The 111,985-nt window shown below is 41.7% G+C and overlaps 2 protein-coding genes and 1 long non-coding RNA gene across 4 annotated transcripts in view; 2 read left to right on the forward strand and 1 right to left on the reverse strand.

Moving 5' to 3' along the window:
• Window positions 1-28,766: 28,766 nt before the first annotated feature.
• smpd3 (sphingomyelin phosphodiesterase 3) lies at window positions 28,767-102,015 on the forward strand. The gene is made up of 10 exons (XM_037108528.1): window positions 28,767-28,937; window positions 66,072-66,810; window positions 70,071-70,322; window positions 70,449-71,403; window positions 87,781-87,856; window positions 91,983-92,144; window positions 93,599-93,688; window positions 96,068-96,131; window positions 97,102-97,270; window positions 100,363-102,015. Exons 2-10 carry the CDS (start codon window positions 66,509-66,511, stop codon window positions 100,462-100,464), a joined length of 2,172 nt encoding a protein of 723 aa, XP_036964423.1. The 5' UTR covers window positions 28,767-28,937; window positions 66,072-66,508; the 3' UTR covers window positions 100,465-102,015.
• On the reverse strand, window positions 96,997-101,246 carry LOC119025149. Of its 2 annotated transcripts, none has more exons than XR_005076704.1 (4): window positions 101,140-101,246; window positions 100,357-100,494; window positions 100,141-100,238; window positions 96,997-97,267 (listed from the first exon to the last, which is right to left on the reverse strand). It is a non-coding gene; the product is annotated as an uncharacterized LOC119025149 (long non-coding RNA). The 2 variants fall into 2 exon arrangements; XR_005076705.1 differs by having other exon boundaries at window positions 100,357-100,491; window positions 101,140-101,244.
• Window positions 102,016-111,761: 9,746 nt separating the features above from the next.
• ccl35.1 (chemokine (C-C motif) ligand 35, duplicate 1) overlaps window positions 111,762-111,985 on the forward strand; it is a 3,252-nt gene continuing 3,028 nt past the window's right edge. The window contains exon 1 of the mRNA XM_037106731.1: window positions 111,762-111,868. The gene's annotated coding sequence lies outside the window, so the exon portion shown is untranslated. The remainder of the gene's footprint in view (window positions 111,869-111,985) is intronic.

The raw sequence follows: 111,985 nt of genomic DNA on the forward strand, positions 1-111,985 counted from the left end.
ATTCCCCTGTATTTTGGAGCCATACTGTAAGCAGATATGGACCTTCATTCCCTATAGTGACTTGTCACCAGTTTATTGTTAGCTAGCATTGGCATGTGCTAGCCAGATGCAACCGGCTGTCCAGCCAAGCTAGATCGCTCAAACGCAGGATGACACAACTGGATGATGCAACAGTAGCTTCCTCTATTTAGGACCATCCGAGTGGTGTGTAGGGAACAGCATGGATTGGAGCATGGACAAACCCTCTGGAAGAATAAACACCAGGGGCCACATGTATAAAGGTCTGTGTATATTCAGGTGTAGAAATCTGTGCGCACAGAGAACGGGAAACATGCATATATATGCAGTCAGTCAACAAATGTGTAAAACCCCACAAACGCCTGTTCCCACGCCTCTTTTCCTCATACATCTCAATCATACTGAAATTGTACGCACAAGCTGTCCCTATAATCTCCACAATTCATTCTGAACACACCCCAAATGACCTGGTTTTCATAAAAAGGGTGTTGAGCAGAAATGTTGGAAGCAAAAAGTTGGGAAGTGTAAATTTCCGTCTGTGAACTTGAAGTAATTAATCAAATTTACAGGTGAAAAAGAGGACTACGGGGACTTCAGTTCTGGCCTCAGCAACAAAATGATGCAGGTTAAATGGCAGAAAGTGACAGAAGTGGCGAACGTTGCGGGTTCAGAGCCACAGACTATGGAGGACTCAGAAGTGGACCGATTTCAAGAGAGAGGCCAAGAGATTCATCTCTGCACACAGCGAGAGAGCTGCTGGAGAGGGGATCCCTGCGATCTCTCCAGTTAAGAGGTCATCATCATGGGCCAGAACATCAGTACGGCCCTTGAAAACTCACTCTAGCCTAAATTGCGCTTCCACAATTCCCACTCGCAACACAAAAGCAGCTATTGTATCTTGTGGCGCAGCTATTACGCACGGCTACAGCCCTCATCGCGCTGGTTACTACTGAAGACTTCTTACTCACCATTTACACAGGAAAATTATCTTTATGTACATATATAAAGGTCATGTATTTATTTGTGTATTTCCATAAGGATCATTGCCATTAGAATTGTCATAATGCACTCTGACAAACATACAGAAGACAAATACAAGGGGAAGAACTCCTGCATCACTGTGCAGTCAGTGAAGGGTTTTAAAACTATAGCTGTAAATGAATGATTAAACTTTGTTGTAAACGTTTATATCTTAGAGCTACTTGAAGGGAATCCAATGTGGGAAAGTGTATGTTAGGAGGTTTAGTTGGTTTCAGTGGGAACCAAATAACGGTCGTGGCCGTTCATCTAACACACTGCATTCGTCACTGTGATTGATGACTGCCAGATGTTTGCTACTGTACGCTGTGGCCGCAAGGACATTATAAGCAATTGAATTTATAAAACAGAACAAGGTGTGTTTGGATACACTTGTTGAATCTAACTGACATAAAGAAGCCATGTAGTAGCACTGTTTAGACAAAACCACAAAGGTGTCGGCCTCAGTGTGGAGAGACAGGGGTGTGCGAGTGGAGCTGTGATGGGTGGAACCAGCACTCTTGCTATATGAGGCCTTCTAATGACAAGGCACTGCGGAGTTTGAAGATATAAATATTTTTTAAAAGCCGTTCCAAGCAAAACCTGGACGGAGTTCACCATCGCTGCTTTAAATGACAGGGTGGATTGAAAGCGTGCTTAGATGGGGGTGTGGGTTTGAGTGTGTGTGTGGGTTGGTGCGTGCATGTGTGTGTGTGTATGTGTGTGTGTGTGTGTGTGTGTGTGTGTGTGTGTGTGTGTGTGTGTGTGTGTGTGTATCCATCCCCCTGGGCGTACAGTTTCACTTTTTAACTTTCTTCCACAGTGTCCTACAGATGCTTCACAGATGTTTCTCATGTTAAACACACATTAAACACCACACAACCCTCTGCTGTGTAATTGTTAAGGAAATATGTTGTCTTACGCGTCCTGCAATGAGTTACTGTACTGTAAAACACTGAGTTTAGCTTATAACTCAAAATCCTGTTCCTGCTGACCAAATCCTGACAGATGTTTGCCCTCTGTTGACACAAGGCTGGGCAGGCTGGAGTAAATGGATAAAATAACAAGAAGCACATTTAGACAGAGAAACCTTTTTAGGGTGTGTGACTGTGTGTGTGTGTGTGTGTGTGAGAGAGAGAGAGAGAGAGAGAGAGAGAGACCAAACCCACGTCACCAAACAAAATGTTTTCCTATTTGTCAAACTTACTGGAGTCATGGATTTACAGTCTTTTTTTCAGGGACTCAAAACATTCACTCATACTATTACTGCTGCTGTAACAGAATTATTCCAGTATGCTCTGTGGAAAGACAGCTTCTTCGGAATGCCTCTGTGTGTGTTTTACTTTTCTTTGTTTTTGCACTCTGCTATGCCATGTGGAAAAAGTGACATGGACGGAGATGTTGCTTTTAATTCAAGACTTACATGAATTTTAAGTTGCAGCAGCGAAGCTGTTTGGCACTCTGTCTGAGAGACACTTGACGGGTTCAGTGATAACAGTCTTCCCAGCTGCAGCTTTGACATTTTGACTCACAGTGACAGCATTTCTTCCCACAGCAGTACCACTCCTGTCTGTGTTGGTGGCATTCTCACACTTAAAAGTGTGAAGAGTAATTTTGAGGCTGCTGGAGTTTGGGAACCATGGACAGCAGGTTCATAGACAAAAGCAGGTGACTTTCCAGGCTTGGGTCGACATAAAACTGTCAAGTTGAGATGTAGATAGAGATAAAGAAAAACTTCGACAGAGAAGTCGATAACGAGGCACAAGCGGATGAAAGTTCCCATGTTGTAGAAATCTTAGATTGGTTATATCAAACCTGAGCCACCTACTCAAAGTGTTGACATTTGATCATCTGTGATTCAAAAATCCAGAATAGCTTTCAAAGTTGCCTACATAGTGTTACTTTACCGGCTTGCCTCACTGTTCTGTTTCTATGTCCCAGCGTGCATCTGATCTGTTGACATTTCTGATCAGCAGTATGTTTTATAATGTCACCCATAAAACACACCTAATGTCTTGGATGCCTTTTTCATGACATCAGGTGGAGAAAGCGTGTCGTTAATTACGCAGCCATTATCATTATCTCGCTATCAAAACCGAATGACAGGTGCTCATACAAGCTTTTACTATACAACAACAATAGAAGAACAGCATTAATTGGTGGGGTTGCATCAGAATCAGTGTATCAGTGCATTTTCAAGAGGGACGTAATAACAACAAACATCTCTCTCTGTTTCTCTGCAGACGTGTCATTGTCAGTTGATGGAGCAAGAGCTGATTGCCCCCATGTTAATCCTTCACGGACGATGATGTTTTTCAGATGGACAAAAAATATTGAATGTAATAAACAAATTAAAAAAAAACTTAATTTGGTCAGCGAATACACACGGGCAGTTGGCAACATACCTGGGTAGCAAGCCCCAAGTGAGGTGTTTTGAATTCGTGCTGCTCTGATTTGAGCCTTTAAAAAAAAAACAAAAAAAAACACAATTTCTCGAGATGGATCCAGACATCTCTCTAGATCCATCTCTTTTTTCGGGAAATCCATTCAGCAGTTTTTGTATGAGCATGCTGACAAACCAACCAACCAAAGACACGTGTGAAAACATACCGTCCTTGGCGGAGGTGATCAAAACTGTGGTGATGGAGCAGAACATACCGTAGTAGCTGTGATGGGGTTCTGCCTGTTCTGTCCAGTGGTGACGACTTTTCTACACATCGTCATGCCACAAGGTGCACTGACGTGTCAACCTCTATGACTTATGTGTCTGTCTGCAATGATAATGTCTTAAGAACAGCCATTCCCATGGTGACAGCATTCTCCACATGTGTTGGCGACGCCTCTTCCTGTGATGTGACATTTCTGCCCACAACAATGGCCTTTCTCCACAGTAAAGGGCATTGATGCAACATTAAATGAATCCACACTTACATCAGTCAAGAAGAAGAGATGAAAAAAAATCTGCCCTTTTCAGTGTTGATGCTTAATGGTTTACATTAAGCTGTTTCATCTGATGACATGTAGAAATTTTAAATGTCAGCCCATCGTGGAGCTATTTTAGCTCAGCCCTCTCTTTTTCAAATTAAGAGAAGAATTAAGCCAAATGTTGTCGAGAAAAAAAGCCTAGCACAAAGGTGAAGCTGCTATAATCAGGCACCAAAACAAATAACGGATTATTGACTGTAGAAAATAGTGGACAGAGCTCCCATGATTTCCCCTTACAGGTATATAGAGCGTGTGAGCGAAGTGAAGGGACAAATTAAACAATTTGCATCGGGTGGTCAAACAAATTCTCATCATGGTTTTGCGTGGAGCTCAGAATTGATGAACTCTGAGCAGCAAAGTCACAGCCGCAACTCAGCCGAACTCAAAGTGGGTTTCTCTGTCCGTCACCAGCTTGGAGTCCTGCTTATGATGCAAAGCCAGCCAAGTGAAGCCTAGCTAGCTCAGGCAAACGAACAATCTCTGTTCCAACAGATATAGGTCAGCATGTTACCTTGCATTATTTGAGTTGGATCACAGGATCATTTGTGTTTACTCAAGTTACTTGTGCGAATTTGACCATTAGTTTATGCTCCTCAAATACTCAGAATACCTCACTATACGATCACTGCAAGATCGCAGTGGGGGATGGAAGTGGGCACCGAGGGTGTGTGTCTGTTTGTGTGCAGTTCAGCCTCTGACTAAAGTCAGCACTTATCAAAGATTTTCAGAGGTTCTTTCTGTTCCCTCCAGTGTGTTTTCTGTTTCCACACTCTTCTCTGTAGGTACTATACCCGCTTTTCCTTCCATTGAGGAGTCAAATAAGACAGAGGTACAGCATCTCAGAGAAGCAAGAATGTAGATAAAAATCCACCTTAAATGTAAAAAAGTTTAAAAGACAAACTATGTGCTCTCTTTGACTTCAGTTGTTAAGTTTTCCAGAAGCGCCAGGATTGTCTGCAAGCTTCAGCAGCTGTATGCTGGTTAATGCTAACAGGGTAGCATGTTAATTGAAACACTGTCAATCAAACTAGCCGTGTGCTTAATTTTGCATATCTTTGAGCCTTAATAATCTAAATATTTAGCAAGTTAGAGTGGGTTTTATTACTAGTGGAGACCAGAGTTATAAGCGGAGGGAATATTTTATTGAAATTCTTTATGTTGGCACACACATATAATGTAATGTGTTTAACACTTGCTTCATTGCATGGGGGTTTCAAATAAGTTTAGACTGAGTTTTAGCCATCTGTTTTTATCTTCACGCCGTTATTTTAAATCTCAAGATGACCCAGAGCATCTGTATGTAGAGTGTATGTAGAGATTGCCAACCCACCAGTTAAATTAAAAGGATGATTTTGGATGTATCAGAACATGTACTTTTCACTCTGGAAAGAGGCCAGTCCGCTTGGTCATATTTTCAGCTGTGGATGAATTTGCATCGGACAAAAATGACCTGACATCAGACAGAGCCTAGAATATTAAATACATGTGTATTAGGACACTGACGTCATCCTAAGTGTGTGTGTGTGTGTGTGTGTGTTTTACCATTCATGAAGCTAAGCTGTTAAAGTGTGTGACGGTGCAGCTGGATCAGCATCAGTATTTTATACAGAGCAGGATGGCAGAGAACACACAGGATTTTCCCCTCCACAAAATATAATCCCTGTGCTGCCTTTTGACGACAGAACAGAGCGCTTTGTCCCTCTACTACTACACACAGTTGTTTCATCACGTTATTTATGTGAAATGCATACAACAAGATTTACAGACAAAATTAGATATTATTTGTCCATGTAAGCACTTTTGAGTTTAAGCATACCAAAAGCATATGGATAGGCTTCTAGCAGATGCTTATCTATCCAAAAATCGACCCAAATAAAATACGACTTCTATCTCTACAAGCCAAATATCCAAAAAATGAGATTCAAACATTCTCGGCAATTTGTACATTTACTCCTGAACTATGATTACTGAGGCATTAATGTGTTCATATTTTTAAAAAGGTGCTATTTGTGAGAAAAGTTAATTTTTTTAGTCAACTCAACCAACCAATTCCCAACTCAACAAATAATGTTGATTGTAGGACAGGTTGGGCACCGTCCCAGAGCATCATTATTTGACACGTTAGTGATGAAAATAAAAAGTCACCTTTTTTTATATATATATATATATATATATATATATATTATAAATATATTTTACATATAACATTTTTATGTTGAGGCAGCAGGGGTGTTATCAGCAGCTGCTGAATGTAACTAATAAAGTAACTTGTAATCTAAATTAGTCACTTTTAAAACCAAGTAATCAGTAAAGTAACTTTTTAAAGGACTAATCCGTAATCAGATGACTTTTTCAAGGTAATTGTGGCAACACCAATAACAAGATGCTAGCTCTACCCTGAGCCACAACCACCAGTACAGTGACAACTGTTTAATGTAAGCAAGCCACAAACAACAACTTTATAGTCAAACATTTATTTATTAATTTATTTGCAGACCAACAACAAACTAAACTATGGTGATGACATACACTTTTAAACTGCTAATCCCAGTTACACATCACACACAGGCGTGCACACACAAACACACATGCAGTGTAGAGGAGATGAGTGAGGGGGCTGCTAGACATGCTATGGCGCTAAACGGGCAGTGTTAGGGGTTGGTGCCTTGCTCAAGGGCAGCTTGGCAATGCCCAGGATGTGAACTAGCATTCTCCAACTGCCAGTCCACATCACATCATACTTTTTTTGGTCCGAGTGGGACTTTAACCGGCGACCTTCAAGTCTCCAAGCAAAGTCCCTGCGGACCGAGCTATTGCGGCCCTAAAGACGTTTGGGGGTTTAGTGCAGATACAAATGAACCAAGTTTCCTATCATAGCCTAAACATATTAAATCTGTAACCATCAACCTTATTCAACCCATATAATATACGGATACGTTTTATAAAAAAACATCATGTGGGATCAGGGAGGAAGTTGGTACACACTGAAATGATGATGTGACTCCCATCTTATCCCTGATTGGGATGTGCTGTTACAGCCATACATGCTTTGAATTGTCCCCTGGGGACATATAAATTATTTTGAGTATTCCTGAGCATAGTGGGTGGCCATAAGTCAGATGATGTTACAGTTTAGGTAAAAAATAAAGTTGAGCACCCAAATGCAAAAACACTGTACAAAAAACAAGCTTTGACTACAAGTCAAAGACATAAAAATATCAAAAGGCACAAAAGAAAAGCTAAACAAAGCACAACCAACAGCAAAGTAGATATTAGTTAAAACACAAGAACCGAGGAACAAGCGATGAGGTAACAGGAAGACACAGGAAAAGGCTTAGATGGACCACAGAGGAGCACAAGACAGACTGACAAAGACAAGACAGAGCACACAGAATATATGCAAACACAACAGTGGGGGTGAGGTGCAGGTGAAACTAGAAACAGGGGTTGATGACACTGGAAGGAGAGAAAAGCGAAAGCGGGAGATGCAGAGCAGGTGTGGGGGAAAAGCAGACTGGTGAGGACAGCAAGAAAACAGCAGGGGGAAATCACACAATAGGAGGAAATGAAAAGCAACACATGACACAAAACTTCAAAATGAAACAGGAAAACACAGATGCAAAGCCGGAGTCATGACAGACGATGCAGTTCACTGAGCAGTTTCATTGCATTGCGTATTGTATCACATATCCTATTGTATAGTATTATATTTTACTCACAGTTGCCTGTATTATTAAATAAAACCAATGCTGTATTATATCATACAGTCCTGTACAGAACAGTTTGAGATGAATACATGAACCGTACATGCACATACTAAATACACAGCACAGTCAGTCCACATTGCTGTTGACCACCTTTGCCAAAGGCTGTTCAAACCAGCGAGGGTCAGTTATGTGTGATGAGCTGAAGCGGGCATAAGAGTGAAAGCACTCGGGGAGTGGATTGACTCAGAGCCTCTTTAATCTCATAATCTTTATAGAGTAGCTCTTGTTAGCCAGTTTTGGCCCTGAAGGCCAACTCCACGCTGCCGGTGCTCCTCTGTTCCTGCTAATTACCATCACATGAACATGCATGGACACAGGGTAATGACAGCAAACACACACAATTATAATTACAAATAATGTACACATGCCATTGATAGAGGGTGATACAATTATACAAATACTGGCTAAAAACTCCAGTTACATAGAAGATTTATGGTGAAAAATGTGTAACTTTGCTGAATCACACAGATGACATGTCTTCAGTCATTTTTCTCTTGTCTCATTACTGCGACTCACCGGCTCTGCTGTCTAACATGAAAGTACACAATCCGGTCTTTCCATCCATCCCCATATGCCTGTCCTATCATCCAATCACAGTCATCCTTCAGGCCTGTTAATGTCTGCAGCACCCCTGAGGTCAGCGCCATATCATTCATCTCTCTGACGAGCATTTCCATCAGCCAATAGCTGGAGGCTGCTGCACACATTACCACGGACACATTATTCACTCACAGACGACTCAGTGTCTCAGCGAGGTGGAAAAAGAAATGAGTCCAGGCGAGCTCTGTCAGGAGAGGCACAGAGGTGTATCTGCTGCTCTCCTCTTCGTTCTCCTTGTCGAATTTGGTATCATTCCATGACATGTTTTTTCTTATAAATCTTCCCTTCTGTCAACTGTCATGCTTTTGTAACAGTAAAGTTGTGTTGAACACAGTGAGGCAGGAGAGGAGAGCCAACACAATGGGAGTGATGTATTTTGTTGTTTTGTACACGAATGCAACAAGAGCCCAGTCTTATGACAATTTACTGTCGGCGTGTTTCAATTTTGGTAGCTAGCCCTGACACACACTTGTTTTGGTGGATCCCCTTCTGTTTTAAATCCTTCAGTTTTCACCAGAAAGCTGGCTGGGCAATATGGCCTTAAAAAAAACACAACATTTTTAAGCGATATCATGACACACAATAAATATTTCAATGACTGTTTTTTTTTTTCTATTCATTGTGTGGCTGTAGCTCAGGAGGTAGAGTGAGTCTAGCAGCTATCGGTTCAAATCCCCAGCTCCCCCGGCTGCATGACAAACGTCCTTGAGCAAGACACTGACCCCCAACTTTCTCCTGATGAGAAGGTCGGCACCTTGCATGGCAGTCTCTGCCAACACTGTATGAATGTGTGTGTGAATGGGTGAATGTGTCAATTGCTGTCAAGTGCTTTGAGCAGTCAGTAGACTGGAAAAGCACTATAGAAGTCCACTTACCGAGTACCTCCATTAAATGAGATGACATTGGTCAGAACATGTCAGTAAGTGTCGATCACTGTTTCCGACAGTCCAAGATGACATCCTCAAAACCTCTCAAATCCTCTTGGTTTGTAAATACATAAGGAAGTAAAGAAACCTGAAAATGTCTGACTTGTTTGAAAATGTTTAATCTCTTCAGAAGCACTTCATAGATGCTAGGACTGGTCAACAAAATCAAATATCACAATATTTTTGACCGAATACCTCCAAATGCTGATATTGCAGCAATATTGTAAGGAGGATACTGACACAATGAGATTTTTTAAGTAATCATCAGTGATGGTGATATATTGGCTAAGTGAGTAAAGACAAGTATTAGAACAAGTAGTAAGTTTAGAAAATGACATCACTGTACTGTAATGCAGCCTTTAATACCAGGAAATCCAAAATCTCCATACATATTCTCATCTCACCATAACAATATATTGTCCAGCTCCATTGTTCACCCATTACAAATAACTGAATCCACAGCTGACCACATGCTACTGCTTATCAGAAAAATTGTCAAAAAACATTAAACTTGGAGTGTGTACTTTAGGGTCTGACCTGGTCCGTTTCAGGTGGTGTACTTACCCCCTATTTTGTTAAAAAAAAATTTGAAAGATGTGATTTTCTAGAAGTTCTGTTGGGGCTCCTAGCACCAGCATCAACAGAATGTATTATAAGAACTGGATACTGGACTCCAAGATGGCACAGGTGAACTCAAAGGAAAAATTGCCAGATGTTTTCGTTACATTACGCCATAAACAAATCACGTACCTATCAGCTGTGCACTAGTCTCACTTACGGGATGTAAACTGTTGGTGTGAGTTCAGACAGCCACTACCTGCAGGCAGCTGCTCATCAGGCAGAAACACCTGTCACTACATGAAACAACAAAAACCTCTTAGCCAGAAAGTTACATGCTTAAAATGTCAGGTGAAGCCTAACCTGGTTGCAAACAGGACAAACCTAAGTAAGATAGTAGCTATTACCTTTTCTTTTGCAGCCTGCTAACTATTTCAACCATCATTGCATCCTGAATTTGGCGATATGACGACAATTGTGACTGGTTTTAAGAATACATTTAAGAAGTTCTATGGGGATAGAAATTGCTATGCAAGACTAGCAGTGAGCTGAGGATCAGATTGATGACTCAGTCACTTAATCACTCATGTAAAAGATGGGTGACTTTGCTGATATAGCCTATGTTTCTTCAGTGTAGCCTTTTAAAATAGAAAAAAAAAAAACACAATTTTTATACTTTGACATTAAGATTCTTCTCAACCGGAAACAGTATCGCCAAGAGCAAGTAGAGAGGGTGTGTTTCCTCACCAGAATCTTTCTTCCTCCAGCAGCTTTGCTTAGCCTTTCACCCTCATGAATCAAGTGTTCATCATCCATGTTGTGCTTTCAACATGAGCGACAGGGTTCTGTGTGTCTTTTCAAATCTTGTGTATATGGTGCTGTCCCTAATATGATGCAGACTAATCAATCAGACACATCCTCACCTTGACAGAAATAATTATGTTCATTACTTCGTTCTCATCATGTTTTCATTCATTCACTTATTTTGTACATTAACCCAGTCAGTGATTTATTCCCTGATCACTCCAGTCTGTAAATGACTACGACAAACCAGTTCTATGTTCCTGAGATCTAAGTTAATTGGCTCAGCCTCTTGGTCATTCTCTTCATTCACACCCTCAGGTTGCTGAGTAGTGTGCGTGTAGTGGAGGCTGTGTGTAAGAGGATCTGCAGCCTCATTAAGGAAAGCAGTCAGGCATCGACAGCAGCTTTGTGGACCAAATGACTGCTGAAGAGATAAGAGCACATCAGGTAGATAGGCTTCACCTGGACCGACTCAGTAACAGCAGCTCAGGCTCTTCTGCAGACAAAAACCACAGTTCTTCTTCTGAACATGGAGCTGATTTGAACTGAACTGCTAAAATGTTACTGGAGGGGTTACTGCCTTTGACTCCGCTCAGCTGAGTGAGTAGGAGGAGATCGGCCAGGTGAAGTGAGGGATGTACTGATGGTGCATGCCTGACGCAATACTTTTAAGTTTTAATTGTCAAATATATAAGCAAATATTAAAAGATCTGTAACTGTATTGTATACTTTGTTGGTAAAAAGTCCTGTAAACTGGGATCACACAACTGATGAGGCTGCTTTCCAGGAAAACTGTAAAATAAGTTGGGAGGTTTGAAATGTCTTTCACCCAGTTTTTGGAAAGCATGCAAAAAGAACTACAGGTTAATTTAGTTAAAATGCAAAAGAAACAAATGGTCTAAAGGATTTAGGTTTTATATTGTTTTGATATAAACAGGGTATTTCTCTATCAATGGAAACGTTTCTGTAAATGTGGCTTGGATCCAATTTATTTATTTTTTTTAAACATCCAGTTTTTTTAAAAATCAGTCTGGATACTATCTGAACATGCAAGATAGATAAATAAAAAGAATCTGCCTTGGAGACTGAACAAGCCTTTGACATTCAGAGGCTGTGCGGGCTGCATGTGACCACATTCTTGTATCAGTGTGTACGAAGGACCACCTACTCAGTTGACGTCCACCACAAAGTGAGATGAAAGTCACAACGACAGGCAGAGTGGATTACATGCTGTCTGATTTCCGTGTGGTTTACTTTAATGTAAATGACACGTAGCAGCAGATGTTTGTTAGTACACTGGTGTCACTGAAACCAAGAACCACAATATCACAGACTTCCTTTAAAAACTGTGCAACTTTGAGTGCTGTTGAGTGAGGAATATATATATATATTTATAAACCTTGTGACACAGCTTCAGTAAATTAGAGGTCATTTGTACCTTCTTGTAAATTCTGCATTAAATGTAAAACATCAATGCAAACATATTTTCCTTGTGAAAAGTGATTGAACACACTGTTTCCACCGATTTCATCAATTTATGTAAATTCACAAATACAGCTAGCGATAACCAATATAGGCCACTTCTTTGTCCCCTATGGAAAAAGTCCCAAGACTCGCAAATTTTAGTGAGTTGTTTAGTTAGCAGAAAAGTTCCTTACTATTTGGGCCTTCTAGTAAATTCTGTGATTGTAATACATTAAGTTCTTTCTTTGTTTTAGAAACAATGTATCCGTTTGTCCCAGTGATGTACATGTTTATTTGCATATAGAGCGGGGAAGCGAGATTCCATCACACGAGATCTGTCCACTTGTGATCGGCTCAGTCAGGATGGATATTTACACCTGGTCTTTTGACGAAAGGTTTTAGTCACACTTTGATTTGGTTTTGGAGTCAACAGACAGGCTAGTTTTTGTCTGTGAATTTTTTATTTATTTTTTTTTTTTTGGCCACTCATTTTCAATTTTAATGTCCTTTCCCACAACTGTTGGCATCTTAAAGAAGCGATGTCAGAAGGTAATCTTCGTTTTAGACTTAAGAATATTCCCCCTTTTCCCCCTTTTACCTTCTCTAACTCTCGTGATTATATATGAATTAAGTCCATGTCCATTCATTTGTCCATCTTTCAGATGATCATTATATAAATCAAAAAGTGAATACTGCCCAGCATCAACAGCCTTACAGCTGGCACCACAAATATACTGTGCAATGCTGCCTTTGAAATATACAATAAGCTAAGGGGAAGGAGAACGATAGACAATAGGGAAGATGAGACAAAAGGATGCAGAGGAGTCAGTGTTACCAGTAATGAGAAGTGAAGTGAGATAGACATTCCAGTAAGAGTGCTGTGGGCTCCAGGCTTATTGCTACATCAAACAGGACAACCCAACCCTCAGCTATAGATACCAGATGAGACGAGACAGTGAGAGAGACTGTGTGTGTGTGTGTGTGTGTGTGTGTGTGTGTGTGTGTGTGTGTGTGTGTGTGTGTTATTGTGTATTATGAGCGTGTTTCTGTGTTTGCGTCCTGCAGGAATGTCATGGAGGTGGAGATGAACACAGAGTGAAAATGAGATCTTATCAGACAATTTGTGTATTAAAACTGAAGTCTGAGAGTAATTTGTTATTGGCTGTGACAGTACACAGGATGTGTCATTATCTATGTTTGAAAGCACAGACTGATACAAATCTGCCACCCCACTGAAAAATAAATAGTGAAAGATTTGGAATATGGTGGCACAGCACATTGGTTCCGCATGTGTTTGTCATACTGTATAAGCCATGATGAACAACTGGCAGAAGTCTATTCAATAGGGGTGTAACAATTCACCAATATGAATCAGAAATCAGTTTTAAAGTTAAAGATACGACAACACCAATTCGCGGACCAAGCTGCAAGGCTCTCGCAAGATGTGTCACAGTGACGTTTTGGTAGCGTTGCCTGCCCCCTGCCTGACAGGCAAAAACAAAAGCAGCATGTCCGACAACGCCAGTAACATTTAGACGCACTGCCAAATCTAAAATCTAATGTTTGGAAGAGATTCGGATTTTATGCGAAGGACGGAGAGTTGGACAAAATGCAGGCACATTTTTTTAAACTCTGTAGAGCAGAGTTTAAGTACAGCAGTGCACGACAAATCCTGGCGTTCACCTGGTGAGACGGCACGGTGAAACCTGTGCAGACGATGAGGATGCTAGTAAAGTTAGCACTACCAAGAACACACAAAGACACAGAGATCAAACACTTCCAGCCACAATTAGCCGCAACTCTGCAAGGTCTAAGGTAATCGTGGCATCTATTTTATTGCTGAGGACTTAGGACCTGTCTGCTTCTGAACACATGGCATGCATTATCTGCATTCTAGGACTCATTTCTGCGGCAATCTATTCTGGTGCTGCAGCACTGGAAGTAAACCAAGAAGCTAGGAATTTTCTTAGCATATGTGCCATGAGAGTAATACTTCAGAGAGGGGATGTAATCATTAGGCCAGTGGCTGGATCTGGTCCTGATCCGGGTCCTTATTCATCACAGCAAAGGCGGCCGGGACTGCAGCAAAGCAGCTGCTTCCAAAAAGGAGGTGGCATGGTTTGATTCTCTGCTGGAGCCTTTTTTTTTTTTTTTCGTCTTATTCTCCTTCTTTTGGGGATGTAAAAGAGAAAATACGTCAGTATAAAAATACAAAAATCGTTGACATTTCAACATCAAGATTATTATTTGGGGATGGCTTTGGGAGAAGTCAAAATCAGTGGACTTTTCATTGGTCCAGAAAAACTTAATCACTTCACAACTCTTAAATAAAAGGTCAAAGATGCAGATAGTTGGACATACAAGGATTCTAATGCTTTCGGATAAGTGAGAGAATGAAGGAAAGAAAACAGAAGAGAAGTTAAAAGCGGATGACACTGATAGGATGAGGGGGGATGAGAGGATCTTGGGCTGATCATCTCTGACACTTCAGAGTCAGTATGGGAACGCCAGGAGTAGGAGAGCAGTGATCTGTCTTCCACATCAATGTTTGTCTGAATGACCACATTGTGTTGTAAAAGGTCATCACACTGAATCAGCCCGTCAGAATCCACAGCAGTTTGGTCAAGAATCCCTGAGACAGAGATCTTGTTGATCTCATTTGAGGGCATTTAGCAGATGCTTTCGTCCAAAGCAACTTACAGAAATTCATACGCTGATGGCAGTGGCTGCCATGCAAGGTGCCGCCCAGCACATCAGGAGCAGTTTAGGGTTCAGTATCTTGCCCAAGGACACTTCACCATGCGAACCAGGGGAACTGAACCAGCGACAACAAGACGCTGGCTTTCCCCCTGAGCCACTGCCGCCCCTCAATGGTGTCAGTGGTCCCAGTGTTGAGAGAGAAAGCCGGAGAGGTGGAGCTGCACGGTGCACACTGTTCAGGTAATCCAACTTTTGAGTTTGTTAACAGCAGAAACAAAGCTGTCTGTTTACCTGCCTCTTAATAAGCTCCTTCCAGTTCAGAGGGGTCCAATGCAGACGGATCCAGCGCAGAGAGACCCTGATCATGGATAGTTGCTCCTCAGACCCAAGATGAGACAACAAGTGTGTTTTTTTTTATACACTGCCGAATAAGAGCAGGTTCAAACCATCCTACAGCAAATGGCATTAGATAAAAGTTCATAAGGTTTGCTTTGAAGCTCCCGAACCCAGACCGCAGAGCAGTGAGTGTATGTCATGGCCCACCATGAAAGTCCTGTGCTTGATTAACCCCCACGATCCATTCCTCACCTCCTCACTACTCTGACTGTTTTCACTCTTCATACTGCCTCTCCTCATTTCCTTCCTCGAAGCTGCAATAAGTACAACAGCTCCTTGAGTGCCCACCTCACAACAAATGTCTACGTGCATCTTAACAGGCTCCTTGTATTTTCCACCTATGTGGTTGTTTTTCTGATGAGGACTCAGATCATGGCAGTAACAAAAGTAATCGCATGCATAGCCATTCTTGACTTCTGAAATAGTTTACAGTGGGGGCACGCTAAGTCCCTGCCAAAGTTATCGCGACAGAACTACTTCTTGGAACAAGATCCTACAAATTGTACGATGATTTAACGTCGTGTGAGCAGTGGTCGACACAGTGGGAATAGCTGAGAAAGCAGTGCAGCCTAAAGATGATCATCTGGCCATGTGGTCTCACTGTCCCACAATTTGGCCCAGAATGAGAAAGGGTAAGGTCAGCTGGCCTAGTTTGCATGAAATTCACAGAAGTTTTATTTGGACACAAGAAACAAGTGAAGCCAGGCTGTGGTCTCAGCTCCGTCCATACACTCACATCGCACACTGTCACTGCAGCTTACAGGATATTGAACACAACTGTGTCTTCGTGGTGGTTTACTAAAGATACAGGTGTGCAAATGGATTTTTACATCTTAAACACCACAGTCCCAAAAGATTATTATTTTAATGTTCCATCCAAAAGTGTTATAAACACTCACATAAGATGATTCACCGGATGGACTTTTATTTTGAGCGGTGCAAACGTTTTAGTCTGGTTGTTAAGTGTACATTCAAGCTAAGTGTATATTATGTCATGACAAATTGGCTCACAAGGTGGTGAGTCATGTATTGTGTCTCCAAGCTCCGGTCCTCATTTCACCAGCATCAACTGGAGAGATTACACAACATGACATATGACACGCTGTACATAATGAATCAGTGACCGTCGTCTCAACTGTTCTGTTCTTTACTCGCTCCTGTTGTTGGAGCAAACTTCATATCCCCCCTCGGCCACTGCAGTCAGTGAATTTAAAAATACACTCCTGCTGCAGCTCGGTAGGGAAATGTCTGCAGGGCACTGGCTTTGTGGTCATAAATGTTTCCAACAGTTCTCTCCAATACTTAAATCAGCCCTCTGATTTATAGTGATGCAGCCAGTACTGTATGTTTAGTTTGATCTCAGCCTCTGCAGCATTGAGTTGAAAGTCAAAGAATGGGATGGGGGAATTGCGCCTGCCCACTGAAAACACGCACACCCCCTCACATGAATTTGACTCCCTCCTCTTGATTCTCAAGCTGTAAGTTCAGTGATCAGTCAGAGAGTAACAGGGCTGTTTTCTGTGGTTTGAATATAAGCTACTCAGCAAATATGTGTTTGCCAACTTTGCCACTGCTCTTTCTCTTCCACACACACATAGATAAGCACACACACCACGGACCACCACATCGTCTTGGCAGGAGCTCGGAATTACTGTCATGGTTAATGGGCTCAGACGACAAGAGGCTGCTTTGGAACTACTTTATATAATTCATCTGAATGCATGTAAGAGGAGTTCATCATCTTTCAGGTTGTGTGTGTGTGTGTGCACGTGCGGGTGTGTGTTTAAACATCCTCAAAGGATGTTTGCACTTGGCAAACCATCAGAAAAGCAACTAAAAGCTTTCAGTGCGCCGCATAAACAAAGCCACAAAATGCTGCTCTCAGCTCACTGTCACGCTGTGTGGTGGATTAAAAAATTAACAAGAAGCTTCAGTTTGACTACCAGTCAGAAAGTAAAGAGCCTCTGTTGTTGCAATAACCTCAACCTGACGAGCCCGAGCTGCGCAGGAGCAGACAGGTGGTTGATGTTGAACGCCCACATCCCATCACACACAAGAGCCGTTCCCAGTCGTCACAGTGGACACAGTCTGACAAGTATAAAGACCGGTAACATCTCTGTAGGTAGTTTGTGGTGAATTAATCAGTCAGTCAAACAAACGTACACTCAGGAGACCGGGGCTTTCCTCCTGTGTGAAACCAACAGTCAGTTTGCAGTTTGGCTAGCTTCAGGCAACAAAACAATGTTGGTTAGGATCAGCAAAAGATAGAGGTTTGGGTCAAAATCTACTCAAGTACTGCACTGAAGTTCACTATACGTTTAAGGTACCATTACTTTGCTCGGGTGTTTTTATTTTCTGCTACTTTATACTTTACAGTAAAACACATTTTGGTGTCAAATATAGTATGTTTTACTCCTGTACATTTACTTTACACTGTAACTGTATGTAGAGGTTACTTTGCAGATTGTATGCTGCATCAGAGCCAAAGCACATTGCTGGTTGATCAATAGTATAGATTATATACAGTACATAGATGTAAATATATGTCAAATGTACTTACTGGATATTTAAGTACATTTGTTGCTAGAAAATGATTCTCAGTGCTAGTAAATTTAATAACACATACCTTTAAGAGCATCACTTACATAGACTACTATTAGTATGGGTGACTTTCACTTTTACCAAAGCAACATTCTAACGATATCTTTACTTTGGCTCAATATGACTGAAGGGTGCTATTTATACCACTGACCCTTTCACATGTGCACTACAAACCAGGTTCATGCTAAACCCAGGATGTGTCACCTGCCGCGACACTCAGGTTTTAATCATTCATGAATAACAGGCTCCCAACTCCGTGTGTTCACAGTAGCTAGAGCTGCTACACTCACAAATCCTGCTTTGGGAGGACATTAAAACTGCAAGGAGCATGGCTGGGGTTCATGCTAAGGTCAACAACAGGAGGTGAAAGAGTTAAAGACTTTACTGAGTTAATTTAGTTCATTTTCTTTTCCAGATAACACCACCTTTACACATAAATATTACACACACTTCATCCCAGGATGGATTTGAAAAACTATTCTGCTGTTGAAGCGCTATTAAAGCCTCATCTAATGAAGCTGTACCGAAAGTTCAGACAGGAAGACCAGTAATTTTATTTCTTATACCGTCCTCTCATTTACTCCTCCCACTCATGCTCATAATTGCATGTCATTAGTTGGGGCTGTCAGATTCCAGCTGCTCACATCGGCCGGGTACAGCTATCCAACAGCAGCACACCTTCACTGTTAGCCTATATTCTTGCTGCTCCCTTTTAAATACAAGTGTGTCAGGGCGCCGCTTAGCTCGGTCGGTAGCGTGCGTGACCCCTGTGCCGAGGCTCTGCAGCGGACCTGGGTTCAACTCCCAGCCTGGATCCCTTTGCTGCGTGTCACTCCCCCTCTCTTACCCCGCTTCCTGTCACACTCTTCAGCTATCCTATCAATAAAGGCCAAAAAAATATTTGAAAAAAAAAAAAAAAATACAAGTGTCTCCCTGCCTTAGTTCATTCATGCTGCCGAACGCATCGTCCACCTCCCCATCACTGCTCAGGCCTTCATTCACCAGCTGCATCACTTCATCAGCTTCATCTGTCTCAGAAGAGTCATGAGCCACCACCACCCATGTCTGGACTCCATGGGAGGATTGCTCTTGCTGCTGCTCAGTGCAGCCAGCCTTTGATCATGAAATCTCCCCTGTAGAATCAAAGCAGCAAAGATTTTCCATCTTTGGCCCTTTCCATCCTCTCCTCTAAGACTAATTACAACATGTCATCTGCAGTAAGAAACATTTTCTTTACTTCATTCGTAAGGGTGTCACGATTTTGATTTTAAATCACAACCTCAACCTTTAAATTAAAAAATTTAATCATCAAAGCTGCCACACCCCCATGTCACGTTCGGTCGGCTTGCAGAGCGGGAAAAAACACACACACATGCTTAACTGCTCCGAGTCAACTTCCTCTAACTTAGCTATTAGCTAAGCCAGTAGCTATTAGCTAAAGCCAGCCAAACCATAGCATGGTGTTACACCATTCCTGTTGGGCTCCTGGACCGTGGTCGGGAAGCACAGGGGAGATGATTTGCTCCAGGGCCCAAGTTTGTGTTTACCTTCAGGGTGAACCACTTTCACGTGTTAAGCTGGTCGGGAAATAATACCAGGGAGCTTTGCTGTATCTGGAGGAGCTGTCACCTTTATTCACAGCCAAACTGCAGCCTATATTGTACACTTTATTGCTGTCACCACTCCTGCTACTCCTTTCACTTCTCCTTCCCTCACTCTCGCTCGCCCACTCACACATCTCAAACTAGATGGCAGGTTATTTTGTTTAAGTTTCCAATTTACTCAAGAAATAAGTTATTGTTACATTATGTTGTTAATAAATGTTTTAAATTTGGCAATGTAGTGTGGTGCATTGCGAACAAAGGCCAGATATTACATTGCATAAAAGTCTAAAAATGGCATAGCAACCTGTGCTTTCAAAAAGATAAATGGAAAAATTGATAATCGAATCGAATTGTGATCTTAGAATCGAAGATGTAATTGAATCGAGGATTTGGAGAATCGTGACACCCCTATTCATTCACGTGTCTCTCCTGATTGAAATGAATCCATCTTTCAGTGTTATTAAAGGGCAAAGTCTGCTGCCTTTTTTATAATCTAGGACAGTAAATTGGGACCACCATTTAATTCCTGTCGTTGTGCAATAAAGTAAGACTCTTTGTATGAAGATTTTGGTGGTCAGATTATTATTTACTGGCACGAGTTTTCTTGACTGCTTTTGCCAGGGGTGACCCAACACGAGGGGAAAATATTTTTGTACCGGTATGTATATTTTTTTGCTGATTTGATCTTAGGAGAATTATGTCTAACATTTTATCAAGACTAAGACTCATAGCCAGCCGTGTGAGCAGCTCTGAGAGGCTGTAGGTAGCCACAGCTGTGCTTTGAGCTGAGTGCTACCATGTAAAAAGGCTCACAGTGAAAATGAAATAGTTACCCCAATCACATCATTGTAGTTTTGCGTGTTAACATGCTAACATTTGCCAATTAACATAAAAACAAAAATTACAATTGCGTATATGTACTTCACTGCTACTTGCTATTTGCTTAAGTGTTTTGTAAGGTCTTATGGTCTTATTATTTTGTTATTTCTGTAAGCTATAATATTGCAATATGCACTGCAAAAAATACAAATAATGATAACAATATATTCCTCACAAGTTCAGTATTGAATTGGAGTACATGTTTCATTAAGTTCTGTTGCTTCATTTAATCAGTGCTTCCTTAAACAGGCAAGGTGTCCTCTCTGTCACCAGGAGTTATCAAAAACAAACAAAATGCAAACAAGAGATCAGCTGCTCAGAGCCAGGCGGTTCTGGAGGAGAGGGTCACATGCAGAGACAGGCTTGCTGGAGGAATAAACACCAGTAGTCACATTGGATTCTACTCTGGAGACTTCTACCGACAGGAGGAGAGCTCAGAGATGATTTTATAATCTTTGGGGTTTACAAACTGGATTTATCTTCATGCCTATTTTATGACCTCCATTGTTGGGTGTTTAAGTTCTGCTGACTGGAGCTGGGGGGTAATGTGCACGACTTCATGGATGTAATGTCGCAGAGAGGAGAGGGGGAAAAAGAGAGAACTGGAGTGTCACAAACACGTGTGCCATTGCTCTCTAATAAACAGTAAAGTAATACGGTTGCTGGAGGCAAATAAATGCTTGCACAAATAATGCAAATAGACACAAATGATGAGCAGGTGAACATACCACTGAACAACAGAGTCTGGTTGTGACAATCGAGACGAGCTCACAGACGAGGTCATGTTTTATGCCTGTTAAGTTTAGTCTCGTTCAGTGATTGCCCATCCTGTAAGTACAGACTGGCAACCAATTGAAACAAACAGTTACCTTGTGAATTTTCCTTGGTTTGAACATAGTTGGAAACATTTAGGCAAAGGGAAATGCACATCATAGTATATGTTTTATCAATTTAGATTTTTAATCAGTAAAATTGTTGTAATTTGTAATCATCCATTTTATTTCTTATACAATTTACCACGTTACACTACATTTTAATAGATTGCTGTTTGATTTTAAAAAGACAAAACAAAAGCATCTTGTACTAAATCCTGTGAAGAGGCAGTTGAGTATCACACTGACAGTTTGATTCACCACTTCCTCTGAATACTCCACCATCTACAGTGATCCAATTAGAGGCGATGGCCATAGCTCCACTTTAAGATGATCAGTAGACTGGAATATTCCATAAAGCCTGTCTAGTGCAGCACTGACTACCAAATGTTCTCCTGTACAATTGGATATAATCAATTTAAATTTTGATGGACAGTCCCACTTGGCCACTGTTCACTTTGCACATCACAAAGTGACTGAACACATGTTGGTCCCACCTTTCACCAATGGAGAATTTTCATAATTTGGTGTGAATTAATACAGCCACTGACTGCAGCCAGGTGCTGCCCTCATCCTGCACGGCAAATCACCTCTGACACTATCTGACTCACAGATCACCCAAACACCATGATGCAAGCCCCACAATCTATCATGTCCCAAATTCATCGGTACAGCTGTCTTCCTCTGCCCCGCCACCTTCTCTAATCTCCTCGATTTCTGTCTGCAGGGCTGCCGAGGACTCCACAGGCCACCCTCCAGGCTTGTAGCTCAAATATAACACCGCAAGAATCTCTCGAGGCCGCTGTCTCCTCCTCTCTGTCTAACCAGTAAATTCTCCCCGCTCAGAAGTTGAACTTCCTGCTTGAACTAACGATCCAAGGACACTCCAGTCTGAGTAAGGATCTTTTTGGTTTGAAGGATGTATGTGTAAATACGATGTTTCCGGCAGAATCAGTCAACCAGAGCATTTTAATTATTTTCTGCTTTTCATCCCCAGAGCATGGAGAAGGTGATCATGCCAAATTCATGTTAAGTTAAATTTATTTCAAAATGTCAAGCATTTTTACATCAACTTGTCTAGGATAATTAAACACACAGCACTATGACTGAGAAAGTAGAGTGAAGTGTCAGAAGGTTTAAGCAAAGAGGGACTTGGAAGGTTATAGTGTGGACTTGTCGGAGTTTGTGGATATGGTGGTGACATTGTTAAACTGTGCAACTATTAAAAAATAATGACAAAGTGCCCCCTGGTCATGTAACAGGGGAAACACTAAGACTCAACTTCCTGGACCATTGCCATGACTCAGTCAAAATACTGACCAGTGGTCTCAGACTTTTGGACCCTACTGTCAGGACATTAAGACCGCTGACAGGTGATGTCAGTGACATTAAAGGGATATTCTGGTGTAAATTTAATCCATGGTCTAACACACCTTGACACCGAGTACGACCCCCCCTCGAGAGATAAAGTTTGCGGACCGCTAGCTTACGTAGCTTTAGCATTCTCAGAAACGACCGCACAACAACAATACACTGCAGTAAGTGGGTCCAAGTATAAATCGCCATCAAAAAGCCACAAATAATGCTCAGAACAGCACCAAACTTCAGCAACATTAGAAACAGGATCCCAGCACATATTTTGAGGCATCAAACATTTGATATCGTTGCCGGCTTTGTCTGAAAAGATAAACAAAACTCAGCACCCGAGAAGCCTCCTTGTTGTGGGGAAGCCCTGCGAGTCGATTACCGAGTGCAGGAGAGTTCCACAGCTCAGTGAATATCATTACTGCGGGACTCTACTGCATTCGGAAATATATGTGCAACATGTTTCTTCATCTGTTTCTAATGTTGCTGAAGTTTGATGCTGTTCTGAGTATTATTTGTGGCTTTTTGATGGCGATTTCTACTTTGCTCCATTTGCTGCAGTGTATTGTTGTTGTGTGGTCGTTTCTGAGGATGCTAAAACTACGTAAGCTAGCAGTCCACAAACTTTATCTCTCGAGGGGGTGTCGTACTCAGTGTCAAGGTGTGTTAGAACATGGATTAAATTTACACCGGAATATCCCTTTAATCATTTTGTTACAATGCAATATTCCTCTTGGGTTAATAGTATTCGTGTGGATGCCACACAACACCCACACAAACATTGTTGCAGACCAAGTACACCCCCTCATGGCAGCTGCACTCCCCGCTGGCAGTGGCGCCCCCTGCAGGACACCTGTCAGCGGTTTTAATGTGTTGGCTGATCAGTGTGGGTTCCTTGGAGGGTAGGATGTGATTGCAGCATTTGATGTGTGAATCAGAGGCTACAACCTGCAGCTCTTTCAGTTCAAGGCTGCCTCTCTGACCTGCCCGCCAATTAGCAAACCTTCCCTTATTTTTAATTCAAAGCAAAAACCTTGGATTTTATTTTCACTGTGCTCCAGCCAATGATGTTTCTCACGGTATGATAACACTGTAAAATATGTCATGACTTATGCGCCTGAACTTACAGAAAGGCGCTCACAAAGGAGCGCGTATATGTAGCGAGGGTATTTGTGGGAGCATCATTGAAGCCAGGATGGGCAGTGAAGTCACTCCAGCTGCAACACACTTTAGGATGAAACCTGACAGTGTGTAGGAGGCTCACACATCTATCCTTACTGCCACTGGAGGGGAAAACAACACAGTACAAAAACACTCCTTTTGGCTTTTCTCCCGTTCTCTGATCCGCGTTTGTATTCTCAATCTCACAGCTCATTTCAAAGGTGCTCCATTGGCATGAAATACACAAGATGTCCTCATAACATATACTCCATAGTGATGGCAATTATTGAGGAGAATGAAAGGATAAATATATCCACATCCTCCAGGACAAATGGATGCCTTTAAGAGGAGCTTTTTAGCATTTTTCTGTTTGATTACTCAGTACTCAGTTATGTTTCATGTGGACTGCAACTTGGATGACAAATTAAAGTTTCTCGGCTGAGATAAAGATTCTTCATAAGAGTATAAACTCTCTATAAAAATAATCTTGGTATAGTTGGGTTTAATGTCAGCATGGTAACAATGGTATAGCATGGTAGCTCTCAATGGCAATACCATATATAACACGCAGCTTTGAAATGGGTTATAATGTTTATCAAGTTAATTTCCTAGCTGAAGGTGAAATTATACAATTACAGTCAGGGGTTTATTAGCATCTTATAGTCCTTATCTATATCTATGTCAGAATTTTAGATTTGAAAAGTCAAAAGTTAATGAAAAATGTGAAGATGTATTAGTCAATACATTGAGTTGCTGAGATGTCTACTGAAATTAGCATGCTAACAGCTTAGCACAGGCCAGTCCTCTCTCAGGACACCACTCACACTACTAGAGGCTGCTCATCCTGGTTCCCTGGTATACAAACTGAAACTCCCCATGATCCAAGCTTCCAGTCTGAGTAAACTTGAGTGACTAACTCCTTGGTTGGTTTAGGGCAGCTGGTAGCTACAATCAAAGACAATAGTGAGGCCTTTAAGTGGCCAATCATTACATTTTGCACCATTACTGTCTTTGGCCTGTAGTTGACCATCCAAAATCTAAAAACATCGGCTCACGGGGCGGTTGCAGAAAAACGGAAAACCACCACAGCCACACAAGACTGTTAAAATGAAATTATCTTTACTGATGTCATCTCTGCTCATCAACAGCTCATCATCCATTGTCGCACTGCTTATGACTAAGCATCAGTATCGGCTAATACTTGCAAAAACAACATCATTTCACATTAGTAATTAAATGCCAAGCCATATGCACAGCTAGCGAGCTATTTAGCCAACATTGGAAAAGAAACGCTGCGCTATCAACCATTTGAAGGGTCATCATTCACTTGTAGACACTTGACGCAATCTAATACAGAATGTTAAAAGTTGTCAACAGGCAGAAGTGACTGTTTTTAAGTATTTCATATTGTTGTCTAAATGTTAAGGATGATAAGACTGGCACAGAAAGAAAGAAAAGAAAGGAAAGAGGGCAGAGGTGGTGTACCAGGCGGTGGCAAGAACAAGACTGACGAGCCACCACCTCGTCTCTGCTGGGACGCTGGGATTTGAATATATTTAGGACTTGTCTAAACTGAATGCATTAAAAAAAAAGTTTACTTTTTTGTTTCAACTTTTGTACCTTGAAGTTTGGAAGTTTGACTCTTTTGTTCTCCTCAGTATTGCTCTCCACCCTATGAACAAAATAACCCACCTTTCCCTCTTACATTAAAGCCCCCCCTATTAAAGGAAGCCAAGTAAAGTGCATGAAGCCAGCTAGATAGCTAGAGTACACACACTGAACCACACACCAGCATAGACGTGGGGATGCGTCAGCTGATGTCAATGTTAAGAAATGATAGGTTTGGTCCAGTTTAAGGGTGAGTCCAATGGTATTACAAGATAATTCTGGGCATGACTAACTGGTAAGAGGATTTGACACCCAATCACAGACACCATCTTCCTCTCAGGAGAGCAATGAAGGTCTAATTGAATTTACATTTTTTTAAGCCTACATATAATTTTCATGATTTTGAGCCTATTACAAATATGTGTGCACTTCATGCTTGTAGTACAGCTCAGCACTGCCAATCTTACCCACTCAACAAATGGTAAAAAAAAAACAGCCTTGTTCAGCTTTGCCGTCATTTGGTATGCAGACATGTAATTTTATAGGGCTGAGCTCACAGGGATTTTAAGCTACCAATTGTTCTCCTTCCCTGATTTAACTGCCAAAGTTACAGTATATCTCTGTTACTCTGAATTTCCTTCAGCTGACACGACATTTTCTGGCGCATCACATTTTTCTTCCCTCAGTCTACAGCCGACAGCTGAAGGGCTTACGCTTTATTTCTACGAGCAAGTGAAATATGTTTTGCTCATATTTTCTACTCTCAGTTCACTAAATCTTAAAACTATGACACATCATTCAATGTATCATTTTTCACCGGACTAAATCAACTCACATTAATAGACTACATTTGAGGAGCACAGTGGAGCTGCAGCGTATGACTGACAGGATGTTCATCAGTACCTGTTAGCTCAAAAACAGCTAGTTTGCATACAGAACATTATGTATTCACTCTGAGACACAGTGATGCATCTGTTGCAGTGGGTGTCTTAAGATATAATGCATCAGTTGGATGACTCAACATCACTTTGTATTGCTGTAGTTTGTGTCAGATTTTAATTTATCTCAGTACTGAGTTTTGAAAAAAACTCAACATCTTACAACTAAACTTCAAAACCCGATGACAACAACTGACAAAGAGGAGCCATGAGTGACAACAGACTTGTGGTATTTACTAATTAGATCATTAATCCATCAGCTTTCAGGCAACAGAACTTCCAAACCCTTTATCATCATTCCACTTCAGGGAGTTCGTGGGCGTGTGTCTATGTGTGTTTGTGTGTGCTGGACACACACCGTTTCTGAGATAATATTTCATCTTTTCTATGAAGATATACAGTTTAAAAAGATGAGCCACTCTTGAGGCCTCGAAAAGTGAAAATCACAAATGCCTCCTGTCTAAATTTGTATTTGTATTCGTTGCTTTGTGCTTGTTTGGCCAGTTTGGCTTCCGGCACCACCAACCAAAGAAGTGAACCCCGAAGAGCCCCGTCTGTCAGCTGACTTACTCATCAAACAACACCCAATACTGCTCAGCCAGAGGCCGGCACTGCTTTGCAAGCACTTATCAGAGCAAATCAAATTTGGAACATTGGTCAAATCAAACCAAAGCTTCAAAACTAACTGAACTGCTATATGTAACTAAATCAGGAAGACAAATTCAAAGGTGGCTCTATTGGCATGAAAGTTTCAACAACAATTTTGCCAAAGCATCTGTCCAAACACTCGGACTGAACGCAACAAATAACATGAACATGAACACCAACACAACACCAACACTGATTTGCATTGATTATATATATACAGTATATCCTGTGCGTGTTGATACATACTGGGCAGCAAGATATGCCCTGTCTCCTTCTCCCAGTATTTTTAATTTTGAGAGGTCATTCAGAAATCTGAGATTACAGAGTCGAATTTGGTTTGGTTTGGCCATGATTCCTGTTTGGACTGTCAGTTTGTGGTCACTGAGCCTGTACCTGGTCAGGATCTGTCTCTGCTTTCTATCTCTGACCGTAAAGAGATATACTGCTAAGTCATAATCTCTTTTTAGGGCTAGATAACATTCTAATCTAATTTGGCTTTTAGTTTCTTCTTTCCAGTGTTCCAGATAGGTTTCTTTACATTGTGTTATAATCTGCTTTACTCTGGTTGGTGTTTGGAGAGCAGTGTTGTTGTGAGGCTGGTCAGACTGTGTCTGAGCGGCCTCACAACAACACTGCTCTTATGAATGGGTGAAATGAGCCCTTTGCACCAGACGTCAGGAAAACATCCTGACTGTAATACAATATTGAACAACTTCAACACTGCACCCTGCATCTCTGGGGTGCTGCATTTGAGCATTTCATTTTTAATGCTGTCTGGACCACAAGCATTCCTCAGCTGGAGAGATTTTGTCCGTGTGGTCAATTCTTCCCAAGTAACTGAGAAACAAAGGGGGGTTTTGTCTTTAAATGTTTCTTTTAATGTTTGGAGGTTTTCTTGTATAATACATTGATCTGAATTAATTTGATTTATTGGTATGTCTTTGTACAGATTTTCAAAATGTGCTCTCCAGATGTCACCATTTTGGATGGGTAGTGTCTGTTGCTTAGTGTTGAACTTCTTGTTCCACATATCCCAGAATTGATGAACTTGACTAATGGCATTCTCAATATCTTCAAGTTTCATGTGGGTATAATTTTAGTTTTTTGTCCCTAATTGTACATTTATGCCTTGTGAAGTATTATATTGATATCACCAGTCGCCTTGTTTACACCATCTCTGGTAGAGACATTGGTTTTGGTTATATATTTATATGTCATCAGCTCAGGTGAGTTCAAGGCCATGATGAATTTGTCTCCACCGTCTGGGGCCCATCTGTAGGTAGGATTTAATTTGAACAGTTTACTGGGTCCTCTTTCTGTGTCACTCATTTGATCTGGGAGTTTAAAGAACACATTTGCGGTCTGAAATGGGGGGATTGGTGGTGTCTGGCACTGAATACACTGAAGTGGAGGGGTCCATGTCAGTGACTGCACAGTCTACTCCAGTGACCCGAGAGCTGAGGAGTATGTGAATCTCCCGTTCGTCCATTCAGATCTCCAGTTAGATGCAGGTTTCCCTGAGCCTGGAAGCAGGCAATTTCTGAATGGAGAGTGTCAAAAATGTCTTCTTCAAAATAAGGAGAATCTACTGCTGGTGTATAAATCGCACAGAGATATAGATCCCTATCAGTTATGCCTCTGGGTTTGATTGAATCTCAACCAAATGTGTGACATACCCTGTTTTACTCTCTCTGGCTCTCTCCCTGCCTCAGTCCCGACCGCCTCCCTCAGTCTCGGGAGGCGGTCGCTAGGGGAAGTGGGCGTGGCCGGCCGTAGCTAGGCAGTGACGTCAGCGGGAGCTGTTCGGCGTGGCGTGGTGCTGAAGAGACAACTCCGCTCGGCTCAGTCAGTCAGCCAGTCGCTCGCTCGGTCCCTCGCTCGGTCCGCAGCCGTCGGACCGTGAACGCTGGATTTCACCGCCGCGAGAAGCCGTTGATTAGCGCTCATTACGGCAGGATTCAGGGGACAAGACACAATCAGAGCCGTCCACACCACATGAAGCCCATGAGGGAGACGTTCCCAACAAGTAAGTCGCCTCTCTTCTGCCTATTTATCTGCTTAATGTGACCCAGAGCAGCGTGGATGGACACTTTAGACCTTTAGTGGGTTAGAAATGTTAATAAATAATACGCTGAATGTTCCCAGTGAGAGCATTCACTCCTAGCTGTGTGACAGTACAGATATATCCCTGCTGTCTCTAATTATCAGACCGTGTGTTGTCCACTGAGGCAAGTCTTTCAGCCGCGCCTAAATCTTAGCCTGTGCCTGCCTGGGGTAAAACATTTGACTCATATTTGCATGATCCAATGGTCGGATGTGCTCTCTCTCTCTCTCTCTCTCTCTCTCTCTCTCTCTCTCTCTCTCTCTCTCTCTCTCTCTCTGCGTGTGTGTGTGTGTGTCGTACATGAATGCCTGAAATCAGAACACCAACCCAATGAAAGTGGATGGAAATTAAAGCATACACACCTCTCCCTCTCCTCCCTCTCTCTCCTTATCTCTGTGTGTGTGTGTGTGTGTGTGTGTGTGTGTGTGTGTGTGCGTGCGTGTGCGTGTGCGTGTGTGTGGTTACACAGGACTGGTCCAAGCAACACCACTATTTCAGACTATACTTGCAGCCTCAAATTAGGTACCTTCTGTAGTGTCTTGTCATTCAGTGTGTTTATTTTTCCCAGTTCACTGACCCAGCACCCACATGAAGTGGCTTTATGGTTCTTTATGGCTTCGCTGGTGCACAACAGGAGACACACTGGGACTGGCCAGTTGCTGGTCAAACTGCTGCTGCTGTGTGTCTTTAAAGCTGATACATCATCACCGTCTGTGGGAACAGGACAGAGGCAGAGAGGTGTTGCTTTTTTGACTCCAGAGTAGATATAGGTGTGGCCCAACTCGCCTCTCCTCTGCTCCCCTTGATCTTTTCTTTCCTCCTCTTCCTTAATCCTTTCTTCTCATTTCCTCTCCTCCCTCCTTTACTTTTTTGTGTCCTCTTCTTGTCTGGCTGGCTTTATTTTACTATCATGTTTCCTCCTCTCCTCCCCTCCCCTCTCCTCCTCTTGTTTCTTTTCCCTCTCTTCTCTTCTGCTTTTTTTCACTTTTCATTTCCTCCTCTGTTTGTGCCTCCTCTCTCTTTTTTGTGTGCCCTCCTCTTCTCCTTTCCCCCCCTTCTCTGTTCTCTTTTCCTTCTTATTCCTCCTCTTGTTTCCTCCGATTCTCTCCAGCCCCTTTCTTCCACTCATCTCCTCTTCCTCTCTTCTCTTCTCCTCTCCGTTTCTTGTCTCGGTTTTAATGCCTTGGCAATTGTCTGTTTTTCATCTGCACAGATACGCTGGATAAGAGGAAAGCAACGGGCAACTGAAACCATCTTTTTCTATTTGGTCATGTTTTAAAAGAGAATGTTTTTTTAGTTGGCTCTTTTTTTATTATGTAAATTCATTAAGAGTTTGAAATTGTACAGATGTTCTCATCTTCTTTATTTCACACATTACAGAGGTACTCTGATCTCTTTGCTCAAGTCACAAAATAATACATTGTGGCTGACAAGAATGTACGCTGACTTCAAAATACAGATGACTGTCTATTTCAGTAATACAGCCTACAATTTTCCCATATGGATAGGTGCTGCACTGTGATTCAGCACACAGTTAGGTTAGCTCGCTCGCATGTTTACAGAACCATGGGTAGACTATCATTAATGTTGTGTAACTTAAATGAGCTGATATTTACTCATGATATGTTGGAGTTATCTTACTGTGTGTTTTCAGAAGAAATTATTCATTTTTTTTTAAACAGAAACTTAAAGGATATTGTTAAACAATGATTTGGCGAAGTAACTGTAAGGACCCCCTGTTGAAGAGCCAAGCATCTTCTCTGCATTTTAATCCCATCACCTCCAGTTAGAAAAGAAAACCAGTGTAAACCTGATGACATCAGTATGACATCAGTATGGTAGGGTTGGGTGATATAGCCTTCAAATAATATTCTGAAATCTGCTCCAAATCACTTCATGAAAGTCATAGCAAATTAATATTTGGGATGTTAGGGATGACTACTGGTACTTTCACATATGTTAACACCATGAGATTTTGATATATAACAATCAGTAATGTGAATATAACGTTATGTTTAGATAATCACATCACGTTACTGTATATGCAGCCTTAAAGACCAGGAGGAGTAAACACTCATGTCACAATATCACTATATCCTAAATCTAAGGAGAGTTTCATATCAGGATAATGATAGTATATTGATATATTACCCAGCCCTATGAGGTTTACTTCATCTTGGGAAAACTACCTTAATTGCCACAAAAGACAGTGCACACATGTTTCACCAGCTGAGTGAACTGAGCTTCACATGTAAAATACTTTAGATGCACTTTTCAGCCAGTTTTTAATGTACATGTCTTCTTATTTTCTTGTACATAAATAAAAAAAAAACACCCTCATTCTGCCGTCTGATGTTTGATAACCTCTAACAGATCAACTTTTGTTATTACACAACACCCTTAAAGAGACTGAATTTGGTCATGATATGGTAGTTACAACATTTTTGTATTGCTTGTAAGATACTGTGTTCGTGCTCCTGAAGCCAGAAGAATGCAGCGTCTATGAAGCTCAACGTTAGTCTTTTTAAAATTCTGAAGTGAACACATCTTGACGTTTTAGCACACAGGCAGATATGTGAGAGTTGACATTGCTGACATCATGACAGGGCTGCAAAAGGGCAATATATACGTTTAGAGTGTTCACAGAGGATCTAAATATAGAAGGCGGGGGGCGGTGCCACACAGTTTTTCTTTATATCTACAGTGAGTTTAGTTGTTCTCCCTGTGGATTTAGATCTGGGCCTGTAGCCAAACTCTTCTCACATATACCCAATTATCTCAGTATTAGAGTAATCCTGTTTCTTTGGTTAATTCAAAATGTTTGCCTTTGATTCTGCGAGTTTTTTTTTTTTTTATGTAGACCACCCTGCCAAAAGAGGCAGAAGGCCTCACAATATGCCCACATCTTTAAACATAATCTCGAGACAAACCCTTTCAGTCTGGCGCTAGTGACATCTCCTCATTTGCCAGTTTGATTAAATCATCACCTTCTGCGTGATACATTTGAATTTAAAATGTAATCTTAACGTCTCTGACGAGTGCCCGATACTATGTGAATGTGGTTTTTAAATTGTGAGATTTTTAAGATCTGTAATTTTCCCAAATAAAAGGCCTGATGTCTTTATTAAACTTAGTACATGCTGAGCGCTTTGGCGCATTGGCGCTCAATATCTCAGAGCAACCCTGAGGGCAGATGGATGTTTTTACTGAAGCAACATGTTAATTATTTCAACCTTGCATGCTAGGCGCTGGGTGTTGATTGATGTATTAACGATTTAGCTTCTGTGTGTGCTGTAGTTTCAAATTCACAAGAGGACATTTTTAGTTGATACATTTTTCTTTTTTTTCCCCTGCTTTTTCGTGGACCCCCCACATTAAGTGGCCTCTCTGTTGTTGGAAGACACTCAGAAAGGGGGAAAAGGTCAACCCCCAACCCTTCTCTCTGTACACAAGCCCCACAGGCCCTCGGGTGTGTGGACTTTGTTTCTGTCCATTGCCAAGCAGGTGGTTGAGTGAAGCTGGCAGGTCGATAGGGCAGACCGGTGGGGGGTTGGGTGGGGCTCTTTGACAGTTCTTGGAGTCCAGCAACACCTGATAGCGCAGGATCTAGTTTCTCCACCTGCACACAGGTGGAGACACATCAGTCGTACTCATTAATTCTTTAACTGTGTACAGTATTAGATAAAATGAAATAACCATGGGTAATGTCATGCTTAAGTTTATTGCCATGTTTACTTGTGTTTTATTAATCCTTTTACCATTTGGAAAATGGATCATTACCTCTACCAAGAAGGTTATGATATGGTATGGTTGGTTGGTTGGTTGGTTAGTTGGTTGGTTGATTGGTTGGTTGGTCTGTTGTTTGGTCCTAGTATAGCACTCCAATCCTCTGTGTGTTACTCTCTAACACTTATTCACACACACAAACACACACTGGCTGACAGCGAGCTACTAAGGTGCTGACCTGATCATCTGGAGCAATTTGGAGTTCAGCGCAAAGAACACTTCAAACCAGGAGGGAGTGGAGATTGAAACCCCAACCCTGTGATCAGTGGACGCCCAAAGCCTAAACCACAGTTGCTCCATTTGTGGTGGGGTGACAGCTTTGGTTCTCTTATTGTACCCACTCCCAAAGGGGAATTATCCTGTTCACAAGGAGGTCTGATGCCATTGCAAAAAAGTGCTTGTGTTGTTTGAAGGATACTTGCGCAAGATGGATGTTGTTTGTCTTCAGCAGGGCTTGTAGTGGGGCTGTTTGTTTGATAGGTGATCAATGCCACTCAACACCGGTTTATGTGATATCTTCTTGATCTTGCAAGCTTGTGCATCACAGCTGTGCACCAGGTTTGCGTCAATCTCAGCACAACCTGAAGGATTCAATATATCTACATTCAAAGCACCTCTGCCTTATTTTGGTGATCTTGTAACATCTTCTGGGTTGTGATGTTATTAGGCTAACAGATGCCTTCGCCGGTATCCACTCTGGAATACAACAGTCCTTTTGATATCAGCTTTGGTTCCATGCTAGCATATGTAAGGGTGGACTTGACATTGCTGCTACACACATTGATCCAATTGTATTTTTATTCTTTATCAATTTCTTGGGTAGTGAATTACATTTCAGTCAAATTTGCTGGGCACATCTCTAAACCCCCTTAAGGACTTATTTAGATCCTCAAGGACTCTTTTGTGTCCTTTTTCTCCACATTGTCAAAACCCCTGCTCCAGATTAGCAGCTAGCATATGCCATGTGATATGAAAACCCCCTACCACTCCTCTGCCTCTTCATAATGCACATTTTTAACAGGGATATACAAAGACAAGATTTTTCTTTTTAAGTGTGCTGAGACTTCACACTCTGCTGCATGTCTATTATTTCCTCTCCCCTCCTCCACAAGGTGCTCTCATATGGCCTTGAATAGAGTATACTGTCACCACCATTGGCAGCATGGTAGGGCTGGGCTTGCTACTTAGATCCATGGTCAACCAAGAGGCCTGAACCAATGTAACCACACAAAGGTAGTTCAGGCCGCAGCTAATTCCCATTTTGGTTCAAATCTCATTTTAAAGCTGAAATCTATATCTGTCCAAAATTGTTGCCCAGTGAAGCCGAGTAGTCCGCAGCACAGATGAGAGGGCTGCTGTGCACAGCTGAGTGAAGGCCTGCTGTCTTTTGAATCAGCCACTGCAAACCTTGAAAGATGTGTGAGACACCTGTGGGTTTGAGCTATTCATTTCAAACTGTGAAGATACACACAGGGTGTGAAATGTGGCTGCCATGGCTGGCAGACTTAATTAACACCAGGGCAGGTACTTTCTCAATAACACAGTCTATTATTCTCTCAAATAATAGTGTTTAATTTGTAATTTGATGAAAAGGTGCAAAACAAGGTTTCAAAGCTGAACTTGTACACAGTGGCGGCTCTGTGTAAGCCTTTTAAGCTGGCTAATTCCCATTTTGCAGTATTTCACTTCCTGCCGTCGGACTGTTAGCAGTGCTTATCAGCAGGCAATGGGACATTTTTCTCATTGTTCGAAGAAACATGTTGATCATAGAGCTGTTTCTGTAAGCTGTCATATAACAACTTGTGCAGCTGGTATTTCTGGTCATTTTTATTTATCTGGGTAGCTAGCTTTCTGTGTATAAAAAGTCTCCACTCTTAATTATGCTGAAGAAATCAGATTGTTAATTGTTTTTTTATGCCAGGGAATGGGCACTACATTTGATATATCTGAATGATAGCTTGCTTCATTTGTTTGAAAGGTAAGAATGTTCGAAGTCAGCCTTTAAGGTGACAGTAAATATATGCCTGTTTATCTCCATAGTTGAAGTAATTGAGATTACATTGCCATCCATCTTTCCAAACACACAAGCCTTGAACCAATCAGCAACCTTTTAGGAACTACTGAGAGCCAGACATGGTTTAGATGTGATGACCAGTGAGAGAGGCGACTGTTCGTTTTTGAAAACAACAGCGGCAGCTCCTCAAGAAGTTACCGTACATGCTGCTATAGCATCAGTAATGTCAGAACTGGAGAGGATATTTCATTGAAAGAAGATCAAAGAATGGGACTAAAGCTTTCCTTAAGTTTTAGTCCCTGATGCTACACTAGAAAATATGTTTTTAATGGCAGAGAATTGAGGATGAGTTCAGCAGTCTCACAGCCTGAGGAAAGAAGCTGCAGATACTTCTGTATCTTTTGTCAGGTGGTAGGGAAAAACAGACAGTGAATAGGGTTGGTGTTGCCTTTCAGTTTCCTTATAGCTCTGTGAAGACATCTTACTTCACAGATGTCACTGGTGCTCTGCAGATGTGCCAGTGATGTTCTGGGTGGTTTTAATCAAATGTTGCAAAGTTTTCCTGCCCTGGCCCAAACACAAGACATGCCAGTTTATGATATTTTAAGTCAGGATGCAAGTCAGCTGCGTCTCCGGAAAAGGTGACTAGAATCTTTGCACTAGAATTTAAACTCCATCCCTTTCATCTTTTTCATTTTTTGTGTGTAAAAATCACAGGTTCTCTGTGATGATGAGATTAGATTCTTCAATGGAAAACATTTTTCGCTCTTCTCCTAACTGACTTCGGTGAGAGTTCATTTTACCAACTGGCTCCGCTCTTGGTAGCACTCTCCTACTGTTGCTCTGATTGCGTGGAATTAACCTGTGATGTATAGTGATGCGCAGATTGTTGGTCCAATCCCCTTCCAATTGTAAGTGCCTGTGTGTTTCATATGTTTTCTAGCGGCTTCTTCCCAGATGGATTTATCAAACAAACCATTCTGTGAAACAAACCATCTGGCAGCTCAGACTGACAATATGAGTAAATGGAAATCTTGCACAGAACAGCTTTGTCCACTTATGATTTACACTTAATGATGTTGGATTTGTATGTTTGTTTTTGTTGCTTAGATAACTTATTGCATAAAACAGCATGAGTGATGGAGGAAGTTGTATCTACCATTTGTTTTCCTTTGGTCTACTTCAGACGAGGGGACATCAGTTGTGGTTCACATAAAACTATGATTTAAATGTATTGTTTATTCTTCAGTCCAGAGTAAAGAAAATGTCTGCCTGGCATAAGAACTGGTAGATGGGAAACTGCATTTGAGCTGGATGTTTAAACGTGACATTTGACTTTATTGGATTCTTTCTGTCCTATCACCATGTTTGTTTGTACAGTCAGGTCAAGCTTGGCATCAGCACAACATCATCTAGTGTGACCTCGCCTTGGCTCTTTGTTGAATGAAAGCTTTTAGCAGAACAACAGGCATCCGCATGCACAACAAGACACCAACCAATACACATATGTGCACAAGCAAGCAAGAAATGTCCGTAGAAACCACTGCAGTTGCTTGAATGTCCATTACTGACAGATTGTGAGTACTGATCTGTTACTATAGAACAGCACAGAATACTGTTTTATTGTCCGGTTGATGATTTAGCCTCAAATCTAAGAAGAAAATATATTTTCCTCTGTCTATCATTCTTATTATTGAGAGACAGAAAATGCCTCTGAAGTCAAGTGTAACTGCTTAGAATAATACCCAGAAGACACCTTATGGTGAGAAAGGAAAATTCTGACAAATGTTCAAGTAGAAGGCTCTCAGAGGACAGGTTGTCGCTGCCTGCCAAACACGTCGCTCTTGAATCGTTGATAGGGCGTCTGTTGGCTCCAGTGCGGAGCAGATCAAACAGGCAGCCCCTCATTGAAAGCATTTGGGATTAGCTATTTCATAGGATCGTCACCCTGATCCTCTATGTTTTTGTTGGGATGGCCTACTTAAGGCCACATCTGGTCAGCATGTCACTGTGTGCGCACTGCAACAGAAGTCATTTACTCTGTGCAAAATGATGGATTCTTAAGATCTGTCAGGATCAGATTAATGCATAAAGACGTTCTTTTATAGTTATTATGTTACTGGAGACACTTTCTTTTGCAACACCGTTTACTGTACACTGATTTCATGCTAAACACTTCTCCAGAAGTCGACTGATGCGTTCTAAAGTTGAATTTCTTTTTGCTGAATAAATCAATAAAGTAACTTTGAAAGATGTTTAATGAATCTGACTCATCAGGATTTCTTAAGGACCAGTTTAAAAAGGAGGAATGATTACTTACTCTAACTTTCAGTAAGAAATATATCAATATCTATATGGACACCCATTTTTGTTGTTTTCTGTGTGCGAGTTGTAAAGATCTGTATCAGTCTAACCGCAGTCTGTACCACAGTGGAGTCAGCACATGGAGTCAGACATGTTTAGCCCATTTATCTACTGTGGGAAATCTAGATACAGCATCGAAGGACAGAGCCCCATCCATTCGTTGAAAGCTGTCTTTTCAACTTCCTGGGCAAAAAATGTACTGGATCCTCCACATAGCTTCATAGAGTGTGCATAACAGAGACTTCTGCTGGCTGAGTGGCTAGCTAACGTTTCAGCGCTCCGCTTACATGAATGTGAACAAAATAATTGAATGGTGCATTTCTTCTAGACTTTCCAAATGTTATCAGACCAAACTGATCAAATTCTGCGTAGTGACACTGAATGTGTCCACCATTTTAGATGTGCTTAATTAAACAATTAGGCCTTGGTGTTAAATTGGCTTCAAAGCCCAGGAATACTCAGAGGGGCTTTGTTTAGTTCAGACAGACTGGAGGCAGTCTCTGTGCCAACAACCTGCCAGCCAGCACGGACATGCTGGCTGGCAGGTCCTCGGGCCGCATCCGGCCCACCGGCTGCCCGAAAGTTTTAACTTTCACTTTCGTTTTTGGAGCGGGTCGCATATTGACATTTTGCCAGCTGTGGGAGCCTGTTCCAAGTTCACTGCTAAAAGAAAAGCGGACAGTAAAAATCGGCAATTCGAAGAATAATGGACTGGAAAATTTGCATTCATTCCCCCTCCAACCAGCACAAGACCCATGTGCTTAATATGCCAGAAGACTATAGCTGTGATGAAGATTCCAAATTTGAAAAGGCATTATGAGACGAAGCACAGGAATTTTGAGGAGACATTTCCTCAAAATTCAGAGGTTAGAACGAAAGTTAATGCACTGAAATCGTCATATCAAGCTGCAAGCAGGATTCTTGTCTCATCTGTTACACAACAACAAAAAGCAACAGAGTGCTCACTTAGAGACTTGGAGGCTTTGTTTTATTCAACTACTTTAATTTGTCAAAATGGAAATATATATATAAAATATTATGCAGTATTATTGCATGTGGCCTTACCAACCTCAATACATGGACCTTTGAGTCACTAAAGATTTATGTCATGAACAAACATTTTCTGTAGTCAAGTGGAAACTCCTTTTTCCTAGCTATCTGTTACTGTAATTCCACTTTGAAGGCAGCGTTAATGAATTAACCTGATAGCGAGCCCTTGAGGCAAACCCTCCCATTCCTCTGGCTGTCTGTGCAGTGTGTACTGCTTAGAAGGTTTGGAATATCACCTGATTTGCTGTTTGGTAACAAGATTAATTTACAGCAATCCAGGAATACAAATTTGTTGCACAGAGTGACTGGAGCCTTTGGCGATGCTGGATAATTGCTCATCCAGCCTCGCACTAGTGTCTTAAAAATAAAAGTTCAAATGTTTTGCATTGATGTAGAAAGAACCCTGTCCATCACCTAAAAGTTTCACCTGAGTAAAAATATAATTTTTCAACAAAGTGCAAGCCTGACTAAGACGGACTGGACCTCAGGGAGTGCATCCACCCTAAACCAGCATAATGAAGGCAGTGTTTACATGTGGATGAGCTATGTGATTACTGTATGTGCCTACTTTAGCTCTAATTACACGATGTAAAGCTGATTAGAGACCAGACCATGTATCAACATTCACTCATATCTCTCCTCCACCCTCTCCACTCGCCTTTCCTCTATCATTTCTGCTCAGAATGTATGGGCTCGGCCTTTTCAACCTGCCTTCATGTGGGCGTGTGTCCTTTACAGTCCATCTTTCATCTCTCTCTCTCTCGTCCCCCACCACTCTCTTTCTCTCGTACGTCTGCCATCCACCCAGCTTCTCTGTATCCTCCATCTGTCTATCTTGTTCCCTGCATCCATACATGCTGCCACGCTGGCACATGAACCTGCCGGCATGGCAGCATGGGTGGCTGTCTGCTGAATTCTATTGCTTCTGGTTGTGAATTGTCCAAAGAAGAGCAGTGCTATAATGCCGAGGGATGGACACAGCATGAGCGCCTGTTCTCATGAAATTGGAACTGACCCCTGGTTCAGTCCTGATACATTTCCCTCGGCTGTAGCCTGTTTGTGTGCCATTGCTGACGTAACATTACTGTATCCATTTTGAAGGTAGCTGGTTAAGAAAGTAGAACCGCAGACTTACTGTGCCTGCTATTGAGAAACACTAATTGATTTTGGCAGACGGCATCTGTTCAGCTGGCAATGCCCATGGCATCTCATTACATGACTCCAATAAATAATATATTCAGTTTCATGTTACCTTATTGGTCATTTTCCCTGCTGAATAACAATAATAGGGTGAGCTACACAAATACCATGTTTGACATCTTTAAATATGTTGAGGTGTCAAATTTTAGAATACATTTAGACAGTATGAGTGCAAGTAGTTTGCACATTTTTGCTGAAGGGTAACTCCACCAATTCTACTCATTTAGTGTTAATAGGTCTTGGGGACTGTTACAGCATATGTGGAAAAAGTAGTATAAAGTCTTCTGTGGCTGCATGTAATCTGATGAATTACCTCTAGTGAAGTCAGTCATGTTATGATGAGCTGGAAGTTGTTTTAAGACCTAAAATTGGACACCGGAGCTGGGAACAGTTTGAAAGGGATATATTTAATACAAAAGGTGAAGCGAGCAGATGAGTTCGAACAAGTTCCAGCTCGGGTTAGTCTCGATGAGAAAAAGCTCACTGTGGATGGACGGCTCAGGTGGAAGGCTCAGTGAAAAAGCGTCTCTTGTGTGGGTGGGTGGACAGAGGTGCTGGAGGCTGGTGGCAGATGAGGTGGAGCAGATCGGGAGATATCCGATCTCACTATGGAGGGAGCGAAAAAAAAAAAACAAAGATAGATGATCATGAAAGTATTCTCACTGGAAATATAGGTGCTAGGAGTGTATCTGGTGATATCAGGCAGGCATTGTGAAGGCCGGGGCTTTTCAGCATGCTCTGATTGCCAACGCGCTGCAGGTGTGTGTGTGTGTGTGTGTGTGTGTCAGCAGCTCCGATGAGGGGGGTCACCCCTCCCAGCCTCTCCACAGCAGCTCTGAAACACACCAGGTACAAAGACCACCACGCATACATGTCCAAATATGACAAATCTGTGGTTAAAATGTATTGTGGTTAATGTAGTCGGCAGGGTTTGAAAAGCAGTCCACTGGTCTAGCATTGCACTCCTATAACACTATTGAACTCATTATTAAGAGTTTAAAAACACGTGAAATTTCCCTTTTTATTCTATGCAGTCTTTCTGCTTTTCAAAACCTGGTGCCTACGTTACCAACAAAGCAACTTGGACATCACTGGAGGCAGTTTATCAGGTTAGACTAAAGGGGGGTACACACATAAGGATTTTATAAATCTTAAGAGATTTTTTATCTGTAGCGCCCCCACATTTATCGTACTGTGTGTGGTGTGCTCCGATATTCTCAGCACAGGACACCACACACATAAAGATTATCTGTCTCACGGCCAATCTAGAATCTAGTCCTCCGAGCCAGAAATATCGCGAGATCAAACGTGATCTACAGTAACCAATGGCAACAACCCCAGCGTCACCGGGCTCTTCATAAACGGAAAAGGGCATAGACTGTATATAAAAAGAGTAAATAAACGTTTTAAAACATGAAAGATATGGCAGACACAGAAGAGGGAATGTGAGCATTAACCACCAGTATGACGGTTAACGGTAGCGCATAATGGTTAACGTTAGCGCCGACACTAAACCCATTAAAAACATTAAAATGGCTAATTCAAACACCACCATAGGAAAAGTTAGATCTCACCTCTGTTTTTATTTACGTCCGCTTCTATGTTCCTTAGTCAGCTGGTTGGCTACGTTGCGTTTCACATCACATTTCACGGAGTAGTGACTCAGGAGTCATCGGCTCCCCACACACAAAGATTTTTCGTCATGAATATTGAACGAGTTTAACATTTACGATTGTTGGCCGCGATCCGTTTCCGAGCAAATTATCGGGACAAATTGACTCTTAACACACCACAGACCACAGGATAATCGTATCGTAGATCCTAGATTGTATAGGATAATCTTATAAGACAGAAGATAATCTTCCGTGGTCAGGAAGGGGTCACATCGGAGCGAAATCAGCCCGGTCATCGTTATGTTTGTACCCCCCTTAAGACCTTTAAACACACACAGATACACTTAAAGCAACAGTAGTCTTCAATCAATCAAACTTTTTTTATGGCTAATACTGAATGTGCTACTGTTGTCATGATGCTCATATGTCTTACTCCGATACTGTGCCTTGAAACCATGTTGGATACCACGGGGGAAAACTGACACAAATCTGAGAACATAAGATGTTCGATTTGTATAAAAAGCTAGCGAGGCTTGTGTGCTGTGTGATAAGCACATCGGCATTTAAGGTAACTGGGTGTGAGGAGGCGCGCCTGTATGGACTCTGCAGTGGTGTGTGTGTTGGCTTCCTGTCAGAGAGAAGAGAGGGCGAGAAAGCACAGCTGGTACCAGTATCGATACTGCGTAACATGACCATCGAAAGACTGTCAAATATTTTTAAATATTTCAATATTTTGACACTATTAATGCAGATCAGCTAACTGCTTATTGTCAGCTTAATGATCCAGCAGTCCCTGAGGACATTACATTACATTAATGTGGAGTTGTGCGCCCGGCCACTTGATTAATTCAAGTCGGATATTTTCATTTCTTGTAGCTCTGCTGGCTCTTTAGCTGCTATAATGTTCCACTCTGTACACCAGCTCATCGCTAACTGTCTGCCTGCTGTTTGGTGCTGAGCAGGTAGTGCAAAGGCGGTTTATCAGGGGTTTTCTTCTAACTAAAATGACAGCTGAAAGAAAAAAAAAAAAACATAGAGTTGCAAGGCCAAAATAGGACACTAAGAGATGGTACACTGAGGCAGGAAAAAGGAGCTGCTCTGTAGTCTGGTGGTACGCCAGTGGGTACTTCTGTATCTTGTGCCAGAAGGCAACAGGGTGAATAGATGTAAACCACACAGATCCTGGATGGAAGGAATGTTAAAATTAGGCTGTTTGGACTAGAGCACTCCCAGTCTGCAGTCCGTATGCATAGTTTGGATTTACAGTAACAGGATCTAAAGAGTAGAAGGCAGACAACCCACCCAAGGTCAACTGTCCACCGCAGGGACTGTGACTGAGCACATAACACAGGCACACATACACTAACATGGTAGATACACATTAACCTCACTTGTGCTCTGTGACACAGAGGAGATTATATAAATCATCTCTTGCGTCATAGATAGGAGCGTGGGCACACACACACACACACACACACACACACACACACACACACACACATAGTCCCCAGTCTCGCCTGCATTGTAAATCGTTTTGTTGCTGTAATTCTAAATCCAATTGGAGAGCAGATGAGGGCCACTGGTTGAACTGCTGTCCTCCAAGTCGTGCCCACGGCAAATGCTGTGAGAATATGTCCTTAGGCATGAAGGCGTTTCCTACCCTGCCATGCTGTCCCAATATATTATGGGGACTTACGACCTACATGTGTTTTAAATATGTAATTCTTGTGATTTTCTGACTGGCAGAAAAGTGAGAACAAATGAGTCTTAAATAAAAAAAAAAACATGTCAACCTTCATCTCACATTCATCTATTTTGAGATATAATAGAGAAGGGTGCTGCAGGTTGTTTCCAAGAAAATGGGAAATATTAATATTGTGGGAGAGGGTCTCTCTTTTTAAAACATTCAGCCTCATCTTCTTCAGACCAGTCATTTTCACACAGTCCCTAAATGTGTTCTGGTGTTACAGTTTTTTTTCCAGTTGCAAACACACTAAAATGGCATGCATAGCACAAATATTTCAACTGACACACAGAGAGCAAAACGTCTTCTCAAATCTCCAAAACTTTAAATGCACTGAACACATTTCTCTACATAAGACACAACAATCTGGCATAAAGTCACATGTTTGCCATTTCAAAACACTGCTATTTAAAATTACACTACATGAGCTAACTGGCCACTACATGTGCCACCTGGTCAAACAGTTGTTACCGTAATTGTTACCACTTCAATCAGGAAATCAGCACTAAAAGACCACAGGTGAGCTTTTTTTTTTTTTTTTTCCAACAACAATGGAAGAAGTTGCAGAGAGAGGAAGAGGGAGGGTGAGAATGAGAGGGGGAGGAAGAGTGAGAGGTAGAGCTGGTAGAGGAGGTCATGGCCGAAGAAGACAACAACTTTCAAATGAAATCAGAGCAACCTTAGTTGATCATGTCATCAACCATGGGCTGACACTGCAAAGGCTGGACTTTAATGTAAATATAACTGCTGTGCGTATGTTGCACTGACTTGTTTAAGAAAATATTTTAAATGTGAATGTTGAAATTAGATCTCGATATCAAACCATGAAAGGCGCCCAACTGACCCAACTTCTTTGCAGACTTTGTTACAGCTGTTAATCTTTAACCACTGGCTTTGGTAAGTGACTACTTTACGTCGGCTAATGTAAACTAAACCGCCCATGATTACAGCATCAGCATGTTCAAATTGGGTCTTTTTTTTTTTCTTTTTTTTTTTTTTTTGCAGGAGGATTAAGAAAGGGAACGATTTGTTTTTGTAATCCATCTGAATGAGATTGGCTGAACGATATTTACCCTGGATTATCTTCATTTTGTTGAAATATGTGCATCTCGCTAAAGCTACATTTAGGGTGGACAGATGTGCAGTGGATCGTGTGTGTGTGTGTGTGTGTGTGTGTGTGTCTGTGTGGGTCAAACAAGGGGTTGGTTGCCAGCCGGCTGCTGTTGGCAGGTCATTGAGAACTGACTGTGTGAATGTGGGGAGATTATGTTTTCACCGCTGGTCCTGTCTTTACCTCTGCTGAGAGGATGCAGAGAGGAGGATTTGGGTTTGGTTTAGTTAATCTTCCAGCCAGAGGTTTATATTTGGAAACCGTGTGAGTGAGTCTGTGTGTGAGTGTTTGTGTGTGCATGTGTGGTGTGTGTGTGTGTGTGTGTGCGTGTTTGTGTGTGATTGAGTGCTGTCAGTACATCTACCCTGTTAACTGATCACCCGCATCATTCAGCCTATTGACTATGTGAGCTGATATTTGGCACTATATTTTCAATACTTATGTATTCTGTAAGTTGGTGCTGTTGACTTTCTGTCTGCGGTAGAGGTGCCCTCCTGTTCTGTCTCCCGAAGGCCCTAATCTACTTCTCGTGTGAGGTCGTAAAGAGGTGCTTTGGGTGGAGTCGTGTGTGTCAGATGTGGTCGTCGTGATTGAGCCACATGGTTTCAGAAGCGCATGGAGAGCCGGCCACACACTGATAATGAGATGAAACTTTGAGATGAAATTACATGTGAAGACTGCAGCGTATACGTCTGGAGCGCCACACATGGTCTCTCATTACCTGCATGGACTAAAGGCCATGTTCTGACCTCAATGTGTGTGTGTGTGTGTGTGTGTGTGAGAGAGAGAGAGAGAGGTTGACAGGGGAGGAATGGGGAGAGAGGATGAGAGGAAGCCCTGTACGGTAATTAGTGAGGTGCTGAGGTTAAAGCGCTGCTGCTCGGTGCTCCATGTTAACCTGATTTCAGACTTCCTCCTCATTTTCTTCCTTCCTATTTTCAGCCTCCCATGTGGTGAATTCAAAGTCTGTGTATGGCTGAGTTCATTCAAAATGCAGCGTTCAAGATGCAACTAGTGCAGCTGGCAGCATTGATTAGGGCGGGTACACTCAGATTTTGTTGCAGCCGGCGGAAGGAGCAGAGGCGGTCTGGAGCAGAGCCCGGTGCTGTTCTGCAACAGTCCGGCTGCTTCCAGGTCAAACAAGGTTGCTCAGGCCATGCAGATGCTAGACTACAGTCTTTAAAACAGTCTTAATCATTATCTCTGCACATTGCACTGTACAGTAACGTTCATATTTGTTTCCGTGTAAAGGTCACTGAGAGCGATGTAGAACCGGAGTTAAATTCCAATCCAAGTGTACATAAATTTGGCTAATGAAGTCGATTCTGATTCAGAACAATAGATAAACTGTATCATTTAAAAGGCGCCATTTGTAGTGATAAACCGACACATCACCACCCAGCTCTGTTCCCTTCAGCTTCATTTGACATTTCAGACACTCTCACCTTTTGGTTTTGGTTCTGTCTCGCCGCCTCTATAAGCATTTTTAACAGCAGCAGACAGCTGAGTATCAAAAAAATTCTGATAACCCGATTGAAAACATCCCAGCACTGACTCTGCAGACACGTAAGGTAACAATAGCTGGCTGAATAACGTAGGTAGCTAAACAGCCTGATATTTTTCTCTTGAGTTGGTGGTGGCCAAATGGACCTAAATGGAGAGTGAGCTTGGACTTAAAGCAGAAACAGACCACTTTTCAAATTCACCCCCACCGTCACAAACACAGCATTACTAACATGGCTGCTGCTAGCAGCTGGGCTACTGTTCAAAGCAAAAGACAACCTTAACAATCCCAATTTGAGCTAGAAACATTGATCTCAGCGCTATGAAAAAGAAAAGCAAAACACCTGGTTGTTTTGATCAGGTGGTAATGCGGAACACATACAAGCGGGGTGGAACAGATATCGACACAACACCAGCGCTCTCCAGTGAATGGCCTTCTGCTCACTCTAGTTTGACCTGAGTTTCTCTTCACCTTCTTCGCCTTTTCTATCGGTGGTGTTGTTTTTCTTTTGCAGGAGCAGAGTTTTCACAGTTACTCCAGCTGTTCCACTGTAACCCAGGGATAGTGACCAGGGAAAACAGAGTCTCTTCCTGTTTTGGCTGCGCGATGGCAGATGCACTGCCATTGTGCTGGATCGTGCAAAAATCTTTTCAAAATCATTTTGTTTACAACCATTACACTGCTCTGTCATTTTTTACCTCAGAATGACAAAAGCTGTCTGTTGCCATTTTAAGATCAGCTGGATGTGTACTGTTCTGTAAAGGCAAGTGATGCAAAAAAAAACACAAAAAAAAACAGAAGAACTAAGCGAAAAACATCTTCTGTTGAAGCCTTCAATGTTGCAATCTGTCAGTCATGAGCAGCACCAGCGCCCTGCTTCAACTCCCTGTCAGCTCAAACAAGCAGCTAATATCACACATATGTAAACAATCCTGTGGGAGCAGGATAAATACAGGGCACCTGCAGTAAATCACAGGCACAGCTAACAGGATTATATGTTACATAAACTGAGACGATCTCCGTCTTCCACATTTACCGATTCGTCTGCTCTACGGCACACTAAGAAACTTTATTTGACTTGAAATAAAATGATTCTCAAGTGTGTCCGACGTGTTAAGTGTGTGTTGCAAGGTTTCCGTCGCCTTCAGTATTGCATTTCTTCTGCAAGGTACTCAGATATAGAGGCTGACAGAGGCCGTGGGTCCGATGTTATCAGCCGACATTGGGCTGTCACGTATATGTTGTCCATTATGCATAAATGAAAACCCTTTTTTATTATAATGCAGATGCTTGGAATGATTTATATCTTTTAAATTCCCAGGGTTCTACTTGTATATGTTAGCTTCTCTTTCTCTTGTACACATACACAGACACACACAGAAATAATCTATTTGACTGACACTGCTTTGTGGTAGAATTTTTAGAAATTAGACGTGTATTTCAAAATCGATAATTCATCGTAAAAGCTCTTGGAAGAGCATACCAAACGGGTGCCTCAGAAAAATGCATATACTGTCGTCTTGAATAAATTAACTTCTGTTCACATTTTGTTGCATTGATAAAACAGCTAAGTAAATCTAACTTGACGCGCACATCAACCCAATGACAAAAGGAGTGAACTACCTAAAGTCTTTGTAACAGCAGCATTTTTAGACTATTGCCTACCTGAATGATGTAGGGTCAGCTGGTGGGTAAATTCTCTGTCCTAGCAGATGGCGGTTCTAACAGTCCTATCACACATATTCTAATCAGTTATTCATTTCTATTCATTTCCTTGGCGGCTGTCGCTCAGGAGGTAGAACAGGTTTTCCACTTACCCGAAGATCGGCGGTTCTCTCCTCAGTATATGCCAAATTTCAAAGTGTCCTCGGGTAAGAAACTGAACAAAGTACAACCAGGTCCAACAGTCCCCACAACAGATCACAACAACCATGATGCAAACAGACAGCTTAATAACTATAACCATACTTGTAAATGCTAGACAGTGTTGCTGTGAATGTTGCCCATTAGTCAACAGCTATAGTATATGATGTGGAAGCAGCCTACAGTATGTGCTCTCAAACAGATGAGCATTAGTAATATTGTATTCTTTAAAATGTCCCTTAATTGCATTAGGAACAGGATCCTTAGTGAAGCGTAGGTGCAAATAAGACCTGGACTCAGCACACTGACCACTTTCCAGACTTGTGTCTGATTTCCAAAGCAGTGAGTGAGTGAGTGAGTGAGTGAGTGAGTAGTAGTTAGTGTACAGTATTACTGATTTTGAAAAATAAGACAATTAAGGCAAATTAACACATTAATTCTATAGTCTGGCTATCTGCTGGTTATTTTGCATCCTTTGTTCTTAACATCAGAGTAATATGTGATGAAAGCAAAGATCAGACAGCATCCCAAAGTTCTTAATTCAACACCACTGTATTGGTTCCTCAGGGAAATTTGTACCGGACATAAAGCAGACAAATATAAAAATGCATCAGTGCTTTAACAGTCTCAGGGTACAGAGTACAATATGCACCACAAAATCATTAAATCTAAACTTTACATCTTTACTGTGTGTTTTATAGCATTTCTTACATCTCTAATGGGAGCATGCCTTCCCTATCTAGCTGCAGTCAGACCAGATTATGATAATTTTCCTCGTCCTGTATGAAATAATTTTCATTAAAAAAAAAAAATGCATGCTCTTAAAAATCCTCGGGCTTTTCGTCACAGTGAGTAGTGTGAACTGAAGAATTAGAAGAAGCTGCTCAAGAGATAATACCAACCATTAATCTGCAGCTCAGCCAGCCATAACACGGAATATTCAGTGCGGGCTAGTCATCTTGTCGAAGGCATCTGAGTCCATCTGGTCAGTTATACAGTGTATTTTACAGTTTATTTGAAATACAATATGTATTATAAAGACTACAGTAAAGAGTCTTAAAATCTCTGCTGGTGCCTGTGTACTTCAATTAAAATCACCCACCTACAATGCAGTATTGATTTCCCTCCCCAGACAGCTTAACAACCATTCACACCTGGGCTCACCTGGTCCTAGCAACCGACGTGGAGGCCAGTTTGGTCAACGTCCCACAAGTGGCCCCAGCGACTGAAACTCAGAGCTCACACGTGTCCTTAACGACTCTGTAAGGACACTCCCATGCAGAGCTTAAAAGCCTGCAGCTCTCCTCCAGTTAGTTAGAACTGAAGAAGCCTCTTGGATGAAAGGTGAAATGTTTCAAGGAACTGAAACAAGTCCAGTTGCTGACGATGCAGCGTTTAGAATTACCACGACGTGGATGACTGAGAACCTTCATAAACACTCATGCAATAGCTAGTGGTAAAAAGGAAGTCCTTGTATACACATCTTATCCGTTTCCATACTTTTACATATGCTACTTTATTGCATGCATTTGTATTCAGTTTTCACATGAGAAAGCCTTCCTTTTAATCTTCCTAAATAAAAAATGTAGTCTCAGCAAGATTCGTTTCAAATATGGAAATGTAAAAGGACATGTCGCTTCTGGTCTGTCTGTCTCACCCAAACACTTACCTGTGTTTGCCATGGCCTGAACTTTGGGCCATTTCCATAGCAACATCCACCACACCAATGACGACAGCCAGCAGACATTTGCTCCTGTGCTGTTTCTACTCCATCTCCCGTTCCATTTCATCTCTCCGTCACCATTCCCCAGAGCATATATAAAGTCTGACGGGTTGAGAAAGTCTCCATACCTCAGTATCGCTGATTTTAAACGTGTTAAGGTTAGGACTTTTTAATGATGGTGATGAGGTGTTTAGGTACCTTAAATTAAACAACACATCAGATGCTCAGGACAGAATTCGCTTTGGGCTAATATCTCAGGGTGCTGCGCATGAAGCATCCAAATACATTAAAGGTTGAACCTGAATGTGCAACAGAACAGAATATTCCAGACCTGTATGGCTATGGTATAACGCATACATTATGCACAAGGAAGGAAGTGCTGTCACAAGTATAATAAATAATAGCTAGAACGGGAAGAAGCTTCGGTTGTCAAGGGAGCGATGAGAACAAGCATTAACAGCAGCGTGCAGGGAGGAGGGAGCAGTGTTGTGCTGCTGGTCGTCCATGTCTGAGCCTATGGCCTTGCTTGTGGCAATAACAAGGATATTTCTGAAACACAACATGCATATATCCTTTGGGGTGCAAGGAAACCTACAGAAAGAGAAACCTTGCAAAACCCAACAAAGTAAGGCCCCCATGCAGAATGAGTGAGTTTAAACCCAGGACCTTGTGAGGAGACACTGCAAACCACAGGATCAGCGATCGGAGCAATTTCCTCTGTGAATCATCAAGAACGCACAAAGTGGGCTCACAGTCTTTTTCAAGTGGCACTTTAATTTGCGATTGTATGTCTGGGTTCAAGAGGAGAATGACACCTTGGTTTTAGTGGTTTATTAATAATAATAATAATGATAAACAGTTTTCCATTAAAGCAGAATAAATGTGTTTTAAATTTACATTTATAGATTTTTTTATTTTTTTTTTGTGACTTGAAAGCAACACTACAGCCTGTAAACACAACGATGGCAGAATTTCAACACATAAGGTTGTGATGTTGTGTGGTTATTGCCCGTTTGCACACAGAGCAACATCAGCGTGCATTTTGAGTCATTATTTCTGATGAGTGTAAGTTCAGCACTCAGCTTTATTGATCGGTCCTCACCAACTTTGGTTATCTGACTGTTTAGTCACTAAGTGCACTATTCACCATGTTCACAAGCTAATCACTAATCACAGCTGCCTGACGAGAGCAGCAAGATTGGAAGATTCTAAAAATTCATATTCCTTTTCTTTCTGATTACACAGCCATTGTTAATATTAAATATTGGTTTGCAAAGCTTTGAAATGTTAAGTTCTGTTGAAACCTGGACTGCAAATTGGACCAGGTCCATTATATCTTTTAACATTTAATATTACCTTATATTTCCCTATGTAGGTTCATAGATTTTGGATGCATTTAAGTTGTACATATGTTGGCAGTTATCCTTTGAATGTGGCCCCATGGTGACATGGTGTGGGCTTACAGTTTACTTCCTCAGAGTTGTGTGTATGTGACGTTAGCCTTTGTATCGGTTCTGCTTTTTAAAAATAGATTGCGTTCCATTCATGTATGTGCTCATGTGTGCGTATGTGTGTAGGAAGAAGAGGCAATACTCCCACTCAGTGACCCATACACTGGTTAAAGAAGCTTTGGGAATAGAAATACTGCACATTTGCTCAAGTTCCTCACTTCCATGTTAGGGAAAATCAGCAGGTCTGTTTTGCCCTTCTGATGTCAGGGGGATGCTGAACTTTGCTTTTTAATGACTGACATTCAAGCGAGAAGAAAATTCGGGAAAAGGAGGCAGCAAACACACTGTGTCACATCATTTTAGACCCTGGGACTCTTATACTGAGTAAATTCAGTGTAGTTTTAAAAATGTGTTAGATTTCTACATTAAAATGTCTAAAACGACTTAACCTACGTTGTATATTTAGTTCGATTGTGTTCTTACATTATCACAAATTTCAACAGGGTTCAAACCCAGAGGAATTCACAAGTTTTCATTTCATTTAGTCGCCTCTCACCATAACTTTCAGGTGAGGGTCAGAGTGAGGAATGAGGTAGGCAACTGAGACTAGGTAAATAAAGTTTAAAACATTAACTTGTCTGTGAGCATTTGTGCCTGAGTCACATCAGACAGATTTTCATGAGCAATGGAAATGTTTCCTGGTGTTAGTTGCTCAAGTGTTGACTCAGCCCAAAAAGCCAGATTACTTTACATTAGCCAAAATATAATGAGCAATGGCGTACGCCAAAGGTGTGTGTATGTGTGTTTGACTCATGCAAACCACTCAGAGAGCTCAGCACTCCTCTGAGACTCTGGTTCTCTCTCTCCGCTTTCCCTCTCCTCTCTGTAGCTTTACTTTCATGAAGTAAAGTGCATTCCCCTCCAGCTCCAGTCCGCAGTCAACATTACAGAACATAAACACCTGACAATGGAGATCACCTCAGTGGATCACTGCTGCAGTCAGGTTGATAAACGGGTTTGAAGATAAAGCCTCTTTTATAATCCCAAAAGTTAAAAAGTCATATCTGAGCTCTCCTCCTGTTGATAAATGGCTCTGGATCAGATCCAGCATGACTCTGGGTGTTTATTCCTCCAGTTCTGCACCTGACTCTCTCCTCCAGACTCCGGACAGCTCTGAGCAGCTGAGCAGCTGAGCAGCTGATGCCATTTTGACCAGATTCAGATGCAATGGTTTCAGATTATTAATATAAAATAAGATAAAATTGAGGTTTTTATGGAGAGAGATTAAGGACGGTTGTGCTGCGTCACTCAACATACATTGTTTTTGAGGGTACAGAGGAACAAATTAGGATGACCTATAGTCACAATGGCAAAACCTATGAGAACTGAACTGTTCACAAACTGCTTTGGTGAAACAATAGACAAACTCGCCACCGAATTTCAAACTAGTACAGATCTTTTCCATTTACCGTTGGTAGGCTACTTCCATTCTCGTTCTTTTTTTGTCTGTCAGCCTTTATAATTTGAGCTGGTTGCTTGCTGCTTTGGCTTTAACAAATACACATTTCTCCTTATACTGCTGTTGAAGCCACATGGCAACATACTTTCAGCTTTCTCAATGCTTTCACTTGTTCAGCGTGCATAACCTGCTCTGGAGTTTGATTGTCTCCCACAATGTTTTTTAACTATGGCAAAATAGTTGTAGGGTTTTAATCCAACATAAATAAAACATATGACCTTGGAAATGAACACAGGCACTATGTTTTCTAATTCAGGCCACATGATGGGCAGGAAGTCGAATATATCTTTAGTCCTAAATCATCAGAGACATCAAATGTGTTGGTGATAATAAAAAGGGGAGATTGTGATCATTAGCATTATCACTGGCAAGTGGATATAAAATACTTTTCCTTGGTGTGACTGAGAGTGTGATTGTGTTTGGACAGTGGATCAGAATGTAGCTGTTAGCTATGACAAATGTAGAGCAAATCAATGACGAACAATCTATATTACACTGTCTGCAGCCAGGCCAGAGAACAGTGTACAGTGTTAATGTGACTGGTGTGTGTGTGTGTGTGTGTGTGTGTGTGTGTGTGTGTGTGTGTGTGTGTGTGTGTGTGTGTGTGTGTGTGTGTGTGTGTGTGTGCGTGTGTGCGTGCGTGCGTGTGTGTGTGTGTTTTGGAGCCTGGCAGTGTGTGTTTGTACTTGTGTGCACAGATAATGTGCATCTTAACGCCCCGGTCAAGTATTGATGACTTAATGTACCGAGAGTGAAAACTCATGTCTGTCTGCCTACATGTCTCCATGTCTGTTATTGGCTCTATGTGTGGGTGCATGAATGTGTGTGTGTGTGTGTGTGTGTGTGTGTGTGTGTGTGTGTGTGTGTGTGTGTGTGTGTGTGTGTGTGTGTGTGTGTGTGTGTATGTTTGTCTCCCTATAACGACTGTTAGACTAATACGGGGGGAGGGGACAAAGGTCAGAGTTCAGTGGGACAGAGAAGCCTGAGATTGGAAACGGATGGCGAAAAAGAGAAGTGAAAAAGGATGAAGAGGGTGTATGGTGAGAGGAAAAGGGAAAAAAAATAATGGGAAGCATGTAATGTGTGTAGAGGCTTGTGTTTGTTTCACCACATATTTATCCATCTGCTGTTCCACTGGCAGCACTGGTTATTTGACTACATGGTTCCTGTCTATAGGTATGTATATGTCATCTGCTTGTTCATATAGCTGGCATAGAGGATTTGCTATTGTGATACAAATCTCTGGAGCCATCCGACAGGCAATCATGCTTACAAATACCATTGATACATGGCAACCGAGACCCTCAAAAACAGTTTCATCGTGGTTAAGTAATCCTGGCTTTTAAATTTCCAGTTCAAAGGATATTTCGATGGAATTCCTTTGAATTTCAGCCACATATATCTGCATGTTTGCTCAGTTACCCTCGTGATGATTAGTTGTTCAAGTTGCAGTATAATGTTGGAGCCGATGTGGAATAATCTTCAAGGTGTGAAATGCAGGAAGAAATTCATTTTCAAGACAGAAGGGGCTTCATGTGGCCAGAGTAGCCGCTAACTGCTGCTAACTGTAGCTGTTGTTAGCTAGTTTGCTTGATTAGCCTTGCATCTGATTTTCCAGACTGAGAGCTTGGAGCACCATGATTGTGTTTACACCCACAGCACAGGAGTGTTCGCACTGCAACAGGCAGATTTTAGCTGGACAGCATGCTAACGTCCGTAGCTATTTATTCAACACAACACAGCACAATTATTTTTGAGTGTTTACAGCTACAATTCTTACATATTGTACCTTTAAGCTGCTTTGTGGGCCGCGAGCGCAGTTATACGCATGTGTTAAAAACACAACAACAAGACAACAACACGGACTATTATAAAATTGATTGGATGTTATGTTGTTGTTTCGTAGCGTGACTTCCTGTCTGCTCCACGCTGAATTACACTGAACTGCTGCAAAGTGCTTTGGCATCCAGCAGAAATGGAAGCCTTGCGTGTCTGCTATAGAAGGGTCTGGACTGCCGGAGCTGCAACAGAGTAGATATGCAAGGCAGAAACCAGTGGAAGTGCACACATGGACTGTCAGCTTTGCTGCCATGGCGGAGAGGAGACGGACCGAACACGGATCTGGTGGAATTCAGGGGTTACCTGGGCTCCAGTCTCGTGATGTGAAAAAGCAGAATTAATTTAGGGGTTTGGGTCGGGCTCACTCCTCTCTCAGACAGAAGAAAACAGAACTGTATACAATTTAGAAATCTTGATACTGTGGCCTGTGCCACTATCCGGCTTTTTCAAGTGGCACGTGCTTTTTCGGTTAAATGACCACTGTGATGATAGAATGATACTGATCTTCAAGCTGAAACAAAAGAGAAAGAGTGACAGTGTAAAGCAGAGAACAACACATTTCTTTGTCATTCTCGTCCTCTTTTGCTGTTGATCATCTGATGAAGGGAAACAAGAGTGGTGTGTTCAAGTGAATACATTGATCCTTCACAAGATATTCCACTGTCTACACAACAGAATGCGAAATCTGACCAATCCCAAGATGCATGAAGTGACTAAACATTGACATGCGCTTTGACATGAGTTGGAGGCGGGCCCTTGTCCAGTTTTAGGGGCGCTTGCTTGATTTGCATCGCGAACATATAGGGCCGCCTGACTCTGTTTGTGAGGAATCGATCTACTACGAACTGGCTGCTCCAGATTACACAGAACAAACACAGCAGCAGCTCTGCACACATACATGCAAATGTACACACAGGCAGAGGCCGTGTGCACATGTGCACGTGAACACATGCGTCGCCTGAGCTCCTGTGCTGCCTTGCTACTGACCGGCCAAAGGGCTGTTGGGTAATTATGAGTCATGATTATAATCCACTGAATGTGAAGCCAGCAGTAAGACAGGGTTTTTGCAGTGGGCAGGTCTGAATGTATTGGATTGTCTTGTCATGTCTGTCAAGCAGTCATGCAGCTGTGAGGAGAGATCATGATTTCTAAAAAGCAGGGAGGGAGGACATTAGTGACTCCTGTCCGTGTAATTGACTGGCTTCTCTGTGTACTTTGAAGGTTATTTTTGAAACGCCTCCTTGTTTGGTTGTGACGCTAATTAGTGGTGAACAGTGGGTAGGAAGAGAACAGAAGGGGAGGCACACATATAAGGCGAGATAATTATTGATTTGGCTTTACTTTCTCTCCTCACAAGATCTCGCCTTGATAAAAAAAAAAAAATGTAAGCCAGTTGTGATTTTTGTTTTGTTTTGTTTTGTTGATACAGACGGTTAAGAAGGAGTAAAGGAAAAACAAAGGCAGGTGGGGGGATGAGGGAATCCTCTGGCTCTGTGGTGTCTCCCCTGTGGTCCTCTGTTACAACAACAGAAAAGGCGAAAAGGGGCAAGTTAATGATGTTGCAGTGTCTCTGCTGAGTTTACAGGAAGTTTGCAGCCTGGCCTCATTATTATTATTATTATTATTATCATTATTATTAAGAATTAAAACAGAAGGGGTTTGTTTGTTGGACAAATGCTTTCTTATAATTTAACGAAATATTAAGTTGTGACAGACATTTTTTTTATACTGTAAACTTGAAATATTTTTTAATTGCATACGGTAGAATTTAATACCGTACAAAAGCAAATGTGCATAATATGACGATCAACAATTTCCATACCACGGTACTTTGAGAATGGCTTACTGCTGCAACCCTAGACATCATTTGTTTTAGCAGACAACTGCAACATTGAATTTTTCACACAACAGTGGACCACCTGACCTCTTACGTACTCCAGCTAAAATAGTTGAAAGCGTCTTCTCTCCACTGTCCTGCTAAAATCAGGACACTGCTACACCTCAGTCCACCACCTCAACCCTCACCCTGACCTTCTGCCTTGCTAAATAAATTGCACACCACCTCTCACATTTTCACTAGCAGTGTATATAAAACGACTAGTCCAGTATGGTGTTAGGGTACTGGGCTGAGGGCACAGCCACAGATTTTACTGCACAAACTGAATGTGGTCATTGTGCTGATATGTCATTGTGGCAGTCGTACGCAGCAAATGACAGTCAGGGCCCTAAATCAAAAGCAGGTTAATGGTAGAAAGGCTCTAATAGCAGCCTTGTGTTACGTAACAGTCCAGAGGTGATGCTGTGCTGCTCTGCAGAGCGATTTATTAAATCATGTACAGGAAATAGAGAGGCGGTAAGTGTAGGAGAGAGAGACAGACAGCCAGACTGAGACATGAAGGAGAAGGCGACATGAAACAAAAGGTCATGGGTTAGAATCAAAGCTGTAATGTCACTCAGATTCAGGGCCCATGTGGCTATGCTCTAACCCATTTACACAAAATTATCTTTCATACCACTGAGATCAGACTTTTGGAGGAATTTTTACTTTCCATATGATAATACATGAGAGATGATAGATTAATTTTTTATCAGAGCTACTTGTGATTTGATGCAGTTGAAAGTGACTTTAGTCCGAAAAGCCTTTTCTGGGTGCACTCATGTGCTTTTGGTTGAAAACAGTAAAGCTACATTTTATACTCATGACTCATTTTCATGGAATTTTTTGCAAAGCAAGAAGCTGAAGATTTAAACTAGCAGGTGGACTTTCAAATAATTGCACCCTTTCACTCACCCTTTCTCTTCACGTGTAATCTAGGAAAAGAAAAACTTACCAGTCAGGCAGAAACCTCTGTGTTTGCTCCTCTGTGAGTCAGCCTTGTCCAGTTTGTTTGTCGTCGTGAGAGCAGCAATGTTGCTCAAGAGCAGGTGGCAGCAGGTCCTGATCGAATTATGGCACTGATTACATTGTGTCTCATAGTGATGGTATAATATGCTTCCGCTAACCATGTTATACAAACCACAATTATACTGACGAAAGACAAACACGGACAGAGACAGAGGAGCAGGGTGTGATCTCTTGATAGCTCGAGATACTGATGGATGTTCGAGGCGTAGGGGACAATGTAAATTCATTTGAATCACCCAGTAAAACTGAGTGTGAACATTAAACCTTTTGCTTTCAGCCATTTAGCATGTGTATAGATTTGTGTTACTTTGATTTGACATGAAAGTCAAAGTTTTGCACAGACGGTCACAGTGCATGTATTCTACTGACTTTGGCTACTACTCTCCCCTGGCTTTTCCTTTAGTGCCACCAAGAGGTGACGTTTTTGTTGAAATAGCTCAACAACTACATGTTGGACTGTCGTGGAATGTGTTGGAGCATGAAATCCCTGGCATGAATTGTAATAACACAGGTGATCTCTTGACTTTTCATTTAGCACAGCCCCGTGGTCAAAACGTTATTGAATCCTAATTACACTTCCATCGGCCTGTTGGCTTGTGTTTTGCTCTTATTAGAAAATGTCAGCATGCTAACACAAAAAATGAAGGTAATAAATATGGTGAACATTATTCTTGCGGAACACATTAACATTGTCGTTGTGAGCCTGTTAGCACGCTGGTGTAGCATTTTGCTCAATGCATCTCTAGTACAGCCTGACAGAGCAGCAAACGTGACTCCGTTCTGTTGATCTCATGCTTTGCTTGAGAGTCCAGAAAGAATGTGTTTGGTTGGTCACAATATTAGCGATCTAATCTGAGTTTATAACAGAATCTCCATCACTACATAAATTGCAGTTTAATCTACAGTATATTTACATATTGACAAATGAAAAGAGGGTTAATGGAGCAGTTTTGGCAGTGGTCTGCGGCAACTGGACCTGAGGTACAATGAAACGGTAAAACACATGCAGAATTATGTGGCAAAACAAGTCCCGAAATTTGCCCCGCACAACCTGATGTGTAAAAACACAATTTCAGCTGTGCCTCTTGACAGTCCTCAATGCTAACAGGATCCTTTGTAGCCAGGAATCTGAAAGGATGCATCATCGGTGCAAGGCTGTCTTGTGCCTGATAAAAAAGAACACTGAAGCTGATCAAGACAAGAGCTGGACACATCCAGGAAAGCACACGCTGAACACACAGCACACATACACACGGAGTCATGTTCTTCTAACCGCAATCCATTGTGTTTGTTTGTGCCTTTTTAGACACACAGACACACACATGAACAGACAACCTCCTGATCTCAAAGCCATAATACAGCTGTGAAATATTGAGGGTAATTAGCTGCAGGCTTTCCTCTGGCTGATGATAAATAATTTGACAGTTTATGTAGTCCAGTTGAGAAGCCAGTGCACTCATGGGAGTTGTTGTGCCGTCCTGCTGTTCCCACAGGCCTGATCTCAGCCCAGATTGCTTTGTTGTTGATGGAAATATGGAGCCATTCAATGAGACACAGTTCTTAATTGATTGGAAAATAACCATCCAGGGGGAGACATGTGACATGTGTACCACTTGTGTCAAGTATAGCTGTGGTTGGACCGTAAAAAAAAAATAAACACCTGACGTGCTTCATTGCTGCAGCATACATGCACTGCTGTGAGTGTCTCACCACATTATATGCATACATACTTCAGCATGTATGTAAGAACTGAAGCTGTGTTGTCTCTGCGCCTGTGTGCATGCTCTCTACACTGACAGGCAGCCATACTAGTACAGTTACTAAGTGCATGTGACTAGGTCACCATGACAACAGAACTCACTGGAGCATGCTGAGTGCAGAATGATGTCACTGGCCTTTGCATGAGTGTGTGTGTGTGTGTGTGTGTGTGTGTGTGTGTGTGTGTGTGTGTGTGTGTGTGTGTGTGTGTGCGTGTGTTGGGGGGTTTGTGTGTGTGTGTGTGTGTGTGTGTGTGTGTGTGTGTGTGTGTGTGTGTGTCTGTTCATGTCAGTGCAGTACATATGGCACTTGCTAAATTAACTGCTGGCCCCGCAGAAGCTGCTGGAGTATGCTGTGTGTGAAAAACAGACCGAGGAAATGAAAGACAACTCTTCCTCTATCTCCTCTTTTAATAAATGTGGTATATGTTGGGTTATATCCATATGGTTGACTGTACTTATCATGAAGTTGACTTGGATAAAGGTGCCGGCTAAATAACTTCAGTGTACTGTAGAAAAAAAAAGAAAGAAGAAGAAGAAGGAGAAGAAAGAGAGGAAGATAAAATAAGTAATGCAGACGCACAGATGAGAGGAGACAAAGACTGACAGTGAGGAAAATTAAAGGATGCATTACATGAGATGGCGCAGTTACTCTGATGTGCACTCCAGCACGATTTTAGTTTCTGCCAGTTGGTCTTGTTTGTCTTATCACTATTCCTCTGTGTGTGTGTGTGTGTGTGTGGTGGTGGTGGTGGTGGTGGTGGTGGTGGTGGTGGTGGGTGGGTGGGGGGGGGGGGGGGGGGGGGGGGGGGGGGGGGGTTGAACAGCTTTTTCTGTGGAAACCATGTTGAGTCTTAGACCATAAGAATGAGGACATTTTCACTTGGGTTTGGTTATTATTAGGTCTGCTGCGATGGTTGAGGTCATGATAAGGGCTAGGGAAAGCATTATAGATACACAAATGTTTGCACAAGTTTCCGTGTGTGTGTGTGTGTCGGGGGGTTGGTATTTATATTTGTGGGGTCCCACTTACAGTGTGGATACCAACACCTTCATCTGGACCGAAACTCCATAACTTAACTCCATAATGTTCATTACTAAATTCTATGGTGGACACTTGGTTAAGGTCTATGTACAGTCATAGCAAACAAACTACATAACAAAAGGAGGGCACTGACCACTGCTCCATTCTGCTGCAGCTCTATAATCTATCGACAAACACGCCCACATACAGTACATGAGCACATGCACCAACGTCATGCACACTCAAATACAACTACAAGGTAAACACACATGGTATTAATGCATTCACGCCAGCATAGCGACTACGCCCCCTTTGACTTTCCCTACTCACATGCATACATCCCTGCATGCGCACACACACGGCAGTAGGCACTCACACACAGTTTTTCTCCTGTGTATCCAGACAGACAGTATTGATTGGAGCTGTGGGGGAAATTCTCTGAGGCAGATCTGTGGGAAAACTTTAACAAACTACAGCTCCCAAGCTGACACAGTCATTCATCACTCGCTTCCTGGTGGTCGATTGGTGCGTCCTAATGAGCCTCCCAGTGCACTGAGGTGCATCATGACAGGTGATGTGTCATGGTGTATGATTAGACATGTGGAACTGTATTGTTAGTCCATGCTGTACTTCAGAGCTATGTTGCTCTATGTTGCATCTACCTGTGGACCTTTACAGCAAATCGTATTGAAATAGATAAATAGAAGGACAAAGGAAAAAAAAATAAATGAGGCCTCTGTTTTGTTTCTAGCAGCCTCTATCCCTTTAGTTTCGTTCCACTCACATTGTTCATTATGTATGTAAATGAGGGAAAGGTTATTTTGAAGTGTCATTGCTTTTGTCTAATTAGGAGACAAACTCCCACACTGCTCTTTGATTAAAGCACCACTCATCATATGTTATTCATATTGGACACTAGCTGTGAGTTGTTCATCACTCGGTCATGTAAAACAGGGCACTCGCCAGGGATTCATTAATAACGGCCGCACACGGCTCACAAAGTATGAACTATTTCAAAAAGCCACTTGTCCTTTGGCACCTCTGAGAACTTAATAGAGTGTCAGTTAATGTGTAATTGTAAAAATGCGCTGCACATGAACGGGCCCGGTGCCTCACGGCGATGACATTTTCTCATCCTGAGCTGGACACTAAAGCTGATCAGCGTTTGTAAGTTAGACGCAGATGCACAAATTAAACCTTTTACGTGTCTCAACCCTTTAAGCTGTGTCTTTGTACAAACAACAGATGAAATGACTTTGCCTGACATGAAAATCCTTGTTCATATAAGGAGCTACAGAGAATAACCGACCAGCTTTGCAGTTCCCTTCCCTATTACACAAGCCCCCAGGAATAGGTCCAGGCTTTGAAGCCAATTTGAAATAGCGGCCAAACTGTCAAATTATGTCGCATGATCCACACTGGCCCACAATGTAAGCTTTTTCCCCAAAGCTTACACTGTGAATGAAGCCGCTGTAAAACTGTGGATACTTTTTTCTTTAAAGTCACGACCCCCGACGAACCGACAGAATTGGATCCATTATGTCAAACAAAATTTGGAAAGCCTAGAAATGTTGCACCATTATGTTATTTTTGTCTCAATTCAGCACAGTGTGGGGCCAAACTGTAGGTTAGCCGCTCGGCTGGTGGAAGTCTTTAACGTGGATGGTTTAATGGCTGTACAATGTCAAAGCCATGTGGAAGATCCAGGTAATTTAACACCCGGTCAAATGTGTTCTGCTTCATGCTCTACGGAGTAGCTTTGTAAGAATGAACAGCGCTCCGCGACCGACGGTGTGCCCAGAGTTTCCTTAATGGATCCATGCTACTACAGAGCATTTTAGCCTTTTTCGGCCCATTGTTTCTGTTTACAGACCTGCAAACTTGGATCTCATCAGGCTCATTTCGAGCATCAGCAGGCTGCCGTTTACGGTGAAAAAGCTCTGATAAAAACCATGGCTCACTACCAGCCCAGTACAGACAGAACTTGCAGAAGAAGTAGCTTGCTGAAGAATGCAAACACAAGCATTTAGCAGCTAAAGAGACAGATATTTTTTTCTGGTTGGTGGAGACCAGTACAGGAGTAATACTGTCGGGTGGCCAGACATGCAAATGTTGGTCCGAATCTGCTAGATGTGTAAATATTGAACTGCTTGCAACACATTCACTTGTACAGCTTAAGCTCTAGAAAGCAAAACTGATTCTTAAATATGACGTTGATAAAATCATGTTGATAAAATCCTTGTTATGTAATGTCTGAAGGGTGCATGTGTGTGTGCACATGTTCAACTGTGATTTTTGACATTTTTTTAAAATGAACCATGAGGATGCACACAACAATCATCCTGAGTCTGCCTGACTTATCAACACCCCAATGGTCCAAGTGGATAGAAAATCACATAAGGGAGAACTCTGTTCCATCTAGATTTACTGGGCTTTAGTGATCCATGTAAATCTGAGGATAGGGTTTTTTTCTGGCCCATAGCACAAAAGCAAGTAATTCCTGTGAGGGATAATCAATAAAAATGCTGTTTGGCCAGATGACCTTATAACTTCTTCTCTGGCTGGCACCTCTCTGTAGACTAAGTAGTTAGTTTTCAAGATATTCTTCAAGTTAAAGTAAAGCGTGTCTGAACTCAGGGGAGACATTTTGAATTCTAAGGCTTCTTGAACGGGAGGTAGAAATATAGACGCAATGTTTGTCTCGATTAGTCAACATTGTTCCACTGGTGAAACCTCAGTGGCAGCAGGATTTCTGAAGCAGTAGCTCTAATTAGCAAACTTCAGCTCCTCAGTGTAATGAGGCACGCCAAAGGATTTCTCTGTGGCACACAACCAGCTCACTGTGAACATGTATATGCTACGTCTGTCCGTGAGTCTGCATGAATCTGTGTCTAAAAGAATGTGTGTCTTTTGCCAGTGAAATGTCCGCTGACATTCTTTTGGATCTTGTTGTTTTGTTTTTCATCCATTTTCTTTTACCCCGTTGTTTTGGGGCATAAATTATGCACTCCTGCGTTTGCCCTGCTAAGTGTGATAGTTGTGCTCACTGATCTACCAGCTGAGTTTGATGGGGTTTTTTTTCCAGGTTTGGTTGTTTATGGAGCCTGCAATTAAAAAGAATAAAAATAAATCCCCACAGCATCAGAGGAAAAGTGGAAGCCTTAAAACGGTGTAGGTTATGGGACTTAAAACAACAGAATAAAATGGATGAAGTGTGTACTGTAATTGAGGGTTCTTTCCCCTCTCAGTTGGTTAGCTCCACCTTCCACCACTTGTTAATCGTCTTGGCAAGCTGTCTACCCTGATGTCCGAGGAACATCCAAGGAAAAAATGAAACCTGGCCAATTTGCAATAATCAAATCAGTGATCTTTTTTCTACTTGTCCTACCTGCCAATAGGCATATAGCTTTGCTATAAAACCTGAAAATGGTCACCTAGCTCGGTTCAAAGTGACAGCACCTCTAAAGCAACATTTTATTTTTTTATTTTTATTTTTATTTTTTTTGCAAGGAGGTACATGCTTGAATTCTCTTTGTTAACTACAGTGAAATCATCCCTTGGACAGTGCCTGGGTAACCATTTCCAGTCTTTGTGTTTAGCCCTGATTGTTAAATTGGCCACTGAGCCCGTCGGTGAAAGGAATCACTCTGATTGGCTGTTCAGCTAAGCAGATCCGCACATCCATGATTTCGCCCATTTAGCTTCATTTGCAACTCTTTATCAGACTTAATCGCCAAGAGTGGTGTGAAAATGGTAGGCAAACGCTGCAGTCTTCCAGCCTATGGAGACTTATTTCCTCTCACACAGGTGTATGAACTAGTTGGCCGTTGACAGTAGTCTTTGCGGTGTGTTCAAGTGCAGCTTTTTAGCTGAGACACAGGGGATGTGAGACAATGCAACTGTTTGCCTTCGATGTTGGTTTGGTGTATCTGGACCTACCCTAATGTTTAACCTAAGCACCTGTTAATTCAAGTTTCATACTGGACATACAGTTATAAGAATAGTTTTAGCTAGAGATCTAAGTGGATTCCCTAAAATGTAGAACTCAAGGGCCACTTACTAGCTTTTTCTTGGTCTTCATCAGAGCAAAGTCCTTAAGTGGATGAAGACCATGTAACGTGATACATTAAATCATCAGGGAGCACTTTCTGAGCTGTACTCGCCATCATATGACATCTACTTTAAACTGTGCAAGCAGTTTCCTTAAGCAAAGGGAAAATAAATTATTGAACACCAAGAAAATTTGTATAAACTGATATAATTCTTTTGAATTTTTGTCAAAGCTAAAACAGTGAGCCACAAATAGCTTGTTTTAATGAGGAGAGGCCGCAATTTGCAGCTTAAATCCCAGGCAGCAGTGCAATAAGTGAATTTGTGTGGATTAGAGTTTATCTGAGAGGTAAGCCTACTGTTTGCTTCCTTTCATTAATGACTGCCTTTCTCTCTGCCTGCTCAGGCCCTAGTTCATGCTAAACGGACACAACAGTTTCTGCAAATGAGTATGCTAACAGTGCATCGACCAATTACCATCACAGTCACGTTCACTGTCTTTAATAACCAGTAATCACTTCAGTCCAATTTATGTCACAATCCACTAGGAGGCTGAATTTAGTTAGCAAAAAAGTTCTCTGTGTTGACCTGCTAATCTGCAAGACTGTTACACATCGAGTCAGTGAGTTGTTTAGACAGTAAAACAGCCCACCAGTCAGTCAGTTTGTAGCACAACAGGCCTAATGATTAGATAGCAGGTCATCTTTTCATCTCTCACCCAGTCAACCAGCCAACTATAACACCAAGAAGACCATCAGTAGCATCCAGCAAGTCAGTCATCTTACTAGACTGACAGCTGTCCCGTAATAACATGAATCATTACTGTACACAGGCTGGAGGAGACAGTGATTAATATTCTGATGGAGATGGGTTCTATTCAGTGCAAGAGCCTGTCGAACAAAAGAGTCTTATTTCAGGAGAAAATACTAGACTTTTATGACAAATTGCGCACATAGTGTTGTTTTGTTGAAAAGTGTTCAATCTTGAAAGTATAAAAGAGCAGACTTCAGATGGAGAATAAATGTCCCGTTTTTTTTTGTTGTAGTTACACAGGCAAAATTGAGGGTGAAAGAATAGATTTCCAGCTAATTATTCAGAGCAACTGGAATAGCATTATACAACACATCTTCATGCCTAAACGACATATGTCTCTGTTCCTAATACAACGTGGCTGCTGCAGCATTGTCATCATATGCTAGCAGCTTGATCGGTAAAAAAATGACTTGGTTTGGTTTAGGCACTAGGATAGATTTTACTTAAAATAACTACATTACTGATGTAACTTCAGTTAGGAATGTACCTTTGAAACATATGTAACTGCAGTTTCCTAACGCAGTTAGGAATGTCAGTTTATTTGTCACATCAGTGCAGTTGTTCAACAGGTATGTAAGATATAATTAGAGACATCACCTTTGCCTGTTGCATGGATTCAATGTGATGTGCATGTAACATACGTTGACATAATGTGTGTACAGCATATGGTGAGTCTCAGCTGTGGGGTTTGATGGATTAAGGAGCCATTTGGTCACGCTGTAGATGTGACACCGTGTTAACTAAAAAGGTTGTACTATTGCTTTGGTGGTCCCAGGGGGTATATGAGGTTACACTCAGGTCAACACTCTCTCTGAGTCTTCATAAACCCCCAGCTGTTGACGTGAATGAATCTATTCATTATTTATTCATGCTGGTGGGATTGATTCCACTCTGGCCTGCATTGGCATTATAGCTGATTGAGAAGCATTCATTGTCTTTAAATTCTGGTTAAGTCGTTTGTGGGCAGGAAGAGGTAAGATCTTTTAAACTGCGGTGGTTAGCGTCACATTGACGCTCATCCTTTTTGTGACCATTTATTACCAGTGCTTTCAGAGATTACTTTCACGGCGGATTTCCTGTTTAAAAAGGAACCTTAATTATTCAAATGTGGTAGGAGCATGATTTCTGTTGTTAGCCTGCTTGTGCTTAACAAGTTAACTCCAGTATTAGCCCAAGCTTACATCACTTCATCTATCTATGGGATCTATCTATTTATCTATAAATTAGACCCAGAAGGTAATAATAATGCTACAAGGGGAGCTTTGTTTGTATGCCTTGTATTAAACAAACCTTCCCCCGAGGAAGGCGACAGTTTTGCGTTTTTTTGAGTTTTCTAGCTCAACACATAGCTTCCATTTTCCATTTAGCACAAAAACCCATAGTCAACATCTTGCACTAGCTGTTCGTGTTGAGGGTCTTCATGGAATGATTGTTATGATGGTTCATCCTGCTTTCGGGGATCCTCAATCTAATCTTTTGCCCAAGGGTAAGAGCTGGAACTCTGAGTGGAGTATGTGAGATGGACTTTCTACGCTTGCATAAGAACACCTGTGGGAAGAATTTATCATGCATTCAAAAATGTTAGGAAATGTACATGTTTTATTTTGCTTGGGGCATGCTTACAGAGCAAGTCAATCACTGATTTCCTTTCTTTTCTCTCCCCTCCATCTCTCCCGCTCCCTAATTCCCTCCTCTATTCTTCTATGGATTTGCTCACTTTATCCAGGTTCCTAGGAAACAGTGACGTTTAATGGGTGCCCTCTCCCAAGGTTGTTGGAGTTCCCGCAATTATAGATCCATTGTCAACAGAAAAGCTCTCATCATGGAAACCCGCTACCTGCACACAGCGCTCCATGATCCCTCCTGTAGAGGGTGTATTTGCTGAGAAAGGGGAAGTGAGACTGAGACAAGCTTGTCTGTGAAAACTAAAATCCCCCCAAGCCATGTAGTTACCTCTTTCCAATGAGGGGGGAGGGTCTACATTTGAGTTAGATTTGTTTTCTGTTTTGTTTTGTTTTTTTTCCGTTCATGTAATCTTCAAGACAGATTTGTGTCCACTTATTTAAAGAGTGCATGTGGGTGAGGACAGAACTTGTAAGGTGAGGAGAACACAACAGAAAGGGAAAAAAAAAAAAAAAGAAAGAGAAAGAAAGAAAGAGAGAGATGGTTCTCCACACCACCCCTTACACCAGTGCCTGTCTGCACTTCCTGGATGGCTTGTCGTGGAGCCTAGTGTTCCCCTGCTACTGGCTGCTGGACCGGCTCCTGGCCTCCTGCGTGGCCACCTCACTGGAAAAGCGCCAACGCTCCCAGGACCCCTGCTCCTTCCTCACCCTGTGCGTCGCTATCTCCGCGCCCCTCTACCTGCTCCTCTTCCTCGCCTCCCTGCCCTTCGCTCTGCTGGGCTTCATTATCTGGGCTCCCCTGCAGGCCATCCGCCAGCCATACCTGTACACCTACCGCAGGTTAGTACGGACCGAGGTGAAGAGGTGAAGGATTGGTTTTAATACTACATGTTTTCAAGTAAAGAATGAACATTTTGTGACCTCTATGTCAAACCTGTGGTGGTGCTGCTGCTACTTTTCTTAAATCCTCCGAGCTCTCTGTTCATCCTCCATACTGTCCTTTGCTAAAAGACTACTGCTTTCACCATCTAATCCTCATCAAATATACTTACATACTGACCATAGCAATTATGCAGATGTTGCAAGAATTGGGCTTTAGACAGTGGAGCCCAGAGAGGCATGCTGAGTCCCACATAGGGGTAGATTAAGGGGAACAAAAGCTTTTTGGATAGGATGAGGAAACTATTGCAGTTTCAGTAAAAAGGGGGGAAAAAATGGTTGAAATGAACATGCCTTGTTCTCCAAGTTGATGTTTTTTCACTGTTAAACCAAGACGACAACCTATTCCTTACCTCATGAGGGGCAATATGAAGGGCATGACCAGAATAGTAGTTCATAACAGAATGTGAAGAAACAACTGTGTTGACGCTATGTCAAAGGCATCTATGTACTGTGTTGCGGAGATGTCTACTGACGTTAGCAAGATAACCAGCCAGTCCTGACTCTACCTGTCTCTCTCCTGATACCACTTTGAACCAGAAAGAAGCAATAGTCCAGTAGTCCCCATAGCTTCATCTGGGAGGTATAAGCCAGGCGGGAGAGTAATGAATGAACAATATAAACTCACAGTATGTAAAGAAATATGATGCTCTTCATTCTGTTTTCCTTCTTAAACAGAGACATACAACCATACACCTTCCAAATTCAAGTTGTTTTACTGAAGGCAAGCATGAGATATGAATATAAAAATAGTGTTAGATTATGTGTAAGCCTATTGTGTTTATACGTTGGTTAGATTCGAGAATATTAATAAAAGAAAACTTCCAAATTGGATTTTTAAAGTAAGTAAGAATTCTGCAGCATTTATAGTAGGAGAAGACAATATTTTAGATACGTGAGAAGTCATCAACACCTGTTTGAGTAAACCCACCGCGCACTTGGCCATCAGTCTTTGCATCTGATTTTTATACTCACTGTTCCGCAAACAACTTTTCATTCAACAATTTTCCCTCGAACCATACATCAAATTTGGTTTTTCAATCAATTTGGGGGTGGGGAATAGGCAGTGCATTTGCAGAGTCATGCTTCACTTTATATCTACAGTGCCTGTTGTTGTCGACAAAGTTTGGAGACATCTTAGAGGCAGGAAATGGAGTCATTATGGCTTCCAGCTGCCAGGCTCTACGAGTTCTCAGCGAGGGTTTGTTATCCAAACAGCCAACCAAGTGGCTACCCACCATCACCACACACACTGTAACACTGTATTTGGCTCTGCTTGCTGTGGAAGAGCAGCACTTTCCTCCACTAACTGATCAGATGCCCTGATTGCAGACAACATAAAATGCAACAGACATTCCCTCTGTTATCTGTGTTTGTTTCCGGTGATCCTACTGCCACCCCAACATTAATGCACTGATGGTTTGCTGAAATGTATTAGTACCGTAATATAGGATCAAAGAGAAGTGATTCTTATGGAGTGAGTCATCAGCAAATCAGCAAAAAACAGGAGGAGGATAAATTAAGGGCAGAACACAACAGAACAGAAAAGGACAGGGAAATGAGAAAGAAATGTGAAAAAAGACTTCTACAGTACCTCTATTGTTGTGATTATCCCACGATACTATTTAGATATGCATATATTAAAAGGTCATTATTACATTTCATTGTCAGACACAAAACTTAAATATCTCTGTGTGCTGTTATTCAAGACTGTCAAAACTTACTTTCTAGTTTGTAGTTTAATTTTAATTAGGCAGGTACTGTCATGTAATAATGTAGTAATAATGTATAAATGTCATGTTGAGATTGCATTGAGTGTAGTACAGAAGGATCCCTCTGAAAACTTGTATAGGAAGAGAAAAGTGTTGTTATTGTTATTACTACTGTTTACCAATTCCATACTGGTCAGCAAGAAACATGATTTACTTGATTTCTTGATTTCTCTAATAAGACTTAATATCATTTCTGTATCTTGAAATAACAAATCAAGCTTTTGTTGCTGTATTGTTTAAAATAAACCATTCAGCCAACATTATAAGAACAAACATGTAACACAACACAAGCTTGATAGCTTGGGGTCCTGACATTCATGTGGATGACACTTGACATGCACCATCCACCTGAAAAACATTGCTGACTAACTGCACTTGCTCACAGCAACGGCACTCACTGGTGTTAAAGGCAGGACAGCACTCCCTGCCACACCGCAACAACTGCTAAGGAACTAGGGAGTTTAACTGGACCATATCAGTGTTTTGGTGGGTGGTTTGTATCAAGTGGTATCCACATGAATGCCAGGACCCAATGTTTACCAGCAGAACATTACATTGAAATGATATTAGGGTATTCACTTTACCAGTTTGCCCATTTAATGTTGTGGCTGATAGATATGTGTAATTTGACTGTTTTCATAAAACTTGTGGCCCTTGAATTTAACATTTTGAGGTAAATAATGCTGTTTCATGTCTGTCCCACTAAATGTGGAAAGTGAAATTGACATTAACTCAATAAAACTACACTGGATATTTACACCACTGCTTCTCCCCACAGAGCAGCTGAGTGTTACAGCAGCTTGCAGTTTAAACGTATGTGTTAATGAGGAGAAACCTTGAAACTACCTTGACACCATGATTCTTTAAGATATTCAGCTTTTGCAGTATTACAGTCATACTATCTATGAGTTCAGACAAATATGCAGACATAGATCAACTTTTTGTAGATTATGCGAAATATGAAGCTGATTGTATTTGCATTATATAAATAAATGGTACTGGGTATACCAGCTAGCTTTGCACTGGAACTATTTCTTGTGGACATTTCTTGAGGAAATATGTAACATGGCGTAAGACTTTACCTAATTAGGAATCAGTTTGCAATGATTGTTTCTTGGAAGATTGGTATTTCCGTTTCCTCTGACAGTAAGAATAGCATAAAAGAGAAATAAATGGTTTGCATGAAAATAACCTTGTTCAAGCAGAAAACAAACTCTAAAACAAAGTCTCGAATGTCCTGCGAGTGACCCACCCATCCAACTGACGCCCATCGTTGTAGGTTAACTGGCATTTACTATACAGAGGTCAGGGTGGTATAACTATTATTAATTTTGTGTTCCAGAGCTTCTGTTTTACTTGACATAGTATTCTGTTGCTTACCCTGTGCAGACCAGATAAACACCAGGCCGAGCAGGGCCAGGCTGGACCAGGAGGTGTTGGGATTGGGGAGTGGAGGCCACAAGGCAGAAGCTTCTGTTTCTGCAGTGCCAACGTATGCTTGCTGCCTGACTCCTTAGCAAGGTTCAACAACCTGTCAGACACCCATAGGAGAGCCCGGGAGGTGGGAAGGAGGATCCGCAACGGTGCCAGTCGGCCTCAGATCAAAATCTACATTGACTCACCTACCAACACTTCCATCAGGTGAGGAGAGCTTGCTCCTGGGCTCCTTCTGCTTATGTTTTAGCAAGAGCAAAGTCACTAATTGCTCTGCATTATTTTATCAGTCAAACAAATCCATTCTTTCCTTCTTTCTGCTTCATTCTTCAGTGCGGCATCCTTTAGCAGCCTTGCCACAGGTTTCCGTCGTACCTCCTCCCTGGACCAGCGTCCAGACCAAACACACACTAACGGCCCAGCTGACCCCGAAACAGAACCACTCACTGAGTGCCCAGTGCACTCCTCAGGTGCCATCGATTGCCCCGTTCATCCCCCGGAAGGAGACCAGGGCTCCGCTGAATGCCCCCTTCACTCGGAGAAAGCAGACACGACAGCAGAGTGCCCCCTCCATGCTGCAGGGACCAACGGCAGCTCAGACTGTCCCGTTCACACTTCAGGGGAGGCTTCAGACTGCCCCATGCATTCCACAGGGGCTCAGAATGGCCAAGGCCATAATGACTGTCCCATGCATGGGGAGGGGACCAAGCCAAAACCATCCCAAGACTGCCCACTTCACACCTCAGGGGTTCAAATCAGTATCAGCGCCCCGGAACCAGACCCCCAGGATGAGGAGGCCGAAACAGGGAACCATCGGCCTGGCGAGCACACAGGTGGAGACACGGGAAGCATGACTGCCTCCAGAGAATCCCTTGCTCGTTATCACGGAAATGACGGTGGCATAGGGATATCTTCCAACAACACTCTCTCTCATGTCCCTCGCACATCAATCTTTAAACGCCCCGGACGAAAACGCCGCCATGGCGATGAGACATTCGACCATGAGATCTCTGCCTTTTTCCCTGCCAATTTGGATTTCCTGGCTCTACAGGAAGTGTTCGATCACGGGGCGACGGCGAGACTGCGGCGGCAGCTGCACCGTTACTTCCCCTATGTGCTGAGTGATGTTGGGAGGTATGGCTGGAAGGGTTGTTGCTCGAGGTTCAAATTCCTGAACAGCGGGCTGATGCTGGCCAGCCGCTACCCGATATTAGACGCACGGTACGAGTGCTACCCCAACGGGAGAGGGGAGGATGCACTGGCGGCCAAGGGAGCGCTGTTTGCCAAGGTGAGAAACTTTACTTTCCTATGTCCTTTTAATCTTGCTTTTACTGTCTGATGCACAGCAATGCCCAAAAAAACGCCTTATTTCCCATTCATTGACATCATGGCAATGTTAGAGCAGTGTGTTTTGTTGCTGCCGAGCTCATGCATAATATTGTAACTAAATTGAAGGTACATAATGTGTACTAATGTATCAATCTTTTCATTTCTTTACACAGCAAGACAGCATATTAGCACTTCTCCCAAAATGTCAAACTAAATAATGGGTGCCACACAATCTGGAAAGCAATAAAGGAAATTATCTTTTTGCTAGGGCACACAGTCGCCCCAATAATAACATTTTTAATAATAATATTTATATTATTTAGTTACCTACTTTCTTTACCTAAAAGTGATAATTGCTCCAACAACTTTATCACAGTGTATACAAATAACCTTTTTGTCATTTTGTTATTTATTAGTATTTATATTTATTCAGTTATTTTTCAGATTCAGATTTGTTTTTTGAGAGATTAGTGCAAATACCAGTTTAATAAACCTCTTTACAAGCATCTAGTATCAAGCTGAAAGGGGCTACATTTGGAGGCCTTGACTGCATGGGTTTTTAAATCAAAAGAATGTGATAACTTTAACTCCTGACTATTTTCCTGGAATCCTGGAAGGATAGTGGATGCAATGGGGATGCAAGATCATTCTTTTCATCAACTCTTTTTATTTCAGTCTGAGCTGAATTAAAACCGAATGTCACTCTGGGTCCAACTTTATGCAAACAGGGATGTGTCTGCTCTGATCGCTGCTTGGTGCTGTTTCAGCCAAAAGCTCATCTCTGACTCCGCTGTCTGTAACTTTGGCAAGGCAGTCATCGAATCTGCCCATAAAGTCTATTTATACTCAATTATCCTATCATACATTTGTGAAAAAGAGTGTGAAAGAGAGCGTTAAAGAGGAATGGGGTGTCAGACTTTAGCTAGCTGTCTGCATTAATGACCACAGATCTCTGCACTGTAAAGGCATCCCACTGCAAAAGATTCCTCACTTCTGATTTTCTTGCTACTGTGACCACTGTGATACACCAGTATTCCAGTGTGCTCCGTTTCATAACCCACTGAATGCCCTCATTTACATAATGCCATCCAGTACATGTTTGCTACACCGTTGCCACAGTGTTGCAGTGATGGAGCATCTGCAGATTGCAGACAGTACATAGTAAATACACTTTCTGGTATTTGCACCCACATACATTCACACATTACACATCTGGCATTGTGGTGAGTGCATGCACCACAGTAATTACTAAACACTCACAAACGTTTCACATCTCCCGCTTCTGTGTTGAAGAAAAAAAAATAATACATGTCGTTGTCTGTTTTCAAGGTCTTCATCGTCACGTTTGTTAAGATTATTGTTAAGATAATTCCAAATACTGTATGTGCTTTACATTTACATGGCTCATACAGGGCGACGGACTAAGTTTCTATGCTGGTTTCATTGGTGCATCTTACTCTTTCGTTCAGCACATAATTTAGGTGCAGTGAGTTCCCTCAATCCAGAGAATCGGGATCATATGTGACTTGGAACATGTTATTATATTGCTTACTTACTATTTTTAAACCAATTTCACTTATTATTTGCATTATTGACATGGTTTGGTTTTAGACAGGTGTTCGAAAGGATAAATTCTCCACTGTGCATATTTTTCTCATCTTTTTCATGCCGATTCACTAAGCTCTGATATTACAAAAATGTGATGTGAAGTGGTCAGTTTCTCATGGAGAATCACTCATTATAATGTTCTAGGAACAAACACATTAGGTGATATCAGACAGTGAATCTGTTACTACAATGGTCTGTACCCAGGTCAGCACTGTGATGTAAGGTCTGTAATAGTGGGTATTGTGCCTTTGTCAAAATGAAACGGTGCTGACTATCGTTATACTGTGAAACAATGGAAAGTCCTGCACTCAAAGTTATTATCTATGGAGACTTAAAGTGAAACTCTCGCCAAAATGCAACTTAGGCTTTTTTGTGAATGTATATGAGTCAAACCTTCGTGTAAAAGCTAAGGTGAGGCGTTCAAAAACGTTCTTTTTAGTAAACTCTGTGTACACAAACAATGTTCTCAACGCTCGTGTTCATGTGTAGAGACCCTGGTGATACTACGAGCAAAGTTTCATGTTGTGTCGAGCCTTCTTAGTGTTTTAAAAATAGCAATGCTAGTGCTAAAGTGCCCATAGCACTCCCACTGAAAATGAGTTTGACCCGAAAACAAAAATACAGTAAAACTTAAAAGTGCCTCTTTCTCTTTTCGTAATTATGCTTTTACACGAAGGTTTGTCTCATATACATTTGTAAAAAAGGTCTAGGTTGCATTTTGGCGAGACTTTCACTTTAAAGGAGCAGTAGACCATCCTTTACTGTAAATGGTGAGTCTCATTCCCCTATCATTAAATAAAAATGCTTTGGGTGTGTGTTTTGACCCAAGAACTGGTTATCGGTCCTCGATGTGAATGCCAACAACCAATCATTGAGTCTCATTTCCAGATCGTCAAAAAAAGCAATGTAACCCAAAAAGAATCGATATCTGATGGCCTACATATCCAACTCAACAACAAATTATCTTTCTCCAGCAACCCAGGAGCATTTTCTGACATTTGCTACTGTAGAAGTTACGGAGTCCATTAGGCACTTTCAGAAGGAAGTCAGATCCCATATAGATATGACAAGACGTTAATGTACAGTGGAAGTACTTTCAGCCTGATTACACCGGCTGGAGGCAGGATGGGTTAATGACATGGCTGACAGTGAACTAACGTGGACTACATGCAGAGTGATGGGATTTCTACAGTTGCAGCCGTTGTACTTTTTCTGCTTGAGATCAATTGACACTTCTGTTGAACTGCAACTCCTTTTTTGAATAAAAAGAAAAAGCAGCGGTGCTCGGTGTAAAGCTTATAAATCCAACCCGCAGTGAATCAGTGATGAAGTCAGCAGCGATTGTGCATGGATGTCTGTGCATGTCATGTTGAATGTGTGGATGTCATGTTGCATGTGTGTGTACCTGCATGTGCGCGTCCCCCTGTGATGAGTGTCGACAGTCTGTGAGTACATTAATCAGTCACATACTGTGACTGTCAGGATGTGAGTCTGGATCTGATCCATCTCCTGCTGGGATGGATCTGCTTCATGCGACCTGACGGCGATGACGGGCACCTCTCTGTGTGTGAGCATCTATTTGTAGTGTCCGCACATGCCCTTACATATAACAGATCTAATAAAGGCGCAGTCCATCACAGCTTGCATGCTGACAGTCTCATCCTGTTAGCCCTGATGCCTGCTGACTGTCACTACAGCTTACAAGCTGGCCTCACATCACTATTTCACTGCCTCTTTGTGTATGAGGTCACTCCAGGTAACCCTGACAAGCCGAGTGCCAGCCAGCTGGCAGGTACATGCCTGAGTACAAGCTGCTTCCATAGCCAACTGACTAAGAAGGACACCAAACAATATTAATCAAAAGGTTTAGTTATATATGACTCAGACAGTGTGTTTATTGAAGACTGGTGTAAAAGTAATGTTGGCAAGACATTCTCAAAGGAACAGTTCACACCAAATTAAAATTCAGTCATTATCTCCTCACCCCCATGCTGATGGAAAGTAAGGTGAAGTTTTGTAGTCCACAAAACATTTCTGGAGCTTCACAGAAAAACAGTGTTTCTGCATTATCCTAAACAACTGAGGTGATGGGGACTTTAAAACGTAATAATAAAAAAAAAAGAGATAACAATGCATACAGTTCATTTGACTTGAGCGAAACCTACAGAAGCCCAGAGATCCCAAACTGCTGTGAAAAGACACTAATTACACCCTTGATGCACAGTTGAACTTGTGCCTCTGCTTCAGAAGGCGGGGGACGCTGATGCTTTTAGCTTAGCAGCTACAGTGAAGATTTAGGGCTTGGAAAAGGATGCAAATAACATCTCTTCAAATCAATTTGGGATCTCATGGCTTCCATATGTTTGGATTTATGTTTAAAACAAGTCTCCATCTACTTCATTTGAGAATACCGTTTTGCTGTGAAGCTCCAGAAATGTTTTGCGGACAACAGCTGACTTTCCTGTCAGCATGGGGGCGAATGGATAATCACTAACCCTCGCTGCCACCAACAGATTGGGAAATGTCTTCATGGGTTAGTGTTTTCTCAGTTTGTAGTGATTTGCTATCAAATACCCAAGCAAGTAAACCAATGGTGCCAGAGTTCAAGTGGACATTTGAGACGCTATTAAGGGCCATTTTGTGAGCCATGCTCTCAAGCATCAATATTGAAGGAGCTCCTAGAGGCACAGTGTTTTGGTTTTTTTTTTCCTATTTGATTCCGTCTGTGTGTTGTTCTCATGAGTGGAGTAGCATTTGCATTGGCTTTTGCTAGTCCTTCCTTATAACCCATGTCTCCCTGCCAGCTGTAGGCTTTGATGTGTCTGCTGTTCGTTCCTCACCCCCCTCTGTCCTCCAGACGTCTTGGCAGGTTTCCAGGCTGCATCTTGATATGAACCCTTGAATGAACCTTTGGTCATTGTCGCTCATTACTACTCGACACTCTGGCTCTCTTGGCCGCCAGCTGGGATGCATCTCATTAGGTGCAGTTTATTTGATGTACCTGATGTTCATGCTGAGTTTGTCTTCGTGGATACCAGACGCTGTGTGTTTGTTCTTTCATATCAAACACAAACAAGGATGCCCTGTCAGAAGTCACTGTTCAAGTGATGATCCCTAAAATTTTCAGTTTTGTGTTGTTTGGTGCTAAGCACTCAGTACTGCAGCGTCTAACAACAGCACTGTACTGTCTTTTTCAATCTCTTTTCTATGTCTGTTCAACCAACAACTTGCAGATGTCAATGTGAACAGTTAATTAAGGGTTCGTTTACATTCATGATGCTACCACAGGTGTTAAGTGTTGCTGCAGCGCCTGTGGACAAAAGCCGTATTAGCGCCACTGCATCCTGTGCATTTAATCTGGATGCAGTTGACAGAAAAACACAGCATATTTTTAGAACACTTTTTCTTTATCAAACACAGCCAGTAAGATACTGCATTAATTTGTGACTACGTAAGATTAATAACTAAAGTAATGATGGTGAAACACTTTAGTGCCATTCATACACCTCAGCTAGGTTTACAGCCTACAGCTAGTACTTTTGTTGAGAATACTGTAGTGATCAACATTCCCTCGTCAGGAAATATGACCCAGTGACAGATACTATGAATAACTTTGAAGAAAAAGCCAATCTGCGGATGATCTTGCTTGTTTATTTGGGTCATACAGAGGCATCAGTAACTAAATGACACTGTTTCATAACCGATAACTTAATGTTAACCTTTCCGTGACGTTAATCAGATGTACCTTGAACAGATGTGTAGACAGTGGACATTTTAACACATTAGCATTATATTACTGAACATGATTCGGTTTTGCCAAATTAGTCACTATCGTCTAACGCTAAGATTGGTGTGAGAATGTTCTTATTTCTCTGGCAGTACATTAAATTGACATTTTTTTACAGTATGGTGTGTTTTATGAGAGTCACTGTATTCCTCTATGTTACCTTACTTCAGTTTGGAGTTAAAGTACTGTACGCGGTGTATGATTAATGGTTAAAATTACGATTAACTGAACTTGATACCGGATGAGCCCATGATGTCAAAAATCAACCTCCAGCAATCTACACTATTGTTCTCACACCGGTTTATTTCAATTCTAAACAATTTAAAAGTTCCTCCTCTTTTAGAAATTTAGCCTCTGGCAAATCGTACTCAGGGCACACACACACATTCTCATAATTTCCCCATGGATGTTTTCACCTGGAGAGCAGCAGCAGGTCAGCAACATGAATCTGAATTGTCTCTTGTTGCGGAGTGATGCACTGGAGAGAGAGGGGGGGAGAAAGGGAGAGCGAGGCAGAGATAGAATATTAATTAAAAAATGTCTCCCTGAAGAGAGAGCCAGCTCTGGCTCCGTAATTAAAGCTTTTCAGTCTCAACATTTATCCCCTCTTATAATTATTTCGAACTACTAAGTGCATGGTTGAAGAGTCGTGTGCGCGTGTGTGTGTAAATACACTGTTTGAATGCATTACTACGGATTAGGCTTCCAGACGGGGGACACACTCCAATCTAGATTGGATAGAATGGAAATCAATGGCAGAATTTCCCCACTCACCCCTGGCCAACAGATGACCAACAGGACTGCTGTTCGCTATCAAGGTCAACTCAATTTATCGACACAAATTGCTTAACTGTCTAGGGCCCGAGGGGTTTCAGTCCGTCTTTTCATGCAAAACTTTGATCAGGGTAACAGTACACAATACAGGTGCCTAAAATACAGTATCTTTTCTCTTTGAGCAGCACGATTACCAACTGTACTTCTACGTTTACGTCAAAATGCTTTGTCTTTGTGATAGCCTAATAAGAAACCCCGGCTTGTTAACAGTGGACTTGCTGTCAACAGTCTAATCATAAACTTTCAAGTTATACAGAATATTGAAATAAATTTCCGGTGGAATGGCAAACAGCATTGTGATAACACCAGGATCGGCACAGCAACGCAAAGAGAAATCAGCTCAGCTGCAGACATTTTTCTCAGAAATACTCACACATAATTGCCATTAAAAAATACTGATGACAAATGAGGGTCTTGATGAGTTGTCTCGTGGAAATGGGATTCAGCCTCAGATTTGGACTTGTATTGACTGAACCAACTGAACATACTGACCCTCAATTCGGCTTGATCTTTTCTAAACTGACTTAAGTCTCTAAATGGTCTCCTGTGACTTAAGACTTATCGTGAACGTGTCTCAAATGACAAAGTGAAATTAATGCAGCTTTGAGAAACAATTGAGACATTCATTGAACAGGGATAGAGTTCTATCCAGAATGGTAGTTTGTTGGCAGAGAACCGGGAAAACAGCCACTCCTATGAACCCTTAGGTCTTTTTTGATTGAGAGAACTGAGAGGCTGAAAATACACATAATGTGTATTTAGGTAACAGATTGCTAAACATAGTAAAGTTGAGGCTATCTAGCCACAGGCAGGATTATATCAAGTCCCAAGTAAATCTTTAGCACTGCCTGTGATTTACAACAGCAAAACGCCCTTTAACCACACCACATTCTCTAAAGACAACACTGCTGCCAGGCTCACACTGCAAAGACAGAAATATAAGACTGTCTGGTTTCGTTCTTCTGGTCTGAACGGCAAAACCACTGCTCATCGGTCATCCTGCCGCTCTCTGCCGCCCGTCTGTCATCACGACAATTCGGCTGCTTGATTTTTCAAGTAAAGCAATCAAACTCATGCGAATAACGCGAGGTGAAATCTCGGTTCACTTCTTGTCTGATGGTAAAGTTAAGGCAATTAGTTACAGCAGCCTTGGATGTTTCATAATGAGGCTTTTATAACTCATCTTGGTGTGGTTGGCTTGCAGTGTGAAATCATTTCTCACAGCTCATTTCAGTTCCGCTTACTTTTGTCCCAGTGCCCTGTGATGAGGGGAAGTCCTGGGAAGTTTCAGCATCTCATATCCTGCATACTGACTCACTCGCGGATGTATTCTTAATGAAATGCAGTTAATTTGATTTAATGTGAATTTTATTCAGACTGAGCAGGAGCTCAAAACATTCTTTTCAGTATAAATAGCTTCCAGTCAAGGCTTTCCTTCTCCAGTGAGTGTCTTCATCATCCGAACCTCATCATCTGAACCTCATCTTCTTCACGGATAATATATACACATTCAAAGTCCACTCTTTCTTGTATGCATGAGTGCGTACACACACATACATACGCTCACACACGAGAATCCCCTCAGGCCTTTGTCAGTTTCAGGGTGCATACCCACCTATTGAAGCATAGATAAGCCCCTGAAATATTAATGCAGATAGAGAGAAAAGCAGAGGGGAAAGAAGAAAGAGGGATAGGAGAAGCGAGGGGGGAAAAAAAGGAAAAGAATGAGACAGAGATAAAGAGATGGGAAAAAAAAGACAAGATGATTAAATTAAACTTTTATGATCCCTGTGGGGAGATTCACCCAGACTGAGAAATAAACCTTTGAATGTCATTAATGTATAAAAACAAATACGCGGGCTTTAATGTTGCTTTTATCGTTTTTAACAGACTAAAGTTTAGAGGATAATAACTGGCTAACCAGTTATTACTCCTGCTAACATTTAAGTGAAGTTGGTTTGTAGTGAGATAGATCTACACTAAAATGACGAGGCCTTTGTTATCTCATTTGTTGAGTTGTGTACTTATGTTACCCTGAATTTTTCCAACAACGTTCAACCTCAGTGGAATCTACAAGTTTCCTCCAGTTAATGATGCGTTTTAATGTATTTGCCTGTTGCTATAACTTCGGGGGGAAATAATGGGGTTAAAGAAGTTAAAGTAAAATTAAATGTATTGGTGAGTGAATTAGCGGAGCCACTTTGTTAGCGCTGATTCTATGATAATACTATGGGACAAGGGCGTCGTTTGTTTAAGACAACTTAAACAATGCAAAATACCTGCCGCATCAGGCTGCTGTGCCAATTTCAGATGCCTCCTAACATTATATTACTTTATTGTGCGTTAGCAGTAAGGACAGTGGAGGTCCAGTTGCTCGCTGCTGCAGTCAGGTTGATAAACACGAATGAAAATAAATGAGCGCATAGTCCGATGTGACTGTGCATATCTATCCCTGCGGAAAGTAGGTTCTGCAGAGAGACTACTACTGGCAGAAATCACATAATGTGCTTTTAAATACTGATGATGAGTTATTCAGTTTCTTGCTGCGTGAGTGGTGGCGGTAGTGGTAGAGTGGTTTCTTGGCAGGCATTTTGTCGTAGACTTTACACTTCAGTTATTGTAAAGTTGTGAAAACAGCATATATCGTGTTACTCAGTGAGCTCTAGGTGATGGTTGTCTGCGTTTTTATTACCTGTTAACAAAGCCAGACCAGCCAGTTCCGCCTGATTTCAGTCTTCACACTAAGCTAACCAAACCAAACCATCTCCTGGCTCTCTAGCTTCATGTTCACCAGACAAAGTGGTACCAATCCTGCCATCCAGCTCTCAGCATCAAAAGCAGTCCATTATATCCCACATGTCAAATTATTCCTTAAGATGTGATATCCATTACGTATTGGAATGTTGAATATTAAGACATATAAAGATTGTTGGCATCTGATCAGGTTAGTGGTTATCAGCAAACCGACACAGTGTCAAAAATCTTTATCGACTCACATCTTAAAGAGTGTTATTGGAAAATTGAATTTACCAGCAAATAGTGCATTTAACAAAATTGGACAAGTTCCTTCTGTGCATCGAGCCCACTCATTCTTACAAAACACTCATTCCATTAAGAGCAATTGAATTTCAAATCGTTGTGTCCTCTGCTGTGAGATGTATTTACTGTACTTTGGTCTACAGAGTGAGCCGTTTGGTATAGAAGTCAAGCTAATTAGGCTAATGCTTTGTTGTGGCTTTTGGGATTTTTTATTGGAGCTCTGCACTGATACCAAGCCAAAACAGCCATCGCATTATTGGCAATCAGTCTCCATTTGTCTAAATGAAAATCCCCTCCGCAGAGGGGTGCTTTAAGGTTGCAGTTAATTGACCAGAGAGATTAATGCCGAGTTCTTCCTTCATTATATTTGTTATTAACTAACCTTAATTTATGCACATTCATTTGACTGAATGCGCGTCACACAACACAGATGTTTTTAAGTCACTGCAACCTAAGTCACTGGGGGTAACGTGGAAGGATTAGGGAGCAGCCATAAGTCAAAACAGTTGGATAAAACTCTGAAAGTTAGTCTTCCTTTACAAGCTTTTCATTGTATTTTTATTTTCTCTCAAGATCATATCAGAATATCATCATCGGACTGTAGTTTCTCTCAGCTGAAGGGGGACAGCATCTTTTAATATCTTTTAGCTCACTGTTTTGATTTTACAGCCCACAAATATACTATTTAGGTTCAGTTTCATCAACCTCATTTCAAACAGCAGCAGACAGCTGTTTCAGTGAAAAGCTTGTAGGACAGACAGAAAGCGCATGTAGCTGGTGCACATTTAGGATCAAGCCACAAACTGGCTAAATATTTCCCTCAGCAGCGGGAGGAAAACAGAGCATAAAAGAGGCCGAATCATAAACTTGGATTCATTTCGAGGCAAGAAATCGGTGACTTCACAGTAAAGGCGATTGCAACAGACATTTGAGATGCATTCACTTTGCACTCTTCAAATAAGGTGCTCTGACACGGACAGTTGACTGGGCATGTTTTCCAAACCGATTTGGTTTTCTGACCAATCACTCTGCTTGACTTATTGGACTCTGCTGCTTGGACTTGCCTGGAACCCTGGATCTTATAATGATAATGATTAATACAGTGTTATCATAAGTCATGGTCAAGCTTTGGACAAAGAAATCCCTGATTGTCAAAAATTGAATTTTATAATGGTATGCTGTAAAGGGTGTGATAATTAAACAGTAACTACACTACCCAAGATGTTCTTACTGCCGTGTCTCCCAGCATATTCAAATAAAGCATCAGAGGACTGCACAGGACAACCACTGTACAGGCTCAGACAGGCTGAGAGGGCTTGTCTGTCCACAGTCACCTCCAGTCTGGGAGAAATACATCCTCAAGTCGCTGAGTAAGATGTGAAAATATTCTGACTCTTCATGCAGGCTTTGACCGCTGCTGATGACCGACTCTCTCTCTCGCTCCTCGGCGGCGGCATGCTTCTGCTGTCCCCTTCTGCCATGTCCTCTCAGCCCTGATATCACAGTCCTGGTCAGGGCGGCTGCACTAATGCCCCGTCTTCAGCTGACCTCCGTCAGTCTTGGAGGCTGTGTTCAGAACCGGTTTCGGCTGACGAATGCTGTTAAGCTGCTCCTGGGATCTGAGGTCCCAGTCCAGGCAAATTCTCATGCCACTGGCTCCATGGCTCCAAGTGAGCCATGTGCTAATTAGATAACGCTAGCTAGCTACAGCCAAGGATAGCTAGCAAGGAGCAGCAGTTGTTGGTTACTCAGGTGAAATGCTGCCAAACGCTTCAAATTCTCTACCTCTTCATCCACGTATCCATCCATTATTATTCATTATAATTGGTGTATCTCAGTCTGGGTACACTTTGGACAAATCCCTGTTCCGTCACAGGGCCAACACATATTTAAAGACAAATGCTAACTATTGTGAAATTTAGGGTTGCCAGTTGATCTAACCTGCATGTCTCTGGACACCCATGCAGGAACAGCGAGAGCATGTAAACTCCACACAAAAAGGCCAGCTGCTGTCCTGTTAAATACAAAACATACAAAGTCCCATTTTCCTGGGCAGGGGATTATTCCTGGCAAAAAAAAAAAAAACCTCGCCCACCAGCAAGCTTTTAGAACAGCAGATGGATAAAAGGCATTTTAAGTGACTATCGTGTTGCAGCAGCAAAAGTCTATATTGTACATTTTCTAGTACACACAGCATACAGTAGGGTCAAAAAGCCTGACAGCACCGGTCAAAGTACTTACAGACTAAATGTCCATGAATTCTAGAACAATATAGTTTTTGGTATGTCTTCCCACTTCAAAGTTTTTACAAGAACTACTTGAAGACCAAGGAGTCCTGACTGTCATGGACCTCCCTCCACAGTCATCTGATCTCAGGCCCCAGGGAACATATGTGGGGACACTTGGGGAGACTGAGAAAACCATACTGTGACATCACCAGAAGCTTTGTGGAACACTGTCAAACCATGCTGTGATAACATGAGTCAGGTTTTGTGGAGTCCGTGCCAGCTCAAGTGCATGACATTTATGGAGCAGAAGGGGGGAACATACCAAACACTGAGATATTCTGAAATTCATGAACATTTTTTAGTGGGCGAGATTCTACTTTTAACTCTTGACGCTGATGGGCTTATATTATCCTTTGTCATGAAGAAACCAGTGTTCCCTTCACATTCTACCTTAGCTTTGTAAACATGATGGAGGCAGATGACTAAACGCTGCTGTGTTTTCTTCCTGTCTAACAGTTTACAGTTTGCTCAAACCAAGAATGTAGTCGGACGTCATACCATCACCACCAGACTGCCATTATATCATGATTAACCTCATTAGCATGGATAGCAGTAGCATGGATATCAGCATGGATACAAATTGCATGGATATTAGCTGTGATAGCGATTGGTGTCTCTCAAACATGAGGTCCTCTGTGGGCAAACTGTAACCTGTACTGTACATTTGCTGCCACTAGACGAGTCCGCTGCCAAACTTTCCATCTGCTTCAGTGGCTAACAGCTGTCTGCTCTGAGCTCAGCCACCGACCGTGAATGTCCCTTTATTCGTTGATTCACCCACCCACCAAATTCCATTTTGAAATTCCTTTTGCAAATATGGATATGTGCAGTTAAGTTCTGTTGATTGATTATAAATCTTGTGATTAATTAGATGTATTTATATGCATACATACACAACAGGTGTATTCAGTTTTTGTGTTATGCATCCACTCCACAAAGACACCTTCCCCACTTTAATCTAACTGCTCTACAATCACCATCTCCCTTTCTTTGCAACCCTTTATTCCTCCTCCTCCTCCTCCTCCTCCTCCTCCTCCTCCTCCTCCTCCTCGTCCTCCTCCTCCTCGTCCTCCTCCTCATCAGTCTGCATCCACCCACCAGTACTTCAGAGCTGGCAGCCTCTGCCTCGCTCCATGTCTCGTTTCTGTGTTGTTGAAGGACTTCTCAGCGCTGATGCTAAAGGTGTCTGATTAAATCTTGAATGATGCTCAATCTATTTCAGCTTTGCTTACACTCTGCTGCTCTGGGAATGGAGAAATTGAGGTCAGGAAGAAGCACTGAAAAATGTATAAAGTGTATGAGGACATGTTGAAAAAATAAAATCTTCAGCTCCGTGTTTTGCTCACGGTGATTTAGTCGGCATACCTCCCGTGTAGATTATCGCTCGCTCATTTTAATTGTACCATTGCACATACGACGAACAGCACACCTATAAAGGAGGAACACTCCAAACAAATGGCGTTTTTTCATCTACTCTCTCTTCACTTCGCTTGGTTTTGTTGACCAGACTGCGTTGGAGTGTTAACCCACTCCGGTCCAAATATATCATCTGTAAGCCGGCTGTCGACTGTATTGTTGTAGAATAGTGCTACCTCTCTTTTATCGTTTGTTTACAATTATCAATAGCCTTTTTTTCTGTTTTTAGGAAATGTTTCATACCCTTGTGACCATGCAGGCCATTCGTCATGCGGTGTAAAATGTCAAGACCGCAAATGTCAGGAGAGAAAATGCAACATTTTCTCTTCCTTCTAATAATAATTGACCCCATTTTCATATCCGAAAAATGCTTTTGTTTCCACATGCTATTGTTTAATGGAACGAAACTTCATGCAGGCAATTCAGAATATGACAATATGTGATACATTCTGTTGAATTTTGTCACCGTAATCAGAGCTATCTACAATAACATTTCTCACAGCTATAGTTCAGTTCTTTTTGTCCAAACCAAGACATGAACTCATGCAGCCTGTACGGCAACTCTGTGATTCAAGAGTTTGGGTGATATCTATCCTGCATCGTCATGACCCACGTGAGAAAAGACTGCAGCTGATGCAGCACTGTAATGCTTCTGATGTGTATTTGTGTTCTGTGGTGTCACAAAGAGCTCGTGAAAAATGAACTGATCGTTAACATTATTGGTATTATCAGACTGCAAATCAACATCATGTAATGAAAAATGACTAACAGGTTGAGGCAGGACGTAAAGGAGGTCTCTTGTACAGTAGTGATTTGGGCAGCACACTGTGGGCTCACTGTCACACCTTTTGCCAGACTTAATGAACTGAGAAGGTAAATGGAGCAGTACTGTACACAGGACAGCAGTTTTAACAGCTTGTGGCATATTAATCAGGGAAAATACCTGTGCTGACATGCATATCAGCGGGATTTATTTGTGATTCAGCTTTTGAAATCCGTCTAATATTACGTACCTATTATCAAAGATCCTATGGTTGTCCGCTTGCTTTCATATGCCAAACAAACCACAACTGAGCCTGCTTGAAGCCTACAGACACCCACCTTCATGCGCTCTAAGAGAGGATGTACTTAGACACAATGGTGTGTTGAGCTACATTCTAACCTCAGTATTCTGTCACTTTCACGATGCTGATTATAAATACTACAATTCACCATGAGGGCAACGTGATTCCTGCAGCAGATTTTATGGCAGCCTATTTAGTAGCTGTTGAGACTTTTAGCTCTGAACCATAATGTCAGAGAGACCCCTATAATCACTGGGCCCAATTCTCTGGGAGCCAGGAACCGTGAATCCATTTGTAGTTGTTTCGATATTTCAGTCCTGACCAAACGGATGTGCGGACATAGTCACTCCTCTAACCGTTAAGTGTTATAGTTCATCCACAGGAGTGCAGCTGGGTACTTAGCATTAGCAGTGGTATACAACGCATAAAACACTGAATATAACAATTAAAAATTGCCACTTAATCAAAAATAAATCAAAAGAAGACCAAACTGGAGACTGCTCGATGGACAGGTGATCTCTGTAAAGTGCAGAGAAACATTAAGAACCCAGTGCTACATTATCGTAAAGTAAGATAGGATGTTTCTGTAGCCCACATGATAATTGTTTCATAATAGATATTAATAATTCACAGCAAAAATGTTTTCTCTAAGTGCTCCTGTATGTCTGAAACTGAACAGAGGCAAATTCTCATCTGGATGTCGGATGCTGATCGGTAGAGACAGCAGAGCCCACAGTAGACAGCAGCTCTCCAGCAGCGCTCACTGCATTGGCCTTATTTAGCAACATCAGTCAACTGTAGCAAAATACATGCAGTTTGCAGCAGCCTGCAATCAGCTATCAGAGCACAATCAGTGTAGGAGAACGGGGAGTATGTAAATACATAAAAAAAAATAAAAATACGTACACATTTTAAATGTGATAGTGAAATTCGGTACAAGAGACTTGATTTGGGCTTCATTTCACATTTATGTCTTTATTCACAGGCTGTTCTTTAATTTGAGAGCCATTTTTTGTCTGTAGTCATGTGTGCATTTGTAATTTACAAAGAATGTGGATCCTTTTATAGACATAAGATATAATCCTCTGTGACTCAGTGTATGCTTTACTCAAGCACTCTGCATTCAGCAATCACTCATAATGAATAAATAACCACATAATTATGAAAAATTATTTTTAGAATTACAGGATATGTAATCTCGCAATCATGAGGTCACATTTTTTTTTTTTTCATAATTAGGAAATAATTGCGTCGTGATTATTGGAGCCTTAACTTGTGCTCATGCCATTTTAATATGATTATAACCATTTAAGTATCCTCAAGGTGAGTTCATTTTCAGCATACCACACAGGGTTGCAGGGTTCAAAATAACAATGTGTAAGTCCTTCATGCTACACAAACGTAGGACATCTGTGCAGATATAGATGTTTTAGGTTTGGGTGAATGTAAACAGCAGCAGCAAAATGGTGATGATAATATGGTCAGTATCTTCATTTTAAAAGTTTGACATCAGATAAACACAGTCCATCAACTTTGGCTGAATGCGAGCGCCCAGCATCAACGACATGAACACAGAGTCCACCTCTCCCCGTCCCGCTGTAGTCCTGCACCCTGTCAGCTCAGAACACGGTCAACACTGAGGTGAAGACGGGTCCCTTGTCTGATCTCCCGTTGTTTGTCCAGCCTGATTCCTATTTGTCCACTTCATTTTCCAGTTGCAGACCTCAAATTACAGGTTTGAATTACGGGATATAGGTTCTCATAATTCTTTATTGTGTGATTGTTGCTTATTTTGACACAATCTACTCAACATAAGAGTGTTCCTCATAATTTTGATAATTGAAAATGATTATGACAGCACAGGGATATCATAATTACGATGAATCTAGTCATAATAAGAACGTTTTCTTGATTCAGCTCTACTAATTAAAAGCTGGAACATAAAAGGTATGGAAGTCAAAATTGCAATACATTTTTACTTTTTAACTCCTCTTTACTTCAGTGAATACAATGTGTTGATATATATTTTCATATAGTGCATATTTTTCATCCACCGTTTGGCCCAGCTGCTGTGACCTAGCTCACCCTGCTAACTGCTGTAATAAAAAATCACTGCTCTAATGACTGAGTTTCTCCCCGGGGATCCTAAAGTTTCACCTCGCTGTGTATGATGTAACTGTCATCGCTGTCACCTGCCAATGCTTTACATACACTTGCACATGTACTGAGTATGCTTTGGTGTTGCTCGTTTGAACTTGGCTGAGTGGCATCATGTCATGTCTGTCTCTGGTCCCCTGCAGGTTCACGTGGGCACCTCCCATCAGGAGCAAAGGGTTGTGGGATATCTCACGTGTACGCACCTCCACGCCATAGAAGGTACAGTTACACGTTCTCTACTGTCCGAACTCTTGTCCGTGGCTCTTTTCTGTCAGTCAAATAAATATATACACACAAGCACATGCACACATAAACATATTAATATCATTAGTGTGCCAGATAAGATAACTGCAGCCATCCTTCTACACACACAGCCTGTGTGTGTGTGTGTGTGTGTGTGTGTGTGTGTGTGTGTGTGTGTGTGTGTGTGTGTGTGTGTGTGATAGATAGTTGATAAATGGGCGCATCGAGACCCCTGTGTGCCTCCTACCGTTCCCATGGCGACTGGCTCAAGCTGTTTAAGGCGTCACAGCCCTATTTAAAGCCTCCGGTCGATGCTTCCCTCATTTTTTACCAGAGACACGTCTCCCCCCTTTGCCTACTATTCTGGGCTCCTCCTACGCTTCTCACAGGTCTATATATAGCAGTGCCAGGGCTGTTTCTAAAGATACATCAAACATAAAGCCTTTAGGGGGGAGGAGGGGAGGTGGATGTAGGGGTATGACAGAGAGAGAACAGGGAGGAAAAAGGGGGGATGAGCACAGAGACCTGATTATTTTCTGGAGTTGTTCATGTGTAATCTTTCCTGAATTACTGCAAGCTACATGATGTCGTGTGATTAAATATGCTCAACCTAATACCACACTGACGATAACCCCTCATCTGACCTCACTCTGATTTGTATCACACCAGTCTCCGAGTTGCTTCGATGTGCAGCTGCAGCACGCCAGACATTTCTAGATTTGTGTGTGCTTTTCTCCTCCTACACACCTATCGTAACAGCTGGCGTGCTGGTCGTGACATCAGTTGTAGTAGCAGCAGTAGTAAGGGTTTCAGCAAAGTGTGTGTATTTCAGTCTGTACGTGATGACACGAAAAGCTACAGCAGAAAGAGCATGGCAGAGAACTACGATAGAGCAGAAAGGTGCTGATGAAGCAAAACTACAATACACAACCTGTTTCGTATCAAAAAGAAAGATCAGACAACATTTTGACACACATTTTGTCTGTATTTACCTTACACGTCATCAGTTTTAAGTCCAAATCTTTCATTTAGCTGGGTTCTTGCACTCTGACACACTATAAAAACTGTTCAGGAATGGCCTGAGTGGCCGCAAGCTTAAGCTTTTAACTTGGTCTTCAAATTCCTAATATCCCAATTCCACTAAACAGCTGTCTGTATGCCTGCATAAGTCAGATCCATGACGGCAACACCATGGCTCAAACTTGGCTCTGACCTGTGAAAGTATGGACACAGGACCTCGGGATGGCAGTGGTCATTTGAGTGCCGTGGGTTGAGAGATGGGGCTCTTGATCCGGTGCGTCCCATAGTTGTTTGATCAGGTTGGGATGTGGGGTACTTGGAGGCCAGGCTGATGCCTTGAGCTCTTTTTTACATTCCTCAGGCCATTCCCAAGTTTCCATTCCAGGCTTTGTGATGAGGAGGTTGTATTTTACCTGTTTGGGAGGCCATTGACATTTTGATGCCGGTGCCATGGGTGGGTGTATTTGTCTGCAACTGTGCCTGGATGGGTGGTGCGTGTATAGAGTCATCTGCATGGATGTCAGGACAAAGGGTTACCTATTCAAACTTTGCAATGCAAAGAGATGATCGATGTTATTGACTGTTAGAGGTTTTAATATTTTGGCTGATCTGTGTAAATGAACAACATAAGCTGTGTGTGATGCAGCTTTAGTTTTAGAGCCCGGGTTTTTGAATCCAAAATAAAGTGATTTGATAGAGATACTCACTGTGTCCCCTTTAAGAAGGGACTGTTTGACCATTCAATAGAAAGCTGTGACTGTTTCACTCATGCTAAAGTCTATTGTCATGGAAGCTGCAGTCGCCATTAACAGGAACACTTAATTTAATGTTTGTTAAATTCAGTATCGCGGTGAATACTTGCCGATACATCAAACAATGTGGACTAATGTAAGAACTCTATAGATGTGATCCATGTTGACCACACTGGTTGAGCTTGTCGGCAATGTTTCTCATTATTAAGGCGTAACCAAATATAGTAATTAACATCATTACGAAACAATGTATTTACCACGAACATGAGACACTCATTTGTGTTGAAATGAATCATCACAATTCATGTGAACGTGGCCAAATTCCCCCGTTGGTATTTACCACCTTGTTATCTATTCAAGGAGGAATTCCTATTTTAAACTTGGAATTTCCCAAAGGCGAGAATTGACAATGGCTGCTTAAGTGCAACGGTAAACGCGTTTAATGTTGCTGACGGCAACTGATGCTTGATGGCGGCGTTGCTTTATTAGACGTGAGTACGGAGCTGGTCTGAATAACTAATCATACTGATTACTTTGGCACTTACAATACGTTGTTTGTTGAGTTACAAATGTATAAATTATTATTTTATTCAGTTCTAAAAATGCACCATCCAATTTTTTTCCAGGCAAGTAGTCCTCACATAAAAAAAAAAAAAAAAAAAAAAGTTTTCACACATAGCAAGTCGAGCTGACACAGGCAAATGTACAGCAAATACGCCCCCACAGCCCGCAGCTTCAGCCATCTCTAAGTAATCCAGTAACACAAAAAACACACACAAAAAAAAACATTGTACTTGAACCGGAGCTGAGCGTAATCAAAGCCAAAGCCACCTACTCACACACCAATATCTTGACACCTCTTTGTTTCTCACACTCTCCACTATTCAGCTGTTATTTCTCTCTCACAGGCTCTCACCTACCGCCTCCCTCTGTTCACCTCCTCCCATCTCTCTCCAACTCCAATTTATCAGATTTACTGGCAGGAGAGAGGAGAGAAGGTACACGCTGCCAAGGCAAATTATCACCACAAGTGACTAAACATTATCTGACTAATATTAGCAACGTGATGATAAACTTACAAACTATGATCATACAGCTACACGCGTACATCTTAGGGTTATTTTTTACGTTTAGTCATCAGAAAATGAATATACACCAGAGAGAGACTTCTTAAATGATGTCACTCTAATGCATAGTAGCCTTTTTACACATCCAACAGACACAAAGCAGCAGTGGCATTTATATCGTCTGATCAGCTATTCACTCTCCTCCAACAACTACAGGGGGAAATATCTTAATCAATAAATAGCTTATTCAACTGCTAAATTCTCCGCGGCGTCGCCAGCTCGTTGCCAACTTTGTCTGTAGTTCGGTGTAGTCTGGGTTTATCAAAACTGTTTCACTGAACTGGCTCACTGAAAACATCAAACCTCAGGAGGAGCCACAGAGGAGGTGTGCCTCTCCCAGGACGCACAGACATGCAATAGATGACGCATGTACAGAACAGAACAACAAAATCACAGTTTACAAGTTGCACTGACAGAAAATCGGTTATGAATTATGATGGATGTTAAGTGTGCGGATCCAGGAGACGAGCAGGCCGAGGCATTCGCCAAGTGGTGCGATAATTGGGTTAGTTTGGACGTCATCCCTGAGCAGTTAAAGGTGCGACAATTCTAAGTAACAGTTTTGGTTGTGCAGTCTGTCCTTGAAATCTAGGACTGGAGAAGCAATGTGCTGTTTTGGTCTTACAACTCAAAATACAAGATGCTTCAGTGTTTACAAATACAGAATGACACAGCTTTTACTATTTAGTTTCAGTGTTCAATGTTTAGCCTGAACTCTGCATGCTAACCTTAGACAGGACCTGGGCTGTATAAATAAAAAAGATTTTAAAAGACATACTGCTTGCGAAATGGAAAACGTGTATTTTCAGATGAGAGTGGATTGGACCGTAACATTGCGCTGGGTTGTTCAATATAACGCATCTATTTTTATTTATTTATTTATATTTTTTTTTTATTTTGTATTGTATCATATCATATTGCATTACATCCTGAGGTGTCACATCATCTGAAAATAATGTATGTTAATGTCACATTTTCTGAGTCACGGTACTGATGCTGATTAACGCTGATAATACCCCGACCAGCTCCCCCCTTCTCTGACCGCCCCTCTCTCACTCCCTCTGGTAGATCAGTTCAGGTCAGTTTCATTCAGACATGGTTGGCTGGCTTTACGGCAGACATTTTGTATTAATTTGCTTCCTCTCTTCCCCTTTTCCCACCTGCCCCCCCCGCTCCGCATAATCACATCGCGCCGTCGACCAGCTGACGCAGCCGTACGCTGCGAGCAGCTGGACCTGTTGCTCCAGTGGGGGACTGAGTTTCGCCAGTCCTCATCCCAGCCACCTGCAGGGGAGAAGGTGCTGGAAGACCTGGTGGCCTTCGATGTCATCCTGGGAGACCTCAACTTTGATAACTGCTCCTCAGGTACACCGTCATCAGGGCTCACATCTAAACTGCATTTCAAACCGTGCATTTCATTTTTGCCAGTTCCTTTAACATGATGGAGGTTTCATCTTTCAGCGTCCCTTCCACACAAATAACATGTGTAACCCAAGAAGCTTGTCTTTAATGTGTAATCCATAGAAGTCTGTGCAAGACCTCGTGTAGTTCCAACAAAGGATGGCTGCATGGTGCCAGGGGCTTTGGATGGTGGAAACGGATTAATTATTCATAGTTTTATCATCAGTGTGAGCGCTAGATTGTAAACTACTGCACAATGTAAAATGACATGACGCATAAGCAACACATGATGGGAGGCGTATTGCTTCTCGCATAGAGAACTAACATCACGGTCACTAATTAACAAGTCATGACCTTAATTTCTTACTCCTCTAAGCATTATTGGTGTGAATTTTCCCCAAAACTCCATGACACTGTTATCCAGCCTCATCACGGATCGTGCTTTATTCACCAAATATATCTGATTACCTGAGTTGTTTTTCATGTTTTAATTGTTCGCACTTCACTCTGTTCGTGTGAGAGAAAAAGAAGAAAAAGACTAAAATAAAAACAAATTAAAACGTTATCATAAAATGTAACACAAAACATGATGTTAAAAGGATTTTTGCTTTTTATGTACGCATCATTGAAAAAAAAATGTGAAAGACATTTATTTTTTGTCTTTAATGAATCGTTGTAATGAAGAGCTGTACAGCAGTTTTTTTCTCTTCACATACCTGCCATTAATCAACAACCAACAAACAACCAGCACCCGGGTTGTATGCTGACTTATCCAGGTTGGACAAGTCAAATCAAATCAATTCAAATCAATTTTATTTACAACAAAATCACAGTGTACAAGTTGCATTGACAGAATACCTGATAGAAATACAACGACGGTCTCAAATTGAAATAATTGTTCTCGTTTTTCTGGTATTTTGATGGTTACAAAGTTGGTTTGTTTTGCCCTGGTCATCTTCTGTCTGCGAGGGTGACGGGATCACCACAAAATGAAAGTTTCTAGTAGTATTATAGGCAAATTGAAATTAATACAAAAAACAGGTTCATGTTTATTTCCAGCATGATTTAAAAGATAATTCTCACTGATGCTTCACTGATGCTCTTAAATCTTTTTCTTTTTTTTAACTGATAATGGAACTAAAATGAGCAAATCTGCATCAAAAATTAAAAAAAAAAAAAAAATGGCTTTCCTCTTCATCTCTTCTTTGGTGAGAATCACAGATAGAAGTACATATTACCTTTATCCAGAGAAGGCTGCACTATATTGTATTTCCTGATCATTCAGGTTTATTAAATAATTACTCCGTGTTCACAAGTAAGTAATGAAACATATCTTTTGTGATATATAAAATAAAACTGTGACTGTGGGTAAATTTGTACTGTCTGTGCACACTTGTTTTTTTTTTTTTTCTTTCCAGAGGACAAGCTGGAGCAGCAGCATGCACTTTTTACCCAATACAAGGACCCATGTCGCCTCGGGCCAGGGGAGGACAAACCATGGGCTCTGGGTAACAACACACACACACACACACACACACACAGATCTACGCAAGCAGAGTCAGACGTTCCTCGAGAGACACAGTCATATATACTGTAGTTCTTTTGGCTCAAAAACAGCATCAACAGCAAAAACTAATCCTCAAAAAGTGACACACTCCGCTATGAAATGCAGGTGTTGTTATACACTCATGCCGTCAGTGACTCAGGAAGTGCGCTGATCCATACAGTGCATGAGGAGCAGAGCTGCCTATAATCTGGCTCTGTCTGGCTAAATCAGGATGCACCCTCTGTGTGAATTAAAATACACCCAGTACAGCGTGCTGATACATGGGCATTAGTGACGTAAAGACTGGAGGGTTTTGGTCTGGATGTGAAGCGTTATTTAGGCCAGCGGTATTTCGGGGACAGTGTGGGCTGTACGGAGTGAAAGGGCTCGTTGAGAGAAGGGCTTATTTATTTTGGACAGGAACAGTTTGCGCAGCGAACCAGGGGAAATATCTGTGCCTCCTGTTTGGAGGTGCACATCTATCCAGGGGAAGAGGGAGGCAAGACAAGAGCAATGGATCAATGAATCGATGAAAGAAAGGGAGCAAAGATTATTGTACTTCATAAAGCTTATCCAAAGGAGATTAGAGCTACAAGAATACAATAGTAAGCCAAAACATGCAGGCAGAGAGCCCGACTGCCCGCTGCTGTCAGATGCTGTCCTGATGGTGTGACGACGGTTTTCATGAAATGTGCCGAAATCGGAGAGCTCCAGGAATCTTCCACTGCCGACCACCCAGCCTGCCAAAGAACACAGACATCACGCAGGGCCGGTGCTGCATTCAAATCACGTGGGAATTAGAGGTAGCCTGAGACCACTTCATGGCTAAAAGTTTATAGAAGCGCATACATCCAAAACAAGTAATCACTCAGGGCCTGACAGAGGCGAGTTTGCACACTCTTGAATGGTCCCATGAACACTTACTTTGAAACTTTACTTACAGACTTCTTTTAACAAATTTATTTCATTTGTAAGGTCTAGCATTTAAAATGTATTTTGAAGTTTGTGTAAGGTGTGCCGCTGCACTTGTTTTATGTCTAGAGAATGTTTCACGAGGAGGTAGTACACGATCGTGACTTCCCCTTTTGTTACCTATTTCACTTCCATAGTGAAACACCAGTGACACGAATGCGAAATCACATGATGAAAGATGTGAATATTAAAGGATTCGGTGAAAATGTATCGCTGTTGATCAGAGATCGCTTGGTAATGCCTCTGAGTTCATGTTTGATGGCGCATTAAACTTACCAACCACGAACCGAAAAATGCAACGAGAGCAGTACAGTAACTGTGGTTTCTCATATATTTCAGGAGTTGTGGTCTAAATAACATCCATTTTACTGCCCACACTTACTGAATGCTTCAGTGCTGCCAGAATATACGAGAGGAGAGAAACTGAGGTCATGTTGACCACCTGGAGGAGGGAGTCTGTCGTCTAGCTCTACTTTCCCGGACAAGCTGAGAGGAGCCCAGCAGACAGGCAGCAGTCAGTCTGCCTAACACCTCACCATCTTTGTTTGAGTAATCTAAAACCTGCTCTTAGACTTGTGAAAAAAAAAATCAAACGCCTTCTTTTCATAAGAGCTCCCAACTCTTGTGAATTGACTGGAGTAACTTCAGAGAGGCGTTCTCTTCACATGGAGCATTTCGAGCACATTATCCAGCCCACGGCTTCACATCCTCATTGTATAAAAGATCTCTGAGTGCCTGCCTCTCTCTGGCTGTTATATTTGTAGATGACAGTGAATCTGTCTCAGGAACATAAAGGCTGATATATATGCTCTCGAATCAAGGTGCGCTGATGCCTCCATTGTTACACTGAAAGGAGCCAAATTGGAATTACAGCACGGCTCTACTTGAAAAAGCCACGCTGGGCGTTATAGCGAGGGGAGGAACTGTAAAGCATACGCTCGATCAAAAAACGCAGTACAGCAAATAATGGTGGTGTTGCTGAAATATTTTTTGTGACGATTGCTCAAAACATGACCCGGATTTCAATCTCACTCTCATCTCTGCGTGTTGTCCAGTAGTGAATACAGGGAGCGGGTCAAGCAAGAATGAGGAATGCGGAAGAAAGAAATATTTTTTTACGCTTTTGCTCACCTGCAGAAAGCATTGCTGACTAACGAACGGTCTGTTACGGAATGTTACCAAAAAAAAATGTGGCGAACCAGACCTCAACCCGTTCACACTGACAAAACAGCACTTCCATCTTTGGTGGTTATCATGAGGGACTCATGGGAAATAAACTGATACTGTATCCATGACGTATTATTATAAGTCATCTCACAATAACTGCCAGCGGGGGGTTTTCATGTGTCTTAATGTGTCATTGAAACAGGTACTTTACTGGATCCCAGCGGCCTTTATGACGACGAGGTCAGTTCACCTGAAGGTTTACAAAAGTAAGTCACACACACACTGACATGTTCTTGTCACTTAAGGGTGACTTTGCAGTGACTTTGATTCCAAATGTTGAGATTTACATTCTTACTGGGGCATGTTGAGGATGAGTTCACACAAGGCTTACTTGATGCTATAGAGTATAAAAACACACATCTGTCCTGTTACTCTACCTTACCCCAGCCACAGCTCTGCCCTAGTCTTAACCCTGAGGCCTCTTTCAAATAAAATCAAGAGAACATTTTATTCCTCCCAGTCATTTTGAGTGCGGGTGCTGAGGTGGACAATCACGTAAACGAGCGATCAGACTGGCTGGTCAACAGTTGCTCACTCGGGGTAATGGCACTATGATTACAGCCTACTGCTATCATACTTAAAATGGAAGTTCTTCATGTTTGTAATGATGGCACATTTGGTGTCCCGGACACAGTAGTCTCACTTGCCAGACCTCCACAACACTTTGCCATTGCTGGAGAAATGTCTTGCTGCACCAATACTCTCCCTGGTTTAGGGAAAAAACACAGCGGTTTGTTTGCGTGTCTTTAAACAAATCGTTATCGCCTCAGGCTTTGTTTAACCCATGACACAGTGATGGTGCCCCTGCAAAAAAAGTGTCATGGGGCAACCTAATTTGCACATGGGGTAGGCTTCATCATTATTAGAGACCATTAGAAAAATATATTGTTTTAGACTGAAATTCTCTTTTGTCTCTTAAGTGTCTTAAAGTCCCAGTCTGAGCTGACTACTGACCTAACATGCCATGATCTGTGGTCCTGTGCACTCGCTCTTGATCTGAATAGAAATGGGAACATTTTTTTTTCTGCAAATCCTGTTGTTTTATGGCTTATTTTATTTGTTTGGACTCAAATAATGCAACTTCAAGAGTATATCCCTCGTCCCCTGTGCATCCGTCTGTCTCAGTGTCTAAACTCCAGTCTGCTTATCCTCTCCCATCTTCTTTGTCTTTGTCAGAGTGATGGAGAACGAGGAGGGTAGGAAGGAGTACCTGGTGTTCCCTCCCAGTAAGAGCCAGTGTCCCGCCAGCAGTCAGAAGGGGAGGAAGATCCCGCTGAAGGGCAACGGACGGCGGATCGACTACATCCTCTACAGCGACGAGGGCCTGCAGCAGGACTGGAAACTGGTATGGATCAGTAGAGGAGTACAGAAAAATCTAATGAAAACGCCATCCCGTCCCGTGATTTTCTAATCTAAATCACAGCAACAGCGCCAATAAGCACACAGCCAGCAGCTTGTTAACTCATTTTTCAATCCTACAAAAAAACAAATGTCAAAACAGCAATATATGGTTTCACAAAGTACTTATTCAGTTTTTGTCTGACATGACGTAGAGGGATTTTTTCTACCTTTAGATTAGACATGTTGGGATTTTTCTTTCCCGATATCAATTCCAATACCTGAACTCTGTGTGTCGGACAAAGCTTTTCAACAGCTGTAAACTATCTGCCGTAAACAGGCTGTGTTAAGTTATGTGATGTGATGGATGTGCAGTGTAAAGGGGATCCTGCTCGGGAAGCATCTGTGATTTTTCTGTCGGATTGCCGAAAAAAGTTAACGATGAATTATCAAATTTGAACATGTGCCACTCTGGCTCTGATGCAGCATCCTCTCGCACAATGTCCTGCACACCACTATTAGCCTATAAACACTAAATAATGTGAATCTGCAAAGTAACTAGTAACTAAACGTATCAGTTAGTGTAGCGCAGAGGAAGTATAAAGTAGCAGAAAATGGAAGTATTCAAGTTAAATACCTGAAAATTTGTTCTTGACGCTACATCTCCTGGCTTCAGCTTTATATTTACTGTAAGGACACCAGGCTGAGTCTAACTCTCAGCAGGAAAAAGAAAAAAAAAAGATTCTTTTCGACATGTTAAACTAGCAGCCTTTTCCAACACGTTCTGCAATCTCACGCTGTATGAAACATCAATACTGTAAGTCTGCTTAATAGGGTGAAAGGATTGTTTCAGTTGAGAGAAACTAAGTGCAAGAACTCTGATGCATTGTGTGCCATTTGCTTGTCAGCAGGGAAGCGATCTGCTTCGTTCTGCCCTCATTCATTTTCTAACAACAAACTTGCCAGACGCCTGTGTTTGTGAGCCACGTGAAACGCAACTGGCAGCCATTGAAACGATGTCATACCACAGGAGAATATTTGACTTTTTAAAAGGATGAAAAGATTTAAAGACATGAAACCAAAAAGGGGGGGGGAACAATGAAACACAGCAATACAAACTGAGAGGGAAAGGAATGAGGCCAATGCTGTCATGGCTGTCAGTCTGTGTGAGGGATTGGAGAGGATTGGAAAACCAAATCACATCATTTACATAGAACATCTCGTCTGTGCCTGACTCTCTCAGCCACCTGATGCCACCTTGTGCCAGGACTGAGTTACTGTGATCTGCCACTCGATGCTGACTGTCATGTTGAACTGCTGACATATGAAGTGATTTTGCTTCCTCATGAACAAACCTCAGACCACTTGAAACCATTGTGGCATTTTCTTTCCCCGTGTGTTGTTTATCTTCGCTCTGTTGATTTATATTCACTTTTGGTGATCTGCTTTTGGTTTCGCTTGAGTGAACTGTCTCCAGTGGTGCTCATATATGTCTGCAAATGTATCAAATGTTAATCATCAGTGAAGAAAAAAATGCAACTCCATCAATAGTAGTGGTAGTAATAATTGATAGAAATATCCACTCACTGACAGTATGAGGTATGTAGATATGCTTTTCCACAGTGCTGGGTTTGTTTACAATGGTTCGAACAAGTTCCCTTAGTTCCAGTGAAGGGAAGTGTGAATGCAAGGCAGGGGGAAACACGAGGCAGCACCCATATTAGACAATAATGTGCTTTATATTTACAGTGGATTGACCCTGGGTAAGACCCTCTGCTGTTCTCTAGTGACAAAAGCCAAGTCTATAAGCCAGATCAATCATAAAGTGTTTTTTTTCTGAGTTTGACCTGGAAGAATTGACTTGTAAAATGTACAAAAAAAGTCATACTTGTTTATACACCAGCCTCCAGAGTTATAGTTGGGGGCAAATACAGCAATTATAACTGAAATCTGCCTACGACTACGTTTCAACATGTTATAAAGCATTTGTTACACCTTTCTATAGCACTGTTGTGGATGTTAGATAGGGGGAATTATATTCAAACCATATTCAAACATTAACAATGGGTCAGGTTTATTGCATGTATTGTGAAAGCACACTTGCAGTGCAGTGCAGCTCTGCTTATTTCTGCCCGTGCGTTTGGTTTTCCAGCCCCAAACCCTGCAGTCAGTAAATGTAGTTTTCAGTGAAAACATTCTGTTCAACCCTACCGCATGCTACGTGCCCAGCAGCACTCAGCAGACGGACAACTTCAGTGACTAGCTGGTCAAGAAAAGTCAAGCACTTGGCAGTTTTAGAACCCGATATTGTGTGTATATTTGTATAAAAATAACTGTACATGTGTTTCTAACTCCCAACGCATTGGGCCTGACACTGAAGGTACCCCTCAGTAGCATCATTTCTGGAAGCACCTTTCGAGTGCAGTAGTATAAAGACCGAGAAAACGTCAATGCCGGAGGTCAGCTGTGCTGGTTGGAGAACTGACAGAACTCAGTAAAGTTATTTTATTCCAAATCTTTTAATAAACCTAACCAAGTACTTTTGTGCCTAAATAAACCTAACCTAACCCTTTCACAACGTTAAAACCCTAGAGCTAATTGTCCAAAAGTCATGTCATGATACCTAGTGATATGTGAACTGTTTGTCAGCAAGCTTTATTTTGAAGGTCTAACTGACTGCTTGCTTGAACATGGATCCCTGCATGTACAAATTAAAGCATCCCAGTTTGAAGCTTAAGGCCACTGCTCAAACTGTCGTATTGGAGGAGTTAGGAGTAAGAACATGTTGCCTATGTAACATGAAAAAACTACAAATTTGATTTCCATTATGCGACCCTGTGTTGAATAATGACAAATACATTTACTTGTTGTTGTTACCTTGTAGTTAAATGGCCAGATACACAGCCCCGAATCGATGCTAACGTTGCTCTCTGTCTGCTCGATGACTGAACAGGTGTGTTCGCGCGTTGCGTGGCCTTCAAGTGGACAGAAAGACAAAACTTTTAAATCCTACAGATTTAAAAAAAAAAAAAAAAAAAAAAAGGTAAAAAGGTCAGATTAAGACGACTTGAAAACAGTTATTTTCTCCCTCACCTGCAGGAAATGGAGGAGTTCAGTTTCGTCACCCAATTAGCTGGTGTCACCGACCACCTGTCTGTGGCCATGCGATTGGCTGTGGCCACTGGAGAAGAGGAGCCTTAGATTGATCGACCACCTGGGCTTTTTTTTCTACTGCCACGGAGGTTTGACAGACGACGAAAAGATGAAGAGTTTACAGATATGGCGCTGCTTGAGAAACACAACATGCAGTCCTGAGAGAGGATTGAAAGGACAGCGGAATGGACGGATGAATCACCAGAGGAGCGCTGTGTGGATCGACGCGCATAAAGACGGTAGAGGAGAGCGACAGCAGAGGAGTGATATGAAAGAGAAAGAGTCTGGAGGGGAGAGATAAGCAGGGGGACTGAGTTCAGAAAGCCAGAAAGGTATTCTTCTTCCTGGCGAACCCACACACACACACACACACCCACACACACAAACACACACTACCTAACACAAACACGATTGATCGACATTTTGACTGTTGAATTTCGCCTGGCCTCTCCTCTCTGCTCCTCCAACACTCCCTGTTGAACTAATCCAGAGGGTTTTATTTACAGTGAATTGTTTCATGTAGCCAATTGACACACACTCCTTTAATTGGATTTGTTTTAGCTATAGTGTAATGATGATTTTTCTTCTTTTTTTTTTTTTAATGATTCAACCTTCAGGGACTGTTGGATCGTCATTCTTTTAGTGACTGTGTTTAAAAAAAAAAAAACGGAAAACAATATTTAAGTAGTGAGAGTGAAGCTACTGACTGGCCTTTACACTGACCGTCTGTGTCCTTGTGTTGTGCTCCTTCCTGAAAGGCTCTTGGTCAGTTCATTCACCTTACTGCTCCCACATCAGTCCCAGGAACCTCAACAAGTGTCTTTTTTTCTAAAAAAAAATAAATAAATAAATAAATTAAACTAGTCTTTCTAAGGGGAGAGAAATAATATGATACAATTTCTATTGTCGCCACATCACTTTTTATAGGGAGATTAAATGCCTGTTTAATACTATATGGTATGTTTCTAATAAGAGGTATTGTATTGGGACATGAAACCAGAGGAAAAAAAAAAGGTTTGATGCAATGCTTATAGCATGTTTTTTCATCCATGAAAGTGACTTCTCAAGGTTTTGCTGATGCATGATGGGAAACGGTATCAGTTTACAACATTAATATAGAGGCTTGATATGCGTACTTGCTTGAGTCTGGATGCTTGGTGAGTCAAGAAGCATTTTACCCTAAAAGATACACACTTACTGTATGCCAGTGTGACATTTGTGCATGTGGGACTCCAACACATAACAAACATAAAGGTATGCACAGGAACATACTGAGGATTTACAGTGTACATCATGTACAGAGGGGTTTCAGGTGATGTAACATACCCTCTTGTGGCCATATTGGAGGACCTGTGACTTACCTATCATTGAGAGGGTAGTTATTGTCAGCTTGTTAGCTAACAAACCGCTGTGGCTGTCTTGTTAGCGAGCCACTACTGTCTTATAAGCATGTCTGATTTGTGCACTCGTCAGAATACAGTATACAGCCCAGTTTTTGGTTTGAGCACAATCAGTTGTACGAGGGATCACCATGACAACAGCCATATTGTGATTAAACTGCAAAACCTCGAAACACACACACACACACACACACACACACACACACACACAAAAAAAAAAACGTTTTGAAGACCTACAAACTGCGTACACCTTATTCAGCACGCAAGTTCTACACATACGCGTTTTATAGTGATTGACGGTCCCAGATTAATTCAACATACAGAGTACACAAGTGCGAAAATAAGTTGAGGTGAGTTCAGACTGAAAGCAAAAAATTTCCCTCTGTAGGGTGCAAATTGAGACAAGAACCGTATGCCTAAATGCTTCACTTAAAGGTGCAATCTGTAGGAATTGACTACTTGTCAAGGTCATAGTCCAAACAAATAGGAGGCAGCATATCACCAGAGTCACCACTTACTGCTAATAACTGTAACTGCTGTTAGCTAATTAGCTTAGTTAGCAGTGCAGTTAGTAGTCCTATTAACTGACTAGAGTCTGTCTGGACTGGACGCATGGAGCACTGGGGGAGTATTGTTGTTTACTACCACAGGTGCGTTGGGCCGCCAGAGGGAGAGGCTATTCAGGCCAGGGGTCGCAGGTTAGCATGCTAACTTCACAGACTTCTTTGACATGACATCGCGCTTTTAGATTTTGGATTATTTAATGTTTCAAACTAAACATTCACATATTGTACCTTTACGTGAAAACATTTACATTCCTTGGGAATATTTTCACTCATAATATGGTTATTGCAGCATAACAACACATTCAACTCCCAATCCTTAACAGAGCCAGACAGACCATGGTATCAAACAGGAGCTGAAACATTGTGAATAGCAGTGTTTAGTCAGCATAACTGTTATAAGACTCTACTTGCGCCCCCTGTAGACCTGCTGCCATGGTGCTCCCTGTGAACAGACGCTATGTTGTGTGATAGGCCACTGCCATTACCTCAAAGGTGTAAAATTAAATCATTAGTATCTTGAAGGAACAGTTATCCCAGGAATAACAATACAGTCATTATTTACTTATCCCAAGGATGATGGGAAGTTGAAAAGCAATTATGTATACCCTTGAAGTGCGAGTCAAGATTCAAACACGATGTGCGCCATCACTTTTAGCTTAGTGAACAGCAAAACTGCTGTAAATAAATAATGTCTTTTCAAGTCAATTGGGGATCTCAGGGCGCCAGAGGAGCCGTATGTAGCCACAATTACTTCCGTTGGTAAGGAAAAAGGTACAATCCCTTTGCTTGGAAACTCCAGAAATGTTTGGTGAACTACTGTACTTCACCTGACTCTTCATGGGCATGGTTTGTGAGCAGTAGCAGTAATGACTGAACGTTATTTTTTGGGTAAACCATTCCTTTAAGTGAGATTTAGCCAAATCTGAAAATGAAAACATTAGTTGCATTAAAAAGCCGGCTAACTAAGTCTGTAATGTAATTTATAACATTAGCTGCCATAAGCTGGTAGCTAACCAGACCATGCAAGACTGTTGGAACAAAACCTCTGAGTGAATTGCATCGAGCGAGGATGTGCTTTATTACTTTTCAATCCAACCATAAATATGTAAGGGGGAGATTGTGTTACTTCCTCTCTCAAAATTCACACATTTTTCTCTAAATGTGAGCTGGATGTTTCCTGACACTCAACACTACATGCAAACATGTTAGCAGGAAACTCCGGATTAGTCTCTAACATACTGGGAACGCTTGGATCATGATGGTGGGTCGACATGTTGTCAACATGGACACCAACCAAGATCATGCTGTATTTTTATTTTCTTATCTTTTGTTTTCTTTGTGAAAAAGATCCCTAATGTAGAAGCCGGTTGCTCTGAATAAAACACGTGTTACTGTTACACTTTAGGACTTCAGACACTGTTTGATTCCCATGGTCTGCATGGCGGACAATGTTTACAACCGTTTTATGACCTGCCTGCCTGTTTCATGGTACTGAAGAGGAGCTTTTTCAACTGTCACCATGTGTGTGCGTATGTCTGGGCAGCTCACTGTGTTATATTTTAGGTGTACAAATGTGCTGATTGATATGTTGTAAGGTAACACAGGAGGGGCAGCACAGTATGTGTTTACAGCTGTGTGTGTGTGCGTGCATTCGTGCGTGTCAGCATACTGGCTGTTTTACATGCAGTATGAGTCCACGGGTCACCTGGCTGCTCTGACACTCTCTCTATGACTCACATTATTATGACTAATATATTCTTCATATTACTAAGTTTTCTATCTGTGCTTTCTTATTTCAAATTCAAGCTTTACCATGATTTGTTGTTTTGTTTTTTTTTTTTTATTTGTTTTTTTTTTTAGAGTCACCACTCTGATTAGGGTGAACTTCAAATTAGATCAAATGCTAGAACCTGTCATTTACTTGGTAAATAGTCATGTAAATACACTACAGGTTTATAGTGAGTTACAGAACGGTGCCACAGTTTCCCTGAGAATTTGCTCTCAGGGTGAATAAGTTGCGTTTCAGGGGGTGCAGTGGTAGCTAATGTAAAAAAGAAAAATGTGTGAAAATCCTTTACTCTCAAATGTTTTATTCTATTACACAAATTCACGCAAATAAGTGTGGAGAGACAGTGCAGCAAGCATCCGAACAGTGGGTCCTGTGTAATGCTACATCTTCATGGTTCTACTCTTTTATGTTATTCTTAAACGCTGGGAAGTGGAGGTGATACATTTTATATATTTTTTTTTTTTTCTATTTTGTTTTGCTTATTGTTCTGTTTGTACTTTTGCATATTTTTGATAACAAAAAGTCTGTAGACAGTTTGGCAGCATTTGGTTTGTGTTGGTGTTACACGACCCCACAATTCTCACAAAGTTGGGACACGTGTGTGAAACACAATTTAAAAACTGAATGCAGTCACTTGTAAACAAGCTGTGTTCACTGGCCACATTTTTCTGAAGTGCTTCTGAGCCCATGTAGTAATTTTTTTTTAATACAATCACGGTACCATGACCTGTTACCAATGAACATGTTTACGTGTGGAATGTTGCAAATGGGTGTTTTTGGCCTATCCCACAACTTTTGATTCCATTTTGTTCTGTTTTTTTAAAATCGGGGTTTGTGTGTTCATGGTGAGTCCTGTCCTTGATACAGTGATAGTGGTGGGAGCCTGACATTTCAGTTACGTAGGCACTCATTAAATTGAATGAACTCACTGGACATAAGGCAATCTATTTGATGATTTTTAAGATTGAAAAACAATAACATAGATGACTGTAGACAGAAACACAATTAAAAAGCTGCATTAATAATTTTTGGGGCCTCTTGGGGCAGCTTTGTTTTTGCTTCACCAGTGTCTTAAGAAAGATTTTTGGCTCTAAATCTCCAATATGATCACTTTTTGGCAAGTAGTGTACAGTGAGTTTACCAGAGTTTTACAGCTTTGACTTGATGAGGGCTGTGAGTATGAACCAAAACATGAAGTTGTTGAGATTCATTGATGCGAGTGGTCCTTCCCATATTTCTCACAGTAACTTTACTGAAAAGTCACATAAAAATAAGAACAGCTTTAAAATTGGTCAAATCAAAGACAGCGCTAGATTTCTTCTTCTATTTCCAGCTGAGGTTCCCGTCTACCGATTACTGGCTTGATTTTATCAGTTTTGATATTTAGCATTTATCTGATTATTAGTATTTCATGTATCTGTTCAGTAACTAGTGACTAAAGTTTTCAATTAAATGTAGTGGAATGAAAATTACAATATTTTCCTCAAATGCAGGGGAGTGACAGTATGAAGTAGCAGAAAAGGAAAGTCCATACTCAAGTACCTTTGATACTTGAGTAAATGTACTTCCGTGTTTGACTTGATAGAAGAAATCTGTCACTGTTGAATGTCGTGGTTTGTGTCACCATACACTATCCTGGTGTAATTATTTTCAACCTTGAAAATGATAAAATAGGTTTTGTGAACACCTGAGTGACTGAAATGTCAGGACCATGGTACACAGAATGACGGTCCTGGATGAGGGCCCAGTATCTCCACAGAAGGACAGTGTTGCTCATGACAATCAAGCAACCGGAAATTACCCGTCATAGCCTTCATAGGCCCTCTGTGGAGGTACACACTCACCACACTGCCATCGCCGTGAGCCAACACACTGCAGGTTGACCTGAAGGAGTCCGGCATGGGAGGACTGTTGCGGAGGACAGCACACCACAACCGGGACCCCTATTATTATTTGTGTCTCAAATCATTGTTGAAACAAACAGCATCACTGACGGAGCACACAAGGCAATGAGATTGTCCTGATGGTCATCTAACTGGTTAAGCATTAAGACAATGTGTATCCCTGTGCTCAATGCAAACACTAATGAGATGTCAGTGAAGGATTACAGATTATAAAGACCAAGGAGGGATGGAGAAACGAAATCAAATGTGAGCATTCACACATATTTACACTCACAGGGCACTCTTCCTTCTTTAATCAGCCATGATGCAAGCATTATTTTGGTGTCTTTGGAATAAAGTAAGCTAACCATGGGTCCATTGTAGGGAAATGTTTGTATTTTGAGAATTCCTGAAATAATTGTAAGATTTTGTAACATTTTTTATCACTGCCCCCTTTTGTCCATCTCAAATTCAAGGGAGAATTGTTCTGTAGTCGGCCAGGACGCAGCGAGTCCAAGATGAGCTCCAAGCTTTTGTAGCTGCATGTACTGTAATAATGCTTCAGGCTTGTAGTCTCAGTAGAAGTGATGCCTCACTTTGCTTTCCTTTTCTAGTTTGATTTCTATAATTTGTCTCAAATGTTCATGTTTTTTTTTTTGTTTTGTTTTTTATTTAAATGATTTATGTCTTTGGATGGGGGGTATTTCTCGGTGGGGTCATCCAGCTTGGTCTCTGTAATGTGGCTGGGGGATCAATAGCTTTTCTCTTTCTAAGCTTCTTTAACAAACTGCTCATTTTCTTCTGCTTTTTTTAATGAAACAAATGAGTTTACCCTCTTTATCTGTGTCTTTGTGTCGTTATTTGAGCATGTGATGGTCATTGAAAGTGCTGCAGTCAAAGCTTGGTGGAGATAACTAATCAGCATCGCACAGGGTGCCGACATTAATACTAGTACAAGGGACATGTGGTCAGTGGAAGCAGTGGTTGACCCCAAGTTTTACCCAATTGTAAGTGAGTGAGTTGCATTTTCATTTCACTTCCTTATTTCTGCATGAGATAGTACCATCTCACCCAGTGTGCAGAATATCTCTGAGTCAGTGGCACTCAAGTGAGACTGGTGTTTGATTACAACACTGGGGTCAGACCAAAAAAGAAACTGTTGTTTGTCCCCCCGAAAAGACCAGATATGAGGAAGTGAAACGTGTATTTAAGGAGTCCTTCTGCTTTTGATGAACACAGGGAGACATCTAGCTCTTGACATTTACATACGGTGCTCTTTCAAGTGTTAAAAACTCCCCTCACACCAAAAGTCAAGTCAGAAATGTCATTAACTGACAAACGCAAATCATGAGACTGAGAAAGGGCAAGAGGGAGTTGTTTACACCAAATAATTACACTACATAATAGCATTTCTAAAAAAAAAAAAAAAAAAAAAGAAAGAAATTAATGATTACAGCTTGTTTTACCACTGCTGTATGGCCAGGAGGAAATTATTAAAGCTGTGTCAAAATTGCACTAAACAATATATTATAAACAACTGGTCAAACACTATGAGAAATGTGAAAGTGACTCATAGTGATGAACCAGCAGAGAATTGAGTTCCCATCTGCTCTACTGAGGGTGTTTTGCATCTTTCATCTCACTGATTTGGTTTCATGTTCTTCAACTTTACCGTTCATCCCGTCTCGCCACTGTCATCAGCATCTTTTCAAGATGCAGCAAAGGCTTCTTACTGTCCATCACTGCAAAACCAATCAACAGACTACCAGTTTGTGCACACAGTGGAGCACTGAGATTCTAAAAATAATGACTTTGAGAGGACATAAATATGATTTTAGTTGAATGTTAATGTCTCTCCATGTCTGCTGGATGCATGGTGTTAATGTTCTATTGACAGTTTGATGCACTGTGTTGAACAGAATAGAATAGAATATTCCTTTATTGTCACTATACACATGTACAATGAAGCTGTGAGTGGCTTTCTCCTCAAGTCAAGTCAGGCCAAAAGTAATTAAGAAAGGGAAAATATAACAAATAAAATATAAAGAAGAATAGTGGTGGTGCAGCTTTAACACTGTAAATGTGCAGAACAGTGGTGGTGCAAAATAGTGTCAACTGCTGCTGCAGATTCTGTGGGTGGGATTGTTCATTATGAGGGGATGGAGCTTACACTGTTGGTGATGGATTTGATTGTCCTGAACAGTCTTCCTGAAGGCAGCGGTTTGAATAGGGAGTGTCCAGGATGTGTACAGTCCTTATAGATGCCAGATGCTGTTGGCTTTTTTCTTCAGCCTGGCAGCAAAAACAGTGTCCAGTGTCCATGGGAAGCTCCGTCCCAATGATGCGCTGGGCTGCTTTAACCACGCAGTACAGGCCTTTGGGTTCGGCAGCCATGCAGCTGGCATACCACACTGTAGTGCAGTTGCTCAGGACGCTCTCAGTGGTACTCCTATAAAAGCTGACAAACAGTTTCTGTGTGAGCTGGGCCTGTTTCAGCTTCCTTAGGGAAAACAGGCACTGTTGGGCCTTTTTGACAAGCTGTGAGTTGATAGAGCTCCATGTCAGCGGCCTCCAAGGAACTGAAGTCAATAATCAGCTCCTTTGTCTTGGAGGTGTGAAGGACCACCACCTCGCAAGACAGTTCACCTCAAGCCTGTATGCTGTCTCCTCATTCAATGCGTTTGCATGCACAGTTTAGTCGGATTACAGCTGTAGCTCGACTATGCTTCTCAATCAGACAACTGCAATTGTCTGAGTATACATGCCAGTGAGAAAATCGAATTACTGGCCGAAGTATGTCATACCCCGGCGCAATAGGTGGCGCTGTGCCCATTTCAACTAGTGGTAACAGAGCCAGCTCCGGCTGACCTCTTTACTTCACCAGCAACACCAAACTCTGCCTCGGCATTCGAGAAAGATGCCGTGCGAAGAGCGAGGAGAAGCTACATCTTTGTACATTTCGTATATGGTGTACATGATCATTACACAAACTAGATGCACAATGGTGCTCTTGCTTGCGGTGATTTCAGAGGAAAGCCGCCGCCGCCGCCCTTCTATTTCCAGCTTACACCCCGGAAAAAAGTCCCAAGCCTGCGCAGAACGCAAAATCCAATCCGATCTGATGGAACGTATACATGCGAGTAATGCAACTATCAATCGAATAATCTAGGTGTGTTAATCCGACTCTGAGAAATCCGATCCGGTCCGATTTCAGTCAGACTAAGGTGTATACATGCATTTTAAAAATCCGATCATAGTCGGACTAATCATCTACTCATGTGTGAAAAGTGTAAAGAGCACTGGGCTTAGCACACAGCCTTGTGGGATGCCTGTGTTTAAGATGAAGGTGGAGGAGTTGTTGTTTCCAGTTCTCACTCGCTGTGGACGATGTGAGAGAAAATCCATGATCCACTAACACGGATGTGTACAAAAATCCATGAGTTTATTGACCAGTTTATGAGGGATAATGGTGTTAAAAGCGGAGCTGAAATCCACAAATAGCATCCTTACCTAGCAGTTAGATTTCTATTTAGATGTGTCAGGGCGCTGTGTAGAGCTGTGTTGACGGCGTCCTCAGTGGAGCGGTTTGCCTGGTAGGCAAACTGGTGTGGTTCCACGTCCGGTGGAATGATGCTCCTGATGTGTGACAGCACCAGCCTCTCAAAGCACGTCATGACTACAGGTGTTAGGACAGCGGTCACCAACCTTTTTGAAACTGAGAGCTACTTCATGGGCTCTGGGTCATACGAAGGGCTACCAGTTTGATACAGTCTTCTAAAATAACAAATTTGCTCAGTTTGCCTTTAGTTATATATGATTATTAAGTGTCCAAGCGAGCAAAGAATTGGTTGAGTGGTGGAATATACTATGTTCAAATGGAAAAAAAAATAAGATCTTAGGCAATGTAATGAGGTGATTGTACGACATAACATAAATTGGGTCATCCGAAAAGGTGATGACTGCATGTTCCCAGCATCCATAGTTTAAAAGACATCTATGCTGCGTACAATTAAATATCCCAGTGTCATTTATATTAGTGCTGAAACAATCAAACAAATCTTACAGTCAAATAGTTGTAGCGACACGATTTAACCTGTCTCAGTGCATAGCAGCATTATTGAATTGAGCATTGAATCCATTCTTAATATTGGATAAATGTTTTGACGAAATAATATCACCTGAGTATCAGCAAACTAGCTTTGTCTGAGCTTTTATCCGCATGATATTCATCCAGCTTCAGTGTTGATGAGGACCAAGACATGGACTAAATTCAGATGATTTTTGCCATTGGCTCTTTATTGAAGAATTACTTCTGAAAACGCATTGTATTCTCGTCCAGTTGAGTGGGTAGCCTCAGTTTATTTAAAGACCGAAGTAGAGGATGGGAACATTGGGACTGCTGTGTACATGAAACTAAGCAATTGTCCAGTCTAGATCATTTCATCGTGTCCAGCTCCTCGCCTGCTACACGGTGTCTCCACACATGGTCGGTTCAGACATGGCAAGAGGATCACTATGACTACCTCATGCTAAAAAACAGAGCAGATATGAGTCAGACACACAGTAAGCCCCCCCGACAGATGTACTGGAGTCCTCACACAAAGCCCACCTGCCATGGTGCATTTTGTACTCTGATGATGGATACTGCTGCAGTATATGTCTACTGTTCAGAAGCACGCATTGTATACATTTTTTTCTTGTTGTTAAAAAAAGTTGGATGCATTCTGTATCCAAGATATCAGGTTAAATGACCACTTTTATGAAAGTAACAGTCACCCATACGAAAGTTATTCAAGTAAAAGTCTAAAAGCAAATTTACTATATTCACATGCCTGTGTACACTGTATGCTATGGGTCAGCTGATCCTCAGCCTGGTCTGTTATCAGATCTGATATTCAGCTGTTTCCTGATCATCAGAATCAGGGATCTTCCTTAATATTTCTGCCAATAAAAATAAATCCACTCAAAAATGTTCTACTCTGCACCATGCAATCTGTAACATTGCATCACTGCATGGAAGAAATCATAGTAACCCAGTGAAACTGCTGTATAATCTCTTCTGTGGTTCTTTCGGTTGGGAACAACCGATACAGTCACGAAGAAATCTTCTTCCTCATGCTGATGACATGCTTGTTATTGTTGTACATGAAAACCCTTGAAAAGTCCCCAGACTGGTTGTACAGGTTAAACTTCCATTATATTTAAGATGCTATTGAATGCCAAAGTAATTCTCCCTTCACTGTCTTATGAGTCTTTCCCCAGTTTGCTGATATAAATACAAAGTGGAATATTGTCTGACTCATTAGATTTTACACAAACTCTTTTGATTATTTTGTTGGAAAGAAAGTGTTGCTTCTTTTTATATTCATTAGACCACATTCATATATACATTGCTGTCCAAAATATATGGCAGTCTGTTCCATTCTATCATAAGTTCTTTTTCTGTGTAGTAGTTCAGGGATGGACCCGAATGCAGATTTAGACAGGTGGCAGGATAAGGGGGAAACAAAAAGCGAGCTTTATTAAACAAAAGCCAAAATCCACAAAAACCAGGAACACAAAGGAAACTGAGTCTAAGGACCAAAAAGAAACAAAGTAGCAAAAACACAGAAAACAAAGTGCCAACAAAAAAGGGAAAGTACAAATCAAACACAGGGATAAGAAATCAAAACCCAAAAAACACATACCACTTGGAAAAAAAACCAAGAGGACATAAGACACCACAGAGACATCAGACAGCAGTTATGACCAGACAAAGAGACGAGGGCAAGCAGAAACTAAATACACAGACACTAATGACGAGACGAGGAACAGGTGAGATAATGAGCAGACACCAAGGAAACTCCACTGACAGACAGGGGAGACAGACAAGACAGGAGGAATGGGAAAATACAGGGGAGAGAACATAATGAAAAGAGCACAGAGGGAAAC

The sequence above is a fragment of the Acanthopagrus latus genome, chromosome 8 (genome assembly GCF_904848185.1).
Source record: "Acanthopagrus latus isolate v.2019 chromosome 8, fAcaLat1.1, whole genome shotgun sequence".
NCBI lineage: Eukaryota > Metazoa > Chordata > Actinopteri > Spariformes > Sparidae > Acanthopagrus > Acanthopagrus latus.

What these genes read in the sequence shown, in the direction of transcription:
- smpd3 (XM_037108528.1), top strand. Translation starts at nt 66,509, where the DNA reads ATGGTTCTCCACACCACCCCTTACACCAGTGCCTGTCTGCACTTCCTG. An exon ending in GGACAAACCATGGGCTCTGG is followed by an intron (nt 93,689 to 96,067) that starts GTAACAACACAC and finishes TCATTGAAACAG; the next exon opens with GTACTTTACTGGATCCCAGC. An exon ending in TCACCTGAAGGTTTACAAAA is followed by an intron (nt 96,132 to 97,101) that starts GTAAGTCACACA and finishes TGTCTTTGTCAG; the next exon opens with AGTGATGGAGAACGAGGAGG.